Source organism: Ochlerotatus camptorhynchus, unplaced genomic scaffold, assembly GCF_037179485.1.
Source record: "Ochlerotatus camptorhynchus isolate MF236.1 unplaced genomic scaffold, CSIRO-AGI_Acam_v1.1 ptg000389l, whole genome shotgun sequence".
Taxonomy (NCBI): domain Eukaryota; kingdom Metazoa; phylum Arthropoda; class Insecta; order Diptera; family Culicidae; genus Ochlerotatus; species Ochlerotatus camptorhynchus.
The window spans coordinates 28,025-160,214 of NW_027040876.1; the positions used below are offsets into that span (position 1 = coordinate 28,025).

At 39.5% G+C, this 132,190-nt stretch overlaps 4 protein-coding genes across 7 annotated transcripts; 2 read left to right on the forward strand and 2 right to left on the reverse strand.

Moving 5' to 3' along the window:
* Positions 1-7,636: 7,636 nt before the first annotated feature.
* LOC135710500 (inhibitor of growth protein 3-like) lies at positions 7,637-10,245 on the reverse strand. 2 transcript variants are annotated; one of them, XM_065233100.1, is made up of 5 exons: positions 10,162-10,245; positions 9,771-9,842; positions 8,564-9,484; positions 7,906-8,342; positions 7,637-7,774 (listed from the first exon to the last, which is right to left on the reverse strand). In XM_065233100.1, exons 1-5 carry the CDS (start codon positions 10,187-10,189, stop codon positions 7,658-7,660), a joined length of 1,575 nt encoding a protein of 524 aa, XP_065089172.1. In that variant the 5' UTR covers positions 10,190-10,245; the 3' UTR covers positions 7,637-7,657. The 2 variants fall into 2 exon arrangements, with proteins under 2 accessions (XP_065089172.1, XP_065089171.1); XM_065233099.1 differs by having other exon boundaries at positions 7,906-8,417.
* On the forward strand, positions 10,139-10,763 carry LOC135710508 (uncharacterized). 2 transcript variants are annotated; one of them, XM_065233111.1, is made up of 2 exons: positions 10,139-10,229; positions 10,449-10,763. In XM_065233111.1, exon 2 carries the CDS (start codon positions 10,461-10,463, stop codon positions 10,737-10,739), a length of 279 nt encoding a protein of 92 aa, XP_065089183.1. In that variant the 5' UTR covers positions 10,139-10,229; positions 10,449-10,460; the 3' UTR covers positions 10,740-10,763. The 2 variants fall into 2 exon arrangements, with proteins under 2 accessions (XP_065089183.1, XP_065089182.1); XM_065233110.1 differs by having other exon boundaries at positions 10,142-10,233; positions 10,459-10,763.
* A 4,728-nt stretch (positions 10,764-15,491) lies between these two features.
* On the forward strand, positions 15,492-110,240 carry LOC135710496 (centrosomal protein of 162 kDa-like). 2 transcript variants are annotated; one of them, XM_065233091.1, is made up of 6 exons: positions 15,492-16,202; positions 90,011-90,741; positions 90,847-91,061; positions 91,130-91,983; positions 92,042-92,200; positions 109,237-110,240. In XM_065233091.1, exons 1-6 carry the CDS (start codon positions 15,666-15,668, stop codon positions 109,465-109,467), a joined length of 2,727 nt encoding a protein of 908 aa, XP_065089163.1. In that variant the 5' UTR covers positions 15,492-15,665; the 3' UTR covers positions 109,468-110,240. The 2 variants fall into 2 exon arrangements, with proteins under 2 accessions (XP_065089163.1, XP_065089164.1); XM_065233092.1 differs by lacking the exon at positions 109,237-110,240 and adding an exon at positions 109,006-109,227.
* On the reverse strand, positions 16,265-61,415 carry LOC135710503 (carboxypeptidase B-like). Its single transcript, XM_065233105.1, has 4 exons — positions 61,048-61,415; positions 60,776-60,964; positions 16,578-17,245; positions 16,265-16,510 (listed from the first exon to the last, which is right to left on the reverse strand). The coding sequence occupies exons 1-4, from the start codon at positions 61,316-61,318 to the stop codon at positions 16,265-16,267; spliced, it is 1,374 nt and encodes a 457-aa protein (XP_065089177.1). The 5' UTR covers positions 61,319-61,415.
* Positions 110,241-132,190: the final 21,950 nt, after the last annotated feature.

A 132,190-nucleotide genomic window follows, 5' to 3' on the forward strand; every position in this document is an offset into this window, starting at 1 on the left:
ACCCGAGCCTTCGCCCGAGCCTCCGCCATCCATTTTCTTCAAAAATTTCTTACTTCGAAAAAATTGGTAAAATTTTCTTCTTCACCAAACAGAGCCGTTTCTATAGCAACTGTCTGGGCCCATAACCTAATGGGACAATTGAGTGAATAGGTCTGCTTGATGTGATTGATGAATTGAAACTAAATTTATTCGTTACTACATATTATCATGGCATACTACAGCTTGTAGCTAATTCATCGGTTACTTCTCCATCACTACACAATGTTGTTTTGATTCGCTATGAAATTTTGACAGACAAAATGAGGGGTTCGATTAGCTTGGGACGAAGATAGTACCAGAGCTGAGCCAAAAAGTTGAGCACGTTTCTTCGGGACCTACTAGTCTTAGAGTTACCTCTATACTATTACCGATTCTTTCGACCTGGGTGAACAGAAAACACGGAGAAGTCAACTTCCACCTAACGCAGTTCCTGTCTGGCCACGGCTGTTTCAGGAGATACCTGCATCGGTTCGGACACGCAGAGTCACCCCTCTGTCCGGAGTGTGGCAACGTGGATAAAACGCCGGAGCATATGGTCTTCGACTGTTCAAAGTTCGAGGCAGTGCTAAGGGAGATGACCTGAGATCCTTAACGTGGACAATGTCGTCGATGAAATGTGTCGAGAGGAGAGTACTTGGATGCCGTCAACAGAGCAGTTACACAGATTATGTCGGAGCTGCAGCATAAATGGAGAGAGGAGCAGCGATCTAGCAACGCCAACTAGCGCTGAAAGTATGCACAGCTTACACACATTTCAGTCTAACCAAAAAGATTTTACTTCCACCCAACCAAGACCGCACAACCATTAAACAAAAACTGTGTCACATAGAGACTGACAAGAGGTAAGTCAAAGTTACACACCTCCAGCAGCAGCAGCACCAAGGCAGTCATCATAATTCTATCGTACATCTGCGCGAAGCATTCTAATTCAACCGCATCAAAGCAGAGGCGCACATCCGTCATCTAAACGCGCACATGCATTCTCCCAGCATAACGTACGAAACACATTAAAACGAAACCGCTAGAATGTCACAGTAGCACCCAAGGAGATATTAATCTCCGGCTAAAAAGACGAACAACCCCGCAAAGCGACCGTGACGAACGGCACCAAGCGAGCGTTAAGTCCATATCCTGTCCTCCTGTCCCTACCTAAGCTGTGTCTAATCAATGGTCTCAACGACGAAGGAAGGAAATGAGATTTTAAATTTTTCACACCACCACCCACCAAGAAGGGACAAGCGTTCGGAAGTAGTTTTAGGTATGGAATCACGCTGCTCTATGCTGTTGGTAAGTTATAACTTGTTATGTATATACTGTTCGAAATTCTGACCGATGATGATAAACACTTTTTTGCAATATTTAATTACTAATTGGAAGTAGCATCGTAGCCGAAGGGCGACGCGATTCATGCGGCCTTCGCCAACGCTTATGAAATAGGGACACTATAATTGATTTAGATCTGCCGAAAAAGTGGAAATACACACACACACATACACACACACACATACACACACACAGACTAAAGGAGATTTGAGTCATAGGGTGTGTATGGGTAATATATAAACGGAAAAGATGGTTTGCTAAATTACCGTATCATCTCACTGCGTCCTAGCAAGAAGTACGGTCGACTTGTTTCGCGCTCCGTTGTTTTGGAAGTTTTCTCGGTATTCGCTTGATATAAATTATCAGTTTTTTTTCTCACTAAGTGACTCCTGGCATAGTTCCCGGTAAATTGATCGAAAAGTGAGTTTTTTTTAGTAGAAAGTGTCATTTTCGGAAAGAGTAATCCGTGCTATTGGAAATTCGCGAACCAATTTGGGCATCATCGTTGCGTGGTCACGCATACGCGCTTACGCATACCCGCTCACGTATCATCATCATCGAGTGTGAGCACCCGTTTCTACATCTACATCGTTCATCAATCATCGTGCGCCTGTGTGCGCTGAGTACCGAGCCTCGATCAAGTGCACCACAGCGAAGGTCATCCACGCTGCGCGTCGCTTCCCAGTCATCTGTGTAAACGCCTACACATATAACGCTCGGTGGTAGTAGTATAGGATTATCAGATAAGTTTTTGTTTTTTTTGTTTCTTTTCCTCCCCCATTAGTTAAATTTTCATTTTGTATTTCTGTGTTTGTAGTGTTTTCTGTGTATTGTGTCTGTGCGTTCAGTGGGAGAGCATTTTGCGCTCCCACTAGTTGAACAAAATGGATGTTTTGTCAGAAGACGACATGGATGACCATTCATCTCAGAAAAATGATGATGTCATCCATGGTTCGTCGTCTCAGTCTGACAATGGGCAGGCTGAGAAAAGCTCCAGATTGCGGGCCTACCCGAATGACTCGACTGGCCCATGGGTTGTCTATTTTCAGCCCAAAAACAAACCCTTGAATGTTGTTCAGATATCTGATGATCTGACAAAGCGATTCTCTGCCGTGACCGAAATAACGAAGGTTAGGCACAACAAACTTCGTGTGACCGTCGCTAACCTGAAACAGACCAATGAAATTGCTGTTTCCCAGTTTTTCACACTGGAATATAGGGTGTACATTCCAGCTTCTGATGTGGAGATCGAAGGCGTGGTCACTGAGGCGAGCCTGAACCCCGAGATACTGGAGAAGCAAGCGGTTGGCCGATTCAAGAACCCCTTGCTTCCTCCGGTAAAGATACTGGCCGTTCATAGAATGAAGTCAGTATCGCTCAGCGAGGGTAAAAAGAGTTTTACCCCCACAGACTCGTTTCGGGTGACCTTTTCTGGATCTGCCCTTCCTCAATACATCGAGCTGGGAAAACTTCGTCTTCCTGTGCGGTTGTTTGTACCTCGGGTCATGAACTGCCAGAATTGTAAGCGGTTGGGACATACGGCCTCCCACTGCGGCAACAAGGCACGCTGCTCCACATGCGGGGAGAAGCATGAGGATGGCGCCTGCGCAGCTACTGCACCAAAATGCGTGTACTGCAATGGAACTCCTCCTCATGCTCTCTCGTCGTGAACAGCGTACAAACAGCTCGGGGACAAAATGAAACGCTCCCTTAAGGAACGTTCCAGGCGGTCTTTTGCAGAAATGCTTAAGACAGCCAAGCCATCGACCAACGAAACAAATCCCTTCGCTCTTTTGTCAGATGACGAGTCTGGCTCTGACTTGGCTGAGGAGGGAGTTTCTTTCAGTTTTCCGGAAGGTTCTGCCCGGAAACGAAAACGCATCCGTTCGCGGAAAGTTGCAGATCAAGAACCCCAAATCAGCTTGCCCAAATCAAGGAGTGGTGGAAAAAAGGAGACTTATACTCCTCCTGGATTCCGCAGAACTGATTATACCCAGGATTTTCCACCTCTTCCGGGGACATCCAAAACCCCTGATGCCCCAATTTTAAGAACAGAAACCCCTTCTTCATCTGGGCTGTTCTCATTTGATGACATTGTGGACGGTATTCTCAAATACCTCAACATTTCTGATCCTCTGAAAAGCATTGTCCTCACATTGCTTCCGACTGTGAAATCCTTCTTGAAGCAATTGACTTCAAAATGGCCCCTTCTTGCAGCTATCATCTCCTTCGATGGATAATTTTCCAAACGAGGTCGGGGATTTGATCACTGTTCTACAGTGGAATTGTCGAAGTCTTATTCCGAAATTAGATTCGTTCAAGTATTTAGTCCATAACAATAATTGCGATGCATTTGCCCTCTGTGAAACATGGCTCTCTTCAGAAATTGATCTCCCTTTTTTTGATTTTAACATTATTCGATTGGATCGTGAGGATTCACGTGGAGGAGGGGTACTTTTGGGGATCAAAAAGTGCCATTCCTTCTATAGAGTGAATCTTCCCGAATTCCCCGGTATTGAAGTTGTCGCATGTCAGGCTACCATTAAAGGTAAGAGCCTTTGTATTGCTTCTGTATATATTGCTCCTAGAGTCTCTGTTAATCGCAAACAACTTTTCGACATATGTGCGGTACTTCCCGCTCCATGGTTGATCATGGGAGATTTTAACTCCCACGGTACAGGCTGGGGGGAGCTGTACGATGATAACCGTTCTACTTTGATTTATGATCTCTGCGACAACTTCAACATGACAATACTTAACAATGGAGAAGTAACACGTTTGGCTGGTGCATCCTCGAATGGTAGCAGATTAGACCTCACCTTTTGCTCCAATTCACTATCGTTGGATTGCACTTGGCATGTAATCCAGGATCCGCACGGTAGTGATCATCTGCCAATCAAAATTTCGATTGCCAGTGGGTTCAACTCGTCAGAATCCGTTAACGTCGCGTATGATCTAACCCGTAACATCGATTGGACTAAGTTCCAATCCGCGATAGACGATACAGCATCGTCAGTGGAAGAGCTTCCGCCGTTGGAGGAATATAATTTCCTCTCTAATCTCATCGTCGACAGCGCACTTCAAGCTCAAACACGACCGGTGCCGCGATCGTCTATTCGTAAGAAAACACCATCGCTCTGGTGGGATCAACAATGCACGGAGGTTTACCGTAAAAAGTCCGACGCGTTTAAACTTTTTCGGAAACGCGGAACACGCGAGCATTTCAACGCATACACATCTCTTGAACGCGAACTCAAGAGCCTCATCAAGGCCAAAAAACGGGGTTACTGGCGGCAGTTTGTAGACGGATTGTCGCGCGAAACGTCTATGAATACGCTTTGGAGTACGGCGCGAAGAATGCGTAACCGGTCTACTAACAACGAAAGCGAGGAATGCTCGGATCAATGGATTCTTAAATTCGCGCGAAAAGTGTGTCCGGATTCCGTGCCGTCGCAGTTGATTCCTCGCGAAACCGCGAATTCGGTACACGAAATCAGTCAGCCTTTTTCAATGGTCGAACTTTCACTCGCTCTCCTTTCGTGTGGCAATTCTGCCCCGGGATCTGATAGAATCAAGTTCAACTTGCTGAAAAACCTCCCAGACGTCGCTAAGAGGCGCATGTTGAACTTGTACAATCAGTTCTTGGAGCTCAATATTGTTCCCGACGATTGGAGACGAGTAAGGGTGATAGCCATTAAAAAGCCTGATAAACCCGCGTCGGATCACAATTCGTATCGGCCCATCGCGATGCTGTCGTGTATTCGGAAATTGATGGAGAAAATGATCCTTTTTCGCCTCGACAAATGGGTTGAGACGAACCACCTTCTTTCAGATACTCAATTTGGTTTCCGTAGGGGTAAGGGAACGAACGACTGTCTCGCGTTGCTTTCCTCGGAAATTCAGTTGGCTTTTGCTAAGAAAGAGCAAATGGCTTCTGTGTTCTTGGATATCAAGGGGGCTTTTGATTCAGTATCCGTTGAAGTTCTTTCAGAGAAACTCCACGCTTGTGGATTGTCTCCATTAATGAATAATTTTTTGTACAATTTGCTGTCAGAAAAACATATGAGCTTTTCTCATGGAAACTCTACAGCTTTTCGATTTAGCTACATGGGTCTCCCCCAAGGCTCATGTTTAAGCCCCCTTTTGTACAATTTCTACGTTAGAGAAATTGATGTCTGTCTTAGTGACAATTGCACGTTGAGACAACTTGCAGATGACGGCGTAGTGTCTATCACAGGGCCAAAAGAGGTTGACCTGCAAGGACCCTTACATGATACCTTGGACAATTTGTCTACTTGGGCTATTCAGCTAGGTATCGAATTCTCCACGGAGAAAACTGAGTTGGTCGTTTTTTCTAGGAAGCATAGCCCAGCACAACCGAAGCTTCAACTTTTGGGTAAACCGATCACTCATTCCATGTCTTTTAAATATCTCGGGGTCTGGTTCGATTCCAAATGCACCTGGAGATCCCACATTGAGTATCTGAGACGAAAATGCCAACTAAGGATCAATTTCCTTCGATCAATTACCGGAACGTGGTGGGGAGCCCATCCACAAGATCTTCTGACGTTGTACCGGACAACGATTTTATCGGTTTTAGAGTACGGTAGTTTTTGCTTCCAGTCGGCAGCTAAAACGCACATCATCAAGCTGGAACGGATCCAGTATCGTTGTCTTCGTATCGCGTTAGGATGCATGCACTCGACTCATACTATGAGTCTCGAAGTGCTGGCGGGCATGTTGCCACTATCCGTCCGTTTTTCAGAGTTATCTCTTAGGCTCCTCACCCGTTGCGAAGTAATGAACCCACTGGTGATCGAAAATTTTGAGAAGCTTCTGGAGCTAAATCCTCAAACATGTTTTATGACTTTGTACTACCTATATTTAACACAGGATGTCAGCCCTTCAAGAAATATTCCCAATCGTGTAATCTTCTCCGATTTCGGCAATTCAGTGAATTTTGATTTATCTATGACGCAGGAAATCCGCGGAATTCCAGAGCATCATCGTCCTATGATTGCTCCGTCATTATACGCTGCAAAGTTTGGCCATGTTGATTCTGCAAGAACGTTTTTCACAGATGGATCTCTAATAGAGGAGTCCGCTGGTTTTGGTGTATTTAATGAATTTCATAGCGCCTCTCGAAAACTTGAAGCTCCTTGTTCTGTGTATGTGGCTGAACTGGCAGCAATTCACTACACCTTGGAAACTATTGCTTCACTTCTTCCAGACCACTACTTTATTTTTACGGATAGTCTCAGTTCTGTCGAGGCTATCCGTTCCATTAGGCCGGTAAAGCACTTCTCGTATTTTCTCTTGAAAATACGAGAACTGCTTAGTACTTTATCCGTGCGCTCTTTCATCATCACCTTCGCGTGGGTCCCTTCGCATTGCTCAATTTTGGGCAATGAGAAGGCGGATTCACTTGCGAAGGTGGGCGCTATGGAAGGCGGCATTTATGATCGACAAATCGCCTATAGTGAATTTTTCTCTATTTATCGTCAGCAGTCACTCGTTAGCTGGCAACATCAATGGAGTGAAGGGAGCTTGGGACGATGGCTACATTCAATTATCCATAAGGTGTCGAAGTTTGCATGGTTCAAAGGGTTGGACTTGGGTCGAGACTTCATATGCGTGATGTCTCGTCTCATGTCCAAGCACTATTGTCTGAACGCTCACTTGTTCCGTGTGGGGTTGGAAGACAGCAATCTCTGTGAATGTGGACAAGGTTACCAGGACGCTGATCACATCCTTTGGTCTTGTGCGGAGTATCGTGGAGTTAGATCACATTTTTATGATTCCCTTCGGGCTCGAGGTAGACAACCTAATGTTCCAGTTCGGGATATTTTGGCTAGACGCGATCTGGAGTTTATGAAACTCATATATGTTTACTTTAAGGATATTAACCTTAGATTGTAAGTTTGATTAACCTTGTGCTTAGTTTGTATTTTGTACGTGTGGGTTTTTTTTTTCAATGTTTGTTTTCAAGATGAATAGAAATAATTTCATGCTTTAGGATTAATTAAATAGTTGTATCGTAAACCACATTTCAATCCTCCTTCTTTCCTTTTCCCATCCAAAAAATTGTAAATCTCCACTAACCTCGAGACAACCGCGAGTACTCGGTCCAGTTCCTTTAACTTTAAATTAAGACAGTAATAATGTATAACGCAAAGGATAACTCGGCTCTGTAAAGTTTATTCGATTGAGCCTGTACAAATAAAGTAATTATAAAAAAAAAAAAAAAAAAAAAAATTACCGTATCATCTCTGTCATGACGCGCTGTCCTCTATCGTTAGTTCTTCCGTGAGGCCCGTCGCTTCATCGAGCTGCTGCACTGCGGACAGTACCACTTGCCCTTGGGCGTCGAGGTGATGTTCACACACGGATAGTGGAACCACTCGAACGGACACTGGAAGAGAGAATTTTTGGGTAAGACATATGTTTCAACAGTGATCTTCAACGGCATTGCAGGAAGAACATTTGTTTTTCAATCCTCCATACGATCTCGCCCTCTTCGGTTGAATAAATCGGTATACTTACATCCTCGTTGTCGCATGCCACCATATCGCCGTACGAAACCTGATTGCAGATGCAGTACCGCGGTTCGTTGGGATCGTACGTCCACTCGCCTTCGGCCGTCTGCTCCACCACCATTCCGTTCTCGTTGAGCACCACGTTCGGCCCCACCGGAGGACCACCTGGATGATGGGCGGTATGTGCCGATCCTCCAGAACTGGCACCACCAGTCACACCGCCACCGACGCCGCCGATAACACCACCACTACTGCCACCAACGACACCGATACCGGAACCGCTGCTGGAAGATGCAGACGAACCACCGATGCCTCCTCCACCAGCACCACCACCACCAACACCACCACCAGCACCAACAGCGACCGTTCCGCCTCCGACTCCGCCGCCAACGGTCCCTGCTCCCACTCCCGACAGTACTCCCGGAACGGGCGACTCTAAAAGATCTAGAGACGAGGACGACAAGTTAGGATTGAGCGCGGCTGAGTGCAGCTGCTTCTGGTGTGCTTGTAACAGTGTAGCTGTTGCGGGTGGATGAGCGTGTGTGTGTGTGTGTGTGTGCGTTCGGGTGTGCATTGAGGGATGAAATGGAAAATGTTTGTGTTAGCTCTTTCAGATGGCATTTTGATGATGTCAATGATTAGAATAGGAACCTTCGATCACTAACCTGCAGCAGAAGTATTGGCCGTCAGCTTCTTCTTCTGGTGTCTTCTCTGCTGATTGGAGAAGGCGTTGCTGGTTTCCCGTTCCACCGCCTGCAGGGCGTTGTGGGTCGCTCCGGCCAGTTCCCTGTTGTTGATCAGCAAGTCGTGGGGACCAGTTCCGGTTCCGCCGGCTCCATGGATAGCTTCGTATGAAGCCTTCAAACTGGCAGTCCTCCTTCCCTGTTGCATCTGCTGCGTTTGGGCTATGGCCTGGCTGGCAGCCGCCGCTATGGCATTACCCGCCCCAAACTGTTGCAGATTGTAGGCCACCGAAGCGGTAGCTCTCGGCGGTACGGAAGTAGCCGGTGATAGCATATGGAACGGTTCACTGGCCGCAGTAATGTTCGGCGTTGTCGGCCGAACTACAGGTCCACTTACTATCCCTCCACTGGCAGTGGCCACCGCCTGACGCTTTTCCGGTGGGGCACCCACCAAAGACGGAACCGGAATGCTGCTTTCCCGACGCTTTTCTGGCTTGATGCTGTATCGACTTTCCACCCGAGCCGCAGTGGACCCCGAAATAGCACTCGATATTCCACTCAACGTGTCAAAATAGCGATTCTCCTTCTGATTCAGGCCACCATTGCTGGTGGAAGAGTCCAGCTCCAAGGAGCGTTTCTCCAGAATCTCCGTTATGCCATTGTGATCCGCCTCCAGTTCACATTTGAACTTGTACAGCTCACTGTCCAACCGCCGGAGATAGCGGTCCACCAGGTCGTACATTTGGCCGGCCAGCTGTACCTTTTCGTCGGAGTCTTCCAGGACCCGGTAGTAGTCCTTGCGGATCGAGTGAAATTCGGTATCGGCTAGTCCGCCAACCAGTTCACCCCGGCGGCACTGCTGGAACAGTGTGCGAGCCCGTTTGTCCAGCGAGTCGATGTTGTCTGGAACGGGGAAATAAGTGTTTTGTTTTTAAATCGCGATTAAGGCCATATTTACGGAGATAAACGCGATTGAAGATTTGGGTAAAAATCATGATTTTGGGAAAAAACAAATCAAACATCTAAACACCCCTAAAATTGCGATTAAGGCCATATTTACGGAGATAAACGCGATTAAAGATTTAGTGAAAAAATCATGATTCTTGATTGACATCCAAACACCCATAAAAACGCGATACTGTACTTTCTTAAGGATTCTAACGGCTATAGGTACTCTGTTTTAACTTACTTTGTACGGAGAGATCCATTTCTCGCATTTCTGTAAACCTATCGCGAAGTTCTTGAGGCAAATGCTCAATCACTGCAATGAGAAAAAAAATAGTCAACATTAGGTCTACTTACATAATACTAACAAATTATTATTTTTGGAATCGCCTGGCGAACAATTTAACTTTTCGTGTAACGATTCCAAAAACGTGTCGATTTCAAATTATTGCGCCAACGCATTCAAACATCTCGCACTCAACTCGCGAACGCACCCACACCGGACCGACGTTTCCCGTAAGGTTAGTCTGTCCTTTTTCAGCCATCCGTCAAACACCGAACAGCAACAGCAGCAGCAGCGGCTTACTCTTGCGAAACTTTTCCAATAATTGCTCGGAAAACGGATTTGTACTCACTTTCCAGATAATCCTCCAGGTACAGCATCTTCCGGCAGTGCTGAGCAACGTTCGGACACAGGATACAGGTGAGTAACTGATTTATTTTCCACCGAAAACACGAATTATTTAACACCAACTTGCTTTTGCTTGGGTGTGTTTTGGTTTTTAGAAATTTCGCAGTTTGACATTTTGCTTTGCAGCGTATTTCGTGCGATGGTAGCAGCGAACGCGCCCCGCAGTGTTATACTGCGGGTGCGTGTCTTCGCTGTTCTCCGATTATAGTAACCGCTTGATTTTCATTCCAGAAAGGTATAGAAATGCGCCGTCGTGAGATTCAGAACTTTTCCCTCAAGCTCAGCGATCTCAAGGAGTACGAGCTGGCCAAGCAGGAACGGCTGGCCCGGACCAGCGATGAACGGTCCGGTAGTGGAGGTGCGGCTACCACAACGATAGCGGGTGGTTCCGGGCTGGCAGCCGATGTCGATCCGATGAAGACACCCGAAGTTACGATGCCAAGCCTGCCCAAGTTGGGCCTTGGTCCCAAAACTAAACAGGAAATTCGGGCGCGGATAGGGTTTCCACCGGATTTGCCTTAGTGCAGAAGAAGGGATGTTTCGGAATAAAAGTTAGAATGTAAAAGCATACGCGTGTATCGATCTGTCCGAAAAAAAATTAGATATGGGTACATAGACAAACCAAGTGATTATTAAATAATTGATTTCGATAAAATCTTCTACTCGTAAAATTTATTGGTTGAAACGATTTGCATGGAGACATTACTCGAAGTCCACTAATCATACCGGAGCTTATTACGGATGTCACTTCACGGTGAAAACTTGTCACTTGTCATCACGGTGAAGTGATTCCCATTTGATTTGTACGACAATCACGGCTCTTATTCTGAGTATCACTTCCTTATTGATGAAAGTATATGTTAGCTTTGCATCCGTTTGAACAAAAATGGCTATTATCACCAGCGTTGCCAGGTAATTTTCAGGAAAATCTGATCCAGTCTATACAGTATTTTACGATCACTTATGGCCGCCACAATCTGGCTGAGTTTCTGGTAGGGAACATAAGATTTGAAGTGTAGGTTGTGTCGTTCGACGTGTAAACGATCAAATTTGAACGTTTATACACAGACAAACAGACATAACACTCGCAAGTTGTTCATCGAACAAGCATTTAACGGTAAATTTAAAAGTATCGTAGTTGGTAGTACCGTCATCTGCAGCGCGCATAGTCAATTTCCTTACGTTTGACGTTTACACACTACCGCCATCTGTTCTGCGTACTACCCACCACAGTGTACTCAACAGATAGCGGTAATGTTTTAGCGACGATGTTTTACAATGAGAAATATTCAATGTGTTATGTCTGTTTGTCTGTGGTTTATACGTCGAACGACACAACCCAAACGTCAAATCATATATTCCCTACGAAAAACTCAGCCAGATTGTGGCGGCCATAAGTACTCCTAAAATGCTGGATAGCGACTGAATTCAACCTGTTTCGTCAATTATACCGAAAAAATCCTCCGGAACCTTAATTGGCTTGGCAGCATCGATAATCTGCACCGGATTCGACTGGAATTTTTTCCGTTGAAAATTCAGAAGAATCCACCGGAACTTTTGTTGGCAGCTTCGGCAATCTCCACCGAAATCGAATGGAACCCTCTTCGTCGAGAATAATTCATCATAACTTTCAGTTTCAGTTCATTTGTCAGCATCGAAAGTCTCTGGAATCGACTGCGTACCTGTGGAAACTAACGATTTTAAATTAGCTCACTGGTCGACGTCTAAAAATTCCACAGGAATCTATCGAGAGATCCTGTTGACAGCAGCATGAGGCATGACTGATTTTATATTAACAAAAACTGTTACAGTGAGGCAATAAATTTTAAAATCAACCCACATAGTTGCACAAGTTCTGCTGAAGTCGATACCAGTTTTAAGAACATAAAATGAAATGCATGGAAAAAGGAAAGATCGCTCGTTTACATAATCTGCCTGAACTATTTATGTAGGAATGATAATGCATTAAAAGTTAAGTTCAACATGCCCACGCGCATCCTATCCCAGATCCTATCCGCATCACAGAAAACAGACGTCCAACTTCAGTCAGAAACTTGTGTAAAGATAAGTGGGAACGTCGCCATTACATGGCGCTAGCATCTATTGATTTCCTCTGTAAATTTTCCAATTTCTACCAATTTGGCGCTAGTATCGATAAATTTTCTGTTGAAAATTGCCATTTGGCGCTACCAGCGCTTAGTGTCTAGTGTAAATTTTGCGACGCCAGCGTTATCAGGTTGTCAAAAAGGGGTTTTAAGTGGGGAAGTCGCCGTTAGTGGCACTTAATTCGAATAGAAATCTTTACACTAGTTTTTAGAGAAATCTTGTTCGAGTCTCAACGTCTGTTCTCTGTGTCCGCATGTAGATGATAAGCGGTTTAGTCTTTCTGTTTGTTTATCCTTAAGGAAGATATGATTTTTGACTTAAACGTTACAAATGTTCGTCATTATTATCTTGTAAACCTCTTCTGAGAAGAAATGCAATACCGTAGACCCCCGGTAATATGACCGGTTTTAATCTGAACACTTTTTAATTTGAACCCCGCGACATTTGAACTTTTTAATTTGAACGGCGTGCAAACTAAAAATTTCTTAAACGTCATTTTGCACATGGAACTTCGCATGGAACGGAGTAAAGCAAAATGGAACCACAGAGAACAGACGTTGAAGGCCCAAACGCAATGTGGACGGAAGCGGAACGGAAACGGAAAGTTTGACAGTTGTCACAAATGCCTTCAAGATGCCTAACCGAAGTCGATTTGGTTCCGTTCCAACAAGTTTTCAATCCGACAAGTTGGCTTACTCAGATCGGGCTTTTCCGTTGCCGTTGCCGTTCCGCTTCCGCTGTCATTGCGCTTGGGCCTTGAGGCTCGAACTAAATTTCTGTAAAAACTTGTGTAAAGATTCCTATTCAACTTAAGCGCTACCAACACCGACTTCCCCACTTAAAAACCCTCTTTGACAACATGATGGCACTGGCGTTGCATAACTTACACTGGACACTAAGTGCGGATAGCGCCAAATGGCAATTTTCAACCGAAAATTTATCGATACTAGCGCCAAATTGGTCGAAAGTGGAAAATTTGTAGAGGAAATCAGAAGATGCTAGCGCTACGTAACAGTGACGTTCTCACTTATCTTAACACAAGTTTCTGGTGGAAGTTGGACGTCTGTTCTCTGTGATGGAACATTGCAAAACGGAACGCAGAATCAAAACAAAACAGAAAATAAGGCAACCAGAAACACGCTGATAGGGTTACTAGAAGTTCAAATTAAAAATGAACCCCGAATGAGGTGTCGTTCAGATTAGCGGGGGTCCACGGTATATTTACAAAATAACCGAAAAATCCCAGATCTGAGAGGGCATAACATGTAATGTCTAAAAATAAAAAAAAATCACCCTTCCAATGGCGAGTGAAATCCTGGCTAATAAAATAAAAAAATAGGCCAGAAATTATGTGTTAAAATCCGGTATTGAAAAGGATATGTAAAATCCTAGACGAACCAAGTAAAAGTTTTACATAATTATAAGTGGCTAATGCAACACGTGGACGTAAGATAACTTTGTATAAATGTTTGGAATAAACTCAAGTTCGTATCTCACTCCAGATCCTTAATTGAATCTGAAAAAAACTCGATTTTCTAACTAAAACTTCTCTCCTTGATCGGAGAAAAAAGTAACTCCTAGAAGTGTTTTAAGGCTGTGTTCCATTCGAAGAACTTTTATTTAAATTTGACGCTTAAAAATGTTCGAAAATCCCTCTATTGATGCTCCTCCGATTTGTAAAATTGATTCCTGGTCTGTCAGAAATAAGTCTGGTACAATAGCAGGTTTATTGGAAAAAATTCTATCTGTCAAATTTAGGTGAAAATTCTCTTGTTACTTTTCAAATAGACCAATGTAACAAATGTAAACAAATCGAGTTAAGCGATATAAACTATCGCTCTTCTATCATTGTATGTGATACAAAAACACCCATCCAAATTTACTTTCATTTATTTAAAAAATCTTAGCTCAAAAATTGTCCAATGTACAGTTTGAAATGATGGGTACATGATTGTTACTTCGGTCATTCGGACTGCCTAACATGATTGGTGCTCGTTTTCTAAAGGCAGGGCTAATCTAAAGTTAGGTATTCTACTATGAAATCTGTGAAAGTAAATCTAGTATCATGTAGATCAAAACGTCCAATGTAACACTCATTGATTATGTCATTGAGAAAAAAAATCGTCCAATGTAACATGTCCGATGTACAACGCGACTTGTCAAAACGTTCTATGTGTTTTTTTCTATGTTTTAGCATGAAATTCAAAGTTAAATTGTGATTTTATCGTTTCTACTCAATTTTCAACGTTATTTTTCACTGACTCCATTAAAAATAGTATTGCAAAATGTAGTGTTTCTAAACAGTTTAAATAATAATCTGTCGACTTCAACTTCGATTTTCTCAAAATGGTGGATATGTTACATTGGTCTATTTGAAAAGTGACGCGAGAATTCTCCAAATGGAACACAGCCTCAACGTGTCTAAACCTAAACTGGCAAGTGAAAGAATCTCTAGAACAGAAGAAAGTATCTTTCTGACAGCGACAAAACCAAACTCTGACGTTTCTGTCACATCTTTCCAAATGTTAGAAGCGGTTAGAAAAATCCTAAAGTTATTAGAACACTTTTATAACACTTTAGAACGATTAGCAATGGATATTTTGAAAAGGTTCAGCTTAGATAAGGTTCTTCAAAAAGAACACGGTTTTTTTTTTTCTTTTCTGCCCGCTTTTTCAGCGAAACCGATTGAGTCATCCTCTTTCTCGGACGTCATTTCGATTGGAAGTGAAGTTTTCGAGTTATAATTTCTAATACGCCATTTTTAAGTTTTATCAAGATTCAAAATAACCGAATTTTAGCTCAAATGTGCATGATTAACCATAACAAACAATTATTATGCTCAGTTTTGTCTTTTTATTTTTTGATGAAAGAGTAAATCAATTGGATTGTTATTTTTTACAGCAACAATCTGGGAAAGTCTGGACCTTTTTTTTCATACCAGTGATCTGTTTCTGTGTCAAGACAACTGAAAAGCTGGAATACTGGCAACGCTGACTCTCACCCACTATTGCAAACTGTTATACCAACAGTTATTCTGTGATACACAGATAACTGCGCTTGTGTGCGTGCAATCAAACACCCCACCCCCTAAAAAAAAACAACCAAACGACTTGGATGTCCTGTCCTGTCAATGGGAAACACAAACAAAAAAGACACCAAAGGATAACACGCATCAAGGTGGAGGAAAATTTTTCGCGATTTCCAATCCGTTTCCGTCGTCGTTGTCGTCGCGAAAGTTAGCATTAATTCGCTTTCGTCCAATTAATTTCGGCGCGAGTTCCGATGCCAGTTGCGAGTGTTGTGCGTGCGGCGGATTAGAAGCACCGGAACGAGGACGAGTCAATGTCGCTCAAGCAACAGCAGCAGCACCAACCCCTGCTGAACCCGGAAGTGGGCGGCGTCGGCAGTGCGTGTGCAATGGAAAAATTGCTGGAAGCCCAGCAGCAGCAGTTGGATGACATAACGAGCGAATCGTCCTTCCTGGAGTTTCTCCGGAACGAGCAGAGCTGTCTGACGGGTGTCACGAATGGGAACGGTTCCGGCGGGTGTGCGGAGGAGGTGGATGTGGATAGGATTTTCGAGCAGGTTAGCCAGTTGGCTGGGAGCGGAGAGGATGGGAAAAGTGTTGAAGAAATTCTGAGGGAAGCGGAACAGCTGATCCGGAAGCAGCATCCGCTATTCGGGGGAAACGGTGCCAATGGAGACGACGGACGGGGTGACGATGGCGGTGCATGTGACGGAATAAGGCAAGTGCAACGGGCCATGTGTGGGTATAGGGACATTTCCTGCGAATCGACGCCGATGGAGATGCGGACCGGAGTGCTGGAGGAGCTGGAGGCAATCGCTCGGAGGGAGGAGGAAAGCAAGGCCTTCGCCATGGTGAGTACTGACTTTTCATTTGAGTATTTTATTTGTGAATATGCTTAATTCTAAGAGAGCGATTATTTCAACTTGGAAATGGCTTTGGCCACGGTATCGACGAATATGAACGCTTCCCGTCCGGTGGGTTGAATCTGGTTGGCCGGCAGAACGAATCCATTTCGACCACTGTCGCGTAGTTCCACCGTGTAGGCGTATTTGATTTTCATTTCACCGCGAGCCCAATCGTCCGAACCACCAGCGGCCGGGTACAAAGTATTGCCGGACGGTCCCACCGTGTAGGAAGATCCTTCCGTTGCAAGCATTTTCTGTAAGGTGGAAGGTTGAATAATGGTTAATATTTGTCACAAATTAGTATTTAATAGAAAGCCTCACCTTAGCAGCTTCGTCTCCGACTTGCTTGAGATCCTGGTGATCTGGTGGGACCAAACGATCGTAGCCCCAAGGGTACAGAATGTACTGTCCATAGCTGTGGAATGTCAGGAATCCCTTCCAGTTGGCCGCTGAATTTTGCATGAAGTTGTATACCGCTTTCGTTTCCGGTTCGGAGAATGGTCCACTTCCAGCAAAGATGTCTGAGCAGGGTTGCTTGGAGGAGCCCTGGCCGCCCCATTTGTAGCCATAGTTGCGGTTCAAATCCACTCCGGCACACGGTCCGTACAGTGAACCTCGACGGTTCTTCCGCCACAGTCTATCGTTCTGATGGGTGTACTCATATCCGTCCGGATTGTGCACCGGAAGGACGTACCAATCGATGTTTCGAATGTACTCCGGCTGGTCGTCCCAATCCTCGACCATGTTGTTCACGATGAAGGTCACCGTAGCCGGGCTGATCCACTCCCGAGCGTGAATTCCTCCGTCGATCCAAACGGCTGCATTCAAAGGATTTCCATTGGAGATGCGAAGCACCTTCAGGTCCCGCTTTTGGTACGATTTCCCAATGCTCTGGCTGCTGCAAATGTCCGGGTACGTCTTGGCCAGGTAGTCCATCCAATCGTGAATGTCCACCAACCGATGGTAGGCCGTCCAGGTCATGCGGTGGCCTGTGGAAATGGGAAACGCGTTTTAGTATGAGGCGATCCGAACAACTTTTTGAAAAGGCTCCCACATTGAAAGAACTCCTTTGTTTGCCCGTGTACAACAGTCCTCACAGGTTAGTCCTTTTCTTTTGTCGCTATAAAATCATATCAACGTGCAAAGCGCTGAAAGGGCGAACATGTAACAATCTATCAAGTGGTTGAGGGGCGCGGGGAATGTTTGGCGGGTGTGTCTAATTGCACACACCGGCTGCAATTGTTGGCAATTGTAAACCGGCCGAGGGTAGGTAGGTACTTAAATTAGTCTTCGTGGAAGAGTATTGATAAAACAACCTTACCAAAAAAAAGTTCAGTCTCGCCACCCGGTCGATCGGTTCGGTTGGCGTGAAATTAATTACAATTCTACCACACTCGCTTTCGATTGAAGAACGATTTCTGCATTCGAGAAAGTAGTCAGTTCCGTAGTGTTGTGATGAAGACGGACGGATGGAATAAACGTAGTAATTGCTTTAATTACTTTGCCTTCGGCTTGGATTGGAACACGCGATTAGAAAAGGAAACTCGGCGTAAATTGTAAATCACGCATCGAGGGATATTCGACGATCGAATTCTAACACCCGTACCGCACCAGGCCCTAAAGGTTGGATGATGGATTGGTTCGAGGTGAGTTTGTTCGACGCTTCGGGTGTTGTTCGGGTTATCTCGCCTTCCCGGAAATTAACTTTTAGTAAAGAGAGGGCTTTTCTTTTCTAATTTCTTGAATGATTTGCATGAAACACGCGATGTTGGTCGGACGAACACGTTTCACGGTTATAATGTTCCCGCAGTAGTCAGTCTTGAGGATACACGCGGCCAGAAAGGTCAAGGGAGTGGTAATTGGTTCGGTGATTATGATTGTATGCTACTTGAAAGTTAGGTGAAATGAATTTCGTACACGCAATTCTGCTTTCGCGTTGCAGTTCGTCCCTTTTAAGCGGAGTTTGTTTTGTTTGAACGGGAATATTTTAGCCAAATTTCCTGAGCTGCAGATGAACTGTACTTTAAACATACGTTCCCGCACATTTTTTTAAGGCCGAAAACTCAAGTAAAAAAAAACTGAACAAGTGTGAGCCTGAAATCATAAATAATGATCAAAGTAGAATAGCTCGAATAGATCCAGAATCAGTCCCACGATCTTGAAAGTTCTTCAGGTCCAAGATTTCGATTTACATTGTCAGGGTATCTACTTCCTGCAGGGCTGATAGTGGGTCACTTTTTAGTGACTTTGCCGCTTTTTTTTTAAGGTGGGGGGTGTTCAGATGGTCGAAATTTTTACACCCGGATTTCCCAGTTTAAAAAATTCTTTATTTATTGGCTGGTGGACTTCCCAAACTTTTAAATCGATTTATCTCCTTAAATATGGCTCTAATCGCGATTTGGGGGGTGTTCAGATGGTCGAAATTTTTATACCCAGATTTCCCAGTATAAAATATTTAAAAATTCTTTATTTATTGGCTGGTGGACTTCCCAAACCTTTAAATCGATTTATCTCCTTAAATATGGCTCTAATCGCGATTTGGGGGGTGTTCAGATGGTCGAAATTTTTGTACCCAGATTTTCCAGTAAAAAATATTTAAAAATTCTTTATTTGTTGGCTGGTGGACTTTCCAAACCTCCAAATCGATTTATCTCCTTAAATATGGCTCTAATCGCGATTTGGGGGGTGTTCAGATGGTCGAAATTTTTATACCCAGATTTTCCAGTAAAAAATATTTAAAAATTCTTTATTTGTTGGCTGGTGGACTTCCCAAACCTTTAAATCGATTTATCTCCTTAAATATGGCTCTAATCGCGATTTGGGGGGTGTTCAGATGGTCGAAATTTTTATACCCAGATTTCACAGTGTAAAATATTTAAAAATACTTTTTTTGTTGGCGGGTGGACTTTCCAAACCTTTAAATCGATTTATCTCCTTAAATATGGCTCTAATCGCGATTTGGGGGGTGTTCAGATGGTCGAAATTTTTATACCCAGATTTCCCCCTTTAAAAATCGATTTATCTCCTTAAATATGGCATTAATCGCGATTTGGGGGGTGTTCAGATGGTCGAAATTTGTATACCCAGATTTTCCAGTAAAAAATATTTAAAAATTCTTTATTTGTTGGCTGGTGGACTTCCCAAACCTTTAAATCGATTTATCTCCTTAAATATGGCTCTAATCGCGATTTGGGGGGTGTTCAGATGGTCGAAATTTTTATACCCAGATTTTCCAGTAAAAAATATTTAAAAATTCTTTATTTGTTGGCTGGTGGACTTTCCAAACCTCCAAATCGATTTATCTCCTTAAATATGGCTCTAATCGCGATTTGGGGGGTGTTCAGATGGTCGAAATTTTTATACCCAGATTTTCCAGTAAAAAATATTTAAAAATTCTTTATTTGTTGGCTGGTGGACTTCCCAAACCTTTAAATCGATTTATCTCCTTAAATATGGCTCTAATCGCGATTTGGGGGGTGTTCAGATGGTCGAAATTTTTATACCCAGATTTCCCCCTTTAAAAATCGATTTATCTCCTTAAATATGGCATTAATCGCGATTTGGGGGGTGTTCAGATGGTCGAAATTTTTGTACCCAGATTTTCCAGTAAAAAATATTTAAAAATTCTTTATTTGTTGGCTGGTGGACTTTCCAAACCTCCAAATCGATTTATCTCCTTAAATATGGCTCTAATCGCGATTTGGGGGGTGTTCAGATGGTCGAAATTTTTATACCCAGATTTTCCAGTAAAAAATATTTAAAAATTCTTTATTTGTTGGCTGGTGGACTTCCCAAACCTTTAAATCGATTTATCTCCTTAAATATGGCTCTAATCGCGATTTGGGGGGTGTTCAGATGGTCGAAATTTTTATACCCAGATTTCCCAGTGTAAAATATTTAAAAATACTTTTTTTGTTGGCGGGTGGACTTTCCAAACCTTTAAATCGATTTATCTCCTTAAATATGGCTCTAATCGCGATTTGGGGGGTGTTCAGATGGTCGAATTTTTTATACCCAGATTTCCCAGTATAAAATATTTAAAAATTCTTTATTTATTGGCTGGTGGACTTCCCAAACCTTTAAATTCGTTTATCTCCTTAAATATGGCTCTAATCGCGATTTGGGGGGTGTTCAGATGGTCGAAATTTTTATACCCAGATTTCCCGGTATAAAATATTTAAAAATTCTTTATTTATTGGCTGGTGGACTTTCCAAACCTTTAAATCGATTTATCTCCTTAAATATGGCTCTAATCGCGATTTGGGGGGTGTTCAGATGGTCGAAATTTTTATACCCAGATTTCCCGGTATAAAATATTTAAAAATTCTTTATTTATTGGCTGGTGGACTTTTCAAACCTTTAAATCGATTTATCTCCTTAAATATGGCTCTAATCGCGATTTGGGGGGTGTTCAGATGGTCGAAATTTTTATACCCAGATTTTCCAGTAAAAAATATTTAAAAATTCTTTATTTGTTGGCTGGTGGACTTTCCAAACCTCCAAATCGATTTATCTCCTTAAATATGGCTCTAATCGCGATTTGGGGGGTGTTCAGATGGTCGAAATTTTTATACCCAGATTTTCCAGTAAAAAATATTTAAAAATTCTTTATTTGTTGGCTGGTGGACTTTCCAAACCTTTAAATCGATTTATCTCCTTAAATATGGCTCTAATCGCGATTTGGGGGGTGTTCAGATGGTCGAAATTTTTATACCCAGATTTCCCAGTGTAAAATATTTAAAAATACTTTTTTTGTTGGCGGGTGGACTTTCCAAACCTTTAAATCGATTTATCTCCTTAAATATGGCTCTAATCGCGATTTGGGGGGTGTTCAGATGGTCGAAATTTTTATACCCAGATTTCCCCCTTTAAAAATCGATTTATCTCCTTAAATATGGCATTAATCGCGATTTGGGGGGTGTTCAGATGGTCGAAATTTGTATACCCAGATTTTCCAGTAAAAAATATTTAAAAATTCTTTATTTGTTGGCTGGTGGACTTCCCAAACCTTTAAATCGATTTATCTCCTTAAATATGGCTCTAATCGCGATTTGGGGGGTGTTCAGATGGTCGAAATTTTTATACCCAGATTTTCCAGTAAAAAATATTTAAAAATTCTTTATTTGTTGGCTGGTGGACTTTCCAAACCTCCAAATCGATTTATCTCCTTAAATATGGCTCTAATCGCGATTTGGGGGGTGTTCAGATGGTCGAAATTTTTATACCCAGATTTTCCAGTAAAAAATATTTAAAAATTCTTTATTTGTTGGCTGGTGGACTTCCCAAACCTTTAAATCGATTTATCTCCTTAAATATGGCTCTAATCGCGATTTGGGGGGTGTTCAGATGGTCGAAATTTTTATACCCAGATTTCCCCCTTTAAAAATCGATTTATCTCCTTAAATATGGCATTAATCGCGATTTGGGGGGTGTTCAGATGGTCGAAATTTTTGTACCCAGATTTTCCAGTAAAAAATATTTAAAAATTCTTTATTTGTTGGCTGGTGGACTTTCCAAACCTCCAAATCGATTTATCTCCTTAAATATGGCTCTAATCGCGATTTGGGGGGTGTTCAGATGGTCGAAATTTTTATACCCAGATTTTCCAGTAAAAAATATTTAAAAATTCTTTATTTGTTGGCTGGTGGACTTCCCAAACCTTTAAATCGATTTATCTCCTTAAATATGGCTCTAATCGCGATTTGGGGGGTGTTCAGATGGTCGAAATTTTTATACCCAGATTTCCCCCTTTAAAAATCGATTTATCTCCTTAAATATGGCATTAATCGCGATTTGGGGGGTGTTCAGATGGTCGAAATTTTTGTACCCAGATTTTCCAGTAAAAAATATTTAAAAATTCTTTATTTGTTGGCTGGTGGACTTCCCAAACCTTTAAATCGATTTATCTCCTTAAATATGGCTCTAATCGCGATTTGGGGGGTGTTCAGATGGTCGAAATTTTTATACCCGAATTTCCCGGTATAAAATATTTAAAAATTCTTTATTTATTGGCTGGTGGACTTTCCAAACCTTTAAATCGATTTATCTCCTTAAATATGGCTCTAATCGCGATTTGGGGGGTGTTCAGATGGTCGAAATTTTTATACCCAGATTTCCCCCTTTAAAAATCGATTTATCTCCTTAAATATGGCATTAATCGCGATTTGGGGGGTGTTCAGATGGTCGAAATTTTTATACCCAGATTTTCCAGTAAAAAATATTTAAAAATTCTTTATTTGTTGGCTGGTGGACTTTCCAAACCTCCAAATCGATTTATCTCCTTAAATATGGCTCTAATCGCGATTTGGGGGGTGTTCAGATGGTCGAAATTTTTATACCCAGATTTTCCAGTAAAAAATATTTAAAAATTCTTTATTTGTTGGCTGGTGGACTTTCCAAACCTCCAAATCGATTTATCTCCTTAAATATGGCTCTAATCGCGATTTGGGGGGTGTTCAGATGGTCGAAATTTTTATACCCAGATTTTCCAGTAAAAAATATTTAAAAATTCTTTATTTGTTGGCTGGTGGACTTCCCAAACCTTTAAATCGATTTATCTCCTTAAATATGGCTCTAATCGCGATTTGGGGGGTGTTCAGATGGTCGAAATTTTTATACCCAGATTTCCCAGTGTAAAATATTTAAAAATACTTTTTTTGTTGGCGGGTGGACTTTCCAAACCTTTAAATCGATTTATCTCCTTAAATATGGCTCTAATCGCGATTTGGGGGGTGTTCAGATGGTCGAATTTTTTATACCCAGATTTCCCAGTATAAAATATTTAAAAATTCTTTATTTATTGGCTGGTGGACTTCCCAAACCTTTAAATTCGTTTATCTCCTTAAATATGGCTCTAATCGCGATTTGGGGGGTGTTCAGATGGTCGAAATTTTTATACCCAGATTTCCCGGTATAAAATATTTAAAAATTCTTTATTTATTGGCTGGTGGACTTTCCAAACCTTTAAATCGATTTATCTCCTTAAATATGGCTCTAATCGCGATTTGGGGGGTGTTCAGATGGTCGAAATTTTTATACCCAGATTTCCCGGTATAAAATATTTAAAAATTCTTTATTTATTGGCTGGTGGACTTTTCAAACCTTTAAATCGATTTATCTCCTTAAATATGGCTCTAATCGCGATTTGGGGGGTGTTCAGATGGTCGAAATTTTTATACCCAGATTTTCCAGTAAAAAATATTTAAAAATTCTTTATTTGTTGGCTGGTGGACTTTCCAAACCTCCAAATCGATTTATCTCCTTAAATATGGCTCTAATCGCGATTTGGGGGGTGTTCAGATGGTCGAAATTTTTATACCCAGATTTTCCAGTAAAAAATATTTAAAAATTCTTTATTTGTTGGCTGGTGGACTTTCCAAACCTTTAAATCGATTTATCTCCTTAAATATGGCTCTAATCGCGATTTGGGGGGTGTTCAGATGGTCGAAATTTTTATACCCAGATTTCCCAGTGTAAAATATTTAAAAATACTTTTTTTGTTGGCGGGTGGACTTTCCAAACCTTTAAATCGATTTATCTCCTTAAATATGGCTCTAATCGCGATTTGGGGGGTGTTCAGATGGTCGAAATTTTTATACCCAGATTTCCCCCTTTAAAAATCGATTTATCTCCTTAAATATGGCATTAATCGCGATTTGGGGGGTGTTCAGATGGTCGAAATTTGTATACCCAGATTTTCCAGTAAAAAATATTTAAAAATTCTTTATTTGTTGGCTGGTGGACTTCCCAAACCTTTAAATCGATTTATCTCCTTAAATATGGCTCTAATCGCGATTTGGGGGGTGTTCAGATGGTCGAAATTTTTATACCCAGATTTTCCAGTAAAAAATATTTAAAAATTCTTTATTTGTTGGCTGGTGGACTTTCCAAACCTCCAAATCGATTTATCTCCTTAAATATGGCTCTAATCGCGATTTGGGGGGTGTTCAGATGGTCGAAATTTTTATACCCAGATTTTCCAGTAAAAAATATTTAAAAATTCTTTATTTGTTGGCTGGTGGACTTCCCAAACCTTTAAATCGATTTATCTCCTTAAATATGGCTCTAATCGCGATTTGGGGGGTGTTCAGATGGTCGAAATTTTTATACCCAGATTTCCCCCTTTAAAAATCGATTTATCTCCTTAAATATGGCATTAATCGCGATTTGGGGGGTGTTCAGATGGTCGAAATTTTTGTACCCAGATTTTCCAGTAAAAAATATTTAAAAATTCTTTATTTGTTGGCTGGTGGACTTTCCAAACCTCCAAATCGATTTATCTCCTTAAATATGGCTCTAATCGCGATTTGGGGGGTGTTCAGATGGTCGAAATTTTTATACCCAGATTTTCCAGTAAAAAATATTTAAAAATTCTTTATTTGTTGGCTGGTGGACTTCCCAAACCTTTAAATCGATTTATCTCCTTAAATATGGCTCTAATCGCGATTTGGGGGGTGTTCAGATGGTCGAAATTTTTATACCCAGATTTCCCCCTTTAAAAATCGATTTATCTCCTTAAATATGGCATTAATCGCGATTTGGGGGGTGTTCAGATGGTCGAAATTTTTGTACCCAGATTTTCCAGTAAAAAATATTTAAAAATTCTTTATTTGTTGGCTGGTGGACTTCCCAAACCTTTAAATCGATTTATCTCCTTAAATATGGCTCTAATCGCGATTTGGGGGGTGTTCAGATGGTCGAAATTTTTATACCCGAATTTCCCGGTATAAAATATTTAAAAATTCTTTATTTATTGGCTGGTGGACTTTCCAAACCTTTAAATCGATTTATCTCCTTAAATATGGCTCTAATCGCGATTTGGGGGGTGTTCAGATGGTCGAAATTTTTATACCCAGATTTCCCCCTTTAAAAATCGATTTATCTCCTTAAATATGGCATTAATCGCGATTTGGGGGGTGTTCAGATGGTCGAAATTTTTATACCCAGATTTTCCAGTAAAAAATATTTAAAAATTCTTTATTTGTTGGCTGGTGGACTTTCCAAACCTCCAAATCGATTTATCTCCTTAAATATGGCTCTAATCGCGATTTGGGGGGTGTTCAGATGGTCGAAATTTTTATACCCAGATTTTCCAGTAAAAAATATTTAAAAATTCTTTATTTGTTGGCTGGTGGACTTCCCAAACCTTTAAATCGATTTATCTCCTTAAATATGGCTCTAATCGCGATTTGGGGGGTGTTCAGATGGTCGAAATTTTTATACCCAGATTTCCCCCTTTAAAAATCGATTTATCTCCTTAAATATGGCATTAATCGCGATTTGGGGGGTGTTCAGATGGTCGAAATTTTTGTACCCAGATTTTCCAGTAAAAAATATTTAAAAATTCTTTATTTGTTGGCTGGTGGACTTTCCAAACCTCCAAATCGATTTATCTCCTTAAATATGGCTCTAATCGCGATTTGGGGGGTGTTCAGATGGTCGAAATTTTTATACCCAGATTTTCCAGTAAAAAATATTTAAAAATTCTTTATTTGTTGGCTGGTGGACTTCCCAAACCTTTAAATCGATTTATCTCCTTAAATATGGCTCTAATCGCGATTTGGGGGGTGTTCAGATGGTCGAAATTTTTATACCCAGATTTTCCAGTAAAAAATATTTAAAAATTCTTTATTTGTTGGCTGGTGGACTTCCCAAACCTTTAAATCGATTTATCTCCTTAAATATGGCTCTAATCGCGATTTGGGGGGTGTTCAGATGGTCGAAATTTTTATACCCAGATTTCCCCCTTTAAAAATCGATTTATCTCCTTAAATATGGCATTAATCGCGATTTGGGGGGTGTTCAGATGGTCGAAATTTTTGTACCCAGATTTTCCAGTAAAAAATATTTAAAAATTCTTTATTTGTTGGCTGGTGGACTTTCCAAACCTCCAAATCGATTTATCTCCTTAAATATGGCTCTAATCGCGATTTGGGGGGTGTTCAGATGGTCGAAATTTTTATACCCAGATTTTCCAGTAAAAAATATTTAAAAATTCTTTATTTGTTGGCTGGTGGACTTCCCAAACCTTTAAATCGATTTATCTCCTTAAATATGGCTCTAATCGCGATTTGGGGGGTGTTCAGATGGTCGAAATTTTTATACCCAGATTTCCCAGTGTAAAATATTTAAAAATACTTTTTTTGTTGGCGGGTGGACTTTCCAAACCTTTAAATCGATTTATCTCCTTAAATATGGCTCTAATCGCGATTTGGGGGGTGTTCAGATGGTCGAATTTTTTATACCCAGATTTCCCAGTATAAAATATTTAAAAATTCTTTATTTATTGGCTGGTGGACTTCCCAAACCTTTAAATTCGTTTATCTCCTTAAATATGGCTCTAATCGCGATTTGGGGGGTGTTCAGATGGTCGAAATTTTTATACCCAGATTTCCCGGTATAAAATATTTAAAAATTCTTTATTTATTGGCTGGTGGACTTTCCAAACCTTTAAATCGATTTATCTCCTTAAATATGGCTCTAATCGCGATTTGGGGGGTGTTCAGATGGTCGAAATTTTTATACCCAGATTTCCCGGTATAAAATATTTAAAAATTCTTTATTTATTGGCTGGTGGACTTTTCAAACCTTTAAATCGATTTATCTCCTTAAATATGGCTCTAATCGCGATTTGGGGGGTGTTCAGATGGTCGAAATTTTTATACCCAGATTTTCCAGTAAAAAATATTTAAAAATTCTTTATTTGTTGGCTGGTGGACTTTCCAAACCTCCAAATCGATTTATCTCCTTAAATATGGCTCTAATCGCGATTTGGGGGGTGTTCAGATGGTCGAAATTTTTATACCCAGATTTTCCAGTAAAAAATATTTAAAAATTCTTTATTTGTTGGCTGGTGGACTTTCCAAACCTTTAAATCGATTTATCTCCTTAAATATGGCTCTAATCGCGATTTGGGGGGTGTTCAGATGGTCGAAATTTTTATACCCAGATTTCCCAGTGTAAAATATTTAAAAATACTTTTTTTGTTGGCGGGTGGACTTTCCAAACCTTTAAATCGATTTATCTCCTTAAATATGGCTCTAATCGCGATTTGGGGGGTGTTCAGATGGTCGAAATTTTTATACCCAGATTTCCCCCTTTAAAAATCGATTTATCTCCTTAAATATGGCATTAATCGCGATTTGGGGGGTGTTCAGATGGTCGAAATTTGTATACCCAGATTTTCCAGTAAAAAATATTTAAAAATTCTTTATTTGTTGGCTGGTGGACTTCCCAAACCTTTAAATCGATTTATCTCCTTAAATATGGCTCTAATCGCGATTTGGGGGGTGTTCAGATGGTCGAAATTTTTATACCCAGATTTTCCAGTAAAAAATATTTAAAAATTCTTTATTTGTTGGCTGGTGGACTTTCCAAACCTCCAAATCGATTTATCTCCTTAAATATGGCTCTAATCGCGATTTGGGGGGTGTTCAGATGGTCGAAATTTTTATACCCAGATTTTCCAGTAAAAAATATTTAAAAATTCTTTATTTGTTGGCTGGTGGACTTCCCAAACCTTTAAATCGATTTATCTCCTTAAATATGGCTCTAATCGCGATTTGGGGGGTGTTCAGATGGTCGAAATTTTTATACCCAGATTTCCCCCTTTAAAAATCGATTTATCTCCTTAAATATGGCATTAATCGCGATTTGGGGGGTGTTCAGATGGTCGAAATTTTTGTACCCAGATTTTCCAGTAAAAAATATTTAAAAATTCTTTATTTGTTGGCTGGTGGACTTTCCAAACCTCCAAATCGATTTATCTCCTTAAATATGGCTCTAATCGCGATTTGGGGGGTGTTCAGATGGTCGAAATTTTTATACCCAGATTTTCCAGTAAAAAATATTTAAAAATTCTTTATTTGTTGGCTGGTGGACTTCCCAAACCTTTAAATCGATTTATCTCCTTAAATATGGCTCTAATCGCGATTTGGGGGGTGTTCAGATGGTCGAAATTTTTATACCCAGATTTCCCCCTTTAAAAATCGATTTATCTCCTTAAATATGGCATTAATCGCGATTTGGGGGGTGTTCAGATGGTCGAAATTTTTGTACCCAGATTTTCCAGTAAAAAATATTTAAAAATTCTTTATTTGTTGGCTGGTGGACTTCCCAAACCTTTAAATCGATTTATCTCCTTAAATATGGCTCTAATCGCGATTTGGGGGGTGTTCAGATGGTCGAAATTTTTATACCCGAATTTCCCGGTATAAAATATTTAAAAATTCTTTATTTATTGGCTGGTGGACTTTCCAAACCTTTAAATCGATTTATCTCCTTAAATATGGCTCTAATCGCGATTTGGGGGGTGTTCAGATGGTCGAAATTTTTATACCCAGATTTCCCCCTTTAAAAATCGATTTATCTCCTTAAATATGGCATTAATCGCGATTTGGGGGGTGTTCAGATGGTCGAAATTTTTATACCCAGATTTTCCAGTAAAAAATATTTAAAAATTCTTTATTTGTTGGCTGGTGGACTTTCCAAACCTCCAAATCGATTTATCTCCTTAAATATGGCTCTAATCGCGATTTGGGGGGTGTTCAGATGGTCGAAATTTTTATACCCAGATTTTCCAGTAAAAAATATTTAAAAATTCTTTATTTGTTGGCTGGTGGACTTCCCAAACCTTTAAATCGATTTATCTCCTTAAATATGGCTCTAATCGCGATTTGGGGGGTGTTCAGATGGTCGAAATTTTTATACCCAGATTTTCCAGTAAAAAATATTTAAAAATTCTTTATTTGTTGGCTGGTGGACTTTCCAAACCTCCAAATCGATTTATCTCCTTAAATATGGCTCTAATCGCGATTTGGGGGGTGTTCAGATGGTCGAAATTTTTATACCCAGATTTTCCAGTAAAAAATATTTAAAAATTCTTTATTTGTTGGCTGGTGGACTTTCCAAACCTCCAAATCGATTTATCTCCTTAAATATGGCTCTAATCGCGATTTGGGGGGTGTTCAGATGGTCGAAATTTTTATACCCAGATTTTCCAGTAAAAAATATTTAAAAATTCTTTATTTGTTGGCTGGTGGACTTCCCAAACCTTTAAATCGATTTATCTCCTTAAATATGGCTCTAATCGCGATTTGGGGGGTGTTCAGATGGTCGAAATTTTTATACCCAGATTTCCCCCTTTAAAAATCGATTTATCTCCTTAAATATGGCATTAATCGCGATTTGGGGGGTGTTCAGATGGTCGAAATTTTTGTACCCAGATTTTCCAGTAAAAAATATTTAAAAATTCTTTATTTGTTGGCTGGTGGACTTTCCAAACCTCCAAATCGATTTATCTCCTTAAATATGGCTCTAATCGCGATTTGGGGGGTGTTCAGATGGTCGAAATTTTTATACCCAGATTTTCCAGTAAAAAATATTTAAAAATTCTTTATTTGTTGGCTGGTGGACTTCCCAAACCTTTAAATCGATTTATCTCCTTAAATATGGCTCTAATCGCGATTTGGGGGGTGTTCAGATGGTCGAAATTTTTATACCCAGATTTCCCAGTGTAAAATATTTAAAAATACTTTTTTTGTTGGCGGGTGGACTTTCCAAACCTTTAAATCGATTTATCTCCTTAAATATGGCTCTAATCGCGATTTGGGGGGTGTTCAGATGGTCGAATTTTTTATACCCAGATTTCCCAGTATAAAATATTTAAAAATTCTTTATTTATTGGCTGGTGGACTTCCCAAACCTTTAAATTCGTTTATCTCCTTAAATATGGCTCTAATCGCGATTTGGGGGGTGTTCAGATGGTCGAAATTTTTATACCCAGATTTCCCGGTATAAAATATTTAAAAATTCTTTATTTATTGGCTGGTGGACTTTCCAAACCTTTAAATCGATTTATCTCCTTAAATATGGCTCTAATCGCGATTTGGGGGGTGTTCAGATGGTCGAAATTTTTATACCCAGATTTCCCGGTATAAAATATTTAAAAATTCTTTATTTATTGGCTGGTGGACTTTTCAAACCTTTAAATCGATTTATCTCCTTAAATATGGCTCTAATCGCGATTTGGGGGGTGTTCAGATGGTCGAAATTTTTATACCCAGATTTTCCAGTAAAAAATATTTAAAAATTCTTTATTTGTTGGCTGGTGGACTTTCCAAACCTCCAAATCGATTTATCTCCTTAAATATGGCATTAATCGCGATTTGGGGGGTGTTCAGATGGTCGAAATTTTTGTACCCAGATTTTCCAGTAAAAAATATTTAAAAATTCTTTATTTGTTGGCTGGTGGACTTTCCAAACCTCCAAATCGATTTATCTCCTTAAATATGGCTCTAATCGCGATTTGGGGGGTGTTCAGATGGTCGAAATTTTTATACCCAGATTTTCCAGTAAAAAATATTTAAAAATTCTTTATTTGTTGGCTGGTGGACTTCCCAAACCTTTAAATCGATTTATCTCCTTAAATATGGCTCTAATCGCGATTTGGGGGGTGTTCAGATGGTCGAAATTTTTATACCCAGATTTCCCAGTGTAAAATATTTAAAAATACTTTTTTTGTTGGCGGGTGGACTTTCCAAACCTTTAAATCGATTTATCTCCTTAAATATGGCTCTAATCGCGATTTGGGGGGTGTTCAGATGGTCGAATTTTTTATACCCAGATTTCCCAGTATAAAATATTTAAAAATTCTTTATTTATTGGCTGGTGGACTTCCCAAACCTTTAAATTCGTTTATCTCCTTAAATATGGCTCTAATCGCGATTTGGGGGGTGTTCAGATGGTCGAAATTTTTATACCCAGATTTCCCGGTATAAAATATTTAAAAATTCTTTATTTATTGGCTGGTGGACTTTCCAAACCTTTAAATCGATTTATCTCCTTAAATATGGCTCTAATCGCGATTTGGGGGGTGTTCAGATGGTCGAAATTTTTATACCCAGATTTCCCGGTATAAAATATTTAAAAATTCTTTATTTATTGGCTGGTGGACTTTTCAAACCTTTAAATCGATTTATCTCCTTAAATATGGCTCTAATCGCGATTTGGGGGGTGTTCAGATGGTCGAAATTTTTATACCCAGATTTTCCAGTAAAAAATATTTAAAAATTCTTTATTTGTTGGCTGGTGGACTTTCCAAACCTCCAAATCGATTTATCTCCTTAAATATGGCTCTAATCGCGATTTGGGGGGTGTTCAGATGGTCGAAATTTTTATACCCAGATTTTCCAGTAAAAAATATTTAAAAATTATTTATTTGTTGGCTGGTGGACTTTCCAAACCTTTAAATCGATTTATCTCCTTAAATATGGCTCTAATCGCGATTTGGGGGGTGTTCAGATGGTCGAAATTTTTATACCCAGATTTCCCAGTGTAAAATATTTAAAAATACTTTTTTTGTTGGCGGGTGGACTTTCCAAACCTTTAAATCGATTTATCTCCTTAAATATGGCTCTAATCGCGATTTGGGGGGTGTTCAGATGGTCGAAATTTTTATACCCAGATTTCCCCCTTTAAAAATCGATTTATCTCCTTAAATATGGCATTAATCGCGATTTGGGGGGTGTTCAGATGGTCGAAATTTTTATACCCAGATTTTCCAGTAAAAAATATTTAAAAATTCTTTATTTGTTGGCTGGTGGACTTTCCAAACCTCCAAATCGATTTATCTCCTTAAATATGGCTCTAATCGCGATTTGGGGGGTGTTCAGATGGTCGAAATTTTTATACCCAGATTTTCCAGTAAAAAATATTTAAAAATTCTTTATTTGTTGGCTGGTGGACTTTCTAAACCTCCAAATCGATTTATCTCCTTAAATATGGCTCTAATCGCGATTTGGGGGGTGTTCAGATGGTCGAAATTTTTATACCCAGATTTTCCAGTAAAAAATATTTAAAAATTCTTTATTTGTTGGCTGGTGGACTTCCCAAACCTTTAAATCGATTTATCTCCTTAAATATGGCTCTAATCGCGATTTGGGGGGTGTTCAGATGGTCGAAATTTTTATACCCAGATTTCCCCCTTTAAAAATCGATTTATCTCCTTAAATATGGCATTAATCGCGATTTGGGGGGTGTTCAGATGGTCGAAATTTTTGTACCCAGATTTTCCAGTAAAAAATATTTAAAAATTCTTTATTTGTTGGCTGGTGGACTTTCCAAACCTCCAAATCGATTTATCTCCTTAAATATGGCTCTAATCGCGATTTGGGGGGTGTTCAGATGGTCGAAATTTTTATACCCAGATTTTCCAGTAAAAAATATTTAAAAATTCTTTATTTGTTGGCTGGTGGACTTTCCAAACCTCCAAATCGATTTATCTCCTTAAATATGGCTCTAATCGCGATTTGGGGGGTGTTCAGATGGTCGAAATTTTTATACCCAGATTTTCCAGTAAAAAATATTTAAAAATTCTTTATTTGTTGGCTGGTGGACTTCCCAAACCTTTAAATCGATTTATCTCCTTAAATATGGCTCTAATCGCAATTTGGGGGGTGTTCAGATGGTCGAAATTTTTATACCCAGATTTCCCCCTTTAAAAATCGATTTATCTCCTTAAATATGGCATTAATCGCGATTTGGGGGGTGTTCAGATGGTCGAAATTTGTATACCCAGATTTTCCAGTAAAAAATATTTAAAAATTCTTTATTTGTTGGCTGGTGGACTTCCCAAACCTTTAAATCGATTTATCTCCTTAAATATGGCTCTAATCGCGATTTGGGGGGTGTTCAGATGGTCGAAATTTTTATACCCAGATTTTCCAGTAAAAAATATTTAAAAATTCTTTATTTGTTGGCTGGTGGACTTTCCAAACCTCCAAATCGATTTATCTCCTTAAATATGGCTCTAATCGCGATTTGGGGGGTGTTCAGATGGTCGAAATTTTTATACCCAGATTTTCCAGTAAAAAATATTTAAAAATTCTTTATTTGTTGGCTGGTGGACTTCCCAAACCTTTAAATCGATTTATCTCCTTAAATATGGCTCTAATCGCGATTTGGGGGGTGTTCAGATGGTCGAAATTTTTATACCCAGATTTCCCCCTTTAAAAATCGATTTATCTCCTTAAATATGGCATTAATCGCGATTTGGGGGGTGTTCAGATGGTCGAAATTTTTGTACCCAGATTTTCCAGTAAAAAATATTTAAAAATTCTTTATTTGTTGGCTGGTGGACTTCCCAAACCTTTAAATCGATTTATCTCCTTAAATATGGCTCTAATCGCGATTTGGGGGGTGTTCAGATGGTCGAAATTTTTATACCCAGATTTCCCCCTTTAAAAATCGATTTATCTCCTTAAATATGGCATTAATCGCGATTTGGGGGGTGTTCAGATGGTCGAAATTTTTGTACCCAGATTTTCCAGTAAAAAATATTTAAAAATTCTTTATTTGTTGGCTGGTGGACTTTCCAAACCTCCAAATCGATTTATCTCCTTAAATATGGCTCTAATCGCGATTTGGGGGGTGTTCAGATGGTCGAAATTTTTATACCCAGATTTTCCAGTAAAAAATATTTAAAAATTCTTTATTTGTTGGCTGGTGGACTTCCCAAACCTTTAAATCGATTTATCTCCTTAAATATGGCTCTAATCGCGATTTGGGGGGTGTTCAGATGGTCGAAATTTTTATACCCAGATTTCCCAGTGTAAAATATTTAAAAATACTTTTTTTGTTGGCGGGTGGACTTTCCAAACCTTTAAATCGATTTATCTCCTTAAATATGGCTCTAATCGCGATTTGGGGGGTGTTCAGATGGTCGAATTTTTTATACCCAGATTTCCCAGTATAAAATATTTAAAAATTCTTTATTTATTGGCTGGTGGACTTCCCAAACCTTTAAATTCGTTTATCTCCTTAAATATGGCTCTAATCGCGATTTGGGGGGTGTTCAGATGGTCGAAATTTTTATACCCAGATTTCCCGGTATAAAATATTTAAAAATTCTTTATTTATTGGCTGGTGGACTTTCCAAACCTTTAAATCGATTTATCTCCTTAAATATGGCTCTAATCGCGATTTGGGGGGTGTTCAGATGGTCGAAATTTTTATACCCAGATTTCCCGGTATAAAATATTTAAAAATTCTTTATTTATTGGCTGGTGGACTTTTCAAACCTTTAAATCGATTTATCTCCTTAAATATGGCTCTAATCGCGATTTGGGGGGTGTTCAGATGGTCGAAATTTTTATACCCAGATTTTCCAGTAAAAAATATTTAAAAATTCTTTATTTGTTGGCTGGTGGACTTTCCAAACCTCCAAATCGATTTATCTCCTTAAATATGGCTCTAATCGCGATTTGGGGGGTGTTCAGATGGTCGAAATTTTTATACCCAGATTTTCCAGTAAAAAATATTTAAAAATTCTTTATTTGTTGGCTGGTGGACTTTCCAAACCTTTAAATCGATTTATCTCCTTAAATATGGCTCTAATCGCGATTTGGGGGGTGTTCAGATGGTCGAAATTTTTATACCCAGATTTCCCAGTGTAAAATATTTAAAAATACTTTTTTTGTTGGCGGGTGGACTTTCCAAACCTTTAAATCGATTTATCTCCTTAAATATGGCTCTAATCGCGATTTGGGGGGTGTTCAGATGGTCGAAATTTTTATACCCAGATTTCCCCCTTTAAAAATCGATTTATCTCCTTAAATATGGCATTAATCGCGATTTGGGGGGTGTTCAGATGGTCGAAATTTGTATACCCAGATTTTCCAGTAAAAAATATTTAAAAATTCTTTATTTGTTGGCTGGTGGACTTCCCAAACCTTTAAATCGATTTATCTCCTTAAATATGGCTCTAATCGCGATTTGGGGGGTGTTCAGATGGTCGAAATTTTTATACCCAGATTTTCCAGTAAAAAATATTTAAAAATTCTTTATTTGTTGGCTGGTGGACTTTCCAAACCTCCAAATCGATTTATCTCCTTAAATATGGCTCTAATCGCGATTTGGGGGGTGTTCAGATGGTCGAAATTTTTATACCCAGATTTTCCAGTAAAAAATATTTAAAAATTCTTTATTTGTTGGCTGGTGGACTTCCCAAACCTTTAAATCGATTTATCTCCTTAAATATGGCTCTAATCGCGATTTGGGGGGTGTTCAGATGGTCGAAATTTTTATACCCAGATTTCCCCCTTTAAAAATCGATTTATCTCCTTAAATATGGCATTAATCGCGATTTGGGGGGTGTTCAGATGGTCGAAATTTTTGTACCCAGATTTTCCAGTAAAAAATATTTAAAAATTCTTTATTTGTTGGCTGGTGGACTTTCCAAACCTCCAAATCGATTTATCTCCTTAAATATGGCTCTAATCGCGATTTGGGGGGTGTTCAGATGGTCGAAATTTTTATACCCAGATTTTCCAGTAAAAAATATTTAAAAATTCTTTATTTGTTGGCTGGTGGACTTCCCAAACCTTTAAATCGATTTATCTCCTTAAATATGGCTCTAATCGCGATTTGGGGGGTGTTCAGATGGTCGAAATTTTTATACCCAGATTTCCCCCTTTAAAAATCGATTTATCTCCTTAAATATGGCATTAATCGCGATTTGGGGGGTGTTCAGATGGTCGAAATTTTTGTACCCAGATTTTCCAGTAAAAAATATTTAAAAATTCTTTATTTGTTGGCTGGTGGACTTCCCAAACCTTTAAATCGATTTATCTCCTTAAATATGGCTCTAATCGCGATTTGGGGGGTGTTCAGATGGTCGAAATTTTTATACCCGAATTTCCCGGTATAAAATATTTAAAAATTCTTTATTTATTGGCTGGTGGACTTTCCAAACCTTTAAATCGATTTATCTCCTTAAATATGGCTCTAATCGCGATTTGGGGGGTGTTCAGATGGTCGAAATTTTTATACCCAGATTTCCCCCTTTAAAAATCGATTTATCTCCTTAAATATGGCATTAATCGCGATTTGGGGGGTGTTCAGATGGTCGAAATTTTTATACCCAGATTTTCCAGTAAAAAATATTTAAAAATTCTTTATTTGTTGGCTGGTGGACTTTCCAAACCTCCAAATCGATTTATCTCCTTAAATATGGCTCTAATCGCGATTTGGGGGGTGTTCAGATGGTCGAAATTTTTATACCCAGATTTTCCAGTAAAAAATATTTAAAAATTCTTTATTTGTTGGCTGGTGGACTTCCCAAACCTTTAAATCGATTTATCTCCTTAAATATGGCTCTAATCGCGATTTGGGGGGTGTTCAGATGGTCGAAATTTTTATACCCAGATTTCCCCCTTTAAAAATCGATTTATCTCCTTAAATATGGCATTAATCGCGATTTGGGGGGTGTTCAGATGGTCGAAATTTTTGTACCCAGATTTTCCAGTAAAAAATATTTAAAAATTCTTTATTTGTTGGCTGGTGGACTTTCCAAACCTCCAAATCGATTTATCTCCTTAAATATGGCTCTAATCGCGATTTGGGGGGTGTTCAGATGGTCGAAATTTTTATACCCAGATTTTCCAGTAAAAAATATTTAAAAATTCTTTATTTGTTGGCTGGTGGACTTCCCAAACCTTTAAATCGATTTATCTCCTTAAATATGGCTCTAATCGCGATTTGGGGGGTGTTCAGATGGTCGAAATTTTTATACCCAGATTTTCCAGTAAAAAATATTTAAAAATTCTTTATTTGTTGGCTGGTGGACTTCCCAAACCTTTAAATCGATTTATCTCCTTAAATATGGCTCTAATCGCGATTTGGGGGGTGTTCAGATGGTCGAAATTTTTATACCCAGATTTCCCCCTTTAAAAATCGATTTATCTCCTTAAATATGGCATTAATCGCGATTTGGGGGGTGTTCAGATGGTCGAAATTTTTGTACCCAGATTTTCCAGTAAAAAATATTTAAAAATTCTTTATTTGTTGGCTGGTGGACTTTCCAAACCTCCAAATCGATTTATCTCCTTAAATATGGCTCTAATCGCGATTTGGGGGGTGTTCAGATGGTCGAAATTTTTATACCCAGATTTTCCAGTAAAAAATATTTAAAAATTCTTTATTTGTTGGCTGGTGGACTTCCCAAACCTTTAAATCGATTTATCTCCTTAAATATGGCTCTAATCGCGATTTGGGGGGTGTTCAGATGGTCGAAATTTTTATACCCAGATTTCCCAGTGTAAAATATTTAAAAATACTTTTTTTGTTGGCGGGTGGACTTTCCAAACCTTTAAATCGATTTATCTCCTTAAATATGGCTCTAATCGCGATTTGGGGGGTGTTCAGATGGTCGAATTTTTTATACCCAGATTTCCCAGTATAAAATATTTAAAAATTCTTTATTTATTGGCTGGTGGACTTCCCAAACCTTTAAATTCGTTTATCTCCTTAAATATGGCTCTAATCGCGATTTGGGGGGTGTTCAGATGGTCGAAATTTTTATACCCAGATTTCCCGGTATAAAATATTTAAAAATTCTTTATTTATTGGCTGGTGGACTTTCCAAACCTTTAAATCGATTTATCTCCTTAAATATGGCTCTAATCGCGATTTGGGGGGTGTTCAGATGGTCGAAATTTTTATACCCAGATTTCCCGGTATAAAATATTTAAAAATTCTTTATTTATTGGCTGGTGGACTTTTCAAACCTTTAAATCGATTTATCTCCTTAAATATGGCTCTAATCGCGATTTGGGGGGTGTTCAGATGGTCGAAATTTTTATACCCAGATTTTCCAGTAAAAAATATTTAAAAATTCTTTATTTGTTGGCTGGTGGACTTTCCAAACCTCCAAATCGATTTATCTCCTTAAATATGGCTCTAATCGCGATTTGGGGGGTGTTCAGATGGTCGAAATTTTTATACCCAGATTTTCCAGTAAAAAATATTTAAAAATTCTTTATTTGTTGGCTGGTGGACTTTCCAAACCTTTAAATCGATTTATCTCCTTAAATATGGCTCTAATCGCGATTTGGGGGGTGTTCAGATGGTCGAAATTTTTATACCCAGATTTCCCCCTTTAAAAATCGATTTATCTCCTTAAATATGGCATTAATCGCGATTTGGGGGGTGTTCAGATGGTCGAAATTTTTGTACCCAGATTTTCCAGTAAAAAATATTTAAAAATTCTTTATTTGTTGGCTGGTGGACTTCCCAAACCTTTAAATCGATTTATCTCCTTAAATATGGCTCTAATCGCGATTTGGGGGGTGTTCAGATGGTCGAAATTTTTATACCCGAATTTCCCGGTATAAAATATTTAAAAATTCTTTATTTATTGGCTGGTGGACTTTCCAAACCTTTAAATCGATTTATCTCCTTAAATATGGCTCTAATCGCGATTTGGGGGGTGTTCAGATGGTCGAAATTTTTATACCCAGATTTCCCCCTTTAAAAATCGATTTATCTCCTTAAATATGGCATTAATCGCGATTTGGGGGGTGTTCAGATGGTCGAAATTTTTATACCCAGATTTTCCAGTAAAAAATATTTAAAAATTCTTTATTTGTTGGCTGGTGGACTTTCCAAACCTCCAAATCGATTTATCTCCTTAAATATGGCTCTAATCGCGATTTGGGGGGTGTTCAGATGGTCGAAATTTTTATACCCAGATTTTCCAGTAAAAAATATTTAAAAATTCTTTATTTGTTGGCTGGTGGACTTCCCAAACCTTTAAATCGATTTATCTCCTTAAATATGGCTCTAATCGCGATTTGGGGGGTGTTCAGATGGTCGAAATTTTTATACCCAGATTTTCCAGTAAAAAATATTTAAAAATTCTTTATTTGTTGGCTGGTGGACTTTCCAAACCTCCAAATCGATTTATCTCCTTAAATATGGCTCTAATCGCGATTTGGGGGGTGTTCAGATGGTCGAAATTTTTATACCCAGATTTTCCAGTAAAAAATATTTAAAAATTCTTTATTTGTTGGCTGGTGGACTTTCCAAACCTCCAAATCGATTTATCTCCTTAAATATGGCTCTAATCGCGATTTGGGGGGTGTTCAGATGGTCGAAATTTTTATACCCAGATTTTCCAGTAAAAAATATTTAAAAATTCTTTATTTGTTGGCTGGTGGACTTCCCAAACCTTTAAATCGATTTATCTCCTTAAATATGGCTCTAATCGCGATTTGGGGGGTGTTCAGATGGTCGAAATTTTTATACCCAGATTTCCCCCTTTAAAAATCGATTTATCTCCTTAAATATGGCATTAATCGCGATTTGGGGGGTGTTCAGATGGTCGAAATTTTTGTACCCAGATTTTCCAGTAAAAAATATTTAAAAATTCTTTATTTGTTGGCTGGTGGACTTTCCAAACCTCCAAATCGATTTATCTCCTTAAATATGGCTCTAATCGCGATTTGGGGGGTGTTCAGATGGTCGAAATTTTTATACCCAGATTTTCCAGTAAAAAATATTTAAAAATTCTTTATTTGTTGGCTGGTGGACTTCCCAAACCTTTAAATCGATTTATCTCCTTAAATATGGCTCTAATCGCGATTTGGGGGGTGTTCAGATGGTCGAAATTTTTATACCCAGATTTCCCAGTGTAAAATATTTAAAAATACTTTTTTTGTTGGCGGGTGGACTTTCCAAACCTTTAAATCGATTTATCTCCTTAAATATGGCTCTAATCGCGATTTGGGGGGTGTTCAGATGGTCGAATTTTTTATACCCAGATTTCCCAGTATAAAATATTTAAAAATTCTTTATTTATTGGCTGGTGGACTTCCCAAACCTTTAAATTCGTTTATCTCCTTAAATATGGCTCTAATCGCGATTTGGGGGGTGTTCAGATGGTCGAAATTTTTATACCCAGATTTCCCGGTATAAAATATTTAAAAATTCTTTATTTATTGGCTGGTGGACTTTCCAAACCTTTAAATCGATTTATCTCCTTAAATATGGCTCTAATCGCGATTTGGGGGGTGTTCAGATGGTCGAAATTTTTATACCCAGATTTCCCGGTATAAAATATTTAAAAATTCTTTATTTATTGGCTGGTGGACTTTTCAAACCTTTAAATCGATTTATCTCCTTAAATATGGCTCTAATCGCGATTTGGGGGGTGTTCAGATGGTCGAAATTTTTATACCCAGATTTTCCAGTAAAAAATATTTAAAAATTCTTTATTTGTTGGCTGGTGGACTTTCCAAACCTCCAAATCGATTTATCTCCTTAAATATGGCATTAATCGCGATTTGGGGGGTGTTCAGATGGTCGAAATTTTTGTACCCAGATTTTCCAGTAAAAAATATTTAAAAATTCTTTATTTGTTGGCTGGTGGACTTTCCAAACCTCCAAATCGATTTATCTCCTTAAATATGGCTCTAATCGCGATTTGGGGGGTGTTCAGATGGTCGAAATTTTTATACCCAGATTTTCCAGTAAAAAATATTTAAAAATTCTTTATTTGTTGGCTGGTGGACTTCCCAAACCTTTAAATCGATTTATCTCCTTAAATATGGCTCTAATCGCGATTTGGGGGGTGTTCAGATGGTCGAAATTTTTATACCCAGATTTCCCAGTGTAAAATATTTAAAAATACTTTTTTTGTTGGCGGGTGGACTTTCCAAACCTTTAAATCGATTTATCTCCTTAAATATGGCTCTAATCGCGATTTGGGGGGTGTTCAGATGGTCGAATTTTTTATACCCAGATTTCCCAGTATAAAATATTTAAAAATTCTTTATTTATTGGCTGGTGGACTTCCCAAACCTTTAAATTCGTTTATCTCCTTAAATATGGCTCTAATCGCGATTTGGGGGGTGTTCAGATGGTCGAAATTTTTATACCCAGATTTCCCGGTATAAAATATTTAAAAATTCTTTATTTATTGGCTGGTGGACTTTCCAAACCTTTAAATCGATTTATCTCCTTAAATATGGCTCTAATCGCGATTTGGGGGGTGTTCAGATGGTCGAAATTTTTATACCCAGATTTCCCGGTATAAAATATTTAAAAATTCTTTATTTATTGGCTGGTGGACTTTTCAAACCTTTAAATCGATTTATCTCCTTAAATATGGCTCTAATCGCGATTTGGGGGGTGTTCAGATGGTCGAAATTTTTATACCCAGATTTTCCAGTAAAAAATATTTAAAAATTCTTTATTTGTTGGCTGGTGGACTTTCCAAACCTCCAAATCGATTTATCTCCTTAAATATGGCTCTAATCGCGATTTGGGGGGTGTTCAGATGGTCGAAATTTTTATACCCAGATTTTCCAGTAAAAAATATTTAAAAATTATTTATTTGTTGGCTGGTGGACTTTCCAAACCTTTAAATCGATTTATCTCCTTAAATATGGCTCTAATCGCGATTTGGGGGGTGTTCAGATGGTCGAAATTTTTATACCCAGATTTCCCAGTGTAAAATATTTAAAAATACTTTTTTTGTTGGCGGGTGGACTTTCCAAACCTTTAAATCGATTTATCTCCTTAAATATGGCTCTAATCGCGATTTGGGGGGTGTTCAGATGGTCGAAATTTTTATACCCAGATTTCCCCCTTTAAAAATCGATTTATCTCCTTAAATATGGCATTAATCGCGATTTGGGGGGTGTTCAGATGGTCGAAATTTTTATACCCAGATTTTCCAGTAAAAAATATTTAAAAATTCTTTATTTGTTGGCTGGTGGACTTTCCAAACCTCCAAATCGATTTATCTCCTTAAATATGGCTCTAATCGCGATTTGGGGGGTGTTCAGATGGTCGAAATTTTTATACCCAGATTTTCCAGTAAAAAATATTTAAAAATTCTTTATTTGTTGGCTGGTGGACTTTCTAAACCTCCAAATCGATTTATCTCCTTAAATATGGCTCTAATCGCGATTTGGGGGGTGTTCAGATGGTCGAAATTTTTATACCCAGATTTTCCAGTAAAAAATATTTAAAAATTCTTTATTTGTTGGCTGGTGGACTTCCCAAACCTTTAAATCGATTTATCTCCTTAAATATGGCTCTAATCGCGATTTGGGGGGTGTTCAGATGGTCGAAATTTTTATACCCAGATTTCCCCCTTTAAAAATCGATTTATCTCCTTAAATATGGCATTAATCGCGATTTGGGGGGTGTTCAGATGGTCGAAATTTTTGTACCCAGATTTTCCAGTAAAAAATATTTAAAAATTCTTTATTTGTTGGCTGGTGGACTTTCCAAACCTCCAAATCGATTTATCTCCTTAAATATGGCTCTAATCGCGATTTGGGGGGTGTTCAGATGGTCGAAATTTTTATACCCAGATTTTCCAGTAAAAAATATTTAAAAATTCTTTATTTGTTGGCTGGTGGACTTCCCAAACCTTTAAATCGATTTATCTCCTTAAATATGGCTCTAATCGCGATTTGGGGGGTGTTCAGATGGTCGAAATTTTTATACCCAGATTTCCCAGTGTAAAATATTTAAAAATACTTTTTTTGTTGGCGGGTGGACTTTCCAAACCTTTAAATCGATTTATCTCCTTAAATATGGCTCTAATCGCGATTTGGGGGGTGTTCAGATGGTCGAATTTTTTATACCCAGATTTCCCAGTATAAAATATTTAAAAATTCTTTATTTATTGGCTGGTGGACTTCCCAAACCTTTAAATTCGTTTATCTCCTTAAATATGGCTCTAATCGCGATTTGGGGGGTGTTCAGATGGTCGAAATTTTTATACCCAGATTTCCCGGTATAAAATATTTAAAAATTCTTTATTTATTGGCTGGTGGACTTTCCAAACCTTTAAATCGATTTATCTCCTTAAATATGGCTCTAATCGCGATTTGGGGGGTGTTCAGATGGTCGAAATTTTTATACCCAGATTTCCCGGTATAAAATATTTAAAAATTCTTTATTTATTGGCTGGTGGACTTTCCAAACCTTTAAATCGATTTATCTCCTTAAATATGGCTCTAATCGCGATTTGGGGGGTGTTCAGATGGTCGAAATTTTTATACCCAGATTTCCCGGTATAAAATATTTAAAAATTCTTTATTTATTGGCTGGTGGACTTTTCAAACCTTTAAATCGATTTATCTCCTTAAATATGGCTCTAATCGCGATTTGGGGGGTGTTCAGATGGTCGAAATTTTTATACCCAGATTTCCCCCTTTAAAAATCGATTTATCTCCTTAAATATGGCATTAATCGCGATTTGGGGGGTGTTCAGATGGTCGAAATTTTTATACCCAGATTTTCCAGTAAAAAATATTTAAAAATTCTTTATTTGTTGGCTGGTGGACTTTCCAAACCTCCAAATCGATTTATCTCCTTAAATATGGCTCTAATCGCGATTTGGGGGGTGTTCAGATGGTCGAAATTTTTATACCCAGATTTTCCAGTAAAAAATATTTAAAAATTCTTTATTTGTTGGCTGGTGGACTTCCCAAACCTTTAAATCGATTTATCTCCTTAAATATGGCTCTAATCGCGATTTGGGGGGTGTTCAGATGGTCGAAATTTTTATACCCAGATTTCCCCCTTTAAAAATCGATTTATCTCCTTAAATATGGCATTAATCGCGATTTGGGGGGTGTTCAGATGGTCGAAATTTTTGTACCCAGATTTTCCAGTAAAAAATATTTAAAAATTCTTTATTTGTTGGCTGGTGGACTTTCCAAACCTCCAAATCGATTTATCTCCTTAAATATGGCTCTAATCGCGATTTGGGGGGTGTTCAGATGGTCGAAATTTTTATACCCAGATTTTCCAGTAAAAAATATTTAAAAATTCTTTATTTGTTGGCTGGTGGACTTCCCAAACCTTTAAATCGATTTATCTCCTTAAATATGGCTCTAATCGCGATTTGGGGGGTGTTCAGATGGTCGAAATTTTTATACCCAGATTTTCCAGTAAAAAATATTTAAAAATTCTTTATTTGTTGGCTGGTGGACTTCCCAAACCTTTAAATCGATTTATCTCCTTAAATATGGCTCTAATCGCGATTTGGGGGGTGTTCAGATGGTCGAAATTTTTATACCCAGATTTCCCCCTTTAAAAATCGATTTATCTCCTTAAATATGGCATTAATCGCGATTTGGGGGGTGTTCAGATGGTCGAAATTTTTGTACCCAGATTTTCCAGTAAAAAATATTTAAAAATTCTTTATTTGTTGGCTGGTGGACTTTCCAAACCTCCAAATCGATTTATCTCCTTAAATATGGCTCTAATCGCGATTTGGGGGGTGTTCAGATGGTCGAAATTTTTATACCCAGATTTTCCAGTAAAAAATATTTAAAAATTCTTTATTTGTTGGCTGGTGGACTTCCCAAACCTTTAAATCGATTTATCTCCTTAAATATGGCTCTAATCGCGATTTGGGGGGTGTTCAGATGGTCGAAATTTTTATACCCAGATTTCCCAGTGTAAAATATTTAAAAATACTTTTTTTGTTGGCGGGTGGACTTTCCAAACCTTTAAATCGATTTATCTCCTTAAATATGGCTCTAATCGCGATTTGGGGGGTGTTCAGATGGTCGAATTTTTTATACCCAGATTTCCCAGTATAAAATATTTAAAAATTCTTTATTTATTGGCTGGTGGACTTCCCAAACCTTTAAATTCGTTTATCTCCTTAAATATGGCTCTAATCGCGATTTGGGGGGTGTTCAGATGGTCGAAATTTTTATACCCAGATTTCCCGGTATAAAATATTTAAAAATTCTTTATTTATTGGCTGGTGGACTTTCCAAACCTTTAAATCGATTTATCTCCTTAAATATGGCTCTAATCGCGATTTGGGGGGTGTTCAGATGGTCGAAATTTTTATACCCAGATTTCCCGGTATAAAATATTTAAAAATTCTTTATTTATTGGCTGGTGGACTTTTCAAACCTTTAAATCGATTTATCTCCTTAAATATGGCTCTAATCGCGATTTGGGGGGTGTTCAGATGGTCGAAATTTTTATACCCAGATTTTCCAGTAAAAAATATTTAAAAATTCTTTATTTGTTGGCTGGTGGACTTTCCAAACCTCCAAATCGATTTATCTCCTTAAATATGGCTCTAATCGCGATTTGGGGGGTGTTCAGATGGTCGAAATTTTTATACCCAGATTTTCCAGTAAAAAATATTTAAAAATTCTTTATTTGTTGGCTGGTGGACTTTCCAAACCTTTAAATCGATTTATCTCCTTAAATATGGCTCTAATCGCGATTTGGGGGGTGTTCAGATGGTCGAAATTTTTATACCCAGATTTCCCAGTGTAAAATATTTAAAAATACTTTTTTTGTTGGCGGGTGGACTTTCCAAACCTTTAAATCGATTTATCTCCTTAAATATGGCTCTAATCGCGATTTGGGGGGTGTTCAGATGGTCGAAATTTTTATACCCAGATTTCCCCCTTTAAAAATCGATTTATCTCCTTAAATATGGCATTAATCGCGATTTGGGGGGTGTTCAGATGGTCGAAATTTGTATACCCAGATTTTCCAGTAAAAAATATTTAAAAATTCTTTATTTGTTGGCTGGTGGACTTCCCAAACCTTTAAATCGATTTATCTCCTTAAATATGGCTCTAATCGCGATTTGGGGGGTGTTCAGATGGTCGAAATTTTTATACCCAGATTTTCCAGTAAAAAATATTTAAAAATTCTTTATTTGTTGGCTGGTGGACTTTCCAAACCTCCAAATCGATTTATCTCCTTAAATATGGCTCTAATCGCGATTTGGGGGGTGTTCAGATGGTCGAAATTTTTATACCCAGATTTTCCAGTAAAAAATATTTAAAAATTCTTTATTTGTTGGCTGGTGGACTTCCCAAACCTTTAAATCGATTTATCTCCTTAAATATGGCTCTAATCGCGATTTGGGGGGTGTTCAGATGGTCGAAATTTTTATACCCAGATTTCCCCCTTTAAAAATCGATTTATCTCCTTAAATATGGCATTAATCGCGATTTGGGGGGTGTTCAGATGGTCGAAATTTTTGTACCCAGATTTTCCAGTAAAAAATATTTAAAAATTCTTTATTTGTTGGCTGGTGGACTTTCCAAACCTCCAAATCGATTTATCTCCTTAAATATGGCTCTAATCGCGATTTGGGGGGTGTTCAGATGGTCGAAATTTTTATACCCAGATTTTCCAGTAAAAAATATTTAAAAATTCTTTATTTGTTGGCTGGTGGACTTCCCAAACCTTTAAATCGATTTATCTCCTTAAATATGGCTCTAATCGCGATTTGGGGGGTGTTCAGATGGTCGAAATTTTTATACCCAGATTTCCCCCTTTAAAAATCGATTTATCTCCTTAAATATGGCATTAATCGCGATTTGGGGGGTGTTCAGATGGTCGAAATTTTTGTACCCAGATTTTCCAGTAAAAAATATTTAAAAATTCTTTATTTGTTGGCTGGTGGACTTCCCAAACCTTTAAATCGATTTATCTCCTTAAATATGGCTCTAATCGCGATTTGGGGGGTGTTCAGATGGTCGAAATTTTTATACCCGAATTTCCCGGTATAAAATATTTAAAAATTCTTTATTTATTGGCTGGTGGACTTTCCAAACCTTTAAATCGATTTATCTCCTTAAATATGGCTCTAATCGCGATTTGGGGGGTGTTCAGATGGTCGAAATTTTTATACCCAGATTTCCCCCTTTAAAAATCGATTTATCTCCTTAAATATGGCATTAATCGCGATTTGGGGGGTGTTCAGATGGTCGAAATTTTTATACCCAGATTTTCCAGTAAAAAATATTTAAAAATTCTTTATTTGTTGGCTGGTGGACTTTCCAAACCTCCAAATCGATTTATCTCCTTAAATATGGCTCTAATCGCGATTTGGGGGGTGTTCAGATGGTCGAAATTTTTATACCCAGATTTTCCAGTAAAAAATATTTAAAAATTCTTTATTTGTTGGCTGGTGGACTTCCCAAACCTTTAAATCGATTTATCTCCTTAAATATGGCTCTAATCGCGATTTGGGGGGTGTTCAGATGGTCGAAATTTTTATACCCAGATTTTCCAGTAAAAAATATTTAAAAATTCTTTATTTGTTGGCTGGTGGACTTTCCAAACCTCCAAATCGATTTATCTCCTTAAATATGGCTCTAATCGCGATTTGGGGGGTGTTCAGATGGTCGAAATTTTTATACCCAGATTTTCCAGTAAAAAATATTTAAAAATTCTTTATTTGTTGGCTGGTGGACTTTCCAAACCTCCAAATCGATTTATCTCCTTAAATATGGCTCTAATCGCGATTTGGGGGGTGTTCAGATGGTCGAAATTTTTATACCCAGATTTTCCAGTAAAAAATATTTAAAAATTCTTTATTTGTTGGCTGGTGGACTTCCCAAACCTTTAAATCGATTTATCTCCTTAAATATGGCTCTAATCGCGATTTGGGGGGTGTTCAGATGGTCGAAATTTTTATACCCAGATTTCCCCCTTTAAAAATCGATTTATCTCCTTAAATATGGCATTAATCGCGATTTGGGGGGTGTTCAGATGGTCGAAATTTTTGTACCCAGATTTTCCAGTAAAAAATATTTAAAAATTCTTTATTTGTTGGCTGGTGGACTTTCCAAACCTCCAAATCGATTTATCTCCTTAAATATGGCTCTAATCGCGATTTGGGGGGTGTTCAGATGGTCGAAATTTTTATACCCAGATTTTCCAGTAAAAAATATTTAAAAATTCTTTATTTGTTGGCTGGTGGACTTCCCAAACCTTTAAATCGATTTATCTCCTTAAATATGGCTCTAATCGCGATTTGGGGGGTGTTCAGATGGTCGAAATTTTTATACCCAGATTTCCCAGTGTAAAATATTTAAAAATACTTTTTTTGTTGGCGGGTGGACTTTCCAAACCTTTAAATCGATTTATCTCCTTAAATATGGCTCTAATCGCGATTTGGGGGGTGTTCAGATGGTCGAATTTTTTATACCCAGATTTCCCAGTATAAAATATTTAAAAATTCTTTATTTATTGGCTGGTGGACTTCCCAAACCTTTAAATTCGTTTATCTCCTTAAATATGGCTCTAATCGCGATTTGGGGGGTGTTCAGATGGTCGAAATTTTTATACCCAGATTTCCCGGTATAAAATATTTAAAAATTCTTTATTTATTGGCTGGTGGACTTTCCAAACCTTTAAATCGATTTATCTCCTTAAATATGGCTCTAATCGCGATTTGGGGGGTGTTCAGATGGTCGAAATTTTTATACCCAGATTTCCCGGTATAAAATATTTAAAAATTCTTTATTTATTGGCTGGTGGACTTTTCAAACCTTTAAATCGATTTATCTCCTTAAATATGGCTCTAATCGCGATTTGGGGGGTGTTCAGATGGTCGAAATTTTTATACCCAGATTTTCCAGTAAAAAATATTTAAAAATTCTTTATTTGTTGGCTGGTGGACTTTCCAAACCTCCAAATCGATTTATCTCCTTAAATATGGCATTAATCGCGATTTGGGGGGTGTTCAGATGGTCGAAATTTTTGTACCCAGATTTTCCAGTAAAAAATATTTAAAAATTCTTTATTTGTTGGCTGGTGGACTTTCCAAACCTCCAAATCGATTTATCTCCTTAAATATGGCTCTAATCGCGATTTGGGGGGTGTTCAGATGGTCGAAATTTTTATACCCAGATTTTCCAGTAAAAAATATTTAAAAATTCTTTATTTGTTGGCTGGTGGACTTCCCAAACCTTTAAATCGATTTATCTCCTTAAATATGGCTCTAATCGCGATTTGGGGGGTGTTCAGATGGTCGAAATTTTTATACCCAGATTTCCCAGTGTAAAATATTTAAAAATACTTTTTTTGTTGGCGGGTGGACTTTCCAAACCTTTAAATCGATTTATCTCCTTAAATATGGCTCTAATCGCGATTTGGGGGGTGTTCAGATGGTCGAATTTTTTATACCCAGATTTCCCAGTATAAAATATTTAAAAATTCTTTATTTATTGGCTGGTGGACTTCCCAAACCTTTAAATTCGTTTATCTCCTTAAATATGGCTCTAATCGCGATTTGGGGGGTGTTCAGATGGTCGAAATTTTTATACCCAGATTTCCCGGTATAAAATATTTAAAAATTCTTTATTTATTGGCTGGTGGACTTTCCAAACCTTTAAATCGATTTATCTCCTTAAATATGGCTCTAATCGCGATTTGGGGGGTGTTCAGATGGTCGAAATTTTTATACCCAGATTTCCCGGTATAAAATATTTAAAAATTCTTTATTTATTGGCTGGTGGACTTTTCAAACCTTTAAATCGATTTATCTCCTTAAATATGGCTCTAATCGCGATTTGGGGGGTGTTCAGATGGTCGAAATTTTTATACCCAGATTTTCCAGTAAAAAATATTTAAAAATTCTTTATTTGTTGGCTGGTGGACTTTCCAAACCTCCAAATCGATTTATCTCCTTAAATATGGCTCTAATCGCGATTTGGGGGGTGTTCAGATGGTCGAAATTTTTATACCCAGATTTTCCAGTAAAAAATATTTAAAAATTATTTATTTGTTGGCTGGTGGACTTTCCAAACCTTTAAATCGATTTATCTCCTTAAATATGGCTCTAATCGCGATTTGGGGGGTGTTCAGATGGTCGAAATTTTTATACCCAGATTTCCCAGTGTAAAATATTTAAAAATACTTTTTTTGTTGGCGGGTGGACTTTCCAAACCTTTAAATCGATTTATCTCCTTAAATATGGCTCTAATCGCGATTTGGGGGGTGTTCAGATGGTCGAAATTTTTATACCCAGATTTCCCCCTTTAAAAATCGATTTATCTCCTTAAATATGGCATTAATCGCGATTTGGGGGGTGTTCAGATGGTCGAAATTTTTATACCCAGATTTTCCAGTAAAAAATATTTAAAAATTCTTTATTTGTTGGCTGGTGGACTTTCCAAACCTCCAAATCGATTTATCTCCTTAAATATGGCTCTAATCGCGATTTGGGGGGTGTTCAGATGGTCGAAATTTTTATACCCAGATTTTCCAGTAAAAAATATTTAAAAATTCTTTATTTGTTGGCTGGTGGACTTTCTAAACCTCCAAATCGATTTATCTCCTTAAATATGGCTCTAATCGCGATTTGGGGGGTGTTCAGATGGTCGAAATTTTTATACCCAGATTTTCCAGTAAAAAATATTTAAAAATTCTTTATTTGTTGGCTGGTGGACTTCCCAAACCTTTAAATCGATTTATCTCCTTAAATATGGCTCTAATCGCGATTTGGGGGGTGTTCAGATGGTCGAAATTTTTATACCCAGATTTCCCCCTTTAAAAATCGATTTATCTCCTTAAATATGGCATTAATCGCGATTTGGGGGGTGTTCAGATGGTCGAAATTTTTGTACCCAGATTTTCCAGTAAAAAATATTTAAAAATTCTTTATTTGTTGGCTGGTGGACTTTCCAAACCTCCAAATCGATTTATCTCCTTAAATATGGCTCTAATCGCGATTTGGGGGGTGTTCAGATGGTCGAAATTTTTATACCCAGATTTTCCAGTAAAAAATATTTAAAAATTCTTTATTTGTTGGCTGGTGGACTTCCCAAACCTTTAAATCGATTTATCTCCTTAAATATGGCTCTAATCGCGATTTGGGGGGTGTTCAGATGGTCGAAATTTTTATACCCAGATTTCCCAGTGTAAAATATTTAAAAATACTTTTTTTGTTGGCGGGTGGACTTTCCAAACCTTTAAATCGATTTATCTCCTTAAATATGGCTCTAATCGCGATTTGGGGGGTGTTCAGATGGTCGAATTTTTTATACCCAGATTTCCCAGTATAAAATATTTAAAAATTCTTTATTTATTGGCTGGTGGACTTCCCAAACCTTTAAATTCGTTTATCTCCTTAAATATGGCTCTAATCGCGATTTGGGGGGTGTTCAGATGGTCGAAATTTTTATACCCAGATTTCCCGGTATAAAATATTTAAAAATTCTTTATTTATTGGCTGGTGGACTTTCCAAACCTTTAAATCGATTTATCTCCTTAAATATGGCTCTAATCGCGATTTGGGGGGTGTTCAGATGGTCGAAATTTTTATACCCAGATTTCCCGGTATAAAATATTTAAAAATTCTTTATTTATTGGCTGGTGGACTTTTCAAACCTTTAAATCGATTTATCTCCTTAAATATGGCTCTAATCGCGATTTGGGGGGTGTTCAGATGGTCGAAATTTTTATACCCAGATTTCCCCCTTTAAAAATCGATTTATCTCCTTAAATATGGCATTAATCGCGATTTGGGGGGTGTTCAGATGGTCGAAATTTTTGTACCCAGATTTTCCAGTAAAAAATATTTAAAAATTCTTTATTTGTTGGCTGGTGGACTTTCCAAACCTCCAAATCGATTTATCTCCTTAAATATGGCTCTAATCGCGATTTGGGGGGTGTTCAGATGGTCGAAATTTTTATACCCAGATTTTCCAGTAAAAAATATTTAAAAATTCTTTATTTGTTGGCTGGTGGACTTCCCAAACCTTTAAATCGATTTATCTCCTTAAATATGGCTCTAATCGCGATTTGGGGGGTGTTCAGATGGTCGAAATTTTTATACCCAGATTTCCCAGTATAAAATATTTAAAAATTCTTTATTTATTGGCTGGTGGACTTCCCAAACCTTTAAATTCGTTTATCTCCTTAAATATGGCTCTAATCGCGATTTGGGGGGTGTTCAGATGGTCGAAATTTTTATACCCAGATTTCCCGGTATAAAATATTTAAAAATTCTTTATTTATTGGCTGGTGGACTTTCCAAACCTTTAAATCGATTTATCTCCTTAAATATGGCTCTAATCGCGATTTGGGGGGTGTTCAGATGGTCGAAATTTTTATACCCAGATTTCCCAGTGTAAAATATTTAAAAATACTTTTTTTGTTGGCGGGTGGACTTTCCAAACCTTTAAATCGATTTATCTCCTTAAATATGGCTCTAATCGCGATTTGGGGGGTGTTCAGATGGTCGAAATTTTTGTACCCAGATTTCCCAGTATAAAATATTTAAAAATTCTTTATTTATTGGCTGGTGGACTTCCCAAACCTTCAAATCGATTTATCTCCTTAAATATGGCTCTAATCGCGATTTGGGGGGTGTTCAGATGGTCGAAATTTTTGTACCCAGATTTCCCAGTATAAAATATTTAAAAATTCTTTATTTGTTGGCTGGTGGACTTTCCAAACCTTTAAATCGATTTATCTCCTTAAATATGGCTCTAATCGCGATTTGGGGGGTGTTCAGATGGTCGAAATTTTTATACGCAGATTTCCCAGTATAAAATATTTAAAAATTCTTTATTTTTTGGCTGGTGGACTTTCCAAACCTTTAAATCGATTTATCTCCTTAAATATGGCTCTAATCGCGATTTGGGGGGTGTTCAGATGGTCGAAATTTTTGTACCCAGATTTCCCAGTATAAAATATTTAAAAATTCTTTATTTATTGGCTGGTGGACTTCCCAAACCTTCAAATCGATTTATCTCCTTAAATATGGCTCTAATCGCGATTTGGGGGGTGTTCAGATGGTCGAAATTTTTATACCCAGATTTCCCAGTGTAAAATATTTAAAAATACTTTTTTTGTTGGCGGGTGGACTTTCCAAACCTTTAAATCGATTTATCTCCTTAAATATGGCTCTAATCGCGATTTGGGGGGTGTTCAGATGGTCGAAATTTTTATACCCAGATTTCCCCCTTTAAAAATCGATTTATCTCCTTAAATATGGCATTAATCGCGATTTGGGGGGTGTTCAGATGGTCGAAATTTTTATACGCAGATTTCCCAGTATAAAATATTTAAAAATTCTTTATTTTTTGGCTGGTGGACTTTCCAAACCTTTAAATCGATTTATCTCCTTAAATATGGCTCTAATCGCGATTTGGGGGGTGTTCAGATGGTCGAAATTTTTATACCCAGATTTTCCAGTAAAAAATATTTAAAAATTATTTATTTGTTGGCTGGTGGACTTTCCAAACCTTTAAATCGATTTATCTCCTTAAATATGGCTCTAATCGCGATTTGGGGGGTGTTCAGATGGTCGAAATTTTTATACCCAGATTTCCCAGTGTAAAATATTTAAAAATACTTTTTTTGTTGGCGGGTGGACTTTCCAAACCTTTAAATCGATTTATCTCCTTAAATATGGCTCTAATCGCGATTTGGGGGGTGTTCAGATGGTCGAAATTTTTATACCCAGATTTCCCCCTTTAAAAATCGATTTATCTCCTTAAATATGGCATTAATCGCGATTTGGGGGGTGTTCAGATGGTCGAAATTTTTATACCCAGATTTTCCAGTAAAAAATATTTAAAAATTCTTTATTTGTTGGCTGGTGGACTTTCCAAACCTCCAAATCGATTTATCTCCTTAAATATGGCTCTAATCGCGATTTGGGGGGTGTTCAGATGGTCGAAATTTTTATACCCAGATTTTCCAGTAAAAAATATTTAAAAATTCTTTATTTGTTGGCTGGTGGACTTTCTAAACCTCCAAATCGATTTATCTCCTTAAATATGGCTCTAATCGCGATTTGGGGGGTGTTCAGATGGTCGAAATTTTTATACCCAGATTTTCCAGTAAAAAATATTTAAAAATTCTTTATTTGTTGGCTGGTGGACTTCCCAAACCTTTAAATCGATTTATCTCCTTAAATATGGCTCTAATCGCGATTTGGGGGGTGTTCAGATGGTCGAAATTTTTATACCCAGATTTCCCCCTTTAAAAATCGATTTATCTCCTTAAATATGGCATTAATCGCGATTTGGGGGGTGTTCAGATGGTCGAAATTTTTGTACCCAGATTTTCCAGTAAAAAATATTTAAAAATTCTTTATTTGTTGGCTGGTGGACTTTCCAAACCTCCAAATCGATTTATCTCCTTAAATATGGCTCTAATCGCGATTTGGGGGGTGTTCAGATGGTCGAAATTTTTATACCCAGATTTTCCAGTAAAAAATATTTAAAAATTCTTTATTTGTTGGCTGGTGGACTTCCCAAACCTTTAAATCGATTTATCTCCTTAAATATGGCTCTAATCGCGATTTGGGGGGTGTTCAGATGGTCGAAATTTTTATACCCAGATTTCCCAGTGTAAAATATTTAAAAATACTTTTTTTGTTGGCGGGTGGACTTTCCAAACCTTTAAATCGATTTATCTCCTTAAATATGGCTCTAATCGCGATTTGGGGGGTGTTCAGATGGTCGAAATTTTTATACCCAGATTTCCCGGTATAAAATATTTAAAAATTCTTTATTTATTGGCTGGTGGACTTTCCAAACCTTTAAATCGATTTATCTCCTTAAATATGGCTCTAATCGCGATTTGGGGGGTGTTCAGATGGTCGAAATTTTTATACCCAGATTTCCCGGTATAAAATATTTAAAAATTCTTTATTTATTGGCTGGTGGACTTTCCAAACCTTTAAATCGATTTATCTCCTTAAATATGGCTCTAATCGCGATTTGGGGGGTGTTCAGATGGTCGAAATTTTTATACCCAGATTTCCCGGTATAAAATATTTAAAAATTCTTTATTTATTGGCTGGTGGACTTTTCAAACCTTTAAATCGATTTATCTCCTTAAATATGGCTCTAATCGCGATTTGGGGGGTGTTCAGATGGTCGAAATTTTTATACCCAGATTTCCCCCTTTAAAAATCGATTTATCTCCTTAAATATGGCATTAATCGCGATTTGGGGGGTGTTCAGATGGTCGAAATTTTTGTACCCAGATTTTCCAGTAAAAAATATTTAAAAATTCTTTATTTGTTGGCTGGTGGACTTTCCAAACCTCCAAATCGATTTATCTCCTTAAATATGGCTCTAATCGCGATTTGGGGGGTGTTCAGATGGTCGAAATTTTTATACCCAGATTTTCCAGTAAAAAATATTTAAAAATTCTTTATTTGTTGGCTGGTGGACTTCCCAAACCTTTAAATCGATTTATCTCCTTAAATATGGCTCTAATCGCGATTTGGGGGGTGTTCAGATGGTCGAAATTTTTATACCCAGATTTCCCAGTATAAAATATTTAAAAATTCTTTATTTATTGGCTGGTGGACTTCCCAAACCTTTAAATTCGTTTATCTCCTTAAATATGGCTCTAATCGCGATTTGGGGGGTGTTCAGATGGTCGAAATTTTTATACCCAGATTTCCCGGTATAAAATATTTAAAAATTCTTTATTTATTGGCTGGTGGACTTTCCAAACCTTTAAATCGATTTATCTCCTTAAATATGGCTCTAATCGCGATTTGGGGGGTGTTCAGATGGTCGAAATTTTTATACCCAGATTTCCCAGTGTAAAATATTTAAAAATACTTTTTTTGTTGGCGGGTGGACTTTCCAAACCTTTAAATCGATTTATCTCCTTAAATATGGCTCTAATCGCGATTTGGGGGGTGTTCAGATGGTCGAAATTTTTGTACCCAGATTTCCCAGTATAAAATATTTAAAAATTCTTTATTTATTGGCTGGTGGACTTCCCAAACCTTCAAATCGATTTATCTCCTTAAATATGGCTCTAATCGCGATTTGGGGGGTGTTCAGATGGTCGAAATTTTTGTACCCAGATTTCCCAGTATAAAATATTTAAAAATTCTTTATTTGTTGGCTGGTGGACTTTCCAAACCTTTAAATCGATTTATCTCCTTAAATATGGCTCTAATCGCGATTTGGGGGGTGTTCAGATGGTCGAAATTTTTATACGCAGATTTCCCAGTATAAAATATTTAAAAATTCTTTATTTTTTGGCTGGTGGACTTTCCAAACCTTTAAATCGATTTATCTCCTTAAATATGGCTCTAATCGCGATTTGGGGGGTGTTCAGATGGTCGAAATTTTTGTACCCAGATTTCCCAGTATAAAATATTTAAAAATTCTTTATTTATTGGCTGGTGGACTTCCCAAACCTTCAAATCGATTTATCTCCTTAAATATGGCTCTAATCGCGATTTGGGGGGTGTTCAGATGGTCGAAATTTTTGTACCCAGATTTCCCAGTATAAAATATTTAAAAATTCTCTATTTGTTGGCTGGTGGACTTTCCAAACCTTTAAATCGATTTATCTCCTTAAATATGGCTCTAATCGCGATTTGGGGGGTGTTCAGATGGTCGAAATTTTTATACGCAGATTTCCCAGTATAAAATATTTAAAAATTCTTTATTTTTTGGCTGGTGGACTTTCCAAACCTTTAAATCGATTTATCTCCTTAAATATGGCTCTAATCGCGATTTGGGGGGTGTTCAGATGGTCGAAATTTTTATACGCAGATTTCCCAGTATAAAATATTTAAAAATTCTTTATTTATTGGCTGGTGGACTTCCCAAACCTTCAAATCGATTTATCTCCTTAAATATGGCTCTAATCGCGATTTGGGGGGTGTTCAGATGGTCGAAATTTTTGTACCCAGATTTCCCAGTATAAAATATTTAAAAATCTTTATTTGTTGGCTGGTGGACTTTCCAAACCTTTAAATCGATTTATCTCCTTAAATATGGCTCTAATCGCGATTTGGGGGGTGTTCAGATGGTCGAAATTTTTATACCCAGATTTCCCAGTATAAAATATTTAAAAATTCTTTGTTTGTTGGCTGGTGGACTTTCCAAACCTTTAAATCGATTTATCTCCTTAAATATGGCTCTAATCGCGATTTGGGGGGTGTTCAGATGGTCGAAATTTTTATACGCAGATTTCCCAGTATAAAATATTTAAAAATTCTTTATTTTTTGGCTGGTGGACTTTCCAAACCTTTAAATCGATTTATCTCCTTAAATATGGCTCTAATCGCGATTTGGGGGGTGTTCAGATGGTCGAAATTTTTATACGCAGATTTCCCAGTATAAAATATTTAAAAATTCTTTATTTATTGGCTGGTGGACTTCCCAAACCTTCAAATCGATTTATCTCCTTAAATATGGCTCTAATCGCGATTTGGGGGGTGTTCAGATGGTCGAAATTTTTGTACCCAGATTTCCCAGTATAAAATATTTAAAAATCTTTATTTGTTGGCTGGTGGACTTTCCAAACCTTTAAATCGATTTATCTCCTTAAATATGGCTCTAATCGCGATTTGGGGGGTGTTCAGATGGTCGAAATTTTTATACCCAGATTTCCCAGTATAAAATATTTAAAAATTCTTTATTTATTGGCTGGTGGACTTCCCAAACCTTCAAATCGATTTATCTCCTTAAATATGGCTCTAATCGCGATTTGGGGGGTGTTCAGATGGTCGAAATTTGTGTACCCATATTTCCCAGTATAAAATATTTAAAATTTCTTTATTTATTGGCTGGTGAACTTCCCAAACCTTTGAATCGATTTATCTCCTTAAATATGGCTCTAATCGCGATTTGGGGGGTGTTCAGATGGTCGAAATTTTTGTACCCAGATTTCCCAGTATAAAATATTTAAAATTTCTTTATTTTTTGGCTGGTGGACTTTCCAAACCTTTAAATCGATTTATCTCCTTAAATATGGCTCTAATCGCGATTTGGGGGGTGTTCAGATGGTCGAAATTTTTATACCCGGATTCCCCAGTATAAAATATTTAGAAATTCTCTGTTTGTAGGCTGGTGGACTTCCCAAACCTTTAAATCGATTTATCTCCTTAAATATGGCTCTAATCGCGATTTGGGGGGTGTTCAGATGGTCGAAATTTTTATACCCAGATTTCCCAGTATAAAATATTTAAAAATTCTTTATTTATTGGCTGATGGACTTTCCAAACCTTTAAATCGATTTATCTCCTTAAATATGGCTCTAATCGCGATTTGGGGGGTGTTCAGATGGTCGAAATTTTTATACCCAGATTTCCCGATATAAAATATTTAAAAATTCTTTATTTATTGGCTGGTGGACTTTCCAAACCTTTAAATCGATTTATCTCCTTAAATATGACTCTAATCGCGATTTGGGGGGTGTTCAGATGGTCGAAATTTTTATACCCAGATTTCCCGGTATAAAATATTTAAAAATTCTTTATTTATTGGCTGGTGGACTTTCCAAACCTTTAAATCGATTTATTTCCTTAAATATGACTCTAATCGCGATTTGGGGGCTTTACTTCCCTGGATTGCCTTCCCCGTTGTAGAAATTTTGTTCAAACATAATTTTCGTGTAGATTGCATAGATTGAGAGATAATGCTTAGTACAACATCATTCCACGAACACGCTGTTAACTACATAATGATGATGCATGGTAATTTAAAGTTGGGGTTGTCCTCCAAATTGGAGAACAAAGAGGTGCTTAAACTCCGTATGATCGTTATACCCCTTCCTCCCCTACTTCGCTGACATATGAACCAACAGTTTGTTCAATATTGAACGTTCCGTGTTCTGATAAGGAACTCAACTGCCTGTTGCGTTATCATAAAATACAACCTTCACTCTCTTCTCTGCTTCAGAGGCCTAATATAAAACTAATGATAGAGCTACTGAAAAAAAAATAACGTATTTTTTGGCAATTGTTTTATCCCACAACATGCATGGCGTCTTTGTGGACTATACTGGTGCGGTTCTACTCCAAAATATAAAACGGCTTGTTTAGGACCCCACATTTGAATTTTCATAATTTATTACATTCCAGGAAAAATACTTGAACCAACATTGAGCCATAACCGAAACATTAAGATAGGGGAAATTGATGTAATGTCGGCCTAAATGCCCCTAACTTGGGCCCATACACAAATTCAGCAATCGACTAAATCTTCAATAGCGACCAAAAATATCCATTAGTACCGGCCCAATGACGAGTTCATCTAGATAAAAGTGATAAATAGCAGATTTTTAGCAATGGGCCCAATCTTAGATCCATAGGCCAACATTAGAGCCATTTCCCCTATATTCACTGCAAGGTTGACAAACATTATGAACAAGGTTTTTCCACCTAGTAGTGAATAATGTCGTAACTAACACAGTAAAGAGATCACAATTGCCCCCCACTAATGAAGCCGCTGATGAATGCAGTATGGCTTAAATTTAAATTGCGACTCATTTGACGTACTGACTACTAGGGCCTAATGGCGTTCAGCCTGTTGGCAGCTGGCCAAACAAAGCTTGCCGCCCCTCTCCTATTATAAAACCTAGCTACGCCCTTGACGTAATAGTGTGACAAAAGTAGACGAAAATTAAGAAATGTGCAATTGGCTCAGTTTTCTATCTCTTACTTAACTTTGTTTTAGTATTTCTTTAATAAAATATGTTGCCTTGCTTGCTTCTTTATGTCTTCCATTCTTCAAATTTGTTTTCCTTAATTATTTCTTGCACTATTCCTATGGCATCCTTTTTCATTTGTAACATCTTCGTTCCTTTGTATTTCTGTTTACATGTGCGTAAGTTCCGAGTACTTATGCTGAACGGACTGCACTCGTTTAAATATTTGCCGAGCATGCAACCGCTGACATACAAAACTCCGGTAGGGAAACATGACAGGTGACTTTTCGACCTCAAGCAACTCGTAAAGCGTATAATGGTAACAAGTGTAAAATTGGAAAGGAACATTTCCCCCCATTAATGTCAATACCTATACATATGGTGAATAAAACAACACTCTCAGTAAAGAATTTCAGCAGGCACCGAAAGAACTTTTGAACCCCACAAATACCTAGCTTGGCTTATATTCTATACGACTTTTACACGCATGAAAACTTTCTTTTCCTTCTTGTCGATGCAAATGCAAATCGGTTGGCCTTTCATTGAGTGTTGGGAGGGTGCTAAATATTAGACCTGTCCTCCATCGCGACGGAGCCAAAATTTCTACCCTTAAAAACTCAAGAATTCAAATAAATATTCCTCCCAAAAAAAAAAAACACCGCATCAATTGGACCAGTCTAACTAGGCATCGTAGGTGTGCAAGTTCCACGAAGGCTAGGAGGAACCGAAAATGATTGATTGAAAACACACTACGGGTGTTGAATGCCCCCCACCTGCCTCCGTCCCCTTCCATGCGTTATGTTAATAGGCATATGTGGAGGTTTCCCTTGGGTGGATTCGCCGTCGCCGTTGCCATTGGCGATAGCTTGCCTCGAAACGGCTACGATGGCGTCCAGGAGAAAACCGCGGAGGGCCCATAAAGGTATTTCCGAATTCCCCCCTCAATGATTGACGAATTTCATCGAACAAAGAGGACTCAATCGCCAAACCAAATCGTTCGTGAGAGCATTTCTGGACTGATTCGTGATTAGGGCGTACTTGCTTTTGTAAACAAACTCAATCTCGGAACCTAACCACACAATTAGCTAGGGGAACTATTACTCAACCATTTAGTATATTTTGTTTGTGAGATTGAGCTTTTATCCGTGAGAAATCGGCGATTGACGGGTTTGCTTACAAAAAGGCATGTACGCCCTAATCGCGAATCAGTTCGGATTTACAGCTCGGCAAAACAACGGAATGAATCGAGTGCCTTTTCAATCATTCAATCCGACTGACTTTTTGCTTGCAGGTTGCATTTGGATGGTGTAAAAGGGATGACATTCGCACGCAACACTCACTTCAAAATAACACTTGTGCCCGTCCGTGACAACACCCCACCCACCCACGAGCCGGAGGACAGGGAAGCGAATAAATCCTGCGGCACCCCGAGCGCCTCACGATAATCGCAACAGTTTAGTTCGGGTTGCACCGCGTGCCGGGTCGGATCACAATCAATCATAACTGGAACTTACCGTCGCGATTCTCCCACAGGTCCAGCTCGTCCTTGGGTGGATTTTCGTTGTCGATCGCCCGCTGGATATCGTCGATAATCACTTCAAACGAAATTCGGGACTGGGTCAGCAGCTTGCGTGCTCCGGGCAGCTTCGGCCCCTTGAGGAAGACGTCCACATAGGTGATGTTGTAGTTCCACATGGAGGCACCTGCGAGTGGGATTCGAACCAGAAAGTGATATGATAACCGTTAGAAGGTTAAGATTTTCGATTAAGGTGAGAGCGCAACGCACCAAACTGGTTCTGCAGTTCCGCGACGGCGTTTTTGTTTATCTGATCGTGGTACTTGATCCTCCACAGTTGAGCTCCGTCGTACTTGACCGGTGTTTGTGGCGTTTCCTGTTTGGCCGAATCCTCCTGAATGGCAGCCTCGGTCGGCGCTTCCGGAACCACTATCAATCCATCCGCGGTTCGTCCAACGGTGGATAGTCCACAAACTAGGTCACCACGGTCCAGTAGCACCGTTATGGCCAGACCGATCGCAAACAGGTCCAGGAACTTCATTCTGATTTTCCAACCCAACTCAGATCTTCACTTCATACTACCCACCGATACTCGAGCTCAAAATCACGACCACGACTGGTTTGGCCGTGACCGACGGAGGTACCTTATATAGAGATGGTGCTTTCTTCGAGTCGACGACGATCCTCAAACATCAAGTTCAATAGTACCGTTTTCTACGCCGAGCGCCACACCCTCTCAACTTGCTGGGTATCGATTCTCGCGACTGATGAAAGATCGAAATACCTGTAGACGGTAACTAAGTGGGAGCGATGGGCGGCGGCAAGGAGGGGAGGGTACTTGTGAATTCAGAACTTGATCGCCGAGTGGTTGGTTGATGCTGTTTGGCATACATTTAAATCTTAATTTCAACGGTTCTTGTTGGCGCAGTGGAAGAGCACCTACCTACCTGAGTGCAGAGAAAATGAGAAGAAAGCAGAGATGGTGTTTTATAAACATACTGGACACAGAACGCGACAAGTGCTTATTGTTGTCGTCATCGTCGTAGTTCGGCTTTGATTGGATACGTTGCGTAGCGGGTCAGATTTGTTGAAAAGGAAAACGTATAATTATAATGGTGGACGCATAACTATCCCATGTGTTAGGGACTTTCATATGCACATGGGACAATTGTGCTTCCACCGGTAGAACGAAGAATTGAACTGGAAACCGGTGAGCTTCAAAAAGGTGCCGTTTGATGCAGGCTGTCATGTCACTCAATCACTGACCTCAATGATGGTGACGAAGTGTGTAAGGTGAAGTGACGGAAGAGAGATGAAGTTGTTTGTGATGTGTATGACGAAAGGTGAAAAGAGACGCGATTTAAGCCGATCAGTCAATACTTCTACCCTCAAACTTTTCCAATTTACAAACTGTGTTCAGTGGGTTTAAAAATTTCTTAAGGGTTCCTGTTAACATCACGAAAAGCTCTTAAGATAACTTGTGAAACATACACTGTCGTTCTACGCATATCTGTCCCATGTTTTAAAAGGTGCATCTGTGAAAAATGTTTCGCATCTTTCTATCATTGGCAGTATGATACGTTAAAATAAATAGGTAACATTTCAATAGAATCAATATGTTTTAGTGAAAACTGTCGAAATGACCTGCATTGAACTCAGTTAAGCATATTTTTATTCGAAAAATATTCAGTGGGACTGTTACGCCGAGAAATTTGCCACGAAGTAGAAAATTCTACGCATTACAGTCCCACTACAAACCGGTCTAAACAATTGTCTAAATATTAGAAGTCTATTCGTTGTTACATTTGGCTTGAATGCCCTCAATGAGATCTTTAAAAGTTTATTTTTGGTCAAGTACTAATGCAAAATATTTCACTTGGTTTGGCTAGGAAATTGGAACTCCGTTCATAGAGACTATGTGACTACTACTAGGTTTCAAAAAGGAAGCTCTAGGCTTATGTGGCAATATTATAAGTTGAGTTTTGGAAGCGTTGGGAGAAATCTAACATTTTTGTAAATAAGAAGAGAAAATATCCAAACTTTTCTGCAGTCTGCGGTAAATAAAACGAAGACTTCTTCTTTTAGTGGAAATGCCTGTGTCATCGGCGAATAAAGATTTGTGGCAACCTTGAGGCAAATCAGGGAGGTCCGAAGTGAAAATGTTATATAATATAGGCCCAAGAATGCTACCCTGAGGAACTCCTGCTCTAGCAGGTAGTCGTTCAGATTTGAAATATTGATAATTTACCTGTAGAGTTTTTTTTTTTTTTTTTTTACTAGTTCGTTTATTTACTAGGCTCAGTCGTGTGTGACACTTTGCGGAGCCAAAATCAGTAATGTTTGATTTTACATTTTAAATAGCAGTAGTTCTAGGTTAGTATTGGGTACCAATTACTCGTGGCGGGCTCGAGGTTAATGGGTAACAATTTCGATGGGAAGGAGCTAGGTAGGAAACTGGTTTCTGAAGCCTCCTTCAGATACTACTCTCGGACGGTTGACCAAATCCTGGCTGGGCAGGGGCAAGTAGCACAGGAACAGGAGGATAATAAGACTGGGACACAATGGCGGGAAATTGTTTGGAAAGGATGGGATGGTCACATCAAACTCTAACATCAGACAAACAAAGGAATTCGTAGATCGCTTGCATGTAGGGAAGATCACGTGTTCCCAATACATCTCTTACTTCACGGAAGGGTTGTCTACCTCGGGCCACTAGGGTATCCAATAGTCGTGCTCTGGAGGCGTCATTACCCGGGCAATACCAAACTGCGTGATCGATGTCATCATAACCGGTTCTGCACCTACATATATTGCTGTCAACGAGGTTTATTCTATAGAGATGTGCGTCTAGCGAGTAGTGGTTGGACATAAGTCTTGACATCACTCGAATGAATCCCCGACTTACATCCAGACCTTTGAACCACGCTCTCGAAGAAACATTTGGAATAATGGAATGTAACCACCGCCCAAGAGAATTACTTGTCCAATCGTTTTGCCAACTTAAAAGAGAACTCTGACGTACTAATGGGAAAAATTCATCATGTGAAAGTCTTCTATCATAAATCTCGCCTTGTTGTGCGCCCACCTTTGCGAGAGAGTCTGCCTTCTCATTGCCTGGGATTGAGCAATGTGAGGGGACCCATACAAAGGTAATCATATATGATCTTTCGACCAGCAAACTCATCTGCTCCCTTACCTTTGAAAGGAAATAAGATGAGTGCCTACCTTGTTTCATCGACCGAATAGCCTCAATCGAACTGAGACTATCCGAGAAGATGAAGTAATGGTCTATGGGCATATCGGAAATCATCCCCAATGCGAAGTTGATTGCTGCTAGCTCAGCAACATAAACGGAACAAGGTTCCTGAAGTTTCCGAAAGGCGGTTGAGTATTCATTGAAGACGCCGAAGCCAGTGGATCCATCAATGCGTGATCCATCAGTGAAAAATCTTCTATTGCAATTGACTTGTTGGTACTTTTCAGCGAAAATGCGGGGAATTAAGATAGGTCGAAGTTGATCTGGAACTCCTTGAATAGCCTGTTTCATGGAGAGATCATAGTCAATGGGGGAACTGTAGTTAGTAAAGCATACACGAGAGGGGTTATAGCAAGGAAGGCTAATATCCGATGACATATAATTAAGATAGATTCGCACGAATCTAGACTGGATGCTCAATTCGAGCATTTCTTCGAAGTTTTCAATCACAAGGTTGTTACTGACACTACATTTGATCAATAATCTTAATGAGAGCTCCCAGAAACGGTTCTGCAGGGGTTTTACGCCCGCTAGGACCTCTAGGCTCATATTGTGTGTTGAATGCATACAGCCAAGGGCAATACGTAAACAACGATATTGAATGCGTTCCAATTTTATTAGGTGGGTTTTTCTTGCCGAGAGGAAGCAAAAAGAGCCATACTCAAGAACTGAAAGAATAGTCGTTTTATATAGTTTAATGAGGTCTTCCGGGTGAGCACCCCACCATGTCCCAGAAATTGATCGTAGAAAGTTGATCCTTTGTTGACACTTTTGTTTCAAATACGTAATATGGGTACCCCAAGTGCATTTTGAATCAAACCAGACTCCAAGGTATTTGAAGGTTAAAGATTGGGTAATGTCTCTGCCCAAAAGATTTAGACGCAGTTGGGCTGGAAACCGCTTCCTTGTAAACACTACCAATTCAGTTTTTTGCGGTGAAAACTCGATCCCTAAATTTCTTGCCCAGAAAGACAGATTATTTAGGGAATTTTGCAATGGTCTTTGCAAGATTTCCGCACGTGGACCTCTCATGGAAACCACGGCATCGTCTGCAAGCTGTCGAAGCGTGCATAGATTATCTAAGCAGTTATCAATATCTTTGACATAGAAATTATAAAGTAAGGGACTTAAACATGAACCTTGGGGTAAGCCCATGTAGCTAATTCTAGAAGTTGTCAGTTGACCTAGTTTGAAGGTCATTTGTTTTTCTGACAGCAAATTATACAAGAAATTATTCAAAATACCGGGTAATCCATTACTGTGCAAATTGTCTGACAGTATGTCTATGGAAACCGAATCAAATGCGCCCTTAATATCCAAAAATACTGAAGCCAATTGCTCCTTGTGCGCAAAGGCCAGTTGAATATCAGATGAAAGCATCGCTAGACAATCGTTTGTTCCTTTACTCTTTCGGAAACCAAATTGCGTATTTGAAAGTAGATTGTTTGATTCAACCCAATGGTCAAGTCTTAATAGGATCATTTTTTCTAATAATTTCCTCAGGCATGATAACATAGAGATCGGACGGTAAGAATTGTGATCAGACGCTGGTTTCCCAGGCTTTTGAATAGCTATTACTTTAACCTGTCTCCATGCTGGTGGAACTATATTGAATTCCATAAATGAATTATACAGGTTAAGTAATCGTCTTTTAGCGATATCAGGGAGGTTTTTTAGAAGGTCGAATTTGATCATATCGCTACCCGGAGCAGAGTTATTCGATGAAAGAAGTGCCATTGAAAATTCCAGCATTGTGAATGGTTCATCCAGAGAACCGTTACTTCGGGCTGTATCCCGTAAAGTTGGTTGTGCTGGAACAGAATCTGGACAAACCTTTTTAGCGAAGTCGAATATCCATTGTGAGGAGTATTCTTCACTCTCATTGGAAGATGAGCGGTTTCGCATATAGCGAGCCTTTTTCCAAAGCGTTGTCATCGAGGTTTCTCTAGAAAGTCCCTCGATAAAAGTACGCCAGTAATTTCGTTTCTTTGCTTTTAGTAAGTTTTTAAGCTTTTTTTCAAGCTTTAGATACTTTTCAAAAAGCTCAGATCTTTCATGTCTACGATAATCTTTAAAGGCATCGGATTTCTCAAGATACAACTTTGTGCATTCGTCATCCCATCCTGGGGTGGCGGGTCTTCTTTTGAGGGATGCACTTGGAACACGTCGTTTCTGAGCTTCTAATGCGCTTTTGTAGATTAGCTCGGTAAAGAAACGATACTCTTCCAGTGGTGGTAGAGGATCGGTAGAATCAATACCAAGAGTTACCGCCGATACAAATTTTTGCCAATCAATGTTCCTCGTGAGGTCAAAAGGAACTTGAATTGACTGATCTGTTTTTAGACGACCACTTTTGATTGAAATAATAATTGGCAAGTGATCACTACCATGGGGATCATTGATAACCTTCCACAGACAATCTAATGATAGTGAGTTAGAGCACAAAGAAATGTCAAGACGGCTCTCTCGAGCAGGAGGGTTTGCTATACGTGTTGCTTCACCAGTGTTCAAGATAGTCAAGTTGAAATCGTCGCACAAATCATAGAAAATACCCGCTCTATTGTCATCGTATGATTCGCCCCAACCAGTACCGTGTGAGTTCATATCGCCAAGTATTAGAACTGGAGATGGAAGGATATTAACTGAACTCCAAAGCTGACGGCGGTTTATGGAAGTCCTTGGAGGGACATATACAGAAGCTATGCAAAGATCTTTGTTCTTCACATGTATTTGGCAAGCGACAATTTCAATGCCTGAAATTATTGGGATTGAGATTTTATAGAAGGGGTAGCACTTTTTGATCCCCAAAAGTACGCCACCATATGAATCATCTCGGTCCAGGCGGATAATGTTAAAATCGTGGAAGTTTAGTTCATCTTCAGAAGAAAGCCAAGTTTCACAGAGTGCAAATATATCACAATCAGAATTGTGAATCAAATACTTGAACGAGTCTAATTTAGGTATTAAACTACGACAGTTCCATTGTAATAAAGTGATCATATCTTGATCCTCACTCGACGAATTATCCATCGAAAGATATGAATTCACCAATGAGGGGCCATGATGCAGTCAATTGCTTGAAGTAGTTTCCGACTATAGGAACAAGCAGGTCAATAAGCCCTCGAAGTGGCGATTCGTCGGGAAAGCCGAGGGCATTCAAAATATTATCCACAATGTCCTTAAATTTAATCTTTCCTCGCTTGGACGGGAGAGTTTTCTTTGAATTGCGAGTAGACGTGGTGTTTATTTTTGGTAACCTCTTACGATTACCTTTATTAGGTAGCGGCGGGGTGGAAAAGCTGCAGCAAGGATCAGCTGGAGCAGCAATTACCGATTTGTTCGGCTTTTTCAATGAATCCCCGCTACCTTCAGATTTTTGCATGCTTTTGAGAGTGGTTTTATTTTTTTTCCGGCGCACTCCCGGGGAGCTAGTCGGCTTCCTTTTACCGGGGGCGTGTACCTCCGGAGACTCACTCTCATCTGCTATGTCAGAGTCCAGTTCATCGGAAGACAAAATCTCAAAAGTGTTTTCATTTTGAGCGGCTGATGCCAACGAAGCAGAGGTTTCATTTTGCAACTTAACCATTTCTGCAAACGTCAGCTTGGAGCGTTCTTTTATTGAACGCTTCACATTGTTGGTACGCTTCTTGTACGCGGGGCAGTCCTGCAAAGCATGAAGAGGTTCTTTGCCACAGTAAGCACATTTAGTTGCTTCCTGTTGGCAAGCACCCTCCATGTGGTCTTGGCTACATTTGCCACAACGGGGCTTGTTGTCACAAAAAGCAGCTGTGTGACCCAACTTTTTGCAGTTGGTACAATTATATACCCTTGGTACAAAAAGTCGCACCGGGAAAAAAACATTTTCAATTTCTAAGAACTTTGGGAGAACCGATCCAGCGAAAGACACCTGTAATGAGCCTGAAGGGGAATAAGTCTTTTGACCATCTACCGTGGTCGCTGAATACAATATCCTGCAACCCAGAACGTCCACGGTAGATGTAGCAGCATTTTGAAGGCGCCCCATACCTTCCATGACGTCATCACACGTCAGGCTCACTGCAGAGACCACGCCGTCTATCTCCACATCTCGAGATGGGATGTAGACGTAATACTCTTCATTGTAACCCTCGTCGTCAGCAATCTCATTTGCGACTTTATATGTGAGTGCAGTTATACGCAGTTTGTTCCGATTGACCTGATGAAATTCGGTCCCCGGGAAACGACGCGTCAACGTTCTTTTAATCCCTAAGAAGTTTAGGGCTTTCTCTTTCTGCCGAAAGTAGACAACCCAAGGCGAAGCAGAAGACGCCTGGTAATGACGCTTTCTTACTTTATCATTGGGAGGCTTGACGCCCCCCTGTCCTTCATCCATATGAAATTGAAAACTTTCGTTAAGAAGTAATTAATTTTTTATTAAAGAACCACCCTATGTGGAACGATTCCACTGGGGGAGAGACAGACGATTCACAAGCAAACAGTCAGAGGAATGGGTATACAAAAAAACAGATACGTGCTATTATTTGCCCTTACCGTTTCTACTGCTTATACTGTTGCTGCTCTGCCACAATAGATGCCGGTCGTACACACCGTCCGTGCGGTGGCTCACTGCTTTCTGCTGGTTATTGTTTCCAGTTGCCACTGTTTAACCGTTCTTGCTGCTAACTACGGCTAATTTTGCGGCAAGAATTTCGATATCGTCGAAGCGGGTTAATGTTGAACAGACCGACCGTAGGCTTCGCCAGGATCGGCTGCTTCCTTCCGAAATGCGCGAGTCACCTAAGGCACAATAACTACTTGCAAATAAAAAACTTTTCGCGGTGAAAAAATACTTTCAATGCAATGCCATGTGACGAGACAACAGACCCTGATGTTGCTTACCTGTAGAGTTCTGTCAGTTAAATAATTTTGAACTAATTTCATAATATAAAGTGGAACATTATACTTTTTCAATTTAGTAATCAAACCTTCATGCCAAACACTGTCGAATGCTTTTTCCATGTCTAGAAGAGCAACTCCAGTTGAGCAGCCTTCAGATTTGTTTGAACGAATTAAATTGGTAACTCTTAAGAGTTGATGACTAGTTGAACGCCCATGGCGAAATCCAAACTGCTCATTTTCAAAAATTGAGTTCGTATTGATGTAAAGCATCATTCTATTTAAAAATATCTTCTCGAAAAGTTTCCTTATTGAAGAAAGCAAACTTATTGGACGGTAGCGATAAGTTTCACCTGGATTTTTATCCGGCTTCAAAATTGGAATAACTTTTGCATTTTTCAATTTATCAGGAAACATCTGTTAAAAAGTTTTACCAAGAAAGACAAGGTACTCTCTGGGAGTTTTTTGATTAGGATATAGAAACACCCGGAGCTTTCATATTTTGAAATCTTTAAGTTATAGATTAAGATCTATAGCTTCGTCCAAATCCCGAGCAAGGTGAATCTCAATAGGACTAGTAAAACCCAAACTGAAATTGTGGGAACTCTCGAATTGCTTAGCAAGTTTTTGAGCTTTTTTCCGAATTTGTGATCGAAATATTTCCACCTTCTGTAAGCGCTGGAATTAGCAATAGGCAATCTTGGATCGAAACACAAAACATCGATTAATCGACTGGATCGATCCTTTTCATTCGATTTTTGTTTCGATCCAAAATTTCAGTGAATTTGCATTTGCATTTTAAAATTGTTTTATTTGTCTTACCCACACCACTTACCTTGAACATGGATTCTGCAAACAAGCAAATTTGGGTAGTTTTGAAATAGCGTGTATATAAATTTCTAAAAACGTACGTTACTTATGCGCTGAGTTAGTTTCGTTTTCAGTGTAGGCTTGATAGATGGATTAACTTTATTTTACCAATCCTGATCTGGGAACGTTCAACAGACATCATCGGTCCAATTTCAGTCAATATTTGCCATGTATTCTCTATTGGGCTGGTCATGAAATATTTATAAGTCGTTCAAGTAAATCATCGACATCGATTGCCGGTCTCTAGATGTCACCTCGATTCCTAAAAATACTCGCATTGATCGGCATTTGACAGTATTTTACTCTTTTTATGAACCAGAGCCACCATCTTATAAGATGGCGATCAGATTTTAAAATGGCGTCATACATCGGTTTCTGGCCGATAGACGTTACTGGGACTTCTAAACAGTATTTCCCACTTTTTCTGAAACCAGAAGTCGCCATCTGGGATTTCTAGATTGCGTTTGACATCGATTTTCGGCGTCTACGTGTCATCCCCGTTCTGAAAATACCCACATTTTAGGGTATTTGGCACTTCAGCATTAACATTAAGCAAGTTGTAACCAGTTGGTTAAAATCCGTGGATTTTCTTCTGTATGAGTTATAGTTGGTTGGAAAAATTCACGTTTTGTTAAACCTAAAACAGTAGACACACACAAGAGCGAGAGGATTTGTGCCGCTGCAAAGAACAAGAACCAGGGTGTCCATCCAACCGGGAAATCCGGGAAAAAACCGGGAATTCTGATTTACCGGGAAAACCCAAATTGCACCGGGAAAGATCATATATACTCAACCCAAGTAACAATTTTGATTTTATATTAGTCTTGTAGGAACTCGATCATCAAAAATCGACCCCATTTCAGTGATTTCAAGTGGTATAGAAGGACATCGATCTGTCAAATTGATTATACCAGCTGTAAAATGAGAGAGGGGATCAAGAGGCTTGTCAATTCTTTTGAATGACCCGTGGTTTATAATGCTATGTGTTCCTAGCATTCCTGAACTCATGTCTTACTATTTCCTTAACCATTTATGTGCTTTATTTAAAATTATATAGCTAACGTTACAAATTCATCACCTTGATTCACACAGCAAAACTGTGGTAAACTTAGAAGAAACATTTTTTTTTTTTTTTGTTAATTACTTTATTTGTACAGGCTCATTCGAATAAACTTTACAGAGCCAAGTTATCATTTTCTTTATACATTATAAATGTCTTAAATCTAAAATTAAAGGATTGGAACCGATTACTCGCGGTCTTCTCGAGGTTAGTGGATGACAATTGTTTGGATCGGGAGAGGGAAAAGGAGATTTGGAATATGATTTATGATTCAAAAATTTCACTATTTCTAAAACAAATACTTAATCCTATCAAGGTTATATCAACTCTGTAATTATACAATTATTACAGAAACAAATCTACAAAAAAAATACACACACACATACAAAACACAAACTAAACACAAGGTTAATCAAACTTACAATCTATGGTTAATATTCTTCAAGAAAACATATATGAGTTGCATAAACTCCAGATCGCGTCTAGCCAAAATATCCCGAACTGGAACATTAGGTTGTCTACCTCGAGCCCGAAGGGAATCGTACAACTCGGATCTGACTCCACGGTGCTCAGCACATGACCAAATAATGTGATCTGCGTCCTGGTAACCTTGTCCACATTCACAGAGATTACTGTCCCCCAGCCCAACACGGAACAAGTGAGCGCTTAGTGAATAGTGATTGGACATGAGGCGAGACATCACACGAATGAAGTCTCGACCCACCTCCAAACCTTTGAACCAAGGACACTTCGACACCTTAGGGATAATTGAATACAACCATCGTCCCAAACTCCCTTCACTCCATTTATTTTGCCAGCTGGCGAGTGACTGTTGACGATAAATGAAGAAAAATTCGTCGTAGGCGATTTGTCGATTGTAAATATCGCCTTCCATAGCGCCCACCTTTGCAAGCGAGTCCGCCTTCTCATTGCCCGGAATCGAGCAATGAGATGGGACCCATGCAAAGGTGATGACAAAAGATCTTAAAGATAAAGCACTTAGAAGCTCTCGTATTTTCATGAGAAAATACGAGGAGTGCTTTACCGGCCTCATGGAGCGAATAGCCTCGACAGAACTGAGACTATCCGTAAAAATAAAATAATGATCTGGTGCAAGTGAGGCGATCGTTTCTATCGTATAATGTATTGCCGCCAGTTCAGCAACATATACGGAACAAGGAGCATGAAGCATTCGAGAGGCGCTATGAAATTCGTTATAAATACCAAAACCAGCGGACGCCTCTATTAGTGATCCATCTGTGAAGAACGATCTTGCGGAATCAACTTGGCCAAACTTTGCAGCGAAAATTGACGGAGCAATCATGGAACGATGATGCTCTGGGATTCCGCGAATCTCTTGCGTCATTGATAAATCAAAATGAACAGAACTGTCGAAGTCGGAGAAGCAAACACGATAGGGATTATGCTGCGAAGGGCTGACATCCTGTGTTATGTACACGTAGTACAATGACATAAAACGAGTTTGAGGGTTTAGCTCAAGAAGCTTCTCAAAGTTTGCAATCACCAGTGGGTTCATAATTTCACAACGGGTGAGGAGCCTGAGGGATAATTCCGAAAACCGATCAGAGAGTGGCAACATGCCCGCTAACACTTCGAGACTCATCGTATGAGTCGAGTGCATGCATCCTAACGCGATACGAAGACAGCGATACTGGATCCGTTCCAGTTTGATGATGTGAGTTTTAGCCGCCGACTGGAAACAAAAACTACCGTATTCTAAAACCGATAAAATCGTTGTCCGGTACAACGTTAGAAGATCTTGCGGATGGGCTCCCCACCACGTTCCGGTAATTGTTCGGAGAAAATTGATCCTTTGTTGGCATTTCCGCTTCAGATACTCAATGTGGGATCTCCAGGTGCATTTTGAATCGAACCAGACCCCAAGATATTTGAAGGACATAGAATGAGTGATCGGTTTACCCAAAAGTTGAAGCTTTGGTTGTGCTAGGCTATGCTTCCTAGAAAAAACGACCAACTCAGTTTTTTCCGTGGAGAATTCGATACCTAGCTGGATAGCCCAAGTAGACAAATTGTCTAAGGTATCCTGTAAGGGTCCTTGCAGGTCGGCCTCTCTGGGTCCTGTCATAGACACTACTCCGTCATCTGCAAGTTGTCTCAACGTGCAGTTGTCCCTTAGACAATTGTCAATTTCTCTAACATAGAAATTATACAGAAGGGGGCTTAAACATGAGCCCTGGGGGAGACCCATGTAGCTAAATCGTGAAGCTGTAGAGTTTCCATGAGAAAAGCTCATATGTTTCTCTGACAGCAAATTGTACAAAAAGTTATTAATTAATGGAGAAAGGCCACAAGCGTGGAGTTTGTCTGAAAGGACTTCAACCGATACTGAATCAAAAGCCCCCTTAATATCCAAGAAGACAGAAGCCATTTGCTCTTTATTAGCAAAAGCCAACTGAATTTCAGTGGAAAGCAACGCGAGACAGTCGTTCGTTCCCTTGCCCCTACGGAAACCAAATTGAGTATCTGAGAGTAGGTGGTTCAACTCAACCCATTTGTCCAGGCGAAAAAGGATCATTTTCTCCAACAATTTTCGAATACACGATAGCATCGCAATGGGACGATACGAGTTGTGATCTGACGCGGGTTTTCCAGGCTTTTTAATGGCTATAACTCTCACCCGCCTCCAATCATCCGGAACAATATTAAGCTCCAGGAACTGACCAAACAAGTTCAACATGCGCCTCTTAGCGACGTCTGGGAGGTTCTTCAACAAGTTGAACTTGATTCTATCAGCCCCCGGAGCCGAATTGCCACACGAAAGGAGCGCGAGTGAGAGCTCCAGCATTGAAAAAGGCTGGCTGATCTCGTCTACCAAATTCGTCGTTTCGCGAGGAATCATCTGTGCCGGCACAGAATCAGGACATACTTTTCGCGCGAACTTGAGAATCCAACTATCGGAGTACTCCTCGCTCTCGTTGTTTGAAGACCGGTTACGCATCCTTCGCGCCGCATTCCAAAGCGTATTCATCGACGTTTCGCGCGATAATCCGTCCACGAATTGCCGCCAGTATCCGCGTTTCTTGGCTTTGATGAGGCTCTTGAGTTCGCGTTCAAGAACCGAGTACGCTTCGAAATGTACGGGTGTTCCACGTTTCCGGAAAAGCTTAAACGCGTCGGACTTTTTACGATAAACCTCAGTGCATTGCTGGTCCCACCAAGGGGAAGGAGGTTTCCTACGGAAAGACGTTCCTGGAACCGGCCGAGTTTGAGCTTGAAGCGCGCTGTCTAAGATCAGATTGGAGAGGAAGTTATATTCCTCCAACGGTGGAAGCCCTTCTACCGACGTTAGGGCATCTTCTATCACATTCTTGAACTTTGTCCAATCGATATTACGGGTAAGATCGTACGCGACGTTAACGGGTTCCGACGGATTGAACCCACTGGCAACTGAAACTTTGATCGGCAAGTGATCACTACCGTGGGGATCTTGGATCACATTCCACGTGCAATCCAACGATAATGAGTTAGAGCAAAGTGTGAGGTCTAATCTACTTCCATTCGAGGATGGGCCAGCCAAACGTGTTACTTCTCCATTGTTAAGAATTGTCATATTAAAGCTGTCGCAGAGGTCATATATCAAAGTAGAACGGTTGTCATCGTGCAGTTCCCCCCAGCCTGTACCGTGGGAATTCAAATCTCCCATAATCAACCGTGGAGCAGGAAGTACCGAACAGATATCTGAAAGTTGTTTGCGATTAACAACGGCTCTAGGAGGAATATAAACAGAAGCAATACAAAGGCTCTTACCTTTAATAATAGCCTGACATGCAACAACTTCAATACCTGGAAATTGTGGAAGATTCACTCTATAGAAGGAATGGCACTTTTTGATCCCCAAAAGTATCCCTCCTCCACGCGAATCCTCACGATCCAGTCGAATAATGTTAAAATCATAAAAAGGAAGATCGATATCTGAAGAGAGCCAAGTTTCACAAACAGCAAATGCATCACAATCATTATTGTGAATTAAAAACTTAAAAGAATCTAATTTAGGAATGAGACTTCGACAATTCCACTGTAGAACAGTGATCAAATCCCCGACCTCGTTTGGAAAATTATCCATCGAAGGAAATGATTGCTGCAATGAGGGGCCACTTCAATGTCAATTGCTTCAAGAGGGTCTTCACAGAAGGAAGCATTGCCAGAACAATGCTTTTGAGAGGATCAGAAATATTGAGGTACTTGAGAATATCGTCCACAATTTTATCAAATGAGAACAACCCGGATGAAGAAGGGGCTTCTGTTCTTAAAAATGGGCCATCAGGGGTTTTTGATGTCCCCGGGAGAGATGGAAAGTTCTTATTATAGTCAGTTCTGCGGAAACCAGGAGGAGTTGAAACTTCCTTTTTTCCATCACTCCTTGATTTGGGCAAGCTGATTTGGGGTTCCTTATCTGCAACTTTCCGCGAACGGATGCGTTTTCGTTTCCGTGCAGAACCTTCCGGAAAACTGAAAGAAACTCCCTCCTCAGCCAAGTCAGAGTCAGACTCGTCATCAGACAAAACAGCAAAGGGATTTTTGTCGTTGGTTGATGGTGTGGCTGTTTTTAGCATTGCTGCAAAAGACTGCCTGGAACGCTCCTTAAGAGAGCGTTCTAGTTTCTCCCCGCGTTGTTTGTACGCCGGGCACGATGAGAGACCATGAGGAGTTCCCTTACAGTACACGCATTTTGGTGCAGTTACTGTGCAGGCGCCATCCTCGTGCTTCTCCCCGCATTTAGAACAGCGTGCCTTGCTGCCACAGTGAGAGGCCGTATGTCCCAACTGTTTGCAGTTTTGGCAGTTCATGACCCGAGGAACAAACAAACGCACAGGTAGCCGAAGTTTTCCCAACTCGATGTAGTGAGGAAGGGCTGAACCAGAAAAGGTCACTCGAAACGAGTCTGTGGGGGTAAAGCTCTTTTTACCCTCGCTGAAAGATACTGAGTTCAGCTTCTGGACTTCCAGTATCTCAACCGTGGGAAGCAAGGGGTTTTTGAAACGGCCAACCGCTTGCTTCGCCAAGATCTCGGGGGTCAGACTCGCTTCGGTGACCACACCTTCGATCTCCACATTACGAGCTGGGATGTACACTCTATACTCGAGTGTAAAGAGCTGGGAGGCAGCAATCTCGTTAGCTTGTTTCAGGTTAGAGACGACAACGCGAAGTTTATTGTACCTCACCTTCGAGATTTCGGTCACGGCCGAGAACCGCTTCGTCAGATCATTAGTAATTTGCATTACATTCAAAGGTTTCTTTTTGGGCTGAAAGTAAACAACCCATGGGCCAGTCGAGTCTTCTGGGTAGGCTCGCGATCGGGGGCTTATCTGTCCCTGCCCATTACCAGACTGAGATGACGAACCAGGGATGACATCATCTGATTTCTGGGATGACAGACGTTTTCGACCCTTCTTGCTATCGCGTGGCAAAGTGGTGTCATCTTCCGACAAAACGTCCATTTCGTCTCCCGACAAAATGTCCATTTTGCCGTACTAGTGGGAGCTAGAGTCTACCACTGCAACGATAATCAAAATTACTCGGACACAATACACGAGAAAAAAAAAATACAAACACAGAAACACAAACTTAAAATTTAACTGATGGGAGAGAGAAAGAAACAAGAACAAAAACTTATCTGATAATCCTATACTACTACCACCGAGCGTTTACACAGCAGCAGCGGAGCGACGCGCAGCTTTGATGATCTTCGATCCGCGTGTGCGGGCGGTCTTCGTTGGTGTGTGCTTGTATGAAGCTCGGCACTCAGCTGAACACACGAGATGGATGAGCGGTTTGAATGTGGAGGCAGATGCTGACACTCGATGACGATGATCCGTGTGCACAGGTATGCGTGACCACGCACCGATGGTGCGCAAAATGGTTGGCGAATTGGCAATCGCAAAAACAATTTTCCTTCCGATGATGCCGAAAACACACTTTCTTCTCAGAAAAAAAAACTCACTTTTTGATAATTTTATCGGGAATTATGCCAGGAATCACTAAGCGAGAAAAAACTGATTATTTACGTCAGATAATAGCGAGAAAACTTCCAAATTAACGGAGCGCGAAACAAGTCGACCGTACACTTAGAAGAAACATGTATGTAACATTTCCTTCTTTGGACACTTTCTATTTTTTTTAACCAATTGCATCAAACTTTAATTTTATTAGGAGGAAAAACATGACCGCGTAAATTTGGAATTAAGTGCTTACATTTTGAAATCCAGAGAGAAGCACCAAATTTTGGAACAAGAGTCAGAAGTACCATTTGAAAAATATGCAGTGTTTTGAGCTGACTTTGCATCGTTCCATCGCAAGAATTTTGTAAGCAGAACGATAAATGAAATCGAGTGCTTATCGTTACCTGCAATACCCAAGATTTCCCTATGTTTCTCAATTTCAATCTCATGAAAATTTCCTCAAAAATCCCAACACAAAGAACTACTCCAATTACCTATTAACAAAAAACATGGTAAGGTTGATCCTTGTTGATTGAAAAGGCAAAAGAGGAGCTACACACAATCATAACAAACTTTTTTCGACCACTATGCCTAAGGTCCCAGGGTGGGACTCCTAGCTAGCTGTATCAAAGTTAAGCACTATTTACTAACGAAAATAATAGTAAATATGCATCAACTGGATATTTCGTGATGTAATCATAAGCTGACTCACTAAAAGCACAGTTGACAATATTTCAACATACCACAGGCAAAATGATAGTTTTACACCTATTCAACGTAATCCTCAAATCTTCGAATTGTTTGCATTAAATTATATTTAATTAACATAATTTCCGTCATGAATCCAATGCAAACCAATAAGACGAAGAAATAATGCATCTGTAAATAGGCAACATTACTGAATAACAACACTCTTGATTGGCTTCTGACCGACTTGAAAATACTAGCTAAAAAATCCTTTGAAAGCCCCCTGTCGAGCTAGTCGAAAAAAGAATGCCCACACGTCAAACTCCGTCAAGCATTTAAACAGCGGACGAACACCATCTCATTACGCATTACCGTGTCTATTGACAATTCGCCTCTTCGGTCACGCTGTAACTCTTCACTCCTATGGTAAAATCCCATACGCAAACATCAGTCTGTGCGTGAAATTTGGTGAACATTTCCTTACCCTTTCACTCCTATGAAAATCTCATATGATTCTGTCAATATTTGTGTGAATAAACGGTGACTTTCTGGAGGAATGAAGAGATGGGATTTTACCAGGAATAAAGAGTTGCAGAGTCGCCGTGAACGTCAATGCTTTCTTTCGTAAGGGCCAATGCTGCAAACGTAAACAATTACTTTTTGTGTGAATTTCTCGAAAATGAAAACTCCTTCAAGAAAACCAACACCATGATTGTATAGAGAAAGAGTCCTCCTATCCGATAAAATTAGTGGCTTGCATGGATTGACTTTGACCTACGCGACATTTACGCAACAAGTCATTATTAATGTTTTCGACATTGGTCCTTATGAATGCTCAGTGTCGATATCACGAAAATTTTATTTTGACAGATCGATGCCCAACTATGCTAGTTATCAGCGTTGCCAGTATTCCAGATTTATCTGGATTTTCCAGATTTTTAGTCGTCTCGCCAGATACACAGACAGACCACGTATATTTCCAGATTTTTTAAATATGTTCCAGATTTTCCCACATTTAACATGTTGCTTTTAAAATATCACTGCAATTGATTTACCCTCTAATCAAAATATGAAAAGCCAAACTTGCTACTTTAATTATTAAAGGCCATTAAAGTTGGACATTATTGGAATTTTAAGGTAATTCGGAAAATAGTTCACAGTGAAGTGTGAGGCGAATTAATTGTGAAATCAAATGAGAATTGCAAGCTTATTCTGAGTAGGGTTCCATCCATTTTTGTGGGTGTTCAGGCGTATTGTGAGTGCCACGAAGTGAGCGTTCGATTTCCGCTCTAGCCGGTGCACATTTTCAAAGAATTGCACCTGAAAATTTCCCTACTGGTCTACTGGGTGTGGTGTGTTGTCCGTTGTCTAGTGTTAAATATGCAGTCTGTGCAGCCTCTTGTCAACTCTGATGACAATTGCATGGAGATTTTGTGAATAAAGGAAATACAATCCGGAAGAGAAATCATAGAAAATGTTAAATAAATTTTAATAAAATTTTAAGACATTTTAACGGAATTAGGCGCAGTTTCTAGGAGACTTTCAAAACCAATTTTGGATAGTACTTGAGTAATTAGGGAATCCTGAAGAGGATTTCAAACCAATCCTAACCTCACCTACAAAGCAGTTCAAAGGGAATTACCGGATGAGTCTGAGAAGAGCGTGCCGGTCATACTGAAGAGTGTACCAAGATCAAATTATTAAGAATGTTGTAAGAATTTCATAGAGAAAAAAAGGACAGAAAATTGTGCTGATTCTTGGGCATTATAACCAGTTTTAGGGAATTGTGGAATTGGAAAGTGATTTATAAGAGATTACAAGAGGTAATGCTTAGAACTCTTAGAATGTTACTAGAAAAGTTTGGATATAATCTAGATTATTTTAGGGGAACCTAGAAAAGAGTATGATGGAATTCTAGGATGAATCGAATGGAACTAAAAAAGGGCGAACATATCCTGTGAAGAGTTCCAAGTAAATTCAGACTAACAAAAAAATTCATGGAATTTAGAATCATTTCAAGATCTTGTGACCTTAAAAATGAAGCTATCAGACTTTCATTTTAGTAATATAATAAAATTATTCTTCGCCGAGCATGTCCCTTTCTAAGAAATCTCTGGTTCTAAATTTCGCATAGAATACGAACTTTTTTGTACGCCTCAGCTGAATATCTCTGATTTGGCATTGTGTACATAGAATGACTACCAAATTAGATAGAAATATCTCTCTTCAGCTATCAGTCAATAATTGACGTGATAATTACTATCCGCTCTTTCATTCATACACAGTTGCAGATATTCTAGAGGCTAAATTTTCTGTTTTTTCAATGTCCCAATTGCGGGAGTGAGTGCTACTTCCATGTCCCGATCTGTTTTCTGTGGAATCCTCGGTGGAGTCCTACCGATTGCTGAAGGGAGATGTCTCCTTCAGAAAAAAATCAACAAAAACAAAAAGGGCACCAAACGAATGTAAACATTCTTGGCTTTAGGCAGTGCTGTAAGAAAAGATCGAAACATTTGTTCTCATGGTGGTTGAAGAGTGCTTCAGTGTGTCGAAGAGTGTTTTTGATGTGTTTAAGACAAGGTGGCAGAGTGACTTACCCCCTGAGTAAGGTCTACATCGACTATTAGTTTAAAAAAATCCATCCCATCAAATTTGCTTGATTCTTTACTTCTCATTCTTTTTTAAAAAAGTTACAATTTAAAAAAAAAACAGCGCTGACAATATTTTCTTGAGTATTTTACCCACATTGAACTCAATTTTTGAAATGCTGCGTAATGGATATTTTAACTTTTTGGGCACATTGTGTCAATAATTTTCAACTTTTGCATGATTTTAGCAATGCTAACAAGTTATTTGCTTTATATAATTTATTTAAACATGTAATTCATAATCATTCTAGTACATTAAATAAATTCCAGATGATCATACTGATGGGCACATCACTTTGATTTCAATAGCATTATGTTTAAAACTGGATTTTTTGGAGCATGCCAGATTTTTCCAGATTTTATTCTTTAACTGGGCCAGATTTTTCTGAAAATGACCTGGCAACGCTGCTAGTTATACCACTGAGGCAGAACAAAAAAGGGGTCAGATTTGAGTCAGCTTTTTGCATGAAGTTCCACATATGTTATGTGCTTGTATGCCATAATTTGGTCTTGAAGAATCCTTTAAACCTTTAAACTTGTAATGTTAATTGGAATCAATTAATTTTATATCATTATATTCTCTTGCTTACAACTTTCATATTATTCTTTTCTCTCACTCGCTATCTGTTCGCGCCCGGATCAAGCGGTGATTTTTCGTTGTTCCTACTACGATAGCTACATTTATAGCATTTCATATGGTGTCATTAGAATGCATATGGTTTAATATGGTGTCATTACTTGAATTCTTTTGATATAGTTTTCCGAATGAAGTAGTTATTGTTTAAAGGCTGAGCGAGACATATCATGTTACGAAGCTACTTGAAGATAGAGAAGCTGATTCATGCCGTCTCAAACTCCTTGCATACTCCGATCATGCTTGGCATGCAAATGTTCGACACCGGGCATAGAGATAAATTAAACATTAATTTCTGCACTTTTTGCTAACCAGATACCAAGATTAGGACATCTTTGAATACCGAGGTTAGTCTGTAAAACATAAAAAAATTCTAAATCCATACCTCTCACTCCAAAATCATGAAATCAAATCTCACCCGGATAAAGCACGAATGATCCGAGAGTGTGAAAATAACTATAAATACAAAAATACTTTGCTAGAAATTTTGCTAAGCATTCTCAAATCATCCACTTGGAATCCTGTAAAGATTCTTCTAAGATTATTTCAAAAATCATTATTGGAATTTCCTTGCATTTATCTTCTCAATTCAAATCGCCAATTGAGAATAACATATTTTGACCTTAATTCATATTAAATACTGTATTCTTTAGGGTTAATATTTAAGCGAAATAATAATCTATGCTTCAAGTAAGGATTTGGGTTTTATCATGCGATAAAACTTGTGATGGTACTTGGGGTATTTTACCATATTTAACTGTTTCAATCAAACTGTGAAAACTAGGTTAGACAAATGGAAAAAAAACAGGGTTTTAAATTTTTTTAATAGAATGTTGTTTCAAGTCCGTTATCTTCAAGAAAAATTAGGATGTACAATTCCATTGTCTATGATCTCAAAATATCACAAATTTTCTGAGATTTCGAAAAAAAAAACTCTGTTTCCGATATCTCTTCGTTATCTTGAAAGTTTTCCAGCCGAATATGTTGAACATGGTCTAGGAAACTTTCCAAGCGCTAGAGATTTTTTCAAAGACATTAATTTCGATAAATCTTTGAAGACCGGAAGCATTATTATCGGCAAACATCGAAAAATCATGTAGTAAAATCTTCTATATTTTCAGAAGTTCTTTCCCAATTCCATCAAATTGTATTTTCTACAAGTCCGGAATCAGCAAACTTCCAATCCCAGATTTTAGATAAATTCTATGTTTAAAATCATAAAATATTTTCTATATATTAGAAACATTAATTTTTTTCTCGGACTGTGAACTTACATTCTAACATAACGTAAGCTATTCTACGCTTTCTTAATTTGTTTGAATTGAAGATCGTGAATTACTAAGTACCAGCATTAAACAAAAAAAATCCAACATCTCTACAATGTATATCAAAATCTTACAACTTTTTTGAAGATCGAGATTTTTCGAGAACATTTTCCTCGTTCCAGAATAATGATAATTATTGATACGATCCAGAACACTTGCCTAGGTTCCAGAGAAATGAAAATTTGTCTATGTTTGAAGTTTTACAGAAGTCTCTATATTCGAGATCTTTAAAATTGCTTGTATTAAAATTGATGGATTTGTTCAAGACGTTGAATATTTTTCTCTGCGCCTCAATTTTTTTTCATGTTCAAGATTTCCTAATAAATTTCTATGTTTAATCTTTCACATCCCGAAATTCAACCAATTCGCGATCTGAATCTAAATTCAACTTATTCAACGGTTGATTTCCAAAAAATCGTGGCGAAAATGTGAGGAAATGGAGGTTACAAATTAACCTATTGAATATCCAATTAATACTGATTTGACTGATACTGTAGAGGAATTCTGCTGCCAAAATTTTTATCATTATCTCTAAAGGGTTATTTTTGAACACCTTTTTTGTTTAATGTAGAGATTTTTTTTAATAACCGAGAAAAAACCGAGAATTGAAAAATGGAATTTGAATGGTCACCCTGAAGAACGTTACTGAAGGGAAAAAAAACGATTATACAACATCTCGCACAAAAATTGGCAAATATTGAAGGGCCATCTTAGATATGGAACATTAGGCAGAAACAACATTAAGCGTCCGTGTGCACAAGACCGGTATTTTAAAGTGCAGTGCCATTTAGTGTAACCCCTTCTCCCCCCTGTGGGGTTTCTGGGATGTTGGACTGCCTCCGTTCAGGTAATTGATTTTTATTATCCTGACGGAAATTTCCCTGACTGAATTGTGATAATTCTCATGACTTCTTGTGCTTTTGTACATCTTGTACACCTCGTACCTCGTACCGTAAATAAAACGGTCTCACACGTCAAGATGGTTTCCGAGCCTAATAGTAAATGATCCTCATCAGGGACAATTTCCTCAGGCCGGTGGCCTTAATTGCCAAGGAGGGTCCCGTCTCGGCTCGACCAAGGTGGCCATGACACGGTCAGCCAATGTTGTTAACGACGGAAGACGCTTGCCAGCCAAACGAGCCAGCAATGCCTGCTATGTGGCTGATGTTTTGCCACCAGATCCGCCATTCTCCCAAAGCAGCAACAACTTTGTTTGCAGCTCGCGCCGCAAGTTTGCGGCCACATGGTAGTGCAGGAGCAGCCGTGTGGGCCAAAGCCAGCATCGCGACGCCAAAGGAGATTCTGCTGCAACAGTGAGTACCGTAATAGCTTCATAAACTTTCGCTCACACGCCACACAAATTTGTGAAAGCGCACACCCACACGCCACAGAAAAGCGCAAAAAATGGTTTTAGAAAATGTGAATATTCCTGTGTTTTCATACTTTGTCCGCGTAGTCCCTCCGAATACCCAGTAACATGCCGGCCCTGCGACATAGTTCAGGGATCTCATGCTACTGAGCTACACACTTAGAAAAAATCATGTAAATTTAGGTGCTCTGAGAGTGACATATACGAGCGTCAATTTTAACATAAAGTTGAGTCATAACAGACGCGAAATATAGCTCAATCAAACGTACTTTTCGTCGAACTCTGGTTCGTCATGCATAAGAAATACGGATTTGAGTTGTTAACAAAAGTTGTAGCTAATAACAAAACCTACAAAACCTCTATACATCATTTTGCGGAATGCTGTTGATGAAAAAAGTTAGGGACAAATGAATGTAAATGAATGCACGAAATGAATGCAAATGATTTTCCATGCCTGGTCCTGGCCACGTCCTTGCAACTGCTGGGGATAGGAAAGATTTTTAGTTGGACACTTACTTAAGAGAGATTTAAGGGTATTTGACACTTTTTCTCAAATTCCTGCTTCTAGACGTTACCTTGATTCTAGAAAAACGTATGTATGGCGTTTGATATAATTTTCCACTTTTTCTTAAACCAGAAGCCGCCATCATGGATTTCAAAATGGTGTCGGATATATATTTTTATTCTCTAAACGTCATCCCGATTGCAAAAATTACCATATTGATAGATATTTAACAGTATTTTCCACTTTTTCTTAAACTGGAAGCCACCATCTTGAATTTCAAAATGGCGTCTAATATTGATTTTTATTCTCATACTCATACTGATGGGTTGGCATAATTATTTCCCAATTTTATTAAAAAAAAATCAACGATTTCCGGCCTCTGGCCGTCAATCCGATTCTAAAAATACCTATATTGATGGGTATTTGACAGTATTTCTGGATCAACAATAGAAAAGGGCCCATCAGCATTTGTAAACAAACCGTTCAAAAGCCCTTTCCGCATAAAGCGAAGGCCGCCCACGCAAACGAGCACCATCATCGTGTAGGGGAAACTTTCCCCTATCCGATGATAGTGTTGGTATGCGTGGGCGGCCTTCGCTTTGTGAGGAAAGGGCTTTAGAACGGTTTGTTTACAAATGCTGATGGGCCCTTTTCTATTGTTGATCCAGATTTCACACTGTTCCTGAAATCGGATTTGAAAATGTCGTTGGATATCGATTTCCGGCCTCTAGAGGTCTCCCCGATTCCAAAAATACCCATATGAATGACTAAAAACAAACCACCCGGCAGATCTGTGCGCATGCGCTAAAATAAACCGAGTGAACAATCAACAAAAGTCAGAAAAACTGCGCGAATGTGGATCGAACAGCTTCGCTTCAATGCGAAAGTAAGTTCATTTGAAAATGAAAGGCGAAATTAATACGAATCAAGTCAAAACAACAGCAAGAAAACTGATCGAAAGTGGTTCTGTTGATGTTGAGGGAATCGTCGTCGCTTAAAGATTTTCGATTGAAAGTGACTTTGTTAGGACCACGGCTTCAATCCACAGATTCACTTCGAATATGATCACGTGCCGTTCAAACTTTAGGAAAAAGATGAAAGTTCAGTTGGATAATATTTTGCGTGGCTGCCTTTCGCTCAATACTTTACAGACATTTTTCTGTATCCAAGAAATTAGGTCACTAATTATGAATAAATAATGACTAAAATAAAATCATGCACGAAATCGACTCAACCAAAATTGATTTTTGTTTTGCTTGCGCCTCCCTGCGCTTTTCTTAAATTTTGGCCATCTTAACCTTTGAAATAAGGTGATCCAAGAGACGCTTCTCAGTAGAACTGACAGCTAGAAATCTAGAGTGTGTGAGTGATCTGGTGTTAATGATGCTGAATGTAAACATAAACAAAGCAGAAATTCATATGAGAATAAACTGTCAGTTCTACTGTGATCTGTCAAAAGCGTTTGGTAAACAAAAAAGTCAGCTGATCGCAACTGTCTCGTGGACAGCCTTATAATGGTAATCGTCATATGTCAAAAAGGGGCGATTCCAATTTTATGGCGCTCGATCGTGAAAAGCTGTACGGCCAATGAGAACAACCCAAATTTGAGTTTAGTTTACTCATAAATCACATAAAGTGCAGGAACTCAGCGAAAAGTAAATTTGCCTCATGCTGAAGCTTCGCTGAGATATGACAATTTGGATTTCGGGTCAAATTGACCCCAAGGTACAGATAAAGTAAGTTTTTTTTGGCACAGACGAAGGGTTAAAGAGTTGGTTAGAGTTTCCTTCTTAATTTACTCAATTCTTGAGTTATTAGTTAGGTAGGTTCCGATTCTACACGTTGTAGCACGAGGTAAGTCTCACATTTTTTTCGGAATCGATCACAACTTTTATCATTTTTTTGTTTTAAATTATTTACAGCTTGTTTTGAATTTCCAAACTTTTTAAAAATTTACCACAATTGGGTTTTATAATTTGGAAAAATACATCGGTCACTATAGATCATCTAGAAGCGCTTCGTTTTTTTAGCACAATGATATTTTTTTCGATACCATAGACTTCCATCTCGATTTTTAAATCAGGATTTAAATCAATTTTTGTTTGACACTTAATCAACAAATTGACAGCTCACTTCCATGCAAATTGCATAAGAAATAAGCTTAGAATCAAATTGGATAGTTTATATCTGCATTAAAAATGGATCGGAAATCGTAAATTTCATCAATTTTTGGTGCACTGGGACTATTTTCACGGCTGTTACAACAGGCGCGGATATCGCGTTTTTCTCGTGTTCTCTTCAGCGTGAAAATAAGTAAGTCGTCTACTTATATTGTCACGAAAAGCATCTTATCAACGTCCAGCATCCAGTATAGGCATGTGTCTACCAGTGATCGTTGCAGGCCAAATTCTCGCAGTACTTCATCTAGCTTTGCATTCCACACCCGGCTCGATTGCTTCAAGCCGTAGAGGGCCTTCTGCAACTGCAAGCCTTGCCGTTTGAAACCGCGAATCCCTCCATTGTCCATGCTCGACTTGCAGAAATGCGGTAACCACGTCCATTTGGCCCACATACAAGTCATCAGATACGGAATGGTCGAATACTGCACCACAGAATCGTAGTCAACTCCAGGCTTCTGTGAACAGCCCTTAACGATAAGCCGCGCTTTGGCTTTGCGTTCCTTGGGTAGATACGCCATCGTCCACGTCCGGTTTTCACTCAATGACGCCATCTTTTCCGTCATTGCCTCGATCCAGCACTTACGATCAGGTCGCCGCATGACCTCGTCGTAGCTCTGTGGGACGTCCTCCACAAGCATACCAATCTTCGATACTTGCCTGGACAAGTGCGCTTCCGATCGCTGCGCCTCAACCCTTGTTGACTTTCTTCAACTGGTCTTGTTTGAGTTGCGATGGGAACGCGTGGGTGCTGCAGGCATCTTCAAAAGCGGGCAGGTCTTCTGATGGCGCATGCCATCAAACATGCTCTCGCCCGTTATCTGTCCTGAGTATTTTGAGTTTTTTACCTGCCTGACGTTCTGCCTTTGCTCGGAACAATTTCAATGCATCCAGTGCTTCGCTTTTGGCCTTGAAGAAGTAAACTGCCACTCTCTTGCTAGCATCATCTAAAAATGTGACAAGATATCTACTGCCACCCAAGGAAGTTCTGATGCCCTGAAATCACTCTTCAAAAACGGTTTTCGAGCTTGATTTTCTTCCATACACACTTGGCAATTCTTCACTGTTTCACCTTGAAAATCTATACCATTGGACACGTGCTTGAGCTGGTTCAAGCTGGTCTACCCAATCCTTATGTGCCACAGCTGAATTCCACTTGCCTGAATCGTCTTCTACAACTGATTGACTTGGTACAGGCCGCCTTCTTCCTTGCCAGAAACCGTCCGCTTTTGTCCGCAGTGTAGCCTCCGATAGCAGATTAGTCGCCTCTTGCCAAAACCTTCATGCTTCCATTGTTGGCAGTTCCTACCGCGTGTTGCAATGCTGTTTCATCAACGAAGTTCTGATTTGCTCTGGCCATATGACACGCCGCTCCCGAATGAAAATACCACGCTTCAGTTTGAACATCACCAATCGTAAAAATGCTGCCCAGCCCGTTCGATTTCGATTTTGTCTTGCTTGCAAACTTATCTGGACATTTGATCTGCGCCTTGAATTTGTTTGAATTCGCACCTCGCGTGTAGAATGCTCCATCGTCACTGCCACTTGTAGGTCCCCTTTCGTGCTTCACATCTAGCAGAATCTTTGCCTACACCGCATCCAACATACCTTTCGCTCCCTGAGGCCTCCAGCCCCATAATCATCGGCTCGTAGTAATCTGGTATCTTAAAATGCTGTCGCTAGCGTTTTACAAGCTTCTGCTGCATCCGCCGCAACTTGGACGAGACTGTAATTGTAAAGGCCCAAACGCAATATGGGCGGAAGCGGAACGGAAAGTTTGACAGTTGTCACAAATGACATCAAGATGCCTAACCGAAGTCGATTTGTCTCTAACTAGTTTTCAATCCGACAATTAGGCTTACTCAGATCGGGCTTTTCCGCTGCCGCTGTCATTGCGCTTGGGCCTTAACTCTCCAGACTGAGACAGATCGTCGCTAACGCTCGCATTTTGCTATCATTTGCAACAACTACACTTTCAGCAAGCTCAACGGCACTCCAACTTCCTTCACGGATCAAAATCATCCGCATCGCAAATGACCAGGTGGAATAGTTTTCGCGCCCCTTCAACTCTCTACGGCTGGCATCGCAATAGGCGAATCCAAATTTGAGTTTAGTTCACTCATAATCGCCAAAAGTGCAGGAACTCAGCGATGAGTAAATTTGTCTCATGGTTTCCTGTGGAGAACCTAAAAAAATCTGCCGGAAAATGGCGAAATTGACGAAAATTTTATTCAGTCTCGGAGTAGTACCAATAAACTGAGTGAATCCAATCTTTACTTTTCTCAAATTCGGGAATTTTTCCCTGCGGAAAATCCTTGAAAAACCTGGGAAAATATGAGACAAATTTTACTCATTACTTTTGGCGATTATGAGTGAACTAAACTCAAATTTGAATTGTTCTTATTTGCCGTGAATAGAAACTAAGCGATCGGTTCAGTCTCTGGTGGTGAATAAGGGAACTATCAAAAGAGTGATGATGGCTGAAATTTTCGCCGTGAAGCATAGGAAGAGGAAAATGTTTTTACCTTTTCTGATTAATTTATCCATCGCAGGTGCTTGTAATCATCATCCACATGGAATATTTTGTTTTCTGTATCGATTTTGCAGTGATCCGGCTGGTGCTTCCACATATTTTTGTTAAGAAAAGTGAAGATTTATGAAACTACCCCAGCGGTTATGATGTTCCGGATTTCTAATGTGGTGTTATTTGAGCTGTAAATCCGTTCAAATATGTGAAAAATGATTAAATAAGACCCCTGCCGATGGAAATATGTAAGATACGCATAACAATATGCGTTAATTTTAAATGTAAAAAATTGTAATTTTGATGTAAACAAACGGTTTGGTTGACGTTTCCTCTTATAATCGCCTAGCGCACTCTACATTGGTGGTGCATAGAAACAGCCTATGGGTCATCTCGTAACTCGAACACTTCCTGCTTCAGTTCGACTTCCAGTTTCGCCTAATGAGATAATATTTGAAGTTCTAAAGGTCTCCAAAACCATTCCTGAAATCAGAGAGGTATAGGATTGTTCAATGTTATAGGGTAAATGCTCCTATAGTTGCGGTACGTTAGAAGCGTTAGGGTCCTATAGTTGTGTACTGAGTCTCCATGCACAACTATAGGAACCTAACGTACCGCAACTATAGGAGCGTTTCCCCTACCATTCGTCATTATAATTCCTCATTAACCCGATTTACGTTGAATATCCGAAAGACTTCGTTTGAAAATCGGATCAGTTGTACGTCTTCAAACTAATTCCTGATCAACTTCATATACAGTCACCCCAGTATGGGTCACCCACAATTATGGCCCACTTCCATTTGATTAACACGTAGAACTGACTGGACATAATAGTGACTAGCTGGCCCTTAATATAGAGAATATCTGAAGGACAGTAGGTTTTCAAAATAATTCCTAAAAATCCTAATACAATGGGATATCAGAAGGACTTCGAGTGAATTTCAGATCCGTAGTTTAGCTTTAGAATAATTCCTGATCAAGCTTATATAATGAGAGAATATTCGCATATCTTCATAATAATTCATAATCAATCTAATGCGTTGAGAGAATATCCGATGATCTGAAGGTCTTCAGAGTGATTCCTGGCCAACGTCTATAATGAGAGAATATTATTTGGTCTGAAAATCTCCAAAATAATTCCTGATCAAACAATACCTGAAGGACTTCGTATGATTTTTTGGTCTTCAGAATAATAGTTGTGCTAGTTTATAAATTACGGTTTACTTTAAATCTTTTTGGTGTACTATACTATCAGGATGTAATCAGGATGTAATTTATATAAAACATCTTAACACTAATTTCTTCAAAATTTCTCTTTCCAGCAAATCTTCCACCACGAGGAACACGAACCTCCAGCAAAGGACTTGATCCGGCGTAAAAGCTTCACCATCAGCACGGCCGGCGAAGAACCGGACAGTCAGTGCGGCCAGCGTCCGTATTCCGATCAGACCTACACTGTTCCGATCCCAACGCAGACAACCAGTACAGAAATGCGCACCAAAAAGAGCACCACCGGCAAGACATCGTCGAGCGGTGCTTCCTCGACTCCGGCTAAATCCTCAACACCGAAGAAACGGAACAGCATCAGCAGGGCTTCATCCGCAACGCCAACACACTCGCAGTTTCCCCGCCGTTCCATCGAAGCGGACAAAGAGAACCAACTGCTGTTGAGTCAATCGCGGATTAGAGATTTGGAGGAAATCTACAATCTGACGTTGAACGAGGGATCCCGGGAGAAGAAGAGTCCCTCTCCGGCATCGACGTTGGTCCGGGAGAAGACATTCTGCGACAAGTCGACGGCTCCATCGCCGACGCGAACCGCTCCGGATTCGCTCGTCAGCTGGGCCAAGGAACGGGAACTGGAAGGAAGCATAACCGAGCTGGAGGAGAAGCTCAAGGATACCGAGGAGCGGTACGAGAGCTTGAAGATTCAGTACGATACGCTGTCGCACGTGCATCGGGCGCTGCGAGAGAACCACGGTGCCATCCAGGAGGAAAGTGACAAGCTGAAGCTGGATGTTCAGCATCTGACCGAGTGTGCCAACGTTTTGAGGTAACTATGTGATGTCGCACAACAAAAACAATGATGTCTGTGTTAGGGAATGGTTTAGATTGATTTTTACCAAAACTGTTTGAATTGATTGTGGTTCTTTTTCAGATCTGAGCTGCAGTCGGCTCGAAGTGACCGCGATGCGGCGCTGGAACTGCAGAAGATTCTGCAGTCCGAGCTGGAGGAGTCCCGCCGAGAGAAGAAACGCTACCAGGAGCTTAACGAGAAGGACACCAAGACCATTCAGGACCTGCAGCGGCAGTGTCGTGAGATGGAACGGATACTGATGAGAAAACATCCGGACTCGGTGTCGGCTTTGATCGGTATGGCATAATCCCACGTCAGAAGATTTCGAAACTGTTTCGCAGTACATAATTTTCTTCATTTTCAGTTGCCAGTAAAAACACCAACAGCAAACCAACGGAGGAAAGCTCGCAGACACGCCGTCTACTAGAGCAGCGCATTGCCCAGCTGGAAGCGGACGCCAAGGAGCAGGACGCCAAGGCGCAAAGTATTCTGGCCAACGTGCAGGCTCGCTTCAACTCGGTGCAGTCCAAGTACGAGACTCACATTGCCGATCTGGAGATGCAGGTGCTCAGTTTGCAGGATATCAACGGCAAGCTGAACGAAAAAATTATCCGGCAAATTGACGAACTGTCGAGCATCACCAGCCATGCGGCGGCTTCGTTTTCGAAGGTTAACGCAACCGCCAACGCTACCAGCAGCAGCTTTACGCAAACCGAAGAATTTCCCGACAAGGAGTGTATTAAAACTAGGTCCATTTCAGTGCAGACCGATAGCAGGCTGACCGGAACGGGTGCGGGACGGAACCAATCGGCCGGTCCAAAGCGAGCGTCGTCGGCCAGTGCCAGTGGAAAGATTCCCAATTCGTTGTCCGATTCGCAGATTCAGAGCCGAGAGGATGCCCACCTGTTGGCGACCATTCGGGGAATGCGTGTGGACTTGGCCATCAAGGAGAAAGCCGTTCAGCGATTGACCCGCGAGGTAGAAGACTGCAAGAAGACGATCAAGAAGCTTCAGAAGGAACGGGATACCTCCCTGAAACCGGAGGGCCGGTCCGGTACTTCGTCTTCGGCTTCATCCACGGGAAAAGGTAAGACGTACGATCCTGCTCATTATGCCGACGGTGTGGCATCCGACGCCAGTGCTTTGAAGGATGCGCACTTGAAGATCAAACTGTTGGAGGCGGACTACAAGACGTTGCATGACAAGAGACTTCAGGATGTAAGTAGCTCAGATAATGTTTTTTTTTTTACACACGATTTACGTTGCTCCTATTCAGCTGAAAACCCTCCAGGCAGCCCACGAACGGGAGCTGGTCGCATGCCACGAAACGGTCCGAATCCTGCAGCAGCGTTTGGCAGAACGCGAGGAACATCTGCACACCAAGGAGAAGCGACGACCCAACCACAATATCGACTACTTCGCCCTGAAGGCAAAGGTAAGCGAGAGGAACTCCGTTCCAGAGTAAATCCGTAGTTTTGGATCAGAAAAAAATCTAGTTTTCACCCCTTGAGCACCTATTCGCGTGGATTTTCGTCCCTTCACTGATTATTAAACTTTGACTTTCTGCTTACCACCATGCTTTGTTGCTGCTTTTCCGGAACTTTGATTTTGTGTCGCGTGCCTAATCTCGTGTCCCCGTATAGCGAAAGCGCCATTTCAAGAAGCGACTCGTGGTGGGATCGTTGAGCGCGGCGCGTAGATTCTATTGGCTTGGTGGCAGTGCGAGCGGAAGTGGCGTTAGGAAAATTGTAGAACCGTCGCGATCGGTGACAAACGGCGGAAGCCCCCGACGGCACAGTAGAAGTAGCGGTACAAAGCGGCCGACTCCGGTGACAACCGAAACGGCGGTGGCTGCGTGCAAGTAGCAGTAGCGTACCGCACTGTTCGTAGATGTAGGTGCTTTTTTTTTCTTCAAATGTTTGGTCCACAGTGTTTGCGTTTTGCGTTGCGGGGAATGTTTTAGACTTTTTGTTTTGACTGTCGACTCAAAATGTGTGGTTTTCGGACCTATTTCTGTGGGAATGTCCGGTAAATGTTTAAGAACTCTGCATCATATGTTAAACTTCCTCGCTTATTTATGGAATCAACTTCATTGAAGAATTTTAATCATCTGTATAAGTTTGGTTATACCACCCACTCAGCCCTTATCAAGGAGGTATAGAAGATGATAAAAACGCTTGTTACAAAAATACAGCAGCTGTCCAGGTCCGCACATTAAAATCGTTATCAAAGATTTTAATGCTCAATTTAGCTAAGAGGAGGAATTCGGACCGGTCATTGGAAAGTACAGCGAGCACCAGGTTAATTCAAACGACAACGGCCTCGGGCTATTCGAGTTTGCCACCTCCAAGAGCATGGTCCTACGTAGTATGTACTTTCAGCACAACTTCCTATAGTGGTATACCTCTGCACAGCAAATAGAACGTTTCGATTGATGGTAGACACTTGACCGTGATCGTGAAAATCGATATCCGACACCATGTTTAAATTCATGATGACGGCTTCCGGTTTAAGACAAAGTGGGAAATGATATCAAATACCCATACATACGAGTTTTTTAGAATTGGTTTAACGTCTAGAAGTCGGAAATAGATAGCCGACAACATTTTGAAATCCAAGATGGGGGCTTCCGATTCGAGGAAAAGTGTCAAATACAAATAATGGGTATTTTTCGGAACGGGGATGACACGTAGATGCTGAGAACCGATGTCAGACGCCAAATTGAAATCTAAGATTACAGAAAAAGTGAAAAATACCGTCAAATACCCATCAATATGGGTATTTCCGAAATTCCAGTAACGTCTAGAGGACAGAAACAGATGTTTGACGCCATTTTAAAATTGTTCCGGAAATACCCAGATCTGATCTAAGAGTATTTGACACTTTTTGTGAAACCCGATGGTTACCATATTGGATTCCAAAAAGGAGTTCGATATCGATTTTCGGCATCTGCACGTCGTCCCCGTTCCGAAAATACCTGTCTTGTAGGGTATTTGATACTTTATGAAACCCGATGGCCGCCATCTTGGATTCCAAAATGGCGTCGAATATCGATTTTCGGCATCTAAGCGTCGTTCCAGATCTGAAAATATCCATTTCTTAGTGTATTTTACACTTCTGAGAACCAATGGCCACTATTTTGGATTCCAAAATGGCGTCGAATATCGATTTTCGGCATCTACGGATCGTCCCCGTTCCGAAAACATCCATATTGTAGTGTATTTGAGACTATTCCTGAGCCCGAGGTCGCCATCTTGGATTTTAGAATGCAAGCCAAATGAGCCCCAATTGAAGTGAAAGTGTAAAAAACAAAGGAAGTAGTTTTCGATATGACTCGATTGCTTTCGATATAGCGTCAATTGAAACAAGTCTTTGCTTCAAATTAAATGAACTGGGGGCGACCCCGGCGTAGTGGTTAGCATCCATACCTCTCACGCCAAAGTCAAGAGTTCAAATCTCACCCCCGGACAAGTCACGAATGACCCAAGAGCGTTAAAGTGACTATAATAAAAAAAAAAAGTAGAATGGTCTGTGCCTAGGGGCACGAACGGAAGCTTGACGTAGGACCGCTAGTGGACGGAATAAATGTGAAGAGCATTTAGTTCTTTTAATTGATCAATTATCTATTATCTCAACTCTTTCCGTTTTTGAATTGTAGGCGTACCAAATTTGTAGTAAATTTTTTCAAAGAGAAAGTTGATTAAGAGAATCAATCAAAATCACTTGCACCGCTGCTTCCAAGTTTGGTTACAAGATTACAACTCTGGAGAGCATTTTGTGTGGTCGTTGGGGGCTTGTGGTTCTGAATATGGACAAACAAGCACAGATAAATTCTATTCCAACTCTTTACTGATGTAAGCTTGATGGCCCTGAAAATGGTCGTTTTATTGAAGAGGACATCCATGGCCACTTACGCTTGGCGTGTTTAGTGTAGGTGACAGCATCACGGACCTCATTTTCCAGGAACACCTTCACCACACCTCGTAGATCAGAGCGGAGATACGTTTGACACCATCACGGCGAGCCAGACGACCGATGGCGGTTATATCGAAGAACTTTGCGATGACGCTTGGCACCTCCTTTACTAGACCTTTTCCTCCTTTGCCACGACCAGTCAATTGTTGCTTGTTAGGTGTGAAGAAGTAGACTAGCCACCACCTTCCTACTGCTGCTATTGCTGTTCACCACGCTGTCCGAAGCGAAAATGAGCTAATGACATACAGCAGCGCTCTTTTATATCTTTTCAGAATGATGTACAACCAAGTGGTATAAAAGCTACACAGACTCCTCCCATTATGAGTAGTTTGCTATCAAGTAGCGACACTGGCTCTTTTCCTTTTGCGTACACGGCGAATGAGAACGACCCAAATTTGAGTTTAGTTCACTCATAATCGCCAAAAGTGCAGGAACTCAGCGATGAGTAAATTTGTCTCATGGTTTCCTGTGGAAAACCTAAAAAATCTGCCAGAAAATGAGGAAATTGACGAAAATTTTATTCAGTCTCGGAGTAGTACCAATAGACTGAGTGAATCCAATCTTTCCCTCAAAAATCCTGGAAAAACCTGGGAAAACATGAGGCAAATTTACTCATCACTGAGTTCCTGCACTTTATTTCTTATTTTTGAGATAACTCAAATTTGGGTCGATCTCATTCGCCGTGATATAACCTTGAAAGATATCGGCGCCGGTGGTTAGCGTGATAACCTCTCACCCCAGCAGGCCTGGGTTCAATCTCAGTCGGCGCCACCGGCATTTCTAAGGCATAACATCTCTGATCACGCCTTCCTTCGGGAAGTAAAGCTGTTGGTCCCCGGTTGAGTTGATTTGTCGATTGGTAGGGTCCAGGTGTGGGAGCCTACCTGGCGTCGGTAGCATTGGAGCTCAGTACGGAAAACAAATCTCGCGTCACTTTTCAATAGGTCCTATCTACATTGATCGATTCTCTTCATCGACACTCTCGTAAATAACTCGGCTTCACAAATGTTTCCTGCAGTCTTCGTCGAATTAGATGCTAGATTGTTGCTTCTTCCATTGAAAATATCCGGCCGTGGCGATTCAAAGTTGATCAAGGTTGATCAAAATAATTTGTACCCCTGCTTCCAGTTTGATTACATGAGCATTTTGTGTGATCGTTGGTTCTAAATATGGACAAACAGGCAGATGAATTCTATTCCTACTCTTTACTGTAATAAGCTTGGTGGCGATGATTTAACCTTCGAAACCAAACAGAGTGCGTCTCTGTCACTTCAAAACGTAGATGACATCAATGGCCGCTTAAGCTTGGCGTGTTTAGTGTAGGTGACAGCATCACGGATCTCACTTTTTAGGCACACCTTCAGCACACCTCGTAAATCAGACCGGAGATACGTCAGACACCGCCACGGCGAGCCAGACGACGGATGGTGGTTATCTCGAAGAATTTGCGTTTGGTTCTGAATATGGCGATGAGTGTGCAAAATATTACGCAATTCTATCCTCCCTAATCGCACGCGCCCGAGAATCGGAGGCGAATTCCACTTCGACTTGTTTCGTCTACTTACTACTCTCTGACGACTGTGCTGGGGAAGCAGCATATGCATGTAGGTGGTAATTGGTGGATTTGTTAGTTAATTCGACGCTTTTGGACAATGCTGGACATTTACCAGTTTTCAAAAGTTTCTTGTTGAAAATCAACATTCGGAAGCACTGTTATCGATGCGTAGCCATATATCTGATCGATTGGAGATAAAATTATTGAAATTGGACCAGGGACAGCTGAGTTATTAACGTTCAAAATCTTTCTTAATTTGTTACATGTTCCATTTTCGGTTTTCACAAATTGTACCCCCATATAGAAATCAAAGACGTCAAAAAACAAATTAAGGAACTGATGATCTTAATGAACGAAACACGCGATAGCCAAGTCATGTTTGACAGGAGGAATGTTCATCGTGACTCGATATCGTGAGAAACACAATGACTTACACGAAAATGATATTAGGTTCTGCAGCGTGACGTCACAAATGAACTCAGCAGGGTTGCCAAAAGGAAATCTGTGTTTTTGTTAAAAAAAATCTTTTCGTCTTAGTTTTTGTCCAGAAAATCTGTGATGATATCTGTGTTGATAATTTATTAATTGAATCCTTAAAAAATGTAATTTGAAAAGCGATTGAGCAATTTTTCTGACGGAGATAGATAAAAAATATATGTATCATAAATTGGCAAAAAAGAATACCTCTGACAGTTCTTATTCTCCTTTTTCATTCCGCAAAAAACATGCATAGATATATGTAAAAAATTGTGATGATAAAATTACACTGAATTGAAAATAATGTGTTGTTATTAAACATCTCAAGTTTAATTTATTAAATGTTTGATCATATTTTAATAAATCTGTGTTATCTGTTAAAATCCTAGAAATCTGTAATCTGTGAATACAGAATCTTGGTTTTTCTCTAAAAAATCGTCTGAACCTTTTTGACAGTTCAGTGGTACTGTTTACAAGCACATAGTCGTTTTCTTGAAAAAAAAAATATTTTAAAATTTCTGAATTTTAACTTGAAAATTGTCGAAGAAATGATGTTGATGAAAGGATGTTGCTCGTGGACATGGTAAAAGTGTGGTTTACATCTCACTGCAGTCTCAAAAATGATTGAGAAAATCTACCCAAGAAACAATCGACTAAGGGCCCACGTATTAATTATGTCACGCTAAATCGAGGAGAAATTTACCCCCCTATCGTGACGTTTTTCCTATACCTAATGCATTGCTTGACACAAAATCTTAGACCCCCTCCTCCCTAGAACGTGACATAATATATGCATCAACCCTAAGCCCACCGTAACAGTACCACTGAACTGTCATCAGATTGAGGTTAACCCCGACGGTGCAAAACCTTATTACATTTTTCCATTGAATGCTACACTCTAAAAAATCCTCACGTCCGATTTACGTGAAATATCACGTAACTTATCTGCATTTAGAAAATCGCAAATGTTACGTGACGTTAGTAAATTTAACCTGCATTACACGCCATGTCAACTAAAAATTTTGGTGAAATCGACCGTATATTCACGTAAACAGACTTAGTGTATTTGTGTTTGTGTGTTTGGGACTTCGATATTTCCGCGAAACGAGATTTACGTGATTTTCAGGTACGAAAAAAAAGTCAATATGGCGTTACCAAGCGTGGTGGAAGAACACCTCAAAAATTCAAAATTTCCCGGCACCTAGCTACAAATATTGGACGGTAATTTGATTACATTAATTTATTTATGATTATATGTAGTCTTTTTCTAGTATTATAATTTCAGACGGTGGCATCAGCATTTTGAGTCTGCAAACAGTTATTAATATTTTGACAGAAATAAAAAATCTCATAAACATTTCTACCTACCATGTAGTCAATAATTTGCAATTTTATGAGTAGATATGAGTATCAATTTAAACACGTGGAATTTATATCTGCCCGATGAAATTGCATAATATTGACTGCTTCTACATATAAGTTCCATTTTTCTTATTCAAAATTCACGTACAAATTACCTGAAAAGCATTTTAAACTAAACGGAATATCACGTAAAAGTTACTAGTTTTCCAGTAGTTTTAACCCCGATTTCACCTAAGCAGTACGTGGAAATCATGTCTTATTTACCTGAGTAATTACGTAGATAATCGAAGCAGAATTTTGATGGGCTACGTGCAATTCCGGTAAAAGTTACGTAAAAAATAGGGTGGACGAAAACCACCTATGTTTTCACGTAAATCGGACGTGACGATTTTCCAGAGTGTAGCAGAGTTGTCAGTACACTGAAAAAAGCTTTCACTTAGTGGCTATAACAAAAATAATGATTGTTATCTGAATATCACATAGCATAACAAATTCTATATGAGAAATCAAATAGATTTCATTGAACACATAACGTTCATGTGATTTAGCGGTGCATTTTCCAATTATAGGATCATATGAAAGTTATGTGAAATTCACATGGATATTTTCCACTGATTATGTGATTTATTTTATGAGTGTATGTTTGCAACCTTTCGTTGTTCAATTGAGCAAGATACTCCGGGTAGCACCGGGCCGAAATACGCTGGAATAACTTCTGAGTGAGTTTCCAGTGCTCCAGACGGCTGTCCGGCGTGTTGACATGGCTTGGCTCCGGAACGGCTTGTAGGTTTGAGCTTACTTGGAAAGTTCCAAGCGTTAGAACCTCAAGGTCAGTGGGATCGGATAGAATCGGAGTCAACGGCCTTGAACTGCGGCCCATCTCGATCGATGTTAACAGCTTTATTATGTCCTGTAGAGAGTAGCTAAAGACGTCTGTCTTTGGTAGTGGTTAGAGAAGAACTAATTTTATTTAAGAGGTTTACAACTAAGTATAAATGTCAAGGCTTGCTTCGATTGCTAACAGCTTCGCTTCAACACTCCTCCTCAAGCTGCAGAGATTCCCATCATCGTACGGCTCTCTTCAAACTTCGTCCTCTGCAATGGTTTGGTTAATCCATCAGCGATCTGCTCCAACTTGCCAACGTAAACCAGTTTCACCACACCACGATCTAAAGCGTCTCTGATGTAGTGATGGCGTATGTCGATATGCTTCGTGCGAGGATTATAACCACCACTCTTGGCGATTGCAATACAGCTTTGGTTGTCGCAGCGGATTTCCATTTCTCCTTCTTCGTTGAATAGCGCAGAAAGTCCTCGCCACCAGTACGCTTCCTGTACTGCAGCCGAAACGGACATACATTCCGCCTCACACGTCGATAGCGCCACCGTAGGTTGCTTCTTGCATGACCACGAAATAGCGCCGCCTTGAGCCATGAAAACGTTGCCGCTGGTTGACTTACGTTCGTCCGGATCGGATCCCCAATCCGCGTCGCAGTAGCCGACTGTGCTTGAATCGGCATGCTTGTTGTAGACCAACTTCAAGTTTGAGGTTCCACGTAAGTAACGCAGAACATGCTTCACCGCATTCCAGTGCTTGATACCTGCATTATTGTTGAACCTGCTGAGGGTATTCACGGCGAACAGTATGTCCGGTCGAGTGCTTTGCGCCAAATACATAAGACACCCGGCAGCTTCCTGATACGGAACATCGGAACATGTTCCTCGTCATCCTTCGGGTTAGCATCCTTGGAAAGTTTCTCGCTAGTGTTCATCGGTACCTTCACTGGTTTGCACCGATCCGTGTTGAACCGCTTCAAAATCGATGTAGGCTTCTTGATCCAACGTTATCCTGTCAGTTGTTCTGCCGATCCGGATCCCAAGACAGTGTTTCGTAGGTCCCAGATCTTTCATCCGGAAAGTGTTGCTTAGCTGTTGCTTCAGCATATTTTTCCATGTCTCGTCGTTGCTGAATATCATTAAATCGTCTACATAAATAGCAACAATAAGAATTTTGCCATTTATACTGCAGACATAGACGCAAGGATCGTATTGCGTTGATGCCAAGCCAAATCGCTGCAGAGCCGCATCCAGTTTATGGTTCCAAACTCGGCTGGACTGCTTCAAGCCGTACAACGCCTTGTTCAGCTTGCACACCTCGGTCTTCCTTCTTCCGTCAACGAAGCATGGGGGCTGTTCCATGTAAATTTCCGGCATTCGAGGACAAAGGACTTTCTCGGCAGATCGATTTGCTCCACAAACTCATCAAGTCGGATCTGGATTCGTGTGGATCAATGGAAGAATACGTGAACCAGGTAATTTCGACAGCGCACCAGCTGAACGGCATCGGATTCAAGCTTCCGGATCTCTGGATTGGCATGATTTTGTTGGCTGGCCTCCCGGACGATTACCGACCCATGATTATGGTCTTGGAAAACTCTGGAGTTGCCATAACCGGCTATTTTGTCAAGAGCAACCGTTGCTAGGCAGCAAGAAAAACAACCAGGCCTTCGCAACCAACAAACGGCATGAAAAAACCTCGACGCAAATGATGCAGCCTACTTCATCCAAGGGCCCGAAATGCAGAAAATGTGCTCGGTATGGACACATCGCCAGGGACTGCAAGGATTCATGCAAGGGTGAAACATTTTGCACGGTTCTATCTACGTTTGGCAAGAAGGATGCGAACGACTGGATTTTCGATTCTGCGGCGTATGCACATATGACGAGCAATCGAGAGCTCCTGACAAATCTGGATCAAGCAGACGGTAAGGTTGTTGCAGCTAACGGTGGCATGATGGATATCGTTGCCTGCGGAACGGCAAATCTTCGACCGGTGTGCAGGGATGCTCAAGACAACGTTGCAGTGAATGACGTGCAGCTTATTCCTGGGTTGACGGCGAATCTTCTCTCGGTCAGCAGAATCGTGCAGAAGGGGTATTCCGTAACTTTCAACAACGATGGCTGCAAAGTGCACAACGAAAACGACGAGCTGGTGGCAACCGGGAGCCACTCCAACAATCAATTAAGGCTGGACCAGGCGGCGAATAACACACAGGTTTTGTGCTGCTGGAAGTCTCGATCTCTGGCACAAACACCTGGGCCCATAACCTGTAGAGAGTAGCTAAAGACGTCTGTCTTTGGTTAGAGAAGAACTAATTTTATTTAAGACGTTTACAATTAAGTATAAATGTCAATGCTTGCTTCGATTACTAACAGCTTCGATTACTAACATGTCCTCTTGAGGCATGCTAATGTGGTTGATTTCAGAGATGATGTGAACTGGACAACACGTCAACTTACTTTGCTTGATAGTACCGGTTTCAACCTTGTTTTTGATAGCGAATTCGTTTATTATCGGGGTTGGAACCAGTTCCAACCCAGTGCGAAACCGAACTTTTTGCCAGTGCGAACCTCAACCTGAGCTGGGTTTTAAAAACAAACGATCAAACTGACGTTTGTCAGAAAACAAGCAGACCCAATCTTGATACCCGATCCAGGTTGGAACTGAATAATAAACAAATTCGCTATAACATTCAATCGTAATCAGGTTGCTATGTGTATACGATATTGAGCAACGCGAGCTAGGGGCTGATAAGCCAGTATTTTTCTGTTGTCTTCTATTTTTCACCCACACACTTACGATCAACGCGAAACAGACGCAAGGTTCGTATGTGTTGTTCAAGTTTGTTATGGGCCTCCAAAAATGGGCAAAATTAACTCCGCTTTTACTCATGATCGACAGCCGCCTTACCCCCAGGAATATTCTTATCGGTTGTTAAGGGCGCTCATACCATCCCGAATGGTGCTCATTTGACCCCATCGGTTTTATTCCGGTTACAAAGCGAACATTTTTATTAAATCTTCTTTCATAATATTCCAAAGTTTACTTTTAATATTAAATTTGTATTCATGATGTGAATAGAGCTTGAAACTATCCATTTGGTTAAAGAATTTTCCACTGAATTTGTTATCATTAGCATGGGCGTAGCCAGGATTCAAATTAGGGGGGGGGGGCAAAAAAAACTATATTTGGAGAATTATGTCAGACCCCGATTAGCTGAACGCCATTATATCAAATACTATTATACCGGACGGACTACTAAGTCAATCATCATTTAATCGAAGCTGAATTTTCCCAAGCAGAAAGTGAAAATTATTTTAAAAAAGTACAAGGGTCTATTGCTAGGGGCACGAACGGAAGCTTGACGTAGGACCGCTAGTGGACGGAACAAATATGTTGATCATTTAGTTCTTTTAATTGATTGATAATCCGTAACTCTTTCCGTTTTTTAATTGGGGATCGTGGGAAAATTAAAAAAAAAATCTCGAATTTGGAAGAACATGGTTTACAAATTCGTTCTATTTTTGCAGCTTAAGTGCGGGTACAAATCGATAGAACTGTTTCACCACGGCGTAGGTATATGAGCAAATCAGTCTTCGTTCTATTTTTGCCAGCGGTGGTAGTGGGGCCGATAACCCATCACCATCCCTCTTCAATGTAGGAGCTTAGCAAAAATAGATGACGACCGATTCGTACCTTCTCAATGTTCCTTGCTCGCTTTCTCTTTCTATATACAATTTTCATACTGCCGTACTCTAACGGAACTATCAATTCTAGACTTTCATCTCCTCATCTATCGTATAAAAATGACCACTTTAGTCTGTTATTTGAAATTAGCATCTCAACTATGAATTAAACCTACCTTTTTTGTTGCAGAACTGAACCAATGACCAGTTTGAAGGTTGAAAATTCATAATTCACATTGCAATTTCTGAAGTTAAAATATTGGAAACAACTTAAATGACTATCACTTATTTTTACCTTGATTTACCTTAATTTGGATTTCATAAGATTTGTCACCACAATGAACAATTAAAACTAGAAATAATTAAAAAAAATATTTTTATTTCCGAGTTTTGGCGGTCTTGAAAAGAAACATTTTACTATTTTAGGGAATTGTTGATATATTTGATAGTGATAAAATATTATATTATTAGTACAATATAACGCTTCGTAAAATATACTTATTTCAGAATCATTCTTCTCTTATCTTCAGAGAATCTCTCCAGCGCTAGTTCCTCAAATTTTGAACGATCTTTTTTTATCATCTGACGATGAACACTCAGCAAGCAAAGAGCATTCAAACGCTGTTCAGCCATTGTGGACCTCAGCCAGGTTTTCACCCGACGCAATGTGCTGAACGAACGTTCGATGGTGCATGTTGTGCATGGTTGGGCGAGTGCAATTTTGATTGCTTTCGCAGTGGCAGGGAAGAATGGATGGGCTTCAGCAAGAAGATCTATAAGATCAAGCTCTTCGATGTTTTTGCCTTCTGAGTTCATGCTGATGTAATGCTGGTACCACAACTCCGCCTCTCCAGAAAAATGTTCAATATCATAAAAATTTACGAAAGACTTGGTTTCGCGCTCGAAGTCCTCAAATGTCAGTTTCAACATGTTTGCAGGATGCAACAGCGATAATGAATAAGCAGGAGTATTATCTTCACCGAACCGTGTTTCCAACGACATAATAAGGGAATCGAGGTAAGGAATCATCAATGCTCGGTTCCAATATTCCTTATCTGAGGATGCAGGTGGGTTTGCCCTGTGTTTTTGTCGCTGCGTGGTTCTTGGTTGAGTCATTTGAATATTTGCTTTCTCAGCTGTAAGACACGCTTCTGCCAAAAGTTTTTCGGTCACATTATCGGATTTTTCACGATGGCTTCTAATAATGCAGATAATATTCTGTACGTGTCTTTTGCATTTCAGCATATCCACTGATTTTGACTGCATATTATTTACTACTGGCTCAATCAATGCAGAGTATTTTGCAATCACCTTCAAACAAAACACGAATTCTGGTCTTGCAACAGCGCTATAAAGCTGATAAGCGGTTTTGCGAGTAGCGCTGTTGCCTTCCTGTGAAAGCTTTTCAAGAGCTTCAATTATGGCATCGATATGCAGGTTAAAAGCTGAAATGCTTTTGTATTTCTGAGACCAGCGAGTCTCACAGAGGCTGGGAATGTTCGGAATGTATTTCCTGCGAATCGTGGATTCCTTAAAAAAATTGATGATATCCTTCACCGTGTCTACTGTGTTCCGAACTTGCGACACTTGGTTCAAGTCATTGACCACAAGATTAAGCTTATGACTGGCACAGTGCACGAATATAGCTTTCGGAAATTGTTCTCTCAAACGTTTTTGTACGCCATTGTCTTTCCCAGCCATCGTTGAACACCCGTCATAACCCTGGCCCACACATTTCTCAGGGTCCAGACCAGTGCTTTCGAGGAATTTGGCAATACTGGTAGCAATCGTATGAGCGTCCATTGCATCTAGCTCAACGAATCCCAAAAATTCTTCACGGATTTCATTTTTTTTCATATCAAAAAAACGAACACCAACCGACAACTGCTCTTTCCCAGAAATATCGCAAGATTCGTCAGCCAGAATGCTGTATGCCGCAGCCTGTTGTACGTCTCCGATTAGCTCATCACGGACGACGTCACCACAGATGGAAATGAGCTGGTTTTGGATGTGTGGCGAGAGATGAGTAACGTTTTTCTTTGCATGAGAAAGATGATCATCCAGATCCGCGTCTCCTGATTCTGCTCTGAACTGAATCAGGTCTTCAAAAATTCCGGTATGGGTTTCTTTACCACGGAATGGCAAATCGTGAGTCCCACAAAATATAACGGTTGAAATAATAGATTTTATAATTTTCCTGTTTTCCTCCACGGATTTCTGGTGAGCCGAGATCAGTTGAACGTTAACAGGAATATTTTCCATCAAATTTTTGGCAGCCATAGATGCTGACTTGTGCCATTGAGACTGCATATGGTTCTTGCAAGATTCATGCATATGTTTGTATTTTGTGAATGGACGAACAATGAAGGCTCCCAAAACACCCTGGATCACAGTTGGTGGGAAGACCACGCAGAAAAGACACAGTGCTCCTTTAACTTCCTTTGAATAGACCAGCCATGGAGCGAACGTTTTAAGCCAACTAATCAAAAACTTCCGTTGGGGATCAATTGAATCCCCAGAGAAGTTATAACTTGCTGGAGGTACCCAATGGCGTTTCAATAACTCAATTTTTTCAGTCATCGTCATCGTAGCAGCATTTCCCATCCACATGCCCACATCACGTGGTGCTGATTGGTGTTGGGAACTCCCCACTGACACGGGTATCACATCAAGCTCCTTAACAACTTCGAAAGACATCGAAGACGATGTCGATTGAGGCTCATCTTCGATTGCGGAAATTTTATCACGTTTTCGTTTCGAGGCAACTGCATAGTAAACATTTTGATTAAGTCATTTAATCCGTAAAGGTCGAACCTCGCATCTTCAGAACACTAGATCTCGATGCTGTTTCATTGGAGAATTTCAAAATCAAGGCGAACATTTGTATCGAAAAAGATCCCTTCAATCCAATTTGGTTCCGCATTTCATTATAACTATTCAACTAAAAATCAAAGCCAATAGGATTATGTTGAAGCTATGCTTGAGGCCATGTTCTGGATCACGAACTTTGGAAATTGGTTATCACGGACTGCACAAAATTACTAAATTTTGGGCCCCCGATTGCGGACTACGACTCCATTACTCTCATGAATCTAAACTTGATTGTGCAACACTATGCACAAGTTTGTTGAAAAGTTCCCAAACTTAAAAAAAAATGTGAAATTCGGAATGAAATTGTGTTCGGGATAATCACGTTTTCATATGAAGATAAAGTTTAAAATTTTCTAATGTAGAGCTGGGAAAACTTTGAAATTTTAATATAATATAAGAACAGCTTCCAAAATAGTCGCATGACGTCCTAATGATTTATGTTGGCAATATTTTAACAGGATGATCACTTCTCATGAAGTAATTTCTATTCTTCTTCTAAAAAAAATCTGTTTTATCCAAACTGGTGCACATGACCGCTAAATATAGCTGTTTAAATTATCGTTTTGTTGATTTTCATGGCAATGTCTAATAAATTATTGTTATCTCGCTTAAGCGTGGAGAAAATATGCTAAAAGCATGTTAATTATAACACAACAATATCATTAATATGTGTGCGAAATATTTATTTATTTATCGGTTAATTACACAGGAACAAACAAAAAATTAATTCAAAATGTAGATTTATCAATGATTTTATTAGTAATTTTTGTAAAACGAGCCTTCAAATAATCGTGCAATTATAAATGTTAACAAAAAAAAACTTGATGGTGGTCGATTGGCCCCTGATTTAAGATTCTTAGCTCTTCAAATTCACCAATCAGTCGCTTTTTTAACGTACTTTTCGTTCACGTACCCTCCAAGTTGAGAATCGAGGTGAACGCATGAATGGTCATCCTTATCGAACGAATGGCAGTTCTTTGGGTACGTATCTTTCAGAAAAAAAATGAACCTAACTAATGAACGAGAACCACTTCGAAGAAAATAAATAACAAACATAATCAGTCTACGAGAATGAACAAAATGACTCGGTGGTAGGTGCTGGAAAAGGTTGCTTCTCAGTTCTCTAACACTGACACAGTTTCCGCTCTTGTTCGCAGGAGCGTAAGCAACCGGTTTACTGCATTGCAAACAGAAAATCAAAGCAAACCGTTAGTTAAAATACTGAATGAATTTTATTCATTACAATGCGTTTCCCGCCTCTCCGATTTTATTTCATATTCTCTTTGCTCTATCAAGAAGTGTTTAACGCTTATTTTCGCTCTATGGATTTTTTGTTGTTCTATGTCATGCCTTGTTAAGCAAGGCGTTAGTTTTTCATAATCATCTCCAATAGGAATAGCATTTCGCGCGCTAAGTTTGGGTCATACGCTGAAGGTAGGATTTGGTTAATCAGTCCTGTTGAATATATTATGTCGATATATAAAAAAAACTCTATTTAAATGCAGATACGCTCCTAAGGCAAGATGATTTGAAAGGGATGTGGATTGAATTATCGATAGAGAGCATATAGCATATGTTTAATTAATGCATTGTTTTGAACATGGAAAGCCGATGTGTATATAAAAAAATAAACAAATACAACTACACTTTAAAGGGTCACTGTTTGTACATTTTAATTAGGATATGTAAATGTAAAAACTACAAAAACAACCTCAAAAAATTACTGAATAAATATATTTTTTGAAAGAGGTTTTTTCAGTGAAACACCTTATAAATCTTGGTTCTAATCAAAGATGCGAGGTCCGTTGTGATCATTTACGAATTAAAAAACAAGCAAAAGAAAATGCTTACCAACATCGTCGGATCCAGATGCCATATGCGAGCTTCCCACCAATCCTGGTACTATATCAAGCACCTTATCAGTGGACGATGTAGAAGATACTGCTGAATGGAACTCATTTCCTATTTCGGGAATGCTTTCGTTTTTTCGCTTCGAGCTAGCTGTAGCATAAAATTAAATAATTTTTTAATTTCTTATTACGCTGAAAATAACAGTCAGATACTGACAGCTGAAAAACTTCCGAATATCCATTTACGGTTTCTTTCACAACACTGCACAACTATTTTAATCCAGAAAAATCTGCTGATATTTGCGAGGCGTTCTTAACACCCGTTAATTAAACCGGTCAATTCGACCAAACAACAAGCACTTCTTTCACTACCAGCACTAACATGCTCGTCAATTAAATGGAACCGAACGATACCGACAATGTAGTGGTGCAAAGTTCATCGGTGAATTTTCTGTCAATGAACCGTCTTTTCATACAGCGAGTGATCCAAGGTGCTTTCTATCTGGTGACCCGGTTCGTATAAACGGTAATATAGGAAAATATGAATGAATGTATTTTCAGAAAATTAGATTAAATAAATGCACAGTTTTCTATGACGTAAATGGAAACGAAATGCTCACGAAATTCCATTACCATGCCATATAGTTCAAAATACACTTATAAATAGTATGTTATTAGCGGTTTTATTGTTTCTCAGCATGAGTAACATCAAATACCCTTCAATTCAGGATCAATGCTATGAAACATAAAACAGTGCCCATATTCGTGAATGTGAAACTAACAGGAAAAAAGAATTGCTTCGAAGCTTTGTTTTTGAACGAAAATAGTTAATTACAGATCTAATTGAGTAAAACATTTACGAAAATCAGGGTTGATTTCAATCTTTAGAGAATAAGACTGTAAGAAAAGAGCAGTTGATACATGGTCTATTATTCCAATTCAGGCTGACCATTAAACTATTTAAAAAATAAACATAAACATAAACACATTTATGAGTGTCCTTTAGATTTTTCATCGAAGCAGAGATCAAGGGTAACCTAAAAAATAAATAAAAGGGAAAAAATATATTCCAAAAAAATGCCACCGATTAGGGCATAGGCTACGCCTATGATCATTAGTGATGATTTTCTCAAGGGAACCAAACTGCCCCGTTTTCCCCTACATATTTCAGAACTGCCGAAAAAAATATCTCCGCATCACCCACGTTAATACCGATGATATCGATTATCGATATCGTCTGCGAAGCCAAGGAGATGGGATGTGGTTGCGTCCTAACCAGCAAATGATGACTGTACCTAGGACTGAACCATTTTCGTTACACCACATGGCAAGCACTATTCCCAGAGAGGTCGAGAAACAAAAGATTCAATTCGAAATAAAACGAAATAATCTGTTGATTGGATTTGGCCTTGAATGACCGCTTCCGGCATCATTGTTTAGGTTACTGGGAGGTCTAAATTATCACTTAAAGACGCGAAATATGTTGGAAGCTAAACATCTACATTTAATAAAAGTTCTTCGAAGCACTGAAGCTTTATTCAACAACCTTTTTTAAAAACCGTTGCACCTTTTCTCTCCTTAAATCAATTTTCTCACAAAACTATCTTTGTGTTTCGCTTTCAGATGAAAACTTGAGTCGCTTTCAGTTTATGTTAATCTTTAGTTTTGCCACCAAATTGTGTACCTGATTAGAGGAAAAAGCAACGACCACGACAACGTGTACTTAGCATGTAGTGTGAACCAGCCTTAACCCACCCCCTCCCCCCTTCATCCGGTCTCTAAACTGTTGTTCTGCTCTTACGCACGCATTCACACATCTGGCTGGCATTGGACGACCACCTTACCCGAACCCAGGTAACCTCGCTGGAACGGCGTCACAGCGAACGGGAACAGCGCCTACACATGCTGGTCGAAGCCCTCAGCAAGGGAGGTAAGTTGAATGGCGTTCACATTCGTGCTTTGGCTACGGCGGCAGCGGCCACCAGTGGCAACCCGAGCGCGATTGGCGACGAGGAAAACCATAACCTAGTGAATCCGCAACCGCAGTCGCACCAGCAGCAGAATGCCACCGTGGGAGGGAACTAGGTACGTGTGGGGGTTCCTAAGACTGTCAAACACGACACACCCTTCTAGATCTCAAGAAACCAAATTTTAGATTGTTCTTCTTAACCCCCGTAGCATTGTAGTGGATTATTACATTCAATTGAATCCTACTACTAGTAGTGTTTTATAGAGATTAAATGGTTCAATTTAAAGGTTACTCTGAACTAAATACGAATAGTCCCAACTACACACTATTTAATAAGAGTCAATTTTAGGTTAATTTTCAACCCTCACCGTTAGCTATAGTGATTTTGTTGTTGTTCGTTTAACTTTGTTCGTACTCATTCCAAATCATTTCCAAAGATAAGTTTCGGTAAACGGTGATTTTCGAAAGACTGCCTCGGAAAACGGAAACCATCGGTGAACAGAACAGAACGAGGGAATCAAATTCCCAGGAAGTCCAATTCAATCTATACTTTCAACAGAACTAAGTGTAACAACTCTCGGATAAAAGGTAAGGTAGTAAGATAACAGAGAAATAGCGTCCAGTGACGGGTGCCTGCATAAGGACCCTTCTTAGAAGACTATTAGTAGGTGTTTGTAGTGCCTCTTTCGAGGGAAAGCAGTGCTGGGAGGCGTTGGTTGGTGTTTTTAAGAAAAGTCCATTCAGTCCTTAGTTTCTAAGATTAGTTGTTAGGATTTAGCATTTATGAAGTAGATAACTAGTCGCCGTTAAGTCGGTTTAAGAAACGATACTCAATTGCAGCCGTTCCGTTTTAGATTCATTAGCATTCTCTTTACAGCAATGTGTCTACATCTTATATGAGCGAATGATTGACAATAGTTTCAAGACTTTAGATAATTGATTTAGTTTGCAGCAGTTTTCTGAAAAAAAAATAATTATTTCAACATGATTTAACGTCAAATACCTACGATTGGAAGTGGGAACATCTCACTTCCGGTGGCAATATCTAGTTTTGAGATAGCAATTTTATCGAATATAGTATTGAATGAAAAACTACCATCTGGGATTTTGATTATATCCGAACCATCCTTCAGGTCGATACTTGTTGTAAAATGTATGGGAATAGAGATGCGATGGTTCCACTGTAGTTTGAGCGACGCGTCTAAGGATGTCACTGATCTTGTGATCAACTCCGTTCAAACCTTCTTCTCGGATCAAATCTTGAAGGACGTTGGACCAGCAAAAGTAAGTAAGTTCTTCTGTCTGGAGTGTCAGGTTACTTACGCGATGTAGGAAACCGCTGACCGCCAGCTCTACTGGCTAGACAACGCTATTCCGCGAATTTCGCCAACATGTTGCAGTATAGGAGAAATGGCTCTAATGTTGGACTATGGATCTAAGATTGGGCCCATCGCTAAAAATTCGCTATTTATTAATTGTATCTAAATGAACGCGTCATTGAGACGGTACTCATGGCTATTTTTGGTCCCTATTGAAAATTTAGTCGCTGAATTTATGTATGGGCCCAAATTAGGGGCGTTTAGGCCGACATTACATCCATTTCCCCTACTACAATTTTATCTAAATTTATATTTTTCCCCTACACAAAAGTGGTTAATACCTACCTTTACGTACAATTCAATACAAATTATATACAATTTATTATTAGTTTAGAAATTGTCAAAACTGTGCGGAATTAGGTCTTAGGTGCGAAGAATTATGCATTATGAATTATCCCTGGGCTCCACGGCATGGTCCACCGGGAGATCCGGGACATCTGTAAAAGTCCTGATGAATGTGGGCGTCTTAGTGGAATACCTGTATAATGAGAGAGAGAAGGATTAGTATTTTCCATTTAATTCCACTACTTTATTTGCTTATCCTTGACAGATACGCGTATTTCGTCTACAATGTGCAGACTTCTTCAGTGTCTTGTACTAATAATACGAAGTCGAGTATTAGTACAAGACACTGAAGAAGTCTGCACATTGTAGACGAAATACGCGTATCTGTCAAGGATAAGCAAATAAAGTAGTGGAATTAAATGGAAAATACTAATCCTTCTCTCTCTCATTATATCTGTAAAAGTGTTAAATTTATAAAACTGATCCTAGAGCTCCATGAATTTTTCGAAATCGCTCATAGACGTCTCATCAGAATGAATTGGAAGATGTGACCGGAATATGATCCCAGGGCACCACGATATGGTCGACTGGGAGATCATGAACGTCTGTAAAAGTGGTAAATTCATGAAACTGATCCTGGAGCCCCGTTGTTTTTTTTTCTTAACCACTCATAGACGTCTTATCAAGAACAACATGTGAAAAGGGCATATAAGCTTTTTGTAAACAAACCTTATGCCCTTTTCTCGCCACCCATATGACACTAACGCAAAACGTAAACATCACCGGGTAGGGGAAACTTTTTCCTTCCCGATGATGTTGTTGGTTTGTGTGGTTGGCTCTCGGTTGGTGAGAAAAGGGCCTACAAAAGTTTGTTTATAAAAAAAAGCTTGTTATCAGAATGAATTATGTACAGTGTATCTCAAAATTGAGAGTACAGCTGTCCGTACATTTCAGAAAAACAGCTGTACGAGCACAACTTAAAAAAATAGATTTCTAAATTTTTGGCTACTGGCTCATCAACTATTTATTGGTTATCGGTATAGTACTGGGCTTAAATGGATTAGTGTGTAAGAAGTTAGAGCTATTTTAGAAACATTAGATTTCCTGAAAACACATTTTCTTGAAATACAATGAGGCAAACATATTGAAATTGTGCTCATCTGTAGTCATAATAAAGATTTTAAAAATTCCGCTAATTTTACTAAAATTACTCAAACTTCATACATACTCTGCCAATAAAGTCCAAAGCTATATTGATAAATCAATAAATAGTTGTTCAATCACTAGCCAAGATTTCAAAAATATATCTACTAACAGTCTTTCAAAAAATCGCCCATTGTACGCTCAATTTTGAGATACACTGTATATTGAAAGATCTTTTGAATCGCAAATTATGTTATGCTAACATCAGAAAAACTGTTGTTTATCCGTCAGGTATTGTAATAACTATGTTAATGATTGTCCGATCACGGACACTGGAGATGGTGTGGCAATCCTCGGGTCGGAGGATTCCAGCTGATTTGGCCAATTCCCCCTATGGAAATGCCAACAGGAACACACAGAAAAGCTCGACTAAAAATTCCAACTAACTCATAGCCCTGAAAAGGACTGTTTTGGCGTCGGCTTGTCCAAAAACCGATGGTTTATATTACTACTACTACTACTACTACTATATATGCATGCTGAACTATCTCGTAACGTCACCGAAACAGCACAACAACCCCCGACACATTGTCCCCTTTTTCTTGTTTTCGTTCGAACGGTATTTTCCATACAAAAAATTTTTTATTGGAAAATACGGTTCGAACGAAAACGAGAATATGGGTGATTAACTTTTTTAACTACTAAGTAAGTTGTTATAAATGTTGTGTATAATCAAAATACTCAATCTTTTGATTGGGATTTAAAAATATATAACTTTTGCTGTAGTTTTTTTTTCCCTCAGGTCATCATGTTTTCAAAAATCAAAATGTCATGATTACCTGAGATTTGTCAATGATGTAAATATGAACACGTCGTGCATTGAAGAATTACTATGGAAAAGTAATGCCACAAACGAAGTGACAGACGGAGCGGCTCGAAAACTTTGGTGACTAACCTGCTATTGCAATTTTTCAGTGTACCACATGGCAACACCACTACTACTGGATTGTACCACATGGCAACACTACTACTGAATTGAACTAGCATTTTCACCAAACGTACTAGAATGTTTTGGTTCTATCTCTTTCACTCTACTCAAAACTGAAATGCATAAAAAAATGACAAAATGATACGCACTCTTTGCACACTGTCAAAGAATCATTGTACACAAAATCAACTTTGTTCAAATCAAAACAAAAAAGCTAACCCATCTGGTGGATGATGGCACAGGCTTCCAAGAAAATTCTATTACAGTGAACCACATTATTTAAATGGATTTCTTCGCCAGTTAGTCGTCTGTCACTTCGTTTGTGGTAGTACCATAGAGGTAACTCTAAGACCAGAAGGTTCCGAAAAAAACGTTCTCAACTTTTTGGCTCAGCTCTGGTACTATCTTCGGTCCCAAGCTATTCGATGCACCCCTCGAAACATAGGAAAATCCACGAACCCCTCATTTTATCTGTCAAACTTTCATAGCGAATCAAAACAAACATAGTGTAGTACTAGAATTTTGACTTGAATGGGGTACGACCAACAATCAATACGAAACTAACGATTTTAAATTGGCTCACCACTTTAGTAGCCTATTGGTCCCAAGCAAACGATTAACGTACCCTATTCTAGTTGAAATTCTATTACTACACTATGTTTGTTTTGATTCGCTATGAAAGTTTGACAGATAACATCAGGAGTGTGTGGATTCATGCAGAACATGCAGGGGTGAGTGAAATAGCTTGGGACTGCTTGGGACCGTTGTTCTGGTACTGAGTGAGCCAAAAATAATAATGATTTTCTTCGGGACCCAGTGGTCTTAGAGTTACCTCTATGGTACGACCAACAATCAATACGAAACTAACAATTTTAAATTGGCTCAATACTTGACTAGCCTATTGGTCCCAAGCAAACGATTAACGTATCCCATTCTAGTTAGTCGAAATTCTAGTACTACGCAATGTTTGTTTTGATTCGCTATGAAAGTTTGACAGATAAAATGAGGGGTTATTGGTTTTTCCTATGTTTCAAGGGGTGAATCGATTAGCTTGGGACCGAAGAGAGTACCAGAGCTGAGCCAAAAAGTTGAGCACGTTATTTCGGGACCTTCTAGTCATAGAGTTACCTCTATGGTACGACCCCCTCGTCGTCCCGAAAGTCCCAGATTTACTCAAATTTTCTCCAAAAATACCTTTTTGTTTGATGAACTGATTCATATCCATGCAAATCGATTTTATCCGATATAATCGCGTTTAAATCTTTTTTATCGATCACTTCTCCAACATATCGGGTCACATCTCTAACTATCTCATGACAGATTACCATAGACTCTTTTGACGTTTAATCGTCTTTCTCTATCTATAGCACACAGGGAAGAATGGATGGTTTGTTTTCCCTCTTGCTCGCACTCTTTCAATTGAAATGGTGAAGCGCCGATTGGCAAATCAAAGTTGGCCCTCGTGGAGAATAGAAGAACTATGAAAGTGATGATGGTTTCAAAATTTTCCACATGAAGGTATACGAATGCAATCTTAAAATGCTTTTATTTTGAAAATGGAGCATTTTATTTAAATCTGGTTTCTGCTATAGTGGTAGAAAAGCTGAAATCTATGTATACACTTAAAAATCTGAAAAGAAATTATATTTTCTATATTATACGTCTATTGAGTAGTCCTTAAGTTTTCTACTAACGTAGCATTAACCAGATTTAAATAAAATGCTCCATTTGCAAAACAGAAGCATTTTAAGATTGTACTCGTATACCTCACCGTGTAAAATTTTGAAACCATCATCACTTTCATAGTTCTTCTATTCTCCACGAGTACCAACTTTGATTTGCCAATTAAACGGTTGAGCGCCGATTAAACGTCAAAAACCTTTATAACAACATAACAAACTCTCTACTGTTCTTTCATAAGGGCCAGTTTTGCAAACGTAAACAGTTACTTCTTCCGTGAATTTGTCGAGGATGAAAACTCGTCCAAGTAAACTTCCACGATTATTTTTTAGAGGGAGAGTCCCGTATCCGATCGAATTGGTGGCTTACATGAATAGACTTTGAATTAGGGAAATTTTACAAAAGAGGCTATTGTTTACGTTTGCGACATTGGCCCTTATGAACACTCAGTGCCAAACTGAGATATTGAGGAGGATTTTGTCACAGATCCCCTCATCGATCTGGGTAGTTCGAGATCACCGATCACTACCTGTATAACGGGTTCAGTCCGAATAGGTGCAACCGACGTCTGACTGCGCAGCAGCAGGTTTACGGTACTTGCACGGATCAGAATTATGCAATTGAGAACACGGAGGAGGGTTCATCCCGGCGCGGACGAGATGATATGATGGGAAGCCAAAGATTGTTCAGCTTTGATTGGGATTGACCCGGAGAAGTTCAAAGTTTAAGGGTCACGACACCGTCACTCAGTTCTTATTCTTCTTCCTTTTGAAATTTTGGAAAGAGGAAGACGAAGAGAAGGAGGATTGGAACGATGTGTTCCGGGTTGAAGCCTGAGGTGATTGCGATAGCAAACGAGTTTCCCGGTGAGGAGTGCCGGAGTTAGAGCAACCGTAACGGTTGTTGTCATTTGCGCGACTATTTTAACAGCGCACAGCGCTCTCATTTTAGTTTAGTCACTCTTCTCCACACCGGTCGCTGCTATCGCGGTTATCAATTTACTCGCCGTAGTCCGTACCGGTAGGGAACATTCTGACATTTCTACGAATAGCAACCTTTCTCCCGCGCTACTATCGCGCTGCTAAATTTGGTAACGCGCTTCTCACCGAGAAGCCGACTGCTATTTTAGTTACTCGTATGGCAACCCCCGATACGGTAGCTGCGCTATGATGAGGGCTGCTAAAATGAGTTTAGCAGCGTACCGTTACGGTTGCTCTTAGGCTTCTGTTGCTGATGGGTTGTCAACTGGGGAGTGGTTTAGGGGGATTCTGAGGTGTTTTCGCTCATATTCAGGCAGATTTACGCGACCGGAGTTTGCATGTGCGATCAATTCACTGCAGTATTTGAATAGGTCCGATTAAACTATCGGTAATGTTGTTTTATTTGTTTCCATTAGCCAAATATTTAAAATCACACAGCAGATGCACTTGACGCGATCAAGAAACTGACAGAAACATAAACACTCTAAAACTTATTAAAGTAAACGGATAGATAATTTTGGCTCATCCAAGATTATCGATGAATAGTGAATGAAATCGGATGATATCGGCAGGCGCATGTTACACTAGTTTACAGCATTTTTGAACTCGGTAAGGTGATGATCATTTCCAATGCAAAATCCTACGCTGAATTCAATGCCGTGGTCAGAAAAAATTAAAGTAGAGCCATTTTTGAGATATACAAAAATTTTGATTTTTTGAATTTTGGACAAAAGTACGATTACTAAAATGTCAATATCTTTGGAACTAGTGCACCAATTTTAAATCTTTTTTTTATGAAAGTGAAGCTAAATAAGTTTACTACCGTTCACTAGAAAATTATGTCTTAATTAAAAATTTAATGTTGAAATCATTTAAAAATTTACAGCATTTTTTTTTATTTTTCCAGCGAATTTTTCATAAAAATCTTGTTTTAATCAACATTTTTAATGGGATAAAAAGATTCAAAAAATCATTCCATAATTTATTCTTAAAGTCCATTAAAAACTGGAGAAAATTAGCCTTTAATGGATGAAATCGGTTGGAAATTGTCGAAGTTATGAAATTTTTTGTAAAATCATGGAAGTTGAATGTTCCAAGATTGGCCGTTGTCCCGCTCCTAGGTTCATGCACCACTTCCAGTAAGCCTTTCTGCGGACGTGTACGCATACGGTGCATTTCACTAACACTACCAGCTGTCACGCAAAATTAAATGGGATATTTTCAACAATATAATTTACGCTAGTGTTTGTGAGACCGCTCGGCGAGAACCTAACGCAACCAACTCAATTTGACAGCTTTCTTTCTTTAACATTGCTTAACGATGTATACAACAAAACGTGAATTCAAGTGTAAAAATGATCCTCAAAAGTTTTGTTACGCGTGTGGCAACTATATATTTACAAAATCGGTCAATTTCACTGCTTCGTTGCAAACTGCATACAGGCTTTATTTTAAAATTGATCCTGGAGACTTTGACAAACCGTGGATTCCAAAAGTATTATGAAGTTCGTGCAAAACGTGCTTGGCTAGGTGGATGTCAGGCGCAAGGTAAATTTATTTTTCGAATAACTTTCATATAAACAATTTATGTACAGCATGGTAGTGCTTTGTTCTTTCCTGATCGACATAATCTTACTTCATCTATTTTTGATAAGTGTTAATGTCTTACTTACTAACTCACTTATTTGTTATCTGTCAGTCACTATTTGTCCTTTGACATGCCCACCATATGGCGTCGACCGTTTTGTCATGCAACGGATTGTTATTTCTGCTTGACAAAAGTTAAGCAACAAGGACGTCACAAAACAGTTGAGTATCCACAAGTGGCTTCTATGCCAAAACCTGTTCCACATTCAAGTTCGGTCCCGTATCCTGTTTATCCAAAGCGGAAACGAGCGCCCTCTGTTGAATCGACCGTTACAAAAAGTGAGGAGGAATTCAAGGAGGAATGCGAGGAAGACTTCGAGGTGGAATTGGAAAAAAACCCAAAAATGTTTACTGAGAAATCCGAATTGCTGGCATCACGCTTGAAAGAACACAACATGCTGAGCAAGGAGGTCAAAATTTCTTGTCACAGGAATCGTCACAAGAAATTTGACAAATATTATTCTACAAAGGACAAGGCATGTTTTTGCCATGACGTAAACGGCTTGTTTGAAGAGTTTGGTGAGCCATATGATCCAACTGAATGGCGTTTATTCATCGATAGCAGCAAGTTGTGCTTGAAAGCCGTTTTACTGCATCAAGGGAATGAGAAACCTTCTATTCCATTAGCTCATGCCGTTAATATGAAGGAAACGTATGAATCTCTATTGCTCAATTTGATAAATTACAATCAACACAATTGGAAAATTTGTTCCGATCTTAAAGTGACTGGATTGCAACAGGGATACACAAAATATATTTGTTTTTTGTGTAAATGGGACAGAAAAATAAAAAATAAATGCTGTGAATTTTTAAATGACTTCAAAATTAAATTCCTAATTAAGACATAATATTCTAGTGAACGATAGCAAATTTATTTAGCTTCACTTTCATAAAAAAAAAAACAGATTTAAAATTGGTGCACTAGTTCCAAAGATATTGACATTTCAGTAATCGTACTTTTGTCAAAATTCAAAAAATCAAAATTTTTGTATATCTCAAAAATGGCTCTACTTTAATTTTTCTGACCACGGCATTGAATTCAGCGTAGGATTTTGCATTATAAACGTTGGTCAACCACTTAAGTTCACACTTTTTATGTTGTTTTGTAAACTAGTGTTATTATTCATTATAAATCGAATTTATCCAAACAATCTGAATTAGTATGCAAATTTTATTTAAATCTGCTTAATGAAATGTAGAATAAATTACTTTCGTCCCCCTCCCTTATTCAGACTCTCACGAGGCAATGAATGATGAGGCGGATGGCTGTTCATATTCATATGAAAATGACTCATTGAACCTGACTGTTTTGCGCACTGATCATGACGGATCTTTCTCCCACAAGATCTATTTGAATGCTTGAGGCTTGTGCCGTTTTTCTGGCACGATCTGATAGACACTCTGGGTCTCATCACCTTCTTTGCGGGTGTATGTGCTTGGCAATATCATCTTTTTGTATTGTCATGGTGATCAATTCCAAGAAGCGAACGTCGCCGATGGAGAAACGGAAATTTTCAGGATTCTCGGAATGATCGCCGAAATATTCTTCGATGGATTCTTATCCATTTCTTTCTTGACACGATGAACTTGGGCTCGCATTTCCTCCTGTATTGTGATGATGTCATCACGGAGAGCATACCTAGCGCGCCGTTTGCCGAAAGTTCGTCCAATCTTGCAATGTTCTTGATGTATGGAAGCACAACACCAATTTCATTTTGAATCCTTCCCTGAAATCATTCTATAAGAAATAAATATTTCTACAGATATGTAGAAACGATAGCGAAATAAAACTTACAATAAAATTAATTTTGAAAAAATCCAAAGCACACGATACTTCATGTTTTGACCTAAGAGGAAGAGGAGACAAATGACTTCTTACTCTTTTATCTCTATCTCTATCTTACGCACTTCAAATCGGCCAATCACGAGCTGGTTCGCGTTTGACAGAAAAGTGGTTCATTTTCGCCCCTGTATTGTCTCCTCTTCCTCTTAGGTTTTAACAAGCGTTTCGTTTGAAATTAGCTTTGCGGCTTCGCTCCTTCTAATGTTGTTGTGGAGAAAAAAACCTATGCGAAAAGTGAGAAAGTAAATGACAGTGATCTCGCTCACTGAGCAACGTGAGTTACTCGAGGTGTCTCAAAAGCAAATCTGGAATTGACCACTTTGTCAAGCAGTTTTGGCGTGACTTTCTACCAGCGATTTCACAAAACTGGACCAAATAATTTATATTTTGTTATGAAACGCACAAATGTTGGCTACTTTTCTCGAGGTTCTAGAAGAAAAAATCTCAAAATAATGTTTTATTTTGAAGTTCGAGTGGTAGTAAACGTCATTTTAAGTGCTCGAATAAAGTGGTTGATTGATCGTGATTGGGAGCTGTGTTGCCCCTTAGGAGTAACTAATACAAAAACATGGTCAAAATTATTCAGTGAAGTTTGCAGCAATGAATAAATAATCAAACGTAGTTTTTTTTTATAATTTTAGAGTAATTCTAAAATAATAAGCATTAAAGTCTATACATCTTGCAGTGTGTTGTTAATGCTAGTATAAAATTAATACATTATGTCATTGACCTGCCGTTGCTATCAAAAGAAGAAAGCGGTTGTCCTTAAGGCCCACGCAGATTAGATCCGGATAGAGTCGGTGTAAAGAGCCTGAATTTATAAAGAGACGACATCTTATCCATTTGACAGGTCTTCTGCTCGATTGGAATGACTTTTCGTATGACTTTGACAGATAGTCGATTGTTCCAATTTTGACATGTCGTCTCTTTATAAATTCAGGCTCTTTAAGTCGGTGTATAATGAGTCACGCCAAGAGAAAAACAGTTGAACTCGCATCATGGTTTTCGAAAGATTTCCTTTCTTTTCACTTGGCAACAGAGGACTGCTACATCAACTTCAAATGACTTCTAGCGAGCAAAAAATAGCGGCTGTTGCTAGGGGCAGATCACTTGAGGTGCATTTATTATATCAAAAAAATTAAATGCATTTTCTCAGTGCATTTTTTGCTGTGTGTAGCTTTAAGTGACACCTTCCACCAATGCATGCATGAATACATGAAGGGTTTTGTCGTGTTTTGTTGTTCGCTTCGGTTTCGCTCAAATACACACTCCTGGCTTGAGAAAATTATTCCAGAAGCTCATCGACCAAGAACGCGGAAAAAAATCCGTCGAAATTTCCGGTGGCAGCATTAGAAATCTCCACCAAAATCGTGCAGAGCCTCCTCCACCGAAAACGCGAGAACATGAAAACACCTTCGGAACTCCCCTCGAAAATCCAAATGCTGCCAACGGAGGTTCCCAGAGACTTTCGACGAAGTTTCCATGCATTATCGGTAAATGAAGTTCTGCACGATAACAGTGAAGATATTGGATAGTGCACACGGAAGTTCCACGGAATATCAACGGTGTTTTCTCACGTTATCGATAGACGATGTTCTGCGTGATTTCGGTGATTTTGGAAGCTGCCAGCGGGAGTTTCTGGAAGTTCAAACGGATTTTTCTAGCCTTCTAGGTGGAGGAGGTTCTGCATTATTTCGAAGACTGCCAACGAAGGTTCTAGGAACTTTGTCTTGCCCTGATAAAGGATTCATCCACCAGGATTATGTTTGACTACATACATTACATTGGAGCCACATTGAGTCTATTGATGTTGATAAATAAATAAATTACAATTACATAAAGTATGGCACATTAAAAGATGCCAAATTTCGATGGCGTTTTCTTGCGATCTTGGTGGATGAGGTCCCATTCGGTTTCGGTGGAGACTTATGATACTGCCAGCGGAGGTTTAAGGAAATTTTAACGGAGTTTTCACGTGTTCTTAGTGGAGGAGGTTCTGCACAATTTTGATTGAGGTTTCTGATTCTGCCAGTGGATGATCCAGATGCGTTGGAGTTTCGGTGGTGATTTTCGGTGCTGCCAACGGAAGTTTCAGGAAATCTGTATGGTATTTTCTCGGGTTTTTTAGGTCGAGAAGCTTCCGCATTATTCCGGTTCTCGGCGGAGCAGGTTTTACGTGATTATGATGTTAGCAGTGGAAATTCCGGAGGGAGCTTCTGCACGATTTCGTTGGAGATTTTCTTTACTGCCGGAGAAAGTTGCAGGAAGATTTTCGTGAATCCTCTACTCCGAGTTTTCTTTTCATGTTGTGTTTGTTTATCTTCGGCTCGATGCATGTATGTATGTATAGGTGTCACCGGAAAAGCGCATGCTTTGTTTTGATGTTTATATCCCACTGAATGGTTGATGCAAACGATGGAAATTAAATGCATGTGATTTAAATTAAATGCATATTCAATGGGCATTGTAAAAGTGAGACTCCCCTAGGGCTGTTGTAAATCATTCTATCAGTGATTTTGTCCAATCATCTTAACAAAAATAGTAGAAATTCTCATTACTGATCGTTACCAAACGTATCCCATGACAATTTAATGCTCACTGCGTGTTTATGATCATTTCTTCGATTATATTTTATATTTTATTGCGATACCTTTCGTGGACCTTTCATAGCATCGTAATGTTTGTTTACTTTGCACGATAGGTAGCCAGTTTGACAGTCCAATAGGTAGACTTGGCTTCACTCTTGGCGTGACTCATTATATACCGACTCTAGATCCGGATTGGACGCGTTGCGGCAAAGTGACAGCTAAATCTATTGTCTAACTGTCAAATTTACGTCAACGCAACGCAAACGGATCTAATGTGGGTGGCCCATCAGGTCGGGATCAACAGATTCACCAGCAAAGGACGAGACAATTTTAGGATTTTTTAAAATTTTGTTGTAGGGGCTATTCACAAATTGTGCGACGAATTTGTTTTGATATTTTAAACCCACCTCCCGGGGAGGGAATGGGGGGGGAGCATTGTATGATTTAGTCAGTGTTAAATTGTCTCCTTTTGTATAGCATGTAAGGAAATCTAAAACAAGCCTTCACGTTGCTAAATGCTTACATAATTTGTGCATGACCCATTTTGTTTGTATTTAAATAACAATAAATTCTAACACTGATAAGATCAGTCAGTTTTGTTTCAAAACATTTCACTTTGTTTTCTAACTTTAAAAAATATGCATTTTATATTTAAAAAAGGCCACAATCAGAGACGTTGATAGAGACATGCAAAGAAAATGTCTGTCAAAACAGCAGCACGGTTTTTGAGGGATCTTATGGCAATGTCACTGGCAACCATGTTTTCTGCGAGCTTAGCGAGAAAGTCGACGAAGAGAATCGATCAACGAGGATAAGCCCTTTCTTCGATCTTCTCACAAGAATCTTCGTTCAATTGTGATGTTCCGCATCATTCTGGGACCTTTCCAAAGACGTACCCCCTCTCATCAATCAAAATAGTTTTCATGAGAATCCTATTTCAATTGAGATGTTTCGTATCATTTGAAAAGTTCTGCAACCTCTCCAAAGACGCGTCCTCTCATCAATCATCAATCCGTATCTTTGGAAAATTCTGCTTCAAATATGCGCCTTCTTAGCAATCAAAATAGGTCTCCTTAGTGACAAAAAACAAGTGATGATACTGATAATTGACCGTTCCCCTGGTCAGAACCTTTTATTGCTTCCAATCTCAAAACCGAGGTTCATAACCGTCAACAAGAAGAGTTTCGTGCCAGTGTTCGATGTGGTAGATCTTACATCCCGTAACGTACCACGAAAAGCTGATCTACCCATGTTACGGGGTTGCTGTAGAGTTACGAAGCTCCTTATTGACCATGGGAGTAGTGATTATGTCTTAATCAATACTGCATGGATACTATTAACATGGAATCCTCAATTTGTTTGTGTATTGAATTTTGGTCACGTTTCTGTACCAGTTACTCTTCTACGTGCGGCGGTATGTCTTTTCATGGGCTCTTTATAGATCTGTTGTCTTTCGTTCATCCGAGTGACTCGCCGTACAGTTGTCCTCTAAATACTGAACATTCTTTCACTTCCACTTCGCAATCAACCAACGCAGCAGCCCTTGTAATTTTCTTCACCTTTTTCAATTTTATTATGTATATATATTCACAGTGAAATATTACAGTTTTTTTCTTCCGTTTCTTCATATATATAATTGTTTCCAGTTTTTCTTTTGTTTTCTTTTGTATATTTATAGCATTTTTATCTTTCTGACAATCATCCATTTCTAATCGATTTTGCTGCTCTATCTCTGGCTTTCTTTGTCTAGCAAAAAAAAATGTTTCCACCGGCTTCAGCTGTTGACTTTGTTTCCGACAAAATGTGTTTACACTTTCCGCCTTCTCCAGTTGCTTTCTATTTGTTTTCAATATAACTAGTTTTACAAACACACACGCACGAGAATGATGCTTAATTTTCGACTTTTGTTCCTTATCATCAAATGTCCTTATTGGGCAATAATTTGGCTCCTGCACGGGGTTGCACGCTTTCTCTTATTTTGTTTTGTTTTTGGTTGTCCATTATGGCAACTGTTTCAGTCACTATATCCCCCTTTCTGATGCGGCGGCGTGTCTGTCTGTCTGTCTGTCGGTCAATTTTCAATGGTGAGAGGAAGGGGATACTTAAATATATGTGTGTAGTACGATTCGCGCCATATCCCGTATATTACCAAGCTTGCGGTTCTGCTCGTATCGGCCAAACCTTCCGAGGGTTCGTCAGAATGATTGATTTCTCAGTACTGGGGGTTAGATTTGTTACTTAGATAGGGTTAAGTTTGATTTTTTTTTATTTTGTTACTTTTATAAAAAAAGGTATGAATGTGACTGTGTGTACAGCTAAAATTTTGAGTTGGATGCATCTCTGAACTTTGAGGGAACCGCAAAGGGAAAGAAGTTCACCTCTCGATGTGCAGTCTGTGGTATACCGTTTGTTTGTTATGTCAGTAAAAAAACGTCCAACGGGATTTTCGTGTCTTATTTCCTGGTGAAATCCTGATGCATGAAAACTTCCCCATCCTAGATGGGGGTGAACCCTTCCGTCATTGACTCCGAATGAAATGTCAAACTAAACTAACAGTTACACAAATTGTACAAAAGTTTACCTTTTACTTGCTGTACAAACGGTGATGTATTTTTTTTACTTTTTGGCAACACTGCCACTGAGTGCGAAGCATGACAGTGCAGTGTTGCCAGTCCTACGATTCATGCGATTCTGTGGGAAGTAAGGTAATAGTGTCTCTCTAACAACGGGCAGTGAATAGACTTGATTTTTCTTCTCGCATCCTTCCGTGGATTTCATTCGAAACGGGGAGGAAAACTGGCTCTAACAATATCTAACAACTTATCTGGAGTGTGACAGCTTCCCGTCCTTATTGTATAACATGACGCCCGGAACACGACTCTAACCCAAATGTCCCCTCGCTTGCTACTAACAAACTAATACACATACCTTCCCACGAGCTTGTGTCCACAGCCGCGCTCACACATACACACAGCACATATGTTTGTGCATGTGTGAGCGCGGATCACTACTTCCTATGACAACAAAACAAAAAACATTTTGTTACATAACCTAGCAGTTCTTCCTCTTTTTTTTCGTTTCTCTACAAACATGCCTTCTATTAGATTTGTTTTACTTTAATATGTTTGTGTTTGTGTGTGTGTGTGTGAATAGGGGGAAAAAGAGCGATTCGTTATTTACAGGGTGTCCCTTTTTTGTATTCGAGACGAACGATTATATTTTCCGTTTCTTATTTCTGTTCTCAATTTGTTTCTCACGATAAATGCCTATCATACAAACTATATTGCAAGACGCAAACACTCACGTACGCACATGTGTGTGTGGGTGTATGTGTGCATTTTCCTGTACACTTGTATGTTTTGTAATAATCGGGTCTCGGTGCCGTCGGGGTGTGCAACAATACAGCGTGACTCCTCTCTAAAGCCTAAACAAAATCCTAACATCCCTAATAAATAAAAGTTTAAGGAAAATCGACGGAAATCATCCACGCAACGAATAGCTTATACCTAGCAAAGCGATTGTACCCGGCGGGTTGTTGGCCACAGTGTTTTGTTTTGTATTGAAATAATTGTCTACTTTACAGATCTAGGGAAAGAAAGGCGCGCGTGCTCCTTGCGACAAAAAAAGGTCGGTAGATGCTTACGAATTTATAAAACAATCGGGCGGAATATTCGATGACGATAGCAGCAGTAGGAACGGATTGCGGAAGGATTTAGTAAGGGCCCTCTTGAGAGAACTTGAAGCATTTCAGTCGGTTGTTGCCTCAACAGCAGTTGTATTTCTCGGTATCGTTTGCGCTATTGACAGTTGTTTACTTCTTTTGGTGCAACCACCATGGTTGCTACTTTCGCGATTTTTTGTAAATTTGCATTTCAGATTTACTTATGTCGTTTTCGTTTTTGCGGTGTAGCACTGGTGTAGTGTAAGCAGGAATAAGCGCGAGTCTTTGACAGCTCAACATCATTTGTTTGTAAACAAAGGTGCATTCTATATCTACACCCTAAAATATTTCGGTGTACGACAGTGTAGCACCGGTGTAGCTACACCGCAAAAACGAAAACGACATTAGGCTGTGTTCCATTTGGTGAATTTTCACTTACAGATTGACAGATGGCAAATTTTCAAATCACCTGCTATTGTACCAGATTTATTTCTGACAGACCAGGAATCAATTTTGACAAACGCTTCTTCAAAGTCGGAAGATCAACAATGGAGGGATTTTCGAACATTATAATTTGGAAAATGGAACACAGCCTTAGGACATCTTTAGCGGCGATCCAATTGGTTGGTTCGGTCTAAAATTTTGGAACTGATCCAGACCGAGCCCTTGCACTGGTGGTATATATCGAGGTCTATATTTTGTTTTAGACTAGTTCTAAAATGTAATTTTTTTAAACCAGTATAATTCTCGATTCCTTTTAAACTGAATTTGGATCAAGGCAAGCACTGTTCCAAACTAGTTTGACAGCTGTCGCACTCGAGATATTATGTTTTGTTTCGTTGTTGGGTTTTTTTTCTGCAAAACAAACCGATTTAGTTCCTAGATTTTCTAAGAAACGGGCGGTTCCATCAAAGTTGTCATCGCTAGCGAGAAACAATCGACTGCTGTTGATACTGGAAAAAATTACCGAGACAACTGATTTCATGAGAGAATATCTGAGAATTAATTTGAATTTTTGAACAGTAGAAGATCTTCAGAATAATACTTGATCAACCTGGAGTATTGAAAACATATTCTGAGGAGTTTTTCACTGAGCACCTGAAGGCCTTTGGAATGATTTCTGAGTTATCCACTTTCTTGAGAGGATATCTGAAAGATGTGATTACAATTTTTGAACAGTAGAAGATCTTCAGAATAATACTTGGATCAACCTAAAGTATTGAAACATTATCCAGCGAAGGCTTTGGAGCTCTCTGATCATGGTCTTAGGAATATTTTCTAAGATACCTGGTTTCATGAGAAAATAATTGGACCGATTGAGATATTCAAAATGGTACCTGATCAACCTCATATCCAAAAAAGTAGAGGTCTGTGCCTAGGGGCACGAACGGAAGCTTGACGTAGGACCGCTAGTGGAGGGAATAAATATGTTGAGCCATTAGTTAGTTTTATGTATTATCTTAACTCATTCCGTTTTTGAATTGGTGGCCCTGAAAAGGGCCGTTATTTGTTTTATTCTGATGTACTTTTGATCGTTTGGGCCGGCTACCATGTAACTGATGAAAAAATAGTGACTATTGATTACTGCAATTTTAAAAATTTGTTTGTGACATTAAATTCTGAATATTACTACTTAACTATATCAGTAAGTATATGCTGATGGAAAGAGAAATAGATGCTGAACACTTTACATCTAAGATCTAGAATATGTAGCGCAAAGGCCGTGAATGGTCGGAACAAACGTCTTTGCTCTTAGTTCTATTAATTATTCGAAAATCAATTAGCTTAACTCCTTCTGTATTTGAATTGGGTGGCCCTGAAAAGGGCCTTTTGTTTTTCAAATGCTGGCCCTGACAAGGACCGTTTTTTGATTTTTCCTGGTGTCTATAGAAAGGGTTGTTGGAGTTACCTATGAACGTCTGCGGGAAGGTTTAGAGCTGGATGATTTACGCAAGTTTATTCTCTCACGGAGACTGATAGTGATTTTCCGAACACCGCAATTGGCACTGATTTATAATTCTTTGCTAATATGTCTCTCCATGGTTCAAAACTATTTAAATTTTGTGACCTTGTTTTACGCACCATCTAGAGTTCTTAAAAGAAATTCTATAGCGTAGAAATATAGTGGCCCTGAAAAAGGTCATTAGGGATCCAAAAGATTTACATACTGGTACAGCGTGCTATCGGCATTTCACATCGGTTGAAATTTTGCAGGTGTTCATTGTTGTAGTGAGCCTAACGGAACAACTACAGTGAAAGATGGTAAAGCTACTCAGAGAACCTCCAATGTCCGCATCCTTCAGGGTCCTACCAAATTTGTGGTGACCATCTCCGTCGCAAATGAAACTGCCATTTTGGATCGAAGCGAACAAACTGGTGTACTTGGGTATCTCCAGAGACAGCGTGCTCAGATGGCTTTCCTGGCAACAGCATTACGCAGGTGATCAGTGCAGTCAAACTCAGCTATGTAACGTTCGAAGGATGTCGTTGCCGTTGGTAATGCTTCTCATTCCGATGTCCACGTCCACTTTCTAGGTCTTTCAAATTAGCTGTGACGACTGTCCCCACAGCTAATGGAATTGCAACTGATCACGTTATGTTGTTGTTGTTTATTTATTTTTGAGGGATTTTAACATTTAAGGTCATTCATCCCTCTGATCACGTCCACTGAATTACAGTCTGTTTTATATTTGCAGAATAACAGCATTCACACCAGGCCAAGACGTGCTCCGACCAGCATTGAATTGGATTGTTGTGAAAGAACAACTAACGCTACTTGCGTCTTTCACACCAGTGCAAGTCGATGCCGACCGGATGACGGCGGCCCAGTCATGCTACCTATTGCGCGAAACCTTTCCTCCGGTCGATGTGGGTGCATTCGTCGTCGTCTTCGTATTGGTGTGATGGGTGCTGTTCCACTCATACGTCGTGTCAAACGCATATCAGTCCGTTGCTCGAAAGTAAATGACGGCTTTTCTCCTCCGTTCCATTCATTGGTGAAATGGTGAGCGGTCAACCGAGCGGTGAGCTCACTCATGTGAGCATGCGCAATGTGTCGTGTGTTCGATTTGCGCTCTATCACAACGTCCGTGTTTGGGATTTTTCGTTACATGCCTGAATTTTGATTTTTTTTTTAATGTGACCCCCAGTATAGAAATTAAAGACGTAGTCCTATGTCAAAAAATCATGGAGATAACTGATCATATGATGCTTTCTAAGTAATTTCTGATCATCCTGGTCTCATGGCTGAATATCTGAGAAACGTGATTTGAATTGTTGGACAGTTGAAGATCTTTAAAATATTTGGTCATCCTCAAGTAATATCGTAATAATCAAGAATATCCAAGAGAAGTTATTTGAATAGTTGAATACCTTCAGAATGTTTTACCTGTAGGCTTGAAAAAGTATCCTAATAATTTAGGAACATCTCTGGACTTTGGAATAATTTCTGAACAACCTGGTATCATAATAGAATATCTGAGAGACGTGATTTGAATTATTGAACAGTTTGGGATCTTCAGAATAACTGATCAACCAGAGGTATTGAAAACATATCCAGAGAAGTTTCTGGAGATTTCTGATGATATGAAATAATGTCTGAGTCACTTGAGAAAATATCTTAGGGATGTGATTTACAACCTGGTATCGTGGGTGGGAATATCTGAGCGACGTGATTTAAACTGTTGGACAGTTGAAGGTCTTCAGAATAATAGTTGATCTTTCTGAAGACTTGAAAAAAATATCATGAGAAGTTTTTGGAGATCTCTGATCACCTGAAGGTCTTTGGAATATTTTCTGAGTTGCCTGTTATCCTGAGAGAATATCTGGGAGACGTGATTTGAATTGTTGGGCAGTTTGAGATATTCAGAATAGTACCTGATCAACCTGAAGTCTTGAAGAAGTATCCAGAGGACTTTATGGAAATCTTAAATGGGACCATCCACGTAGCATATTTTTGACCAAATTATTTAGACCCCCCCCCCCTTCTTAAACACATTTTTACTAAAGCAACCAAGCTGCTACCTTTGTTATATCAAAAGTACGCCCTTTTTAATAGTTTATTAAATGTGCTAAACAAAAAAGGCTCTCGTAGTGTTTTCGCTTCATAAATCCATTTGCTCGTTTTTTGAGATATCAGCATTTAATTTTTTAACAAACATCATTTATAACTTTCTAACAGAACGAGATAGTAACTTAGGCTCTGAACTATTTGGCGATTATTTTTGTAACTCTGGTTAAAATTTGATAGATGGAAGGTTATCGATGAACCCTGCTATCCGAGCATGGTTATTTCTGACAGACAAGAAGTTAAATTTTGACAACCGTGGCTCGAAGACCGGTCCATCGACAGCACGGGGATTTTCGAACATAGAGAATAACTTTCGAAATGTCAGTTTTAACTACGAGTTAAATTTAACTCGACAAATGGTTCACAGCCTTAGTTACTTGAGCACAAACATGCGCCATCAAAAGTTCTAAATGTGTTTAGAACAAACCATCTGAGCTTTTTCAGGCTGAATAGCAAAAAAAAATCAGACTCGACCTCCTCCGATTTGCTTGAAGCTTTGCCTTATTGTTTGTTATGGAAAATCATTCCATGTTTACTAAAAATCAACTATTTTAAATCTCGCAACCGTGAGATCCGCCTTCGTGTCGCCCGGGTGTTGTTGACAGTCGACTTTTCTACGGCCTCGAAATTACCTGTTTAGCCTCCGAGAAGCACAACCCCATCCTCGTTACAGTGTACAATACCTACATACGCATCGTATCCGGCCTTCTCCCTTTCACGCCTGCAGACGCCGCATGTATGGAAATCGGAATCCTCCCTTTCCGCTATCGATCTGCTGCAGCCGCTGCCATCGCCACTAAGACATCCGGGAACGATAGGGTCTTGCTCCACAACTAGGCGAACAGAACCCTCCGCACTACAGCCAACCTTAACCTCCCCCCGGTGGCCAGGGTCCACTGGCATGGAGAGAAGAGTTGGCGATCAAACGTTGTCAAAATAGATACGCGGATCAAGAGAGGATTCCAAGCCGGAGATGAAGTTGGACTCGGAGTGGCAGGACCGAAAACTGCTACAAGTCAAAGTCTACCGGACGAGTGTTCCATATTTTCCACAGAAATCGCAGCCTCGAGCCACCCCTGGATACAAGCCATTACACGCTACGCCCTATCTTCCAGTCACGGGCCACTTTCCTGAGGAAACCGTACGCTCCTGGCCAGCCACAAGTACAAGGACCAGCGGATCATTTCAAGACTCCGAACCGGCCACGCGAGAATTTCCTGCAATTTCGGTGGGACACCTTTCCACAAGGTCTGTCCAATTTGCAACAGCCTCACCGTGGTGGAACACGTGCTGTGTATCTGACCGGAGTTCCAGAGGATACGCGAACAACACGGACTCCCGGAGAACGTCAGCAATCTACTTGGTAACGAGCCCTCGACGTTGGCTGCGCTGATCGCTTTCCTGAAGGACGCTCACCTGTGATAATGATGATGATGATAGTGGTCTACCACTCATTGTAGCACGGAAACTAGTCCGATAGCTGTGGGCTCTCCTCTCTGTTGAACTTGATCAAAGTTAATAACCTCTGATTGTCATCAGCAAATCACTGTATGAAGGGCCAAAAATCGCTTCAATTGGGTGGCCCCTACTCAAATTATTCTGGATAATACGCTTAACCAAATGCTAATTCGCGGCCGGATTCCTCCGATGGGAAATCGAAAAACCAGCACTTTCACCTCCAAAAGTATGTAAGTTAATTCCATCTAAATTGCAATAACAGCAACATCACAATACTAAAACTTCACTGAGAAGCGAATTTTCCGAGGGTTGCAATAACCTAGAACTCAACTCAATAAAGCCACTAGTCCTATTCTCCTCACCAGTGACAGAGAATCACGTGACTCGCAGAATAAGGGGCTATATACACCCCCCCCCCCCCCCCCCCTAGAGCTCTCCTACGATTTCCGAAATGCTGACCACGACAGTATCGGGGAACTTCTTTCGAATTTGGACTGGCACAGGATACTCGTCCCTGCCGATGTCAATGCAGCTGCCCAAACGCTCTCGCATATTTTGGCTTACGTCATTGAGCGACACGTTCCGAAAAAGTTCCTAAAGAAGGTAATCATTATGCTTGGCAAACAAGTGAACTCCGTGTGTTAAAGTCTTCCAAAAGAGCCGCGCTAAGAAAATACACCAAGTAGCACACCCTACAATGTTATCGCAGTTATCAACGAGATGTTCAACGGAAGCTTCGATCTCACCCGAAAACTTTTTGGAATTATGTGAATGAGCAACGAAAGGAGTTTGGCCTTCCATCGACTATGGTACTGAACGGCGAAGAAGCTTCATCCCCTTAGGACATTTGCCGTCTGTGGTAGTAGGTTCAATATCACCATTGCAATGATTAAACAGCAATTATTTTGTTTCGAACCATAAGAAATCCAAGGCTCAAGCACAGGAAGCTCACTATGCCCCTCCTTCCCTTACCCATTTGGAGGTTAAATTTTGCAATAACTCTAACAACGTCTAGCGTCTACGGAAATGAATTTTTATCAATCCTCAGGATCTCCGTTCAACATAGAAATGTGGCAGCTGAATTTATATCAGGCCCAAAATCATCGACATACCCTTTT

Bases quoted from the DNA above. Each gene is read 5' to 3' on its own strand.
- LOC135710500 (XM_065233099.1), bottom strand. From the start codon at position 10,189: ATGCTGTACCTGGAGGATTATCTGGAAA. The intron at 9,843-10,161 runs GTGAGTACAAAT...TTCTCATTGCAG, and splicing joins CCTGGAGGATTATCTGGAAA to TGATTGAGCATTTGCCTCAA. The intron at 7,775-7,905 runs GTAAGTATACCG...TCTCTCTTCCAG, and splicing joins TGGCATGCGACAACGAGGAT to TGTCCGTTCGAGTGGTTCCA.
- LOC135710508 (XM_065233111.1), top strand. From the start codon at position 10,461: ATGCGCCGTCGTGAGATTCAGAACTTTTCCCTCAAGCTCAGCGATCTC.
- LOC135710496 (XM_065233091.1), top strand. From the start codon at position 15,666: ATGTCGCTCAAGCAACAGCAGCAGCACCAACCCCTGCTGAACCCGGAA. The intron at 91,062-91,129 runs GTATGGCATAAT...CTTCATTTTCAG, and splicing joins CTCGGTGTCGGCTTTGATCG to TTGCCAGTAAAAACACCAAC. The intron at 91,984-92,041 runs GTAAGTAGCTCA...GCTCCTATTCAG, and splicing joins ATGACAAGAGACTTCAGGAT to CTGAAAACCCTCCAGGCAGC.
- LOC135710503 (XM_065233105.1), bottom strand. From the start codon at position 61,318: ATGAAGTTCCTGGACCTGTTTGCGATCGGTCTGGCCATAACGGTGCTA. The intron at 17,246-60,775 runs GTAAGTTCCAGT...CCATTTCCACAG, and splicing joins CCTGTGGGAGAATCGCGACG to GCCACCGCATGACCTGGACG. The intron at 16,511-16,577 runs GTGAGGCTTTCT...TCCACCTTACAG, and splicing joins TCGGAGACGAAGCTGCTAAG to AAAATGCTTGCAACGGAAGG.